The sequence below is a fragment of the Paramisgurnus dabryanus genome, chromosome 10 (assembly GCF_030506205.2).
Source record: "Paramisgurnus dabryanus chromosome 10, PD_genome_1.1, whole genome shotgun sequence".
In the NCBI taxonomy this organism is placed as follows: domain Eukaryota; kingdom Metazoa; phylum Chordata; class Actinopteri; order Cypriniformes; family Cobitidae; genus Paramisgurnus; species Paramisgurnus dabryanus.
This window is the reverse complement of record NC_133346.1, coordinates 28,886,648-29,030,826: the sequence shown is the minus strand read 5'-3', so window position 1 is coordinate 29,030,826 and position 144,179 is coordinate 28,886,648. Positions and strand designations below refer to the sequence as shown.

At 38.2% G+C, this 144,179-nt stretch overlaps 2 protein-coding genes and 5 long non-coding RNA genes across 8 annotated transcripts in view; 1 reads left to right on the top strand and 6 right to left on the bottom strand.

Annotated features, from left to right (window-relative positions):
• LOC135718241 (uncharacterized) overlaps positions 1-19,993 on the bottom strand; it is a 389,691-nt gene extending 369,698 nt beyond the window's left edge. Inside the window, exon 1 of the long non-coding RNA XR_012337703.1 lies at positions 19,947-19,993. This is a non-coding gene — a long non-coding RNA (uncharacterized lncRNA). The remainder of the gene's footprint in view (positions 1-19,946) is intronic.
• Positions 19,994-82,435: 62,442 nt separating this feature from the next.
• On the top strand, positions 82,436-83,753 carry LOC135753572 (uncharacterized). Its single transcript, XR_012337700.1, has 3 exons — positions 82,436-82,559; positions 82,990-83,126; positions 83,450-83,753. It is a non-coding gene; the product is annotated as an uncharacterized lncRNA (long non-coding RNA).
• A 47-nt stretch (positions 83,754-83,800) lies between these two features.
• On the bottom strand, positions 83,801-84,747 carry LOC135753570 (uncharacterized). The gene is made up of 3 exons (XR_010533734.2): positions 84,173-84,747; positions 83,941-84,075; positions 83,801-83,858 (listed from the first exon to the last, which is right to left on the bottom strand). It is a non-coding gene; the product is annotated as an uncharacterized lncRNA (long non-coding RNA).
• A 10,689-nt stretch (positions 84,748-95,436) lies between these two features.
• On the bottom strand, positions 95,437-112,573 carry LOC135717935 (uncharacterized). The gene is made up of 11 exons (XM_073816117.1): positions 112,523-112,573; positions 109,656-109,727; positions 104,270-104,375; positions 103,552-103,622; positions 101,223-103,212; positions 100,949-101,029; positions 100,701-100,736; positions 100,223-100,288; positions 100,013-100,063; positions 99,869-99,904; positions 95,437-95,762 (listed from the first exon to the last, which is right to left on the bottom strand). The coding sequence occupies exons 5-11, from the start codon at positions 102,610-102,612 to the stop codon at positions 95,503-95,505; spliced, it is 1,920 nt and encodes a 639-aa protein (XP_073672218.1). The 5' UTR covers positions 102,613-103,212; positions 103,552-103,622; positions 104,270-104,375; positions 109,656-109,727; positions 112,523-112,573; the 3' UTR covers positions 95,437-95,502.
• A 150-nt stretch (positions 112,574-112,723) lies between these two features.
• LOC135717967 (uncharacterized) lies at positions 112,724-114,958 on the bottom strand. Its single transcript, XR_010520468.2, has 3 exons — positions 114,908-114,958; positions 113,073-113,223; positions 112,724-112,892 (listed from the first exon to the last, which is right to left on the bottom strand). It is a non-coding gene; the product is annotated as an uncharacterized lncRNA (long non-coding RNA).
• A 347-nt stretch (positions 114,959-115,305) lies between these two features.
• Positions 115,306-125,181, bottom strand: LOC135718243 (uncharacterized). 2 transcript variants are annotated; one of them, XR_010520699.2, is made up of 5 exons: positions 125,123-125,181; positions 124,262-124,319; positions 124,127-124,162; positions 121,424-121,468; positions 115,306-115,609 (listed from the first exon to the last, which is right to left on the bottom strand). It is a non-coding gene; the product is annotated as an uncharacterized lncRNA (long non-coding RNA). The 2 variants fall into 2 exon arrangements; XR_010520700.2 differs by having other exon boundaries at positions 124,262-124,299; positions 125,123-125,160.
• An 8,803-nt stretch (positions 125,182-133,984) lies between these two features.
• Positions 133,985-136,529, bottom strand: LOC135718355 (uncharacterized). The gene is made up of 2 exons (XM_065240705.2): positions 136,355-136,529; positions 133,985-135,732 (listed from the first exon to the last, which is right to left on the bottom strand). Exon 2 carries the CDS (start codon positions 135,431-135,433, stop codon positions 134,168-134,170), a length of 1,266 nt encoding a protein of 421 aa, XP_065096777.1. The 5' UTR covers positions 135,434-135,732; positions 136,355-136,529; the 3' UTR covers positions 133,985-134,167.
• Between the last annotated feature and the right edge of the window lie 7,650 nt (positions 136,530-144,179).

The following is a 144,179-nucleotide window of genomic DNA, read 5'->3' as shown; positions in this document are numbered from 1 at the left end:
GACTTTAGAAGGCGCAAAGAGCTGCTTCACCTGTAGCCTGGTAAATAAATAAATGCTTTGCTTTAAACAAATGCAGCTGTTTTTAAATGTTTTTTTTAATGCTGCCTCACGGATTTATTGTATATGATGACTCTGTACCTGTGGATATGGTGAGATGAAAAACATCTTTAAGTAATGCTTAAAATACTCTTTGCTAAAAAACGCTGTCCAAAGTGCTGAAACGTGAGGAGAGCCGTTTGTAAATTCTTTATCTCCTGTAAGTATTTTTTAGAGTATAAAAATTATCTTACATACTTGTAAATTATTTTTTGATTATATTGGATAGCCATACATTTAAAGCAATTACAAGCCTGCTTTTTTACTTCCATGACTAAAAGAAAACGGGTTTTAAAGGTTTTAAGAAAAAAATAACAATTTCAATACAAGTGAAAAACAACATAATTATTTAACATTAATCTTAAACTGGGGATCTTCTTCCTCCGCTTAGTTTTTCAGTTTACAAAGTTCGTCATCTAAATAGGGATTAGACATGGCGCCAGCGCAACTTGCTTTTAAAGGGGATGAGAGCTGAGACTCTCATTGGTTTACTGCACGTTACGCCCAAAATACTCCCATTACAATAGGACCCACCCTTTTCGACCATGCGCTTGGCGCACAAACCATTTTTTTAAATTAGCAAAAGTGGATTCGGACACGCCCATTTAGACGTTGCGCTGTGCGCTTTAGACAATGTGCTTAGATCGTAAAAATAGGGCCCATAGTCTGTTAGTGTAATAATTCACATAAAGGAGCCAATTAGATAAAATTAGTGATTGTGTACTATAGTGAAAAATAAATGTAGCAAAATGTATTTGAAATGCATTTTTTTTTATCCGTAGTATCTAAATATTCTAAACTGTTACACTTAAAGTTTTGGAACAACTACTTTTGTGATGCAGTTTAGTTATTGTTGAAGTGTAACTAAAAATTACATATATTTATAGTATATTTAATTGTGCTATGATTGAGCTATTTCAAGTATACGTACACTTTAAATATATTTTATTTAAAGACTGATGTTATACAGAGATCATACTATCCTTAGAAATAGTTATAGTAAAAAACATTTTAAGTTTAATATTAAAAAATGTGCATAAAGAATACAATTTAATTAATTTTTATACAGTATCAGTAAGTCTCAAGCGATGTCAAATAGGTTGATGAATTTGTAGTGTATGAAATCATTGTATTTTAAATACATTTGGTACAGCAGGTTCACACACAGATTTGAAGAACCGGAAACTAGAGTTTATGAACCGCAATTACTTTTTTCCCTTAAATGATCGTTAAGTTGAGGAAGCATGTCAATTTGTGTGGGATATTCTAATGTCAGACTCCACCTAACTAAAATTCTGTGCATTGTATTATCCAGGTTAAATATTTTTAAAAATATGCTTACAAGAAAGAAAGAAAGAAAGAAAGAAAGAAAGAGAAAGCTGGACTAATATTCTTGATCATTCTGTTGTTGCTCACATTTTTAAATCTCTCTCTTTTTTTCTCTCTCCTTCTAGGGAATTGAAGATACAGTTACTGGTGACAAGCCCTTGTATCCTGGTGCACCTCTTTCAAAAGGAGAAAGTGTATTGATGTTGATGTCCTATCTCTTACGCCATAATTTAACAGGCAAAGCACTTACTCACTTACTGGAAATGTTTAACATAATGTTTCCAGGTCTGTTTCCATCGTCCCATTACCTTTTCCACAAAGATTTTGGAAGTTCATGTAACTTTGAAGTACACTTTTATTGTGAAAGTTGTTTAAAATACCTTGGTGTTAGAGCAGATTGTCCCTCTCAGTGTGACTCTTGCAATACAGAATTTGATGCCAATACAAACTTAAAGAATGGATTCTATTTTCTAGTGTTGCCCCTGCGTGCACAGATTCAGCAACTTTTGCAAGAATATCAGACCTGCCAACCTGTACGCATTTTGCGTAGCAGGTACTCATTTTGACCTCAAAGTACGGTGGTACGATTTGTCACTCTAAACTACGCAAAAACCTGATGACGCCCTTTGCCGCGCGAAGTACTCAAAAGAAGCAACAGAAAAAAGAAAAATATGTCCAATCATAGCACTGGGCTCATCCACCACATAGAAAGTGGGGATGATTGACAAGTCGTATGGCCAATCCTCCACCCGCAGTTTCTGACCATCTTTTTCAACGGAGAGTCAAGACGTCTGACCCGCTAAGGTAAACTGGTCAGGGTGGTAGTGCAAATAATGAAATAATGCATTAGCTTAATCCTATGAAGTCGACGGTCGCGCGGGCTCCGTTTCATAACGTGCACTTGACCGCAAGATGCGCTAACATTACTTCTGATTTGTAAATGAGCATAATTTATAATTGAGCGCTTACGAAAAAGTACAATGATTTTACCATGGGGAGAGCATCCAGTTTTAGTCAAATAAAAACGGAAAGTTCACTGTCAGTGAAGGGAATCCACCTGACATCCGAGTGAAGCGGATTAAATGCGTTCTGAAATAACGCGCTCTTGATAATTGTCAATAAAGTAAAACGTCATATACAAACCACATCAAATAAAGTTTTATAAATGGAAAATATCTTGTGTCTCGAGCGCCCACGTGATAGGTGCCTATGCCGTACTGTACTGCACTGTAAACAAAGCTACAATAAATTACAGACAGACATACAGTTAACAGCACTACTGTCACAGTTATGGTTGAATTTAAAGCAGTGTTAACTCTAAAATACTGTCTTATAGGTATAGTTAACTTAAAACATGTAATTCATTCATAGTTTACACAACGGAACAGACCATCCAAGCATTTATGAGTTTCTTTATTGTGTGATACACAAGTTATTTTAAAGAGTGTTGATAACCACAGTGTCTGGTCCCCACTCCATTGTATTTTTTGCTAGTCAGGGAAAAACAAAAAAAAAATTTCTAAATTTTTTTTGTGTGTGTTTCACTCAAGAAAGAAATCATGAAGGTTAGACACAATATGAGGTTGAGTAAATGATAACAGAATGTCATTTGTGGGTTAACCATCTCCCACTATTTAACAGTAATATCACTTTTAACAGTGTTTGTGCAGACATGCTAAACTTTGGAGAATACAGTATTTAACATTAATAATGTTATTAATCACCATGTAAGGCAAATTTAGTTAAACATGATTTTATTCACATTTATAATTATTTTTAAAGCAGATTATGGCAGGATGGGGAAAAAAGTGCAATGTGCAGCATGTTACCTTGAAAGTTACCAAGAGGTGTGTGTGCGTGCATGTGCGCGGGCATGTGTTAAATTATATGTTAAAACCCCGTGTTCTGTCCTTTCGGCCGATGCTACTGTACTCAAAAAATTTTTCCAAGGTTGGCAGGTCTGGAATATGGTGTCAATCTTAATGAAAAAACTAGAACCTTTGGGGTTATCTCAGACATACAGTCTGGTGAAGAGTATCAAAAGTTATGTGACAGAGGAGTTCTTGGAAAAGATGATTTAACTCTAATTTGGAATTGTGATGGTGCACCAGTGTTCAAAAGCTCTAAATTCTGCATTTGGCCAATTCAGTGTCAGGTAATTGAACTGGAACCAAAAGTGAGGACAAGTCACATTTTAATGTCAGCATTATGGTTCGGGGCAAGTAAACCATCTATGTTAACATTACTAACACCATTTGTTAAAGAAGCCTTATTATTAGAGACTGAAGGTGTTGACTGGCAAGATGCGCAGGGAAACTCCCATGTTTCTAAAGTGTTTGTAGTGGTTTGTAGCTCTGATTTGATGGCTCGTCCGATGCTTCGTAACACAAAGCAATTTAATGGTTTTTATGGCTGTGACTTTTGTTATCACAAAGGTGGTAAATCCTATCAATATGATCAACCTGAACCCCCACTTCGAAATGAAAGAGATCATTTTAGTCATGCAATGTCAGCTTCAGATAACGAGCCAGTGTTTGGAGTCAAAGGGCCATCTCCTTTAATGAAGCTTAGTCATTTCCGAATGATAAATGGTTTCATTCCTGAATATCAACACAATGTGTGCCTTGGAGTCACTCGACAACTGTCTGCATTGTGGTTTGATTCAGCAAACAGTGAAGCCACCTGGTACATTGGTAAACAGATAGAAGAGGTTGATATGCGGCTTGCAAAAATAAAACCCCCTGTTGAGATAACTAGGACGACAAGGTCAGTGAATGAAAGGAAGTTCTGGAAAGCTTCAGAATGGAGAGCATTTCTCCTTTTCTATGCTCTTCCTGTATTGAAAGGCATACTACCTGGGAGATTTTGGAATCATTTGTTTCTATTGGTGTTTGGTATATATACATTACTGCAGGATAAGATCAAGACTAGAAGCATCTTGTTGTCAGAACTGGCTCTTAAAAAATTTGTCATTGAATTTCAAAGAATTTATGGGAAAACCCACATGACTTTCAACATACATTTGCTCACACATGTTGCACAAAGTGTGAAACATTGGGGACCATTATGGGCTACGTCAACCTTTCCATTTGAATCAAATATGGGCACTCTAATGAAGAATTTTAATGGAACACAGAATGTCTCTTCACAAATAACTAGAAAATTTCTGTTGTGGAGAGAATTGCCAAAAAAGGCCAAACATGCGAGTGCAAAGGTTCAGTCATTTGTTAAAGAACTTTATTTTAATAAGCAAATAACAGATAAATGTGAAATATTAAATGACAATGTCAGGGTTTTTGGCCATCCCCCAATGCACGATAACGTCACAAATGCATATAGGCTTGCCATTGTTAAGCTATGTGGAAATGTAAGTAACTGCTTCTGGTCCTACAAACGTTTCTTGGTTAATGGAGTTCTATATCACACTCAAAAATATGACCGACTTAAGAAGAGATACAACAGTGCTGTATACTTGAAGGATGGTACATTCGCTTTAATTAATGACTTAGTCATTTTTAAACAAATATGTGTACATCAAAGCCCTGCATATTGCGAATGTACCAAACACTGCTGTGCTTTAGTTGAGGTACTTGTTAAATCTAGCAGGCCTTTATGTAAAGATACACAAATAAATGTACAGAGTACTTTTGTGCATGAGGTTAGGAAGACTGGAGCCATCAGTGCCATCTGGCCTGATATGATACGAATGAAATGTGTTGTTGTTGAAACAGTTGACAATTTGTACATTACACCTTTGCCAAATCCATATGAACGGAACTAAAAAAGTCATTAGTCATATTAACCAGTAATGTGTTATGTATTTATGTTACACTTGCTCCTTTTCCTGTTTGGCTTGATGTTTTGTAATGAGATTTTTGTTTGTTAAATTTTATGTGCTGGTATGGGTTATTAAAGAAACCAGTATGAATCAAGTCTGTTACAATACTGTTACATCTTGAAAGATTGGCCAATAAAAAAGTTTCTGTGTGGGTTATTATTGCTTTGAACAAAGCAGATCAGCTTCAGTTTCATGCATTTCAATTACTCTAAGATCTATCCCACCCCAAAGTTTGTTACTAAAGTATATGAACTTAAACAGGTAAGTTTATAAGACGGAATGTAATATTATGACAAAAAATATGTATTAGGCCACTCAATCAAAAGTGTAAAAAAAGTAAAAGCCAAGTATACATAATTATAATTTTAAGTATATGTCAGTAAACAAGTATAGGCCAAATATACTTAGACATTTCTGTGAGTATAGGTCAAGTATACTTCAGTGCAATTTTAAGTATATTTCTGAGAAGTACGTAAAGTACAATCTAGAAAAGTACATAAAAGTAAACATAAAGTATACTTTCTTATTTTTAGTTTAAAACAAGTATACTCATAGCACACTTGAATAAACTTCTTTTTCGTAAGGGTATTGCTACCCTTACAAAAAAGTCCAGTTGTAATCCTGTGGTACTGCTTCGGTACAACAGGAAACTACCACACAACAAATGAGTGAATCTAAATATGACAGGATTACCACAGCCCTTTTGTTGTACTGTATCACACGAATTTACCATTAGATGCCATATGTGTTTTTTTCTGTTGTTTTTGTGTGATAAAACCATAGCGTTTGGACAGAGCTAAATATGACAGGAATACCACAGCACTTTTTGTTGTACTGTATCACACAAATTTACCATTAGATGCCATATGTGGTTTTTCTATTGTTTTTGTGTGGTAGTATTGTTTAATTACCTGTTAGACAAATATTGAAAAAATGTATAAAAAAATATAGCCTATATAATTTTTCATGAGGGTCAGTCTATTCAGTTATACAAACAGTGATCAATTCAATTAAAACTAATACAACTATAATTAATTATCCTAAGGTTTTGTCCATTAAATTGTATGAACACCTGATAGCAATTGTGGGGATGTGAGCAGAGAAAAAGGCAGGACACACTGCTTGCCATCACAAAAAAAGGGAATTTTATTGTCTCCCTGAAAATTAACTGGGATCCTCCTCACGGAGAGACCTCAGTACAACATCCAAACAAAAAACTACTGCCTTAACCAAGGAGGAGGAACCCTATATAACTAATGGTTAAACCAATATACACACACATAGGGAAAATAGAAATGATATACATAAATACACAAGCAACATACAGTTAACACTTAAGCTCAAAATTAATCTTAACATAAACAAACAATCCCCAAACAAATAAAAAGAACAAAATACAAAAATAACCACAATACATTTCCAAAAATAATATTCCAAACAGACACAAAACAATGACCTCCCCTGCTCACTCATATTGGATGGACTATGCCTACATTACCCATAATCTTCCAGGATAGCATATAATCAGGAACAGGAAGGCCGCGCATCCTCTAACTTTACTCCCGGATAGCATGCTGCAGTCATGCACCCCGAAAAACAAAGGTAAGAGATACATCATTCAAACTTTAAATAAAATAGAAATGAAAACTTTGTGTCCTTTCTTTGGTCTAATGTGCACCCTTAGACCAGAAAGTAACCAAAAAATATTTTTAAACAACCAAACAAAAGTAAAGCATAAACATGTATTCAAACAGTAAACCAAACAATTTATGAAACACAAAGACAATTTATGACATCCTCACATCTTCCCCCTCCTCCAAACTCTCGCAAGGTAAGCGAGAGAGAAAGTCAGCAATCACATTTTCTGACCCCGATTTAGTCTTTGCACGGGTTAATACCGCATTACACATATTACTTGGATGCAGTAATTCCATTAACAAAGAATAATCATGTCCAATGATCACAGGATATGACAGTTTTGATGCTAACCCCACTTTCATTTTAAAGGTTTCCTCATTAACCCCCAAATACACTTCAGTGGTAGGATATAACCGTTCTTCACCATGAATACATTTTACCATAACAGGGCATTTATGTTCCATAGAGCTTTCAGAAACAAGATCAGCTTCTACTAAAGTTTGAGTGCATCCTGTATCTACCAAAGCTATAACCTTTTTACCATTAATGTCTACAGGAATTGTAACATCATTTGGCATTGAGGTAATACTGGATACAGGTATCACATTCTTTGGAATATAACAGACACTAGAAAGTTTCTTATTCAAGTTTGGACACATTGGTTTCTTATGGCCTATCTGGCCACAACTTTAACACCTAATAGTCCCAACAGAAAAGGAAGGCATCTCTGTCTGTTAAGAGAGTCTCTCACCCATACTCTTACCGCCTTCTTGCAGTGAGGTGGTCTTGCGAGAGGAAGGTTTATCCCTTACTGCTTTCCAGTGAGCATAACTCAAAGGCTCAGTCCTTTTCCTTGCTGCCACAAAGACTTCCGCAAGCTTTGCAGCTTCCTCAGCAGACCCTGGATCATGTTCTTTAATCCAGGTTTGTAATTCAGGGCACAACATTCGTAAAAACTGCTCCAAAACGATAGTCTCTGCAAACTGATCAACAGTCTTTTCTGCAGGTTTCACCCACTTGTTGAGTAAGTCTCTCAGCCGAACATACAGCTCCTTAGGAGTTTCTTCCGTCAACACTTCCATAGAACGAAATCTCTGTCGATAGACCTCCGCGTTTGTAGAGTATTTTCTTAATATTGCCTCTTTCACCTGCTCATAATCAGTTGCCTCTTCCAAATCCATGGCCACATAGGCAGCTCGAGCCTTGCCAGTAAGTAGAGGAACTAGTCGAATGGCCCAATCTTCTGTAGGCCATCTGCAGACTATAGCGATTAGCTCAAAAGTTGTCAGATAATGCTCTATGTCATCCATCTCACCAAGCTGTTGCATCTTTGGCTCCTTCATTGGACCGCCAACACTTGGATGTTGAATTCTATCAGCATTTCTGGAATAAGTGTCTGGACCTTCACTCCCTCCAGGCTGCAGACCTCCCACTGAGCTATGATATCCCTGCAGTAATCGAAATTGATGTTGCAAAGACTTCAGTCTAGTTTCTTGTCGTGCATTTTCTTGTTCTTGGCGAACTTGTCTGTCTTGCTGGTCCACCACAAACCTCTGGAACATGTCTTTGTGTTCAGCAATATCTCTAGAAGAACTCTCTGAAGATATCTGGTTTCCATCACCTCCACCAGCTCCTTGGGGTTCTGGCCCATTATTATTTTCAGGGTTCCCCAATGCTTGTGTTTCAGTTTGTGATTGTTTTGGTGCCATCACAGTTAAAAATTCAACAAAGCAGTGCTCCTCTTCTGAAACATCCCACCGCTAGTGATGGTCGTTTTCGAAGCACTGCTTCATGAGGCTTCGAAACATTTACGAATCTTTTGTTTCGAATCAGTGGTTCGGAGCTTGTTTCAAACTGGCCAAAGTCACGTGATTTTAGCAAACGAGGCTTCGTTACGTCATAACTGTTTCGAAACGTTTCGAAAATCCGATGGTTCACCACTAGGGGGAGTTGATCACATGACCAGTGTCTAATAAGTTTAGGTGAACTCGGGTCAGTTTTATAATGAAAGTTCATAAAACATTTATCCTTCTGACTAATAACACTGCCATGTTGTCTACTTTTTGTTTATAGACAGATTTAATGACAAAAATGTGCATAATTAAAAGGGTAGTTAGTTTTATTCATTTGTTTGCCCTAAATAAAACTAAAAACACATAAAACACTTTTAACTATGTCTTAAATAAGTTAAATATTTTTTTTAACATATTTTAATAAAAATCTTGCTATTATTTTGTAAAAAAAAGTGTAAAATGTGTGGACAGATCTGCTTTTACACTCTTTTGACCAGCAGGGGTCGCCAGCGTGTGTGGGTTTCGAACTGCTTCGAAAAACTGAATCAATTTTCGAAGCAATTGGTTCAATTGATTCGAAGCTTCGAAAAGCTTCGTTTCTCCCATCACTACCCACCGCTGCCACCATTATGTGGGGATGTGAGCAGAGAAAAAGGCAGGACACACTGCTTGCCATCACAAAAAAAGGGAATTTTATTGTCTCCCTGAAAATTAACTGGGATCCTCCTCACGGAGAGACCTCAGTACAACATCCAAACAAAAAAACTACTGCCTTAACCAAGGAGGAGGAACCCTATATAACTAAGGGTTAAACCAATATACACACACATAGGGAAAATAGAAATGATATACATAAATACACAAGCAACATACATTTAACACTTAAGCTCAAAATTAATCTTAACATAAACAAACAATCCCCAAACAAATAAAAAGAACAAAATACAAAAATAACCACAATACATTTCCAAAAATAATATTCCAAACAGACACAAAACAATGACCTCCCCTGCTCACTCATATTGGATGGACTATGCCTACATTACCCATAACCCTCCAGGATAGCATATAATCAGGAACAGGAAGGCCGCGCATCCTCTAACTTTACTCCCGGATAGCATGCTGCAGTCATGCACCCCGAAAAAAACAAAAGGTAAGAGATACATCATTCAAACTTTAAATAAAATAGAAATGAAAACTTTGTGTCCTTTCTTTGGTCTCATGTGCACCTTTAGACCAGAAAGTAATAAAAAAAAAAATTTAAACAACCAAACAAAAGTAAAGCATAAAAATGTATTCAAACAGTAAACCAAACCATTTATGAAACACAAAGACAATTTATGACATCCTCACAGCAATAAACGTCTGCCCCGTGGAGCAGCGCTTTCTGGCGAAAGTGCGTGTCCGTGGGTGTTGCGTCATCATCACGTGATTCATTTCAAATACTAAGACGCAAGTTCTGTATAACGGAATTTCTCTTCAGGCGAGAGGTTACAGTGGTAGATTCTGAGGTATGTTTCCCTAATTTCTTGGTTAATTTATTGAAATTAATTTGCAGTGATGTTAATTCAGTTGTTAGTATAATTTGATATGACAAATATATGATGAACTTTAATGTTATCCGTTGATTTGGTGTAGCTCGAGCTCTGGCAGTTTGACTGCTTCACGAGCTCGTGGCAGAGCCTGTATAACGCTATGAGTAGTGATCTTAATTTACTTGTCTTCACCTTGAACATTTAAAAAGATATATAATTATTATATGGTAAGAAAATTACAGCTATAGTGCAGTGTACATATGAATTGTGATATCTTAGCACTTATCATATTGTCTTCATAGGATGAAATGCTTCATTGTTTTTCTCACTTCATTAGTCCCTTTGAATAAAAGTGTATGTGTCACAGGTCGGGGCAGACCACAGATGTAACAAGCCACGCCCCTTCCTAGTTTCCACCTCGAGGAGGTCCCAAAGCCAACCCAATGACCAGACAACACAAGCGCAAGTATACATTTAAAATACAACTTTATTTAAATTACTTAAAAGAATTTTGGGGAAAGGGCGGTTAAAAGGTTTTCTCTTCGTCCTCCAGGTGGGCCGTACAGGGGGAAAGGGGGAGGTGCCAAGTGCCAGGAATCCAAGGCACCGCTGCGGGGCGGGGGGAAGACAGGGGAACAAGGCTCCTATGCCATGTTTTCTTAATCCCGTGGCGCCCTCCTCTTCTCCTGGAGGCAGATTAAAGGAAAAGTATATTACAGGTGGGTTCAGTATAGTAACTGTCCGACACTTATCTCTCGTCAGGGCAGTCCGTCCCTCGCCTCTGTCATAGCGTTCGAGCAAGGTAAGTTCTCCCAGCGACTGGGCTCGCCCTCTCTCTTTCCACAAACGTGCAACTGTAAACACAGAATATTACTTGACAGTGGCTAAGACTTTGTTTCTCTATCACCCAGGTAACTCGTAGCAGTGTGCAAGGTAAGTACTTCACAGGTGCTGAACTCGGACTCTCTCTCCTTCTGCAGGCTTTTAGCTGTAACACATAGGATCACTTTGACAGGTAACTGGGACTTTTGTTCTCACCCAGGAATCTCGTAGCAGTGTGCAAGGTAAGTATTTCCCAGGTGCTGGACTCGGATTCTCCCTCCTTCTGCAGGCTTTTAGCTGTAACACAGAGGATCACTTCGACAGGTAACTAGGACTTTTGTTCTCACCCAGGTATCTCGTAGCAGTGTGCAAGGTAAGTATTTCCCAGGTGCTGGACTCGGACTCTCTCTCCTTCTGCAGACTTTTAGCTGTAACACAGAGGATTACTTTGACAGGTAACTGGGACCTTCGTTGGTCACTCTGACGGCTCGTAGTAAAAACCAGAGATAAGTAATAATCAATAACTACGTCTCGTGTAGTCGTTCTCTTAGCTGGTAATAATTTTAGCATTCAACAGGCAATTCAATTTCATTTACGGCTCATGGACGTTGGACTTACGGCGACTGCACTGTAACCAGTCGGTAGGTATACTCACAGACCTTGGTGTAGTAGGACGTTGTGGCACAAACCTACCCAGAGGCCTCTTGTCTTTCAGGGGGACCCTTTCGCAGTCACGCCGAGCCGAACAGTTCCCTCTCCTCTCTTCCACTTACAGCCACAAAGAAATGGACAGGGGCGCACCTTTGAAGAGGCTCCGTGACAGGTAAGGTTAATCTACACTACTCTCTTTACAGCAGTACAGTTCCTACCTTCGTACACATAAAGCATGTTTTGGTGTTTGCTTTTACTTACTCACACAGACCAGTCGCTGGTTTACTTCACCACCGCCTCCACCGAGCCAATGCAAATCCAAAGGATCACCAAAAAGGGAGCGCCACACCTGGGTCGTCAATACAGGGGTCACGAGCAGCATATATTAATAGTTTTTGTTTCTCGACTTCCACAGCCTCCCATTCTCCCACGGTAAGTACAGTCAGGGGGGGCTACTGACAACGTAAACACAGCATCACACTGCACAAAATTTAAGTGTACACTCACAGCAAAGGCACAGACTCACCCACAGCACTTCTCACACTCTTGAGTGCCAAAATAAGGTCATCGCCCCGTCTTCCTAGAACTGTCCCCGGGACCGGTTGGACGTTTATAAGAAGGGAAATCAATAGGTGTACGTCGCTGCCGCGGCTCCTTACTTCTCCCTGGGTCGTTACTTCCCGGCTCTCCCACCACTCTACTCCGTGGTAGGGCCGCTAACCTGATTGCTGAAGACTCACAATACACGTTGCACAGCACACCTTCCACCACAATTTTCCGTATAATAATCCAAGTACTCACAATGAACGATGATGCTCTTCCCTTCGTTCCTTCTCCTTCTTTTTAGAAGGTTCATTTGCACACCATACTTCCCGGCTCACCCACCTTTCTGCTCCGTGGTAGGGCCACTAACCTGGTTGCTCAAGACTCACACACGTTGAATTATGTACTTTCCACAATAACACGCTGTACAATGCCCCAAGTACTTACAGTGGTTAACGATGCTCTTCCTTGCTTCCTTCTCCTCAGAGCGGAAGAAATCCTCTTCTCTCCGTACTTAATCCACAGCCGAAAGTCTTCCTCAACAACACTTCCGGTGAGTCGTGTCCTCAACAAACACTCAAATACATCGATGATGCATGCAGATTAGTTCATTTGGAAGCATCCAAAAATGAATGATATACTCAGCCCCGTGCTCCGTATCCTTCTCTGCTTCTTTGTCCAGAAAACATCAATCCCTGCCGCTATCCAACGTGACTTCGCCCAGACCTTCACTCTGTACACCAGAACGGTTTGTCAGCACACCCGACCACACCGCAACACTGCTACCACAACACAACACCCTTTGCGTATTTTAAGCTCTCTTTATATCCCTCGCCTTCTTCACATCGTCCAATCCCCAGCCGCTACATTTAATCACTCACACCTGCGTTTAATCCTGCTTTATTTGACTCCCGGCGTTTACCGGAAGTTCCGGTGTTTTCGCTCTCTCGTCTGGGTGGGAACACCTCCGGGCGGAACCAATCTTCCCTACTTTTGGTTCCGCCCCTTGAAATCGTCACCGTGTGAAATCTGCAACTAAGTACATTTACTTAAATGTAATGATATCTTTCATTGCAGGATAAATTTTTTTTAAAGTATTTAAGACTTTGGGACTTTATTTTAGTTGGGCATCAAGTAATTGGGACTAAAGATAAATCAAGGTTAAAATAAAAACATTCCTTTTAATATTAGTATAGATACTTTGATTAATTGTGATTCAAGTTTTGTTAAGGCAACCATCGTTTTTTGTTAGCATTTTGACTATGTACTTTTTCACAGATGCTGTGACAACAGCAACCAGGACACAGCATCTGAAATGACTGAGAGGATAAAGGGGGAAAGCAGAAGGACCAATAGTTGATATTCACTAAAGAAACCGTTGCCTCTAAGTGATTTTACGTGGTTTGTTTAATAAAATCCACAGACCCAGTTTTTGCACTAATTCTTGCATTTTTCTTACATTAATTAACAGACAGGGTAAAAGATGAAATACCACAGAAATATGAAAGTAATACTTATTTATGTCATAAAAAACAACACAATACCTGTGGTAAATACCACAGAAATATGAAAGTAATAACACAAGAATATTACAGGAATAATGCAAGAATATTATATAACAGTATCCTGTGGTAATTGCCGCAGAAATATGAAAGTAATACCACACAATCCCACAAGAATACTGCAGGAATATTACATTACTACAAAATCCTGTGGTAAATACTATAGAAATATGAAAGTAATACCATAAAAATATTACAGGAATATTACAAACGTTACAACAAAATCCTGTGGTAAAGTGTCCCAAAAAACAAACCAATACCTGTGGTAAATACTACAGAAATATGAAAGTAATAACACAAAAATATTACAGGAATACTGCAAGAATATTATATAACAGAATCCTGTTGTAATTACCGCAGAAATATGAAAGTAATACCACACAATCCCACAAGAATACTGCAAGAATATTACATACTTTACAACAAAATTCTGTAGTAAATAGTACAGAAATATGAAAGTAATACCACAAGATTATTGCAGGAATATTACAGACGTTACATCAAAATCCTGTGGTAAAGTGTCCCAAAAACAACACAATACCTGTGGTAATTACTACAGAAATATGAAAGTAATAACACAAGAATATTACAGGAATACTGCAGTAATCTTACATACTTGACAACAAAATCCTGTGGTAAATACCGCAGAAATATGAAAGTAATATCATAAGAATATTACAGGAATATTACAGACGTTACAACAAAATCCTGTGGAAAAGTGTCCCAAAAAACAACACAATACCACACAATTACCACACAAGTTTTGTGTGGTACCTGTGATGTATAATCACATGATATACCACACGATTACCACAAAAATTTTTTGTAAGGGTATACTCCATTAAATACTTAAAGCGATATTTCAGACAGATTTTAAAATTACCCCATGATGTACTCACACTTAGTAACTCGAGATACACACGTTTAGACTAACACATTTGGGGCCCTATCTTGCACCCAGCGCAATTGACTTTGTCAGTGACGCATGTATCATTCGTATTTTGCGCCGGCGCACAGCGGGGTTTTTCCCTCCACAGATGCACGTCAGCAAACTAGGGAATGAACTTGCGCTCCCTGGGCGGTTCAGCGCAAAAAGGAGGAGTGTTGCGGCGCAAACCATCTCTTATGCTATTTTGCAGTTTCAAAAAACAATTGCGCTACTAACCAAAAAAAACTAGTCTAAAGTCAGTGGCGCGTTGCGCGTGGTTCATTATGCTATTTTAAGGGCGCATGCTTGACCATAATGTATAGCGTGCACAACGCGCATACACTTTGCTTATCTAATCTACACAAATGCAACAGTTATTTTTGCAAATCATAAATTGTTACACTTAAAAATATTAATACACGAGATAAGGGGAATCATAGTGGTGAGCATTGTGGTGATAGTTTTTATTTATTCTCATGCAAATAACGATTAAAATATTTTCATAACTTTGTTGTGTGGCTGTATTACGTTTATTTTATGTAAATAATAGTTAAAATGTTTTCATAAGAAACCTTAATGTATATGAACTTGATTTGTAAGAGTACGTTGGGGTTGGACCTTGCTTGCGTTTCTTGGGTCCGATTTCAAAGCCCCCAAACCCTTTCAGCGGTGAGGGTGGACGCAGCGATGTCCTCTGCTGGCGTCAAGTCCTGAGGCAGATCCACCTCCCGTTACACGGCGTGCCCGATTTATGCTGGCAAGCGTGGGATTCCCCCGTACAAGGACGTCGGTCTCCTCGGCTGTGAACCGCTCCTGGCGTGCGCCTGGTAAATCCGTCATAATAATAGCAACCCGCCATGGAACTTGCGCCCTTGCGTTTAAAGGGAATGTTGGCTAGCGTTCTGATTGGTTTATTTGACGTTACGCCCAAACCACACCTATGAATAATGAACCTACTTCAGACCAACCCCTTATTGATTTGCGCCCGGCGCAAGAGTTATTTCTCACGCCGGGAAAATAGCAACAGCGCCCAAGATCCGCCCACAAACTCACTTGCGCGTTGCGCTTCGCACTTGCGTTTCAGATCGTTAAAATAGAGCCCTTGGAGTTATTTTAGTAAATGTCCGAGCTTTTCCGAGCTTAATATGGGGAAAAACATGGATCAGGGTACATTTTCTGACTTCCCAAAGTAGTGCAGCATTTAAAGAAGTAATCCACACCGCTCCAAGGGGTTAATAAAGGTTTTCTGTGGGTAATCGATGCTATATAGTAAGAAAACATAATGTTTTAAACTTTATAAACTATAATAACTAGTTTCCGGTAACAATGTCTTGGACTCACACGATTCAATGCGCAATGAGTGGCAATATTTGAGTATGGATTACCTCTGTGAAGGATGAATGCACTTTATTGAGGTTTAAAGTCAGAAGTTGTTCCCTAAAGGCCAATTCACACTGGTTGGAGTCTGTCTGACCAGTGTGAAAGCCCTGTTGGCAGTTGTTGGATCAAAGTAAATGAGACTTTAGAATGTGAGTGTCTGTTGGTGTCTGTTGGTATCTGTTGGTGTCTGTTGGAGTTGGTAGTTGTCTGACCAGTGTGAATTGGCCTTAACTGTTGTTTTCTATCATTATAAAGCTTGGAAGCGCAAGTTAAAATGGGGCTAATTACACTTGGTATTAAGATGTGCTGTTGTCGATCGGATCACAAGTGGACGATACTAAAGACAGGTGTAAATGATGTTCAAAACATATTGAGCTCGTCCACTTTTACCACATTCAGAGGTAGTTAAAAACACTTTTGATCGGATTGATTTTGTAGTGTAAGCGCGCATGTGGTAGAATGTGTTCCAACAGCCACAAGAGAATTTCAAAGAAATATCAGGAGAAAGCTTTTACATATAAATTACAAAACACTGTGCAGCATGTTTACTTACAAGCAGCTGACTCTGGCATAATATTAGTTGCGTCCATTTAAACCCGTCATTACTCCTGCTCATGTTGAAATGACAGCAGAAGGAATCGCCCACAGTCTCCACAGACCATCCCCTAAAAGTATTCAGAACAGAAGATGTTGAAAGTGGACTAAACTGACAGACTTAAATACCAGATGTATACAGAATGTGTCCTTCTCATCCACTTATGATCCAATCGAAAAAAAACTTAATACCAAGTTTAAACAGCCCCTAAAACACAATCACTTCACCAAAGTGTGTCATTCTGCTTATAAAGGAAATGTGCATGCAGTGAGCAAAGACATTTCTCATGATGATGACGACTCACCTTCATGGATTCAGTCTTGCATTAGCCATGTGACACGGAACAGGAATTTGCAGAAATACTCAGTGCCGGGTTAAGCCTTTGTGAGGCCCTGGGCTAACGCTGGTTTGGGGCCCCCCCAATATACACTGAAAAAAATAAAGGCTGGATTTACTAAGTGCCCCATTGCGTACATTTTTTTAGTAAAACTTACTAAAAAAAGGGATGCAAAAACGATGCACTGTCTATATTTTTAATAAATCCAGTGTTTTTTACAGCGTATATACAACATTAAATGGCTAAAATTATTTAAATAAATTAAACAATATTATCAAATAATTTTACAATCAAAAATAGCCCAGAAAATAACATTTATTTAATAAAACTTACAACAAAAAGTGCTTCTTTCTGCTCTTCTTTAAAGGGAATTATTCAATTAAATCATGCAAAGGTAGGCTGAAATTATTTAAATAAATTAAACAATATTATCAAGTAATAATTTTACAATCAGAAACAGCCCAGAAAATAACATTTATTAAATGCAACCCACAACTAAAAGTGCTTCTGTCTGTTCTTCTTTAAATATAATTCCTCAATTAAATTATTAAAATCAAGTTGACGCAAAAGTAGTAGAGCCCAGAATTCTCAGCCCGAGTCCGAACTTTTGAATTCTCCCCATTAGGAATCTGTGTCCGCAGATATAGTTACTGCATCGCGTATGTATTGTGAGTAGAAGTCTGTGCTGTCTGCTGTGAGGTTTTTATGAGAGAAGCACAAACTTTTTAATAGTCTATTTAATATGTAAAACTTGAATTTGAAATAAAACTTACTGCGGAGAAGTTAATGAGATCTCTATCGTCTCTCTTGCTACGTGACGCGACAATGATTTATTATTTCAAATCCGTTTACAAGATAAATATATATACATTGTGTTGTTAAACTGATGAAATTATCTTGCTATATACGCTACATTCATTATGAGAAGCCTTTTCTTTTTACTGTTACACTGTAGACAGTAATATATGTATATTATATAAAACTCTATGGTCGTGAAAGCACATTATCTGTTGGTTCATGTTGGTCTAGTTTAATTCAGGGTAATCCTTTAATAAAATGTATAATATAGTTATAAAATATTTTATTTTTTGTAATATTCACAGCGCACATTCTCTCGGATCGTTTTAAAACGTTTTAAATCATTCTGCAAAATTCCGCATAGATTTTGCAAAAGAAATCCGCAGAAAAAGCAAAAAATAACTGCTTACACAGCTTGTACAGCTGTACTCTTGCAGCAATTAAAGCAGTTAAGTTTTGTTTTAAATGGCAAAATAGTTATATTTCTTTTTTATTTACATTTTAGAGCAGTTTTTCTTTGTTAAAGTTTTTATGATAAACAAGTGGTTAGCGGCCGACAGCAAGTTGACGACATGTATGATGAATTGAGCCTCTCAAATCAACACTTAACTTGCCTATAATAACAACTATTTAAAATAAATATTTTCAGCATATCACAATGTTAGTTTAAACGTTTATTATCAACACACACTATTTTTAAAAAGCGAAGGCAGGTTGCTCTGCTGCTCGCAGTTGCAACGGGTGCAGAAATAAATAAATAAAAAGGGCTATACAAAACGAAACGAAATAAACATGAAACAGAATAAACATGCATGTTGCCTTATCTTACAACTTCGCTTTTGCATATACAGTTTTTTAATGTAAGGACTTACCACAGAAGATGTCTATTCATGTATCCATCCAACAGTTAAACTAAGAAAAAAGTCGATCCATACAAAAACAAGAAATAAAGATACAGCCTTCTTACACGAAATTAATACAGGGAGAAGTCTTTAATAGATTATGTCTTGGATGCTGTCTGCATATATTATGTACAGTATCCAAGGTTTTAATCTAGTACTCCATTTATAATTTTTCCTGGTGCGCTGAAGGTCCTGCTAAGCACAGCTGCATTGTAAATGTGTTGCTGTGCCTAGCGGACTGATGCGATAGGTTAAACGTCTTCCTATGTTTGTTTTGCAATCATCAATGTTTGTCAAAAGGTTCTTTTAATTAATTGAAAAATATAAAAAGATGGAGAAGCCTAAATAAGCCCGAGGACCGGCCCGCGTATCTGCTGTGACGTTAAAATTGGCTCGGGCTGAAATGCAGGGCTCTAAAAAGTAGGCTAAAATTATTTAAACAAATTAAACAATATTATCAAGTAATAATTTTACAATCAGAACAGCACAGAAGATAACATTTATTAAGCAACTAAAAGTGCTTCTTTCTGCTCTTCTTTAAAGAGAATTCCTCGACTAAATCATCAAAATCAAGTTAAATCATATTTTGGCGGATCGTTTTACTTTCATTGTTTCACGAGATTCCCTGCCTATTTAGTCATAATAATTAACAGTAAACGAACTTGGCTTGCTGTTTTTGAAGGCAGCTCGAGCCTCGACCTTAGGTCGGGTTCGAGCCCCAAGTTTAAGTGAAGGAGGAGATGATGAGGAGAGATGCCAGAAGAATTGCGGCCGGGCGTGGAGGCTCTTAAAGGACAAAATATCCCATAAGCTATTACGTAGCTATTATACAATTTTTTTTCAGAACATTCTTGCGACCCAGTGGTTGGGGGCCTCTGCTCTAGGTAGCACTTACGCAGAATTACGTCAATCAAAATGTTTTTAAAAACTCAAAATAAAAATTGTCTCGGAGGCCCCCTAGTGTTCGGGGCCCTGGGCTGCAGCCCATGTTGCCCATTAGGATAACGCGGCCTTGGAAATACTGATAGGAAAGAAACTGAAGTTAGTTTCAAGTTAGACAACTGTTCCCATATTTATCAAGCTTCTAAAAGTGCCATTTTTGTCTTTAGTACAAAGAATTCATGAAATATACTCCTACTTTCAAACTTAAAGTATAAAAGCAAGTTGTCAAATTTCTTAAAGCTAAGAATCACTCTTACTGTGCATTCAGACCGCCACCGGCGAGAGCGTCAAAGTGGTCGGAAGTCATTCATTTTCAATGAGAGCCGGCGGTGAGCTCCGGGGAGAAGCGGCGCGGCGCGTCATGTACAGCGTGAGCGTCGAGGAGAGTTGAAATCAGCTCAACTTTATGGTAATGAGATATGACGCGGTTCGGCGGCAACCAATCGGAAGGCGGAAATGTTCACCGGCAACCAATCGGAAGGCGGAAACCTCCGCCTGAGAGGAGTTCAGAGAATGCATTCGAGCGTCAGAGCGTCCACTACAACTTTTCTTTAGCGTCGTTGTCTGGGCAGCCAGAGCTTTTATTGACGCTCTCGCCGGTGGCGGTCTGAATGCACAGTTAGGGGCCAATCACACCAAACGCATTTATGGCAGCTGCAGGCGCCTTTTTTGAATTATATTCTATGGGCAGGGAGCGTTTACGCGCTGTTTATGCGGCCGAACGCCTTGCGTTTTTTGCCACCAGCCACAGTACACGCTTTTGAAGGAGCACTGAGAGCAGAAAAGCAGCCAACGTCATTCGCATCTTTCCATTGTCCAATCGGATGGGGGGAGAGAAGGGCCTTACGGTTTGGTGAGGGAAGTTTGCAGTTGCTTAGAACAGTGGTTCTCAAACGGGGGTACGCGTACCCCTAGGGGACTTTGGGGTACTGCAGGGGGTACATGAGAGAAAGTGGAAACTGACATTTAGGAATAAATCAATAAAATTAGTAAATCATGATTATAGTATTTTATATGACATTAGGACTACACAAAGATGCATTTAAAAAAATCATAAATGTAAAGCACATTATACAAAATGTATGTGCGAGTTCAACCTGTTGATCTTGTATGGCGCATGCGCAAAGGTTTCAGTTCAGCAGCTTCAGCAACGGAGATACACGGAGTCTGCTCCTGTTATCATTTCATACAAGTTTACTTTATTTTGTGGTGTTGCTGTGCGTATATATATTTATTCAAGTAAGTGACATCTGTCAGTGTTGTAAATATGTATGTTTGAGTTTTATTTGGTTAAATGTACCTTATTAAAGCCATAAAAACCTTGGGAAAGCTAACACAGTCTCACCCCATGGCGTCAATATTTGACGACACTTGACCATGCGTCAATATGTTGACGCGGAGGGTATACCTTTCGCGTCATTTTTTGACGAAATGGGGACTTCAATACTATTACGTCCGTTGCATTCTCTTTCCTATTTTCTTACAATTTTTGCGTCGGTTTAGGGTTAGATTACGCAAAATTAAACAGTGTACGCGAAATTAAAAAGTTGTCACCTGGCGTTGGGGTTAGAGTTAGGTTTGGGTAGGGATTTCATTGTGTAAATCTAACCCTAAACCGACGCGAAAATGGTAAGAAAATAGGAAAGAGAATGCAGCGGACGTAATAGTATTGAAGTCCCCAGTTCGTCAAAAAAATGACACGAAAGGTATACCCTCCGCGTCAACATATTGACGCATGGTCAAGTGTCGTCAAATATTGACGCCATGGGGTGAGACTGGGTTGGGAAAGCAGCTGTAATCCACACAAAATCGATAATTCAAAGGTTTATTTTCAATTTAATATAAATGTCAATCTATTAAAATATATATTCATGCCATATTTGTTCAAATGTATGTTTAATTGCATGTTTGCAAATCTGATATAGCGCATCACAGTGCTTCGACTGACGCACACTCAACCTGACACCAACCAGCTGCAGAAGCAGAGGACAGCATATATAATCTTTAATACTGCCATATTCAACTTGTAGCTTGCAGTTTATACTTTGCTATATTGTTACTGCTTAGTTTAAACCTTTTGTTAATTAATATATGTTTAGTACTATAAGATCATTAACAGTATTTATTGAGACCTGAATCCAGAATCAGGCGAAATAATTTAAGTTACAGTAGAGGTGGCTTCTTAAAAGAGGATGCTAAAAAGAAAACAAACAAACCAGAGCCTCAAAAATACCACCAGTTTCGTGTTGAATACTAATAAGCAATAAACTTGCTCTGGGGCATCAGATATAATAACTGTCTCACTCTCATTTCACTGTATTTTAAAGCTAAATGTTGTTGTCTGGTTAAGGGGTACTCGGCTTGAAAAAATCATCAAAAGGGGTACTTCAGCCAAAAAAGTTTGAGAACCACTGGCTTAGAAGAACCGGATTCCACTCGCACACTTTATCCTGCATGTTTGTGCACCTCTCACCCTCAAACAAGGTCAGAGCAAGCGCCCTCTTTTTAAAGTTTCTGCTAATATGACAGTTAATAGAAAAATTATATCACGCTTCAATATTTGATTGACAAGGCAGCTGACTCGTTGGTTGCTAGCAATATGAAAAGCCGCGTCACACTGCTCTTTTTAAAAAAAACGCAGTGCGTTGTGCCTTGCGTTTCCAAGCATTTAAAGCGTGTTTGGTGTGATTATTTGAGAAAAATAAAACTGAATTTGGTACAAAAATTAAATGGATTTCATAGGGCCCTACTAGATGCCGCTCCTCCACGGCTTTAAAGAATTATTCTACAGCCCTAGAAATATGACATCAAACACGGAACAGGAAAGGAGATTCCTGTGGCAGACTGTCAGGAAATGAACTCAGAGTCAAGTGCAAGTTTAACAATTTATTTAGAAAAGGGATATAGAGAACAGGAGAGCAAAGTCACTGGTAGATCCACACACGGCGCACACCCGTTGACTCACTCTGGTGAAATCACTACTGTGGAAAAGAAGCACTCCCACAGTAGGAGAGAGTGAGTCGGCGCTACACAATAATCCAGTACAGATCCGAAGGGAGAGAGAGAGCCACCCACGCACTCCGTTGAGAACACCAGCACAGTCACCACACGCAACAGAGGGATGATACACGCCCCCCTGAAGGTGGATGACAGGCGGAGATGGAAGATGGAAAATCCAAGTTCTCAGACGGGTAATCCACTGTGAAATCCTGATGTGGAAGAGCCACCCGGAAACCACTGGTCACCGCCTAAAAACGAAGCGAACCAGCGGTTCCGAGAAACAACAGTCGTTAGAGTCAATATAATCCACAATGGTAATTTGGTGTACTCCACTCACGGGTGATGATGCAAACCGGAGAGAGAGGGAGACAGCTGGTATACCGCCTTGAAACGAAGCGAACCAGCTGTACCGAGAGACAAACAAAGTCAATATAATCCAGTACTCCACAAGCGAGCGGTCCGGGTGAAGACGAGTCCCCGAACGCCGAAACCAAACCTGGGGTAACAGAGGAGGAGACAGAGAGCGACTGACAAGACAAGGCAGGGCAGCAGGACTGTGATAAAACAATGAGCGCGCAACGAAGGACAGGACTACGTGCAATATAAAGGAAAAGGTAAACGAGACACCACCGGTGAACAATTACCGAAACAAGGGGGCGGAGTTAGTGAACACACGAGGAACCGGCACCACAGGTAAACAACACACACACACACAGATCACACAGCCATCGATCACCCAGCAGTCATGACACAGACACCCTCTCCAGAAAGTCCATAGCAACAAAACATGACAATCTCAGCAAAGATATGGACATGTAGATTCACTTAATTATAAAAACTTACCAGTCAGTGACACAAAGCTGCAACAGATCCGTACCGAGGCAGTTTTCAGCAGCTCAGATAGATGATCTTAGATGGATGGCCTGCAAAGAGGAGACAATTTCCCACATACATTATTGACTTCTAAGACAAACTTTCATTGACCAGTGAAGATAAGAAAATAGTCATATCTGACCTGAGATATGCGCACACGCTGAGAAGTCTAAGCTAAGAGCACGAAATGTTATTATGGCTAGGAATGTGTAAGCAGATAGAAAACATGATCGAAAGATGGAGTACTTGCCTGGTTCATCATAATTCAAATACCAAGGAACCCATGATTCCTCATGAAATACCAATCAGACCATGGCAGGTATTAGCTTCAGACCTCTTCACCTGGAACAATGAAGAATACATGGTTACTGTAGATTACTATATCCATTTCTTCCAATTAGACAAACTCAACACTACTACGGCTGCCACTGTCATCAGCAAGCTTAGTCACTTTCGCGAGACATGGCATACCAGTGAAATTAAAAGGTCCACAATATCAAGGCAAAGAGTTTGAAGACTTTGCAAAAACATTTAGATTCACACACATTGGCCCACATTTATCAAAAGTGCGTACAACAATTTTCCAGCGTACACCTGGCGTACACCCAAAACCACGGTGACTTTGAGATTTATCAATATGGACGTTGGCGTACGGCACGCTCAAATCCTACGCCAGCTCAGGAGGTGGTGTACGCACATTTTGAGTTAGTGCAGAAATGCGCAAACACTTCCTAACACCACAACGCACTGACAAACTAAAATATATGATATATTATGACCCACTGTAAAAAAAAAAAAAAACTAAAACATAGTTATTATAAACTTCAGTGTTTATTTTTATGCAACATGAACTTCAATGTTGTGTGACTTTACCAAAGCATTTGATTTGTATGCATATGTATTCCTTAAGTTGCGAGCCGTTTCAGGGCAGAGCACGTGAGCGGATCGGAGCGTTGAGCGGTGCGGTAATACCATCAGAGCGCCTTTTTCCGAAAATTCCGTTCGCTCAGGACCGCTCGTTTAATCCAGAACGCCCTTTGATAATTTGTTCGAGAATCTGTAGAAACGTCTAGCAATAAGTTATGGAATTCAAGCCTTATACATAAATGTAAAGTGAAATTCAAAGTTAAGATTGGACAGGAAGAAAACATTGAAAGGGACTGCGGAGAGACTGTAAAAGTTTAGCAATCCTGGAATCTGAAGCGGCACATTGCAAGAAAGCACAAGGATCTGCTACGAAAACATGGTAATAATGCATCAAAAGGTAAGCTAGTTACATACCATTCGATGATAAATAAATAGCTACACATTAATAGGAAAGGTAAAATGCTTGTGTTGAATGGAGCCATAAATCCGATCATAACATGCGGACAAAATCATGGCCACGAATTATCTTTTATGCTACATTATGGACACTTCCTTTTCTTATTTAGTCTAAGTATGGCCATAAATATAAAATTCGTTCCCAATATTCAACAGTTTGTTCCTTGGAATTAATTATTATAATATTTTGTAATTACTATTACAAGTATTATTACTTCAAATTATGAATTAGCCTAGTAAAACATGTGGATGTCGTGGCAACAAATTGTTAATTTGAATTATATCCGGAGCTCCGTATCAAACTGGATCTTAGCTAACAAACAACTGTATGTAAATACAGAAAAACACACTACAAAAGTTACTACATCATTTTAAAATATTATTTTTAAAAAACTTAACCGAACCATTAAGCAGACATATAATTTAGATGTAGGCAACAGTAAATAATAATGATAATAATAATAATAATAATAATAATAATAAATAATTATTCTTCTAAATATCATTTAAGCGTCATTAATAATAAAAATAATAATACAAATATTACAAAATGTCATGCAATTATTAATGTCTTTAATCCCGCTCTTTAAACTCCCAAATAAAATAATTTTGTTTCTTTCCACTTCCACGGTTTGTCTTCTTTGCTGTCTTCCTTGTGTCAATGTCGTAAAATGAGGGCGTGGGGGAGGCGGAGACTTGAATTTATATGGGCGTGTTATTCTAATGACGATCGTTTTCAGCCGCGGCATTTATGAAGGGCAGATATTGCATTGGCCCTCATGACTGTTCCCTATCTCAGTTTGATTGAGTATAGGAACACACTTGTTGACAACCTCTTCATGTCTCCAGCCCAGCTCCTCATGAGTCGCAGACCGTTATCCATACTGCCAACCACAAACCAGCAGCTCCTACCAGAGATTGTCAGTTTCACAGAGGCATGCTACAATAAAGTAAACAGCAGCATCAGAAAAAGTATTATTATGGCTCAGCTTGTCCACGTCACATACTGGACAGCTCATTGGCATACAATAGCATGGCCTTTGGAAACCAGCTGTTGTTGTTCACCATGCCAATACACAAAAATCCCATCATGTTTGCAGTTCAGAGGGTCAAGTGTAGTGCAGAAACCATCTCCATGTTCTTAGCACAAATGAAGAGCCCACAGAAGATGTACACACATCTGCGGCTGTAAGGGTGGAAGAACAGAACACCAATACCTCACCAATGCCTCAGGTACATGCTGAAGTACCAGCACAGCATTCAAAGGCAATGAGATCCAACCCATAAAATACCAGACCAGGTCATGAAGTGCGACCAAGTGTAATACTTTATATTTAGAAAGACAGACTATAAAACTTATTAAAATCTTAATTTTATTTTGTTTTTATTCAGAATTGTTAGAATTTATTAACCAAATTATTACCTTTTGTGCAAACGAGAAAGGCTTTCGTTTAGTTAACGTGCACATTTGATGTGTCTTCACGTTACACATGCATCTAGAAGGAGAGCGTAGCTGAGCTTGGTCGTAGTATTAGATGCTGCAAAGAGCGTTAACATTTTTTCAAAAAGCTGTATGTAGTCAAGCCTGACGTAGCGCTTACACCCAACTTTTTTTTACGTCTAGCTAGTGCAACTGCCAACCAATGGGGTGTAAATTGATCACTACCTCTATGAGAGAAATAGAATCAAAAATCTGGTATGGGCTGTCTATGAATGGAAATTATGTTTTAAATATTGTTGTATAATGCTAGGATATGTTTGAGAAGTTCTGTGAATGCTGTAACTTCTGTTCATGCAAGATGTTTTAGTGATTTAAGTATTCATACCATGTTATGATCTTTACGGAGTCATAACAAAATAAGGGAGTCACCACACACCACTTCCAATTAATGGGAGAATTTTATTAGTAGAATATAACATGTAGGACATAACATTGAGAATTAGTATAAATGACAAACAGTGTGTCAGTAATTGTGTGCAAATGTATACCACTTATGACAGTCAACAATCCAACCATCCCATAGAAGATGGATCAAAAGGTGGCGGTGATCTCCCATATCTCATGAGTTCTCCAAGCCAACAGGACTCCAATGTAGGCTACAGCACACATGAAACCAGCCCAAGATCTGCACAAACTCAGCCCGCCGTCCTCTCTTCTTCTTCTTCTTCTTCTTCTTATTTTATGGCAGTTGGCAAACAACGTCTGGTTGCATTACTGCCACCTTCTGAAATGGAGTGTGGATCTGAATACTATTGTTTCTACACTTAAATTATCCTTATTAAACCAGTTTTCCTAAAAAATAAAAATAAAAACTTAAAACATAAATCACTAGATTTCCTTTGCAATATTTCATTTATTATCAACGGTATCTCTTCATCTTCTAGTTGATGGATTAAATGCTGCCTCTCATTACTATATTTAGTACATACCTCAATAGCATGTTCTATGGTATCCTGTGTGTTACATACACTACACCTCCCATTATCATGTTTTTCCATTAAAACTAATGTACTATTTAATCCTGTGTGCCCAAATCTCATTCTTGAAATGATATTTTCTTCATTTATATTTCTGCAAGTACTTCTACTCACCCCCACTCTTTTTTGGATATTATATAATTTCCTACCAGACTGACCATTATCCCACAGGACTTGCCACTTCTCCTTTACCTTTCCTTTAATGATTGATTTAACTTCAGCTTTACTGTATTTAATACTTAAATTTATATTCTCCATTTCAGTTGCTTCTTTGGCATTCCTGTCAGCCAACTCGTTCCCTACTACTCCTTTATGTGCAGGGATCCATACACATCCAACTTTGACTCCTTCTTTAATTAATTTACTTGCCATTTGGACAATTTCTATAACAATGTCTTGCCTACTTTGTGAATTAATGTTCTGAATACTTATCAAAGCTGAAGCTGAGTCAGAAGCAATTACCAAACTTCTTGGCTTATTGCTTTCAGCCCAAGAAAGCGCCAATACAATAGCAACTAACTCTGCTGTATAGACTGCTAAATTATCATTAATTCTTTTTTGGGATGCAATTTTTAACTTTGGAATAACAAACGCCACCCCCACTCTTGACTCCCTTTTTGACCCATCTGTGTAAATGATTATTCTATCTCCATATCTTTCTCTTAAATACCTCTGAACCACATTACTATCTATATCCTCCTTCTGAGCTTCTTTCAAAAGATTAAGATCAACGGAAAGATCTTCAAGAGTCCATATAGGAGTTCTCGAAATTACCACTGTAGGACTTATATCCAATAAGGCTATTTCCATCTCATATGCTTTCTGTTTAACAGTCCATCCAAAACTGTTTTTCATACCATTCTGTCTCTCTTGACTCTCTACCAGTGTAGCTTGACTTAAATGGTCTTCCCTATGACCTCTAAGATTTGCCCAGAACACCAGACTGAGTTGGTCCCTTCTAAGGTCTAATGGCATCTCCCCCATCTCTACTTGGATGGCTGTCACTGGAGTAGTTTTCATAGCTCCACAACATAATCTTAGACCTTGATTCTCCGCCGTCCTCTCATCTCTGTCTCAGTCTTTTATAAGGCCACATGATTACATTCAGGTGTACAACCACTCACTTCAGCCACACCCCTGCAACTCAGAGATAACGAGTTAATCACTGAAGTCGTCACACACCACCCTTTAAAAAAGATCTGATACAAATCGGATCAAAAAAACAAAACACCACAAACTTAGAAATCATAATTCAACACTCATTGTTATACCACCTCTGATCACAGTACAACCATGATTTTTCTACAATTCCTTCCATTCTCTTACACGGCCCCACCTTGCCAACAGCAATCCGGATCCTGAAAGCAAATTAAGGTGACAAGAGAACACAGGAAAAAAACAGAAGCAACTGTACAACCATTGCACTTAATTGATCAGGTCAGGAACACGGGACAACGCATCTGCCACTACGTTATCCGATCCTTTAATGTGTTTAACAATTAAATTGTAGGGCTGTAAAAAGAGAATCCACCGCATTAAGCGCTGACTCGGAGACTGTAAAGAATGCAGGAACGTTAAAGGATTATGATCCGAAAACACTTCTACGGGCTTTCCTCCCCCCACATACACATCAAAAAACTGAAGTGCCCAAATTAACGATAAAGCCTCTTGCTCAATCACAGAGTAATTTTTCTGATAAGTGTTAAACTTACGAGAAAAGAAGCTCACAGGATAGTCCAAACCATTCTCCCCTGTCTGTAACTGTCACAGTGTCAAACTGTTTTCTGTGTGTGTCATATGTATTAGTGTTGTTCCCCGAGTTAGCCACCAGATGTCTCTTGTCTTCACTGTCACATGTGTCATGAACTGCATCTCCCATAAACCCTTCTGTCATCATTGATCATTGTCCTCAGCTGTTCCCACTCACCTTGTTTAGTGTTTGTGTATTAAGCCCTGTCTGTTCAGTCATTGTTGTGGATTCCTTGTTTTATGTCACATCGCATTCTGTGTTTTTGATTATTGTGTTGGACTGTGTTTATGGATATTGACCTTTTGCTTGTACCGATTATGATTTTGGATCACCCCTATTAAACTGCTTTTGGATCTTACTATTTGTGTGTGCGAGTCGTGACAGAAGGAATCCACCATGAAAAGATCCAGCGGATTGGGGATCCGGATCAGTCCACCCGCTACTGCTAGGGAGAGAGTCGAGCGGATAAGCAACGTAAGGGCCCTACGCCAGCAGGGTCAACCGGTGGGTTGTCTGGCCCAAATGTTTTGGACCTTGGCTCGGGGCCTGAACTATAATGATGCAGCACTGAAGGACCTGTTTAATTCCTGCCTGGATGACCCTTTACCTAGGTGGGAGATAAATGGACTGGAAATTTTGGATTTCTGGGGGTTCACCCGTTACTTAGAGCATCGCAGCCAGTGGGATAATCCAGCCACACCCGCGATGCCAGACAAGATGGCCGCCACCAAGCCAGCAGCGGTTCATAAGATGGCAGTCTACAGGGATGCACCTGTTTTGGAGACTGCCACTACGATACCCGCACCTGTTCATCAGAGGGTCACGGTGGTAGAGGGGACTGTTTTCAACAGGGCTGTGTCCATGCCGGCACCCATTCTCAAGATGGCCGCCACTAAGCCAGCAGCTGTTCTCAAGATGGCCGTCACAATGCCTACACCTACGTTTGAGACCGCCACGGTTATACCGGCCTTTACTTTCCAGATGGCCACAGCCTCACAGTCACCTGCTCTCAGGAGAGCCATCATCACACCTGCACCGGTGCTCAAAGAGGCACCAGAGGTATGTGCTTTTAACTCAGTGCTTCCCGTGTTGGCCATGGCTCTGTGGTGCGGGTGGTCGCTCTTTTGCTCTTTTGTTCAGCACGATGTGGAGCCGAGTGGGTCATCTGAGCCGAGTGGGTCATCTGAGCCGAGTGGGTCATCTGAGCCGAGTGGGTCATCTGAGCCGAGTGAGTCATCTGAGCCGAGTGAGTCATCTGAGCCGAGTGGGTCATCTGAGCCGAGTGAGTCATCTGAGCCGAGTGAGTCATCTGAGCCGAGTGAGTCATCTGAGCCGAGTGAGTCATCTGAGCCGAGTGAGTCATCTGAGCCGAGTGCGTCATCTGAGCCGAGTGCTGAACTCTCTGCCGGTTGCAAGATGGCGGTTCCCAAGCTCTCAGCCCTCACTGCCTGGTCCAAGAAGGCCAGGGTTGAACTCTCGTTCCTATTTAACCTGGTCCAGAGGGCCTCTTTCTATTGTCTCCCTCTACCCAGGTTCCTGACACCACCAGCACCACCCTGGGTTCCTGTCCAGCCGGTTCCGCCCTGGCTTCCTGCCTTGCTGGGGTCCCAGCCTCCGCCCGCGGCTCCGCCCTGGCTCCAGCCTCCGCCCGCGGCTCCGCCCTGGCCTCCTGCTCTGCCGGCCCCGCCCTGGCTCCAGCCTCCGTCCGCGGCCTCGCCCGGCCTCCTGCTCTGCCGGCCCCGCCCTGGCCTCCTGCTCTGCCGGCCCCGCCCTGGTCTCCTGCTCTGCCGGCCCCGCCCTGGCCTCCTGCTCTGCCGGCCCCGCCCTGGCCTCCTGCTCTGCCGGCCCCGCCCTGGCCTCCTGCTCTGCCGGCCCCGCCCTGGCCTCCTGCTCTGCCGGCCCCGCCCTGGCCTCCTGCTCTGCCGGCCCCGCCCTGGCTCCAGCCTCCGTCCGCGGCCTCGCCCGGCCTCCTGCTCTGCCGGCCCCGCCCTGGCCTCCTGCTCTGCCGGCCCCGCCCTGGCCTCCTGCTCTGCCGGCCCCGCCCTGGCCTCCTGCTCTGCCGGCCCCGCCCTGGCCTCCTGCTCTGCCGGCCCCGCCCTGGCCTCCTGCTCTGCCGGCCCCGCCCTGGCCTCCTGCTCTGCCGGCCCCGCCCTGGCCTCCTGCTCTGCCGGCCCCGCCCTGGGTTCTAGACCCTCCATCCCTCCCCCAGCTCCACCTCCGTTCCTCCACCCACCTGAACTTTTGTGTTTTGTCATTTGGAGTGTCTGGTAGCCACTCCTTGAGAGGGGGGTACTGTCACAGTGTCAAACTGTGTTCTGTGTGTGTCATATGTATTAGTGTTGTTCCCCGAGTTAGCCACCAGATGTCTCTTGTCTTCACTGTCACATGTGTCATGAACTGCATCTCCCATAAACCCTTCTGTCATCATTGATCATTGTCCTCAGCTGTTCCCACTCACCTTGTTTAGTGTTTGTGTATTTAAGCCCTGTCTGTTCAGTCATTGTTGTGGATTCCTTGTTTTATGTCACATCGCATTCTGTGTTTTTGATTATTGTGTTGGACTGTGTTTATGGATATTGACCTTTTGCTTGTACCGATTATGATTTTGGATCACCCCTATTAAACTGCTTTTGGATCTTACTATTTGTGTGTGCGAGTCGTGACCGTAACAAGACAGCTCCAGCACTAACCTGACTGGCATCCACCTGTAACTTAAATGCATATCCAGCCTTGGAGCAGCTAAAACAGGAGCAGTGGTTAATAATAACTTAACATTCTCAAAAGCTCTCTGACAATTCTCACTCCAATCAAATTTCACTGAATTCTTAAGTAAATCAGTCAGGGGAGAAACCACAGTTGAAAAATTTGGACAGAACCCCCGGTAATAACCAACCATCCCCAAGAACCGCATGAGTTCTTTCTTGGTAGACGGGGAAGGAAACTGCTGAATGGCAAGAACTTTGGCCTGAACTGGTCGCACTTTACCTTGTCCAACCTCTTTCCCCAAATATCTTACAGTAGCCTTGGCAAATTCACACTTTGCCAAGTTAACTGTAAGACATGCCTCAGTCAACCGAGTCAAAAGAGCTCGCAAACGAACCAAATGTTGCTCCCAGGTCTCACTGAAAACAATAACATCGTCTAAATACCAGTGGTGTCAAAAGTATTCATATTCATTACTCAAGTAGAAGTATAGATACTAGGGTTTTAAAAGACTTTTGTAGAAGTTGAAGTATCAACTCAAGCTTTTTACTCAAGTAAAACTGAAAAAGTACTGGTTTCAAAACTACTTAAAGTATAAAAGTAAAAGTAATGTAAGATAAAAAAAGGTCACTACGGAAAAAAGCATACGCCAGTACCCTACCTCCTCTAAAACATGTTTCTAAAGGCCATAATAACTCTAGTGTTATATTAAAAATGTTAATGTAAAAAAATTTGGGATGCACTAGGGCCAGGGGTAGGCAACGTCCATCCTGGAGTGCCGATGTCTTGCAGATTTTAGCTCCAACCATTATAAAACCTTGGCTACCTGTAGTTTCAGGTGACTTTATAAACCTTTATTAGTTTGTTCAGGTCTGCTTGATTAGACCTGGAGCTAAACACTGCAGGACATCGGCCCTCCATGTTGCCTAACCCTGCACTAGGCTATCTGTTTCAACCACATACGGTATATGCCCATTAAAAATGAATGCATTTTAATACAATGCAAACAAATACATTAAAGCAGTGGTTCTCAAACTGGGGGCCGCGAGATGGTGCCAGGGGCCCCAGTTTTATAATATTTTATGAAATACATTACTTTATTATAAATTCTGTGTAATTAAACCTCAGAAAAATAAGGCTACTAAACAAAAGCAATACATTGTATAATTTAATATGTTTTGTTTAATTCAAATTGTAAGTTTTAGAATGTTTATTTCATACATTTTCTTTGGGGGGTCGTGAAGGAATCCACTGTACACAAGGGAGGCGAAAAAGGTTTGATAACCACTGCATTAAAGAACCATATGTGTACTACTGAGCATTAACATGTGTTCCATAGAGAGGAAGATATGATGACTAGTTGCCTATAAATATTGTAATGGTGCAAAAAGTCAAACTTCAGAGCAGTGCCGCTGGTGGCAAAACTTTTACAGTGGTGCCCTCTTTAATAAAATAAACAACAAAATCACACACAACTATAGTATGTGTGAGAATAGAAATATGCTATTGTTATCATTTATAATTGTATTTTGACAGCAACACAAACTACAATTATACAAATATGCAATTATATATTATAGCCTATATTCCTGTATCTGTACTTGTAGCTAATGGACTTTAGTATACTTTACTTTAGTCAGTATAAATCCAAGCAATTTTGGAGAATTACTAAATGTCTTTCTTGTAAGGAAATTAAAAGTCAGGTTTAAGGAAACAGTTGATGTATATTAACAAAAGCAAAAGTTGGTATGTATGGTTATGTGTTTGATTGATTTAACACTCGTAGGTTTTGTTAATGCAAATAAAATTTAGGGTATTATTAGCAACTACAAAACAGCAATGTCTTTAGCATAGATATCTTTGCCATGCTTCATAATGCAATGCAGCACAATGTCATTTAAGTTGAACAACTGAAGTTACATGATATAAATTGGTATTGTTGTACTATTTAAATCACACAAATGAGTTGGTGTCAGCAGCCAGCTATATATTTACACAGGCTTGTGAATGTGAACTGACCTGAAAGTGATGCGCGAGTTTTATTTCGTATTTGAAGACAGAATGCCGCGTTCTGTTACTGTACAAACGGATGGCGGATGATATCAAAGCATCGCGAGAGCAAACTGCTCCGCATGTTTTCTAATCGCTCTCGCGGTTCTTTTATGTTTCTCTGTGCAGCAGCATCGAACAAACTTTTGATCATCTGCAGTCAGCTGGGGGGCGGGGATTGCGTACAAACCAATAGGGAGTCGGAATGGTGTATGTTTATACTTCTCATCCAACCACAATCGCATTCATCTGGATGATGCAATTTATCAAGATAGATTTTTTTTAACGATGACAAGCCGTAATGTAAAAAAAAGAAAACAAGCCGAAATAATAGAAGTAACGAGGCTATTTTTAAAATGTAAGGAGTAGAAAGTACAGATAATTGCGTGAAAATGTAAGGAGTAGAAGTAAAAAGTCGTCTGAAAAATAATTACTTAAGTAAAGTATAGATACCCAAAATATCTACTTAAGTAAGGTAACGAAGTATTTGTACTTCGTTACTTGACACCTCTGCTAAATACACTGCACACCCCTCCAGCCCAAATATCACTCGATTCATCAATCTTTGGAAGGTGGCAGGTGCATTTCTCAACCCAAAACTCATCACAGAATACGAGTATAATCCAGATGATGTAATAAAAGAGGTTACTTCTCTAGCTCTAGAAGTCAACGGCACTTGCCAGTAACCCTTAAGAAGATCCAACTTGCTTACAAAATTAGCTGTACCAACCTGTTCTACACAATCTTCCATTCGTGGAAGCGGAAAAACATCAGGCTTTGTGATGGCATTTAGCTTGCGATAGTCAGTGCAAAATCTATAAGTTGAATCTGCTTTCCTCACCAACAAGCAAGGTGAAGCCCAACTTGAGCACGACGGAACAGCTATTCCGTTCTCAAGCATATATTGAACTTCAGATTCCAAGGCTTCTCTCTTACTCACTGGAACCCTATAAAAACGTTGATGAATAGGTTGCGCATCTCCCACATCAACATCATGCTGTATCAGATGAGTTCGAGTGGGTATATCTGAAAACAAGCCAGAAAACTCCAATAACATCTGGGTTAGGTCTTTGTTTTGACCCTCTGTCAAATGTGAAAACACCACATCTAAATTCTGAAGAGTCTCTGAATTTTTTAATCGAGGTAGCAACACACAATCTTCAGGAACAACTGTATCTTCCTTAACCATATCTTCTCTCTCAACAAAAGGTTGATAAGACTCAAAAGAAGCAGTGACAACAGGAGCAACTGATTTAGTTGGCTGAACCTCAGAATTTCGAAAACGATAAGCCTTAAGCAAATTTACATGGAAACACTGCTTAGATTTGCGCCTACCGGGAGTTGCAACTTGATAGTTTTCGTCAGACAGCTTCTGAAGAACAGTATATGGTCCAGTAAACTTAGCACAAAAAGGAGACCCAGAAGTTGGCAACAAAATTAACACCTGATCACCTGGTGTAAAGACACGACCTTCAGCATCTTTATCAAAATGATTCTTCATCTTCTCTTGCGCAACAGCAAGATTCTTCTGTGCACTCAATCCAGCCAAAAACAAACGCCTACGAAAACCATTGACATACTCTACTAAATTTCGCGGAGGATCCTCCTCACCTAGTCCCTCACGCAAAACAGAAAGAGGTCCACGTACACGATGACCGAAAACCAAGTCATTTGGGCTAAATCCTAAGCTCTCTTGCTGTACTTCCCTGGCAGCCAGTAACAGCCAGGGTAGACCCTCCTCCCAGTCACGGCTTAGCTCCACACAGTAAGCACGCAAAAGTGACTTTAAAGTCTGGTGGAATCTTTCTATCACACCCTGGCTTTGAGGATGATATACACTTGACTGATTGTGTTTCACTTTAAGCACCCTCAAAACCTCAGCAAACATACGCGATGTAAAATTTGTACCGTTATCACTTTGAATAATCTTCGGTATCCCAAAGATAGATATAAACTGAGTTAGGGCCTTGACAACCGCTTTGGTGGTAATACTCCGGAGAGCATAAGCTGCTGGATAGCGAGTTGCCTGACACATAATGGTCAACAAATATGCATTCCCTGATTTTGATGGAGGCAATGGTCCCACGCAATCAATTATTAAGTGCTCAAATGGTTTACTTGTAACAACAATAGGACTCAAAGGTACTGGTCTCAACAACTGATTAGGCTTCCCAGTCAACTGGCACGTGTGACATGTTCTAATGAAAGACGATATATCCTTTTTCAAACGGGGCCAATAAAACTGTCGTAAAATTCGATCATAGGTCTTCCTTACTCCTAAGTGTCCAGCCACTTCACCATGAGCTTGTTGTAACACTACATCTCTAAATTTTTTTGGCACCACCACTTGAATGATACACTCCTCCATTAAAGTCTCTTTACAGGGAACGTACTTCCTTACAAGCACCTCATCTTGGATAAAACATCCACTCACAGCACTTCTTACCTCCTGAGGCGAAATAACAGCATCAAACAATTTCTGCAACTCCAGGTCCTCCTGCTGCGCATCTACCAACTCCCTATGAGAAATTGGTGAAAGGGTAGATAAACCAGGCACCACATATTTTGACACTTCTTGTTTCTCCAATGCCATCTCACGACTCCTTGCACGAGTCACAACACAAGCTATAAATACTTCAGGAAAATTTTGATTCAGAACATCAGAGTTCTCAGTAACTGGAATAGGTACTACCTCAGGAGGAGGAATCACCTCTCGCCAGACTCTACCTCCAGCCAAATTGTTACCCAGGATGACAGCAACCCCATCCACTGGCAAAGATGGACGAACTCCCAAAGATACCTCTCCAGAAATCAGGTCGGAGGTCAAGTGTACTCTATGTAGAGGAACAGAAAGAGTGTTTAATCCAATTCCCCTAATTAGAACACTCCTCCCTTCACCTGATACCTGGGAAAAGGGCAAAACAGATTCAATAATAAAAGATTCTGATGAACCTGTATCTCTCAAAATTTTAACTGGTATTTTAATCTCAGAGTTTGGCAATGACACACAACCGTCTGTAATAAACGGTACAAAGTTTTCCATGGCTATCAATTTGGAGTCACATACTTCCTTTCCCACCTCTATGGAAGTACTAGGATCAAGGTCATTGGTAGTTTCAGAAATGTCAGTCACTAACACAGGACTAATATGTGATCTCTTTTTCCCCAGCTTCCCCTTAGCAGCCAAAACAGGGCACTTATTTTTCCAATGGCCCAGATTAAAACAATAATTACACACCAAGTCTCTGTCAGATTTCATTCGACAAATGTTCTCTGACTTTGAAGGATACATTTGTTCAAATTTCTTTACTCCAACTCGGTTTTCATTAAAATTACCACTCTGGTGACCTGATCTGTCCTCTCTATATACCTTTCTATGCGTTAATACATAATCATCTGCCAAAACTGCCGCTTCCATTGCGTCCCTTGGCTTCTTTTCATTTATGTATGTAGCAATGTCATCAGGCACAATATTTTTAAATTGTTCCAAAATGACCAAATCACGCAGTTTTTCAAAATCATCAACAGCGGACGCAACGCACCAACGATCAAAATAAGAAACCAGATCCCTTGCTACCTCAGAGTGAGTTTGACGATCACCTTTTCTCCAGCTTCGAAATCGCTGGCGATAGGCTTCAGGAACTAGTTCATATGCCTTCAAAATAGCAACTTTTACCTTATCATAATCCTTTCTGTCTTCCATTGTGAGCGCTGCAAATGCTTCCTGTGCCTTGCCTGTGATTACGGTCTGAAGCATGACAACTCGGATAGACCTCGGCCAATTTCTTTCTTCGGACATAGTCTCGAACAGAGAAAAGAAGATATCAGGGTCATGGTCATTAAATTTGGGAAGCAGTCTCAGATTACTTGCCAAGTCAAACCCTTCAGATAAACCTAAACCTCTCTCCCCAACATCTGACATTCTCCCTTCTTTTTCTAATCTCAATCGCTCCACCTGCAGTTCATAATCTAGTGTAGATTTCTCAGCCTCTATTTTAACTTTTTCAAAATCAAGCTCATTTTGTCTGCGCACTCTCTCATTTCTCATTTTTTCAATCTCCAATTCATACTGTTTAGTTTCTTTTATCAACTCTCTATCGTGAAGCTGCTGCATTAGTAAAATCTCCTTTCTTTCCTCAAAAGATAACCCGGAAAAAATATCAGAAGAACCTTTCGCATCACTGCCTCTTGTTTCCTGTGGAGAAACCACCATAAGGCTATTTTTACATAACCAATTTTTCACAACAGATCGCAATTCCTTTTTCCGTGTTTTCTTATCAACCTCACTGATTTTAAAATGCTCTACAAGGTCCCATAATTGTTGTTTTACAAAAGAATTTAATTTCTCCTCTGATGGAGCTTTAATAAACTCTTCTATAGACGCCATTCTGTTCTTACAAATTATTACACGAAAACCAAAAGCAAGTGCATTTATTTCCCTTTCAGAACAAAACAGGTGAAACAATCATTCACTCTCCCCCTTCTAAACTGCCTACCGACCCACTAAACTAACATATACCTAGTCTTCATGCAGCTTCCAAGAGCAAAGCGACTTGAAACACCAAAATACCGATGGTTTACAAACTGAACAAATTGTCCAATCAGAAACCACGGCGGTGTACTTCACCCAAAAGCCTGCACAAAAATAAAAAAGGCAAAATAACAAAATCAACGCCAAGCGTTGCTAATTCCTACCGGGAGAAAATGAACAATACATCACCTGTAAAAAAAAAAAGAAAAAAAATGCACTTACCTTTAATGACTATTTTCAAACTCACGAGATGGTTTAAACACAATATCTATGTGTCTAAAAAAAAAAAACAATACCAGAAGCTCAAAACCTAAATCATGCAGACTATTAATCAAATTTCATTTGATATAATTTCACTTTAAGACGAGCCCCCATTTTGTTATGATCTTTACTGAGTCATAACAAAATAAGGGAGTCACCACACACCACTTCCAATTAATGGGAGAATTTTATTAGTAGAATATAACATGTAGGACATAACATTGAGAATTAGTATAAATGACAAACAGTGTGTCAGTAATTGTGTGCAAATGTATACCACTTATGACAGTCAACAATCCAACCATCCCATAGAAGATGGATCAAAAGGTGGCGGTGATCTCCCATATCTCATGAGTTCTCCAAGCCAACAGGACTCCAATGTAGGCTACAGCACACATGAAACCAGCCCAAGATCTGCACAAACTCAGCCCGCCGTCCTCTCTTCTTCTTCTTCTTCTTCTCTTGATTTTATTGGCGGTTGGCAAACAACTTTCGGGTGCATTTACCGCCACCCACTGATCTGGAGTGTGGACTAAAGATCTATACTAACATTAACTGTTTTAGAAAAAAAAAAACAATAATAATAATATATATACTATAATTACACATCATTCTTTTTAATTCCTCAGACTCTATTAATTAATCTTGTTTTTCCTAAATATTTTAATAGGAGATCCCAACTCTTGTCCCCAGGAGACTTTACCAAAATATTACTAATGTCTTGTTCTCCATTTTGCCTTACAGCATTTTTTAACTCTTCTCTCTCTAAATCATACTTCTTGCAATAGAATAAAACATGATCCACTGTTTCTTTTTCTCCACAATATTCACACCTTCCGTTTATATGCTTTCCAATAACATATAGAGAACTGTTTAGACCAGTATGACCATTCCTTAATCTTGTAATAACCCGCCGTCCTCTCTTCTTCTTCTTCTTCTTCTTATGATTTTGAATGGCGGATTGCAACCAGCTTTTTGGAGCATTACCGCCACCATCTGGACTGGAGTGTGGATCAAGAGGTCAACCCACACTTACTTAAATCCTTTTAAATAACCCAGTTATCTTCAAGAAAGGAAACAAAAATTGAAAGCAAATGTTCTCTGATCCTCTTTGCAATAAAAGCTGTAAATTTAATGTCATCTGGCTCTCATTAAGTTGTGAGATCAATCTTTGTCTGGCTTGATGGTATTTAGGACAATACATAATTACATGCTCTATGGTCTCTTGACTATTGCAATATTCACACATTCCATCAACATGCTTTTTCATTATAAATAATGTTCCGTTTAATCCTGTATGTCCTAGCCTCATTCTAGACAACACATCTTCTTCTTGCTTATTTCTGCATGTATTCCTGTTCTTCCCCACTTCTCTTTGGAATTTATGCAGGTGTCTCCCAGACTGTTCATTATCCCACATAAACTGCCATTTTTCTTTTGTTTTAGCTTTAATTATACTTTTGACTTCAGCTTTACTGTACGCAACATTCACCTCTATATCAGGTAGTTCTGCTGCTTTCTTTGCACACATATCTGCCAGTTCATTACCTCCTACACCTATATGAGCTGGTACCCATATAAATGTAGTACTAATACCAGACTTAATCAGATTGTTTGTTAGTTGCATTATTTCATACACTATGTCCTGCCTTGTCTCAGAGTGAAGAAACTTAAGGCTTGTCAAAGCTGAACTGGAGTCTGAGGCAATCACCGCTTGCTTAGGTCTGTTGCTCTCTACCCACATCAAGGCCAGCCATATTGCTAACAGTTCTGCTGTATATACTGCCAAATCATCACTAAATCTTTTTGCAACTTGAATGTTTAATTGAGGGATAACATACGCAATTCCCATTTTCGTATCAGTCTTCTTAGAAGCATCAGTATATATAATAAGTCCTCCTTTATATTTCCTTGAAATGTATCTTTGTACCTTGTACTGATCCACTTCATTATCCTCTTTTTCCTCCAATAAGCCTAAATCAACTGGTACCTCTGCCAAAAACCAAGGAGGAACCCCTGGGTAAACTACTGAAGGGCTTATTTTAAGTGCACTAATTCCCATTATTACTACCTTCTGCCTTATTGTCCATCCAAAACTTTTAATTAAGTCATTCTCTCTTTCTTGACATTGCCATAGAACTGACTGACTCAAATGTTTGTCACCATGACCCCTCAAATTCGCCCAGTATACAAGAGACAATTGGTCTCTTCTGAGATGGAGAGGCATCTCCCCCATCTCAACCTGAACTGCTGCTACTGGAGTGGTCTTAATTGCCCCACAGCATAGCTTCAAACCTTGATTTTGAATTACATCTAACTTTTTTAATGATGTTTTGGCAGCTGACCCATACACTATACACCCATAGTCCAATACCGATCTCATCAGCCCTGTATAAATGGATTTCAAAGCAGTTCTACTTGCACCCCATTCTACTCCACGGAGACATCTCATCACATTCAATACTCTCTTACATTTGTCTATAATTTTTTGAATATGCATTGTCCAAGTCAGTTTTTTATCAAACCACATACCTAAATATTTATAAGCTTCTACTCGTTCTAATTCTATTCCAGATAACTTGATTTTTACATTCATACTTATTTTCTTCCTAGAGAAGAATAATGTCTTTGTTTTGTCTATAGAGAACCTAAAACCCCATTGACAGGCCCATTCTTGGACTTTGTTTACTGCCTGCTGCATCTTATCCCGTACAAATTCTATATTTCTTCCCTTTTTCCACATTGATCCGTCATCTGCATACAACGCTACCCCAACTGAATTTTGTATATCCTGAAAGATATCATCAATCATTATTGAAAATAATAGTGGACTGATAATGCTTCCTTGTGGGACACCATTTTCCACACTGTAGCTTTTACTTAGTTCTCCATTTACTTTAACTTGTATTGTTCTGTCAGATAAAAACCCTTTTATCCACTGGAGCATCCTTCCCTTTATTCCCAATATTCTTAACTTAATTAGCATACCATCTTTCCACAACATGTCATACGCTTTCTCGATATCAAAAAATACTGCCACTACAGATTCTTTATTCACCTGCGCCTTCCTTATTGTATCTTCTAGGTATACAATGGGGTCCTTGGTACCTCTACCTTTCCTGAAACCACTTTGATATTTTTGCATTAGACCTTTATGTTCCATCCAATATGTAAGCCTGTCATTGATCATCCTCTCCATAGTTTTCCCCATCTGAGATGTTAAAGCAATCGGCCTGTAGTTATTCGCTTTTTGAGGATCTTTCCCAGGTTTCCTAATTGGAATGATTATAGATTCCTTCCAGGTTCTAGGAATGCAATTACTTATCCACACTTTATTATACATATTCAACAACACATCCTTCCCCTTATCACTTAAGTTTTCCAACATGGAATAACAGATTTTATCTTTCCCTGGAGATGATTTACCTAATTTCCTCAATGCATTACTGAGTTCAAATTTTGTAAATAAAACATCCAGTACCCCTTCAACACTATCCTCATTGTCAAACACATATTGATATTTTTTAACTGTTTCTTCTCTACCTCTCTTTTCTTCATAGTGTAAATTTTCTGTGCTGTGCACCTTGGCTAATGTTTTTGCCATAACCTCTGCTTTTTCCTTACTACTAGTGATAATTCTTTGCCCCTCAATCAGCATTGGATATCCATATTCCCTTCCATTCCCTTTCATTTTTTTAATCATATTCCAAATTCTCTCCACTGGAGTTGTTCGACCAATTGAATCACAGAACTGTTTCCAGTAATCTTTTTTCACCTGTCTTATAGTTTTCCTGACCATTGCTTGAGATCTTTTATATCGAACTAAATTCTGGTAATTATGTGTTCTCTTTAATTCTTTAAACGCTTTATTTCTATCTTTTATTACTTCCTTACATTCTTTCGACCACCATGGTACTATTTTATTTAACGTCTTAGGCTTAGTTTTTGGAATAGAATCACCTGCTGCAACAATTATACCATTGCTAATTTCACAACATAATCTTTCGACTTCATGATTATTATCAATAGATGTCAATAATTCATCACTAACTTCTCTATACTTATCCCAATCTGCTTTATCCAAAATCCATCTCTCTTCTCTTACTTCATGTTCCTTTCTTAATTCCACTCCTATCTGAATTCCAATAGGATAGTGATCACTTCCTACTGTATTTTCTCTCAACACCTCCCAAGTACATTTTACTGCAAGTGTTTTAGTGACAATAGTGAGATCTATTGCTGTCTCTATACCCCTTGTCACATCTATTCTGGTTCCAGACCCATCATTCAGACATACTAACTCTTTCTCTTCCATAAATTCTTCAATTACATTTCCATTAACACCATCCCTCTCTCCCCATAATGTACTATGTGCATTAAAATCCCCACAACAAACAATTCTCCCTGTCAAATCCTTCCAAATATCCTCCAGATGTCTAATCTCTATTTGCTTACATGGATTATAAAAGTTTATAATGGTCACCTTATCTTCACTTGACCTTACTTCTGTGATTATATACTCCAAATCTTTTCCTGTTTTAATCTGTCTATACTGAAGTCCCCTTTGTATAAATATTACAACCCCTCCTCCTTTACCTACTTCTCTATCCCTTCTTATAGAATGATACCCCTTTATTACAAAATCCAGCCTAGGCACTAGCCATGTTTCCTGCACACAAATTATATTAGGCTTTTCTTTGAAATTGTCAACATATTTCTTAAATTCTTGACCGTTTGAGATTAAACTCCTGGCATTCCATTGGAGTATAATTAAAACCATTATGTATCCCCAACCCATGTCTGAGATTGTTGTGCTTCATCATTAAGAATGTCTCTTACTCTTTCCCAAGGCATACCTTTTGCATCCAAATATTTTTCTGCAGACTTAACAATTATTTTAATTCTTTCAGTTCTGCTACTGGTTTGTGCCGAACAATTGATTATCTCAGCCATGAAAAGCACAAAATCACCTTTACTCACAATCAATGTCTCTTCTTTCAATTTCTCACACTTTGCACATTCCCCAACAACTTTAGTCCTGGTTTTTATTGCCTCTACCGGTACACCTTTTGGTACTTTCTTAGTTGCCTCCGCAAAAGAAACTCCTTGGACTACTTTAACTCGCTGTACCTCCTGCATTCTTTTGTTAGTCTCACATCCACCATATGCTGCGCTATGTTCTCCTCCACAATTACAACATTTTGGTTTTGTCCCTTCTTCACATCTTCCGTATTCGTGTTCACCACTGCATTTGCTACATCTTTGTTTTCCCTTGCATATCGCAGCTACATGCCCATATCTTTGACATTTAAAACACCGCAGTGGTGGAGGGATGTAAACCCTAACATCATAGCTCATGTAGCCTATTAAGACTCTTTCTGGGAGTTTCTCTTCCTCAAAGGTTAACAAGACTGAAAGACTGTCACATATATTTCCATTCCATCTTGTCTTTAGTCGTTTTGCTTCTCTAACTTTAACATTGTTTATTCCTTCTTTCACCGAATCTACTGATTCACTTAGGGGAATCCCTGAGATTACACCCCTAACAAGCTTCTTGTCAAACACCTTTGAACACTTCACTTGCTGTCCATTTAGTTTATTTATCTTTATTGCTTTTTGTTGTTGTTCCACATTTCTACATATTACCAATAAAGATCCATTTCTCAATTTTTTTGCACTCTTTACCTCCCCAATATCTTTATGTAAAGCTTTGGTTAGTAAAATTGGACTCCACTTATCAAAAGTAGTCCCCTCTTTCAACAGTTTGATAAATACCTTAACCTCATTTTCACTCCTTTCCACCGTATTTGTTCCATTATCACTGTCACTATCATCCGACTTATCCCTATCCTTATTTTTGCGCTTTTTTTTAACTACTTTCCACTCTTCCACATTCCCACTTCCAACATCCATCTCTCTTACCTCACTTCCTGATCCGTCACTATCTAACTCTTGCCCATTCACAGTCCAGTTGTTGCAAACCGCCTGAAGCTCATGGTTAACAGACAAACGTCTACGTTCCTTTACTCCATCAGCCGCCATCGTACATCCGCGACCCCTCCTAAACTCAAGTCCCGCCGTCCTCTCATCTCTGTCTCAGTCTTTTATAAGGCCACATGATTACATTCAGGTGTACAACCACTCACTTCAGCCACACCCCTGCAACTCAGAGATAACGAGTTAATCACTGAAGTCGTCACAACCACTTTAATTCAAACTGTCTGTTATTTCTTTCAAAAGAATGGCGATGTAATATTCACGTCAGTACTGAATATTTGCGACACCAAGTTTACAGCATATACATTAGAAAGTGGTCGTAAGATGTGGTTTAGCACCAGATGTATGTGACATGAATATACTGCTGCAAGCTTATGAGTAAAAGCTTAATTTGTACTTACTCTAAGTCTCCTTATTTAAACCTGCACGTCCTGTGGAATTCACTACAAAAAATGAAGAACAAACAAGAAACAATAATAAGAGAAGTGCTTAAGATACCATAATGCATATCTACACTGTACTAGTTTTTCTTACTGGATCACACGTATGTTTACTGCTGTAACTGTAAATGTTTTACTGGATTATCTTATATTTGTCTTTGCTTTATATATATCTCTATGCTTTTATTGCTATAAAAAAGAAAGCAGACATATAGCCAGTGTCAGTATTTGATTTGTATGAATGAGCTGTGTACTGACCTTGAGCAAACTGTACATCAAGTCAAAGTGAGATCTGACTATTTAGTTAGTTATAACCATTTTATTTATCATTGCATTGAAGAGACCAACATGCTATTTCCCTTTTGAGCACTTGACTTGAGTCTGATTCTGGTGGCTGTGAAAATATAAACAAAGTAATACTTACTCTTTAGCCAATAGAAAACATCAAGACACACCAAGAAAGGGATCTGAAAGAAGTAACAGTAAATATACAACAGTTATTTATTCAGAATGGCCTTTAACTCGTCTACTTTAAAATGTTCATGTAATTTTGATAGTAGGGAGCTGAACAAACAGCACATACATTGCAAGTAAACTTGTATTTAAAACAATTATAACGCATTTAAGAAAAGCACAACACGTTTTCATAAAAGATATAAAACAAATAAAGATCTTCACTAACGTTAACTGCTCACAGCTGTGTCACGAGCTCAATCAAGCTAGGCGTAAGCTGAAAAAAGCCCGCATTACAATACTTGGAGTAAAGTTGCATTATAATTAACTAAACAAACTCCTCATTTAAAAACAAGCATAACACGATTATATAGAAGATATAAAGACAAATAAAAGATTTCCATACTGAGCTCACACCTGCGCGACGAGCTCAGTCAAGCTGTTAGCCCTCGAGCTAACACTACTAACAAACGATAAACATTCAAATTTATCATTTATTAGTCGTATCCAGGGTGCAATTTGCTGGGGGGGATGCGTGGGATTTCCCCCTTTCTGGTCAATGTATCCCTGCCTCTGCTTAATTATTTTCATCCCCGGTGGGGATAAATTTATCCCCCCCTCAAAGTGATCAGTGCTACTACACTAGTGGCCAGACGGATCACAAAACTTATCACGGATCCGTGGTTTGATTAAACGTCCAGTTCGTGACACATAATGCATCTGTCTTTTCTATCATTTCACTGTAGCTCAGCATCGCGTTGTAACTTAAAGTTAACGTTATTACTTTAAAAGCAGCAGTAAAACTGTTTCTACTGTAGTGGTTTAACTTTGCAACCAATCCATTGTTCATATTTATGTTTAAGTTGACACTACGTTGTGCCATATAGTTTTGCCATTCAATATTTAATTCTTGCGTGTTTTTTTGTTGTGCATGATCACAGTTCATATGTGTGAGGAAAGAAAAGCTATTAGAGTAAAAATATTGCGTTAGGCTGCTTCATGAGTTAATAAGAAAAAAGATTTTACAATTCCTGCAAATGCAGTGATGAAGTTCACGTTCTCATGATTCATTTTTATGAATTAAAATGTTTTGAAATGTGCTGTGGACAGAGACGCATTCATTTGCGCAGATTATGTTTGGAAAGACGATGTCCTGTAGCTCAGGCACAGCCCCACTTTTCAACAGGCCCACCTAAAACTTAAAAAAAAAAAAAAAACTTTTACTATATTCTAATTTTGTCAAGAATAATAAAAAAATGTTTAGTTTTAAAACCATTTTAAAAAGCTGTTTATATTTTGATGTTTCTGCGCAAGTTCAGCAGACAGTGAGGTTCGGGTTTGTTTGCGTCACCGAAATCGACACCTATGAAAACACCCCCCCCCTCTGTTTTTTTCACAAATCGCACCCTGGTCGTATCGACATATACTGACAACTGAATTAACATCCCTGTGAACTAATTTCAATAAATGAAAATCACATGGTTTGTGAAAATACGTCTGATTTTAGGCTAAATTTGGACTGAATTAGACGCATGGATTACAGTGAAAAAAATTCTCCTGACTGAAATTTTTTCAGGCCAAGTCATATTCCTTTAACTAAAACTTAATGTAGTCGAGACCAACAGCATTTTAAGGGGAGATTTTTTGCCATTAATTCCATATTAAAGTCTCCTGTGGCATATATAGGTAGATGTAGTTTGTATGGCATTTAAGATGAAGGTGAAACAGCTAAATAACTATAAATATAAAAAGAAAACATGAATATCACCACCTTTAATGAATCTTTTATTAATAATTTTTTAATTGTAAATGTATTTATTTTAGCATTTACTAATAATTTTTTTAAATCTAAATTTTTTAAATTGAAACTGTTATCATTAGTGAATGCACCATGAACAACCGTCAATTACTGTAATGACATAAATAAGAATTAATAAATGCTTATATACTCTATATTTTTAATTGTTTGTTTATGTTATATAATGCATTTACTAATGTGAACGAATACAACTTTTTAATATCATATCATTCAGTACACATAAACGAATAATCCAGGGTCTGTTAACACAACAGCTTACAGTCACAGCTCTAATACAGTAACGTTATGTATGAATATAAACCCTGAACTGAACAATTTGCACAGGATGTCTGTAACCATAGTGACAGTTGTAAATTAAATGACTGTACCTTTATCAACAAAATATTATGTTACAATAGAGGCAGCGCTGATGTGCTATTTTGTGCGCGATGTTTCTGCCGTTTACTTTCTCCGAAGACCTAAATGGTCGTGTTTAAATGGGGATACTTGCAAAGACAGGATTTTTGACGCATATGTTTATTTAAGGCCAATAAAGCGGTAAAAATACTCACACAATGTGAGAAGCGAATGCGCGGCTTGCGTGCCCATCTGACAGAAACAGCGGCCGCATTTAGCACTGTTGTTTATGTGGCTTAAAATCAGGGGAGGACTTACCCATTAGGCAAAGGTCGGCAATTGCCTTGGGCCCCGCGTTACCAAGGGGCCCCAAAACGCAGGGGTGTACTAGAGTGGATGATTCCATGCACTACCGCATATACGCGCGAACCTCAAAGCAACAAGTTTTAGCGAGCAGAGCTGCAGGCAGCAGCGAGTGAGTATGATACATTAAAAGAGCGAAGCTGCAAGGAAATAAACTAACAGTAAAACGTAGCTACACCAATGGAGCAGAAAAGATGATTTAAACAAAAATGTAGCCAAAGTCTCCGCTTTTCTCAACACAAACACCACCACGGTCTGTGCTGCTCTCAGCGACCTCTTTTCGTCAGACACAGCTCTCTCTCGGCCATGGACACTGATAGTCTGCCGATGTGTATGCTCCGCAAATAATACAGGTTCTACAGTTTGTATAATATTAGCGTGTAATCTCAGGTACAGTAGCCTTTAGGTAAGCTTAAGTCCGCCAAAATGTCTGCCCAGCACCACTAAAGATTGTAATTCATTCCCCAATATGCACACAAATTCGTGATCGCTTTAGTCTCATTTAAATCTTATATGAAAACGGTACCATGCATCGCTTTGCCCTGTATTTCACTAGCAAAGGTCAAAGTACAAGATGTATGTCAGGATCCGTCTGAAATCATCTGTTTTATTATATCTAGTCTTTGTGTTCGGGGTCCTGGCAGTACCATGTTTTATGTGGGAAATGTGTGGTTTTAGTATTGGTTTATTCTGACCACGCATTTCCCGGGTCTTGTCACTTTTTCTCCGATCCCTTACTTGTGATTATTTTCCAGGTGTATGTCATTTACTTTCTCCCTATTTAAGAGTCCTTGTGTTTGTTGTCCAGTGCACGTTCGTATTGTTACATTCCCTGTCGTGTTCCTGATTTGTGCTTCTGTGAGTATTAAGAGTGTTTATTGTAGTTTGTTATCTGTAGTTTATTGTTGGTTCATGTTTAGTGTAGGGCTGTGCAAAAAATCGACTGCGATTATCATGCGCGTGTCATCAGTAAAGCCGGTTCGGTGATTAGTATTAAATCGCCATCAGCTGCTTTCAGATGGAGCGGCATTTATTAAACAGACCCATAGTTCACCGAGAAGCTAGGCAAAATCGGGTTCATAATCGAGGAAAATCGATTCCGATTTTCTATGCGATTTTGCCTAGCTTCTCGGTGAACTACGGGTCTGTGTAATAAATGCTGCTCCATCTGAAAGCAGCTGATGGCGATTTACTTCTAATCACGGAACCGGCTTTACTGATGACACGCGCATGATAATCACAGTCGATTTTTTGCACAGCCCTAGTTTAGTGTTATGTTAGTTTAGTGTAGTGTTTATCCTGTCTTGTTTTGCCCCCTCGTGGGTTTTTATTTTCTCCTGTTTTTACAATAAATTATTTCATTTTAGTCATGTCTGCATTTGGGTTCATTCTTTGTCAAATCCTCACATTACGAACAGCTTATGAAACCCAGAATGAAAAATTAGAATATTGTAAGAAGGTTTCACCTATAAGTTGAATTACTGAAATAACTTTTGCACAATATTCTAATTTCTCAAGTTTCACCTGTAACTAATTATGCTCCCCACTGCTATTGCAGGCTATGCAGATGCTGGATGCCAGACTGAGCTGATGATGGATGACATTGAGAAGATGAAGGATGTTCTGAGACATAACACAACAGAGCTGAGAGATCTTTGGACCAAACCACGAAGATGACAAAGTTCTACACAGGGCTCCCCAACTTCTTAGTTTTAATTCAGATTTTTTAGCTGTGCAAATCCTACATCACATGGGGTCCTATGTCTGTGCTGTCTAAATTTGAATAGTTCATTTTAGTTTGCTAAATAAATGTAAGAGCTGTCCAAATTGAAAACGACCTTCACTGACATCTTAAAACACATCATTGCCCTTTGTTTTGCTTCAAAATGCACACAAGTAAGTAAGGCATGTTTGTTAAAACTAGTTATATTTCATAATTAAAAACTAAGGCCTAGTCCTGGCTGAAAGATTTAGCTTGAAGATTTATAAATGCCTGTTATTTGCTGTGTCTTGTCTAATCTTTAGGAGTCTGTCATCCCATCAGAGTAAAGAGGAGGGAGGGTCATCAGTCACATCATGTGTTTTCAAATGTAATATTTTTATCCACTAATCTAATTGTACTGGCAATATGTATTATATGAAATGAAATGGATGCCAATGTATGATTGCACACCATGTTCTTGTAGTTATTATAACAATTGTTTAAAAAATCTTGTAAATAAACCAATGGCATTTAATCACAACAATATTCAAAATGTCATCTTGTCTCATACGACACTATTGATATAACAGAAATATATCACACAGCCTACTTTATGATATGATATGATATGGTACTTTATTGTCAGACAAAGTCTGAAATTTTTCTTGCATCACAGTATCCAGGTTTACAACAATTAACATTCGTTAAACAATGACATACACTTCACAGAGACACAAGACACATTATACATTACATACCCTTCTCCAATTACATCACATTCACAGTACTCTTGACTTTTGGTTAAGCATCTTATTCAGTTCTAGGGTTGCCTGATACACAAAAGAATTTTTCAGCTTCACTTTGTTAAATTTTGGAACTCTGTATCTTCGGTTTGATGGTAGTAATTCAAATTCATTGTGCAGAACATGATTAGGATCAGTAACTATATTATTAGCCAGTCTCATTAGATTATTATAGTATCCTGACTCATATAGCTGCACAAGGGGCTGACCTACAATCTTTGAACAGATTTTTAGTAGGTTAAATAACCTTGTTTTTAACTTAACAGGCAAACTCCTATACCAAATACAGTTGCAATATTGCATTACACTCATTATAACAGACAAGAAGAACATGAGAAGGATCGGTTTTCTTACTCCGAATGACCTAAGACGACGAAGAAAAAAGATTCTCTGCTTAGTTTTTTTACAAAGAGACTCAATATGATCATTCCACGATAACATGTTGTCAATCGTTACTCCTAGATACTTATATGTTTTGACCTGTCTAATTGTTTTATTATGGATGAAAACAGGCGATGTATTTATATTAGTATTTGCTGTAGACTCAAATATAATTTCTTCTGTTTTACCTGTGTTAATGACAAGATCATTTTTCTCACACCATTCAACCAAATTAGTGACACCCTGTTGATGAAACTCAGGGCTGTTCCCATCATGCAGCACAGATATTAACACAGTGTCATCAGAATACTTCAATACATACTGATTTAACCTGTCAGTTCGACAATCATCTGTGTACAAGGTGAAAAGTATGGCAGAACTAACACAGCCTTGGGGTACTCCAACATTAGTTGTAATAGCAGATGACAGTGTCTTATTCACTTTAACTTTCTGAATTCTGTTAGTAAGGAATGACATATACCACCTAAGGTTTACACTCAGTTGTACAAGTTTTGACACCAATGTATTGACTTTAACAGTGTTAAACGCGGACGAAAAGTCTAGGAACAGAGTTCTGATGGTTGCATTGGGTTTGTCTAACTTTGTCTTTGTCTAACTGTTAAAGAGTGCTTGGAGTTCATATCCCTTAATCACATTACATATGTAAGTTTGTTTGCTGTCGCAGTATTTCTGGAAGTATACAGTTTCTAAAAAAAAACATTCAACTTTAGGAATCACACCATCCCAAAGTTCAAGATCAGGCAAAAAATCCTTTCAACACAAATTTCATTACAGTAGTAGTCAAGACTTTGGTCCAGCGTGACATTATCCCCATCGATACGATGTCTGAAGGACCAGATAGGCGGTGATGTCAACCGCCTTGACTGTCGGTAAATCTTTCAGTTCTACCGAAAACTCACTCATCTTCATGAGGTAAGGGTCACGTCTAACATATGTTAATAAACTCCTTGTATTTATGTCTTGAAACTGAATCTAAATCTGTACAATACAGACTCTCTGCAACGGTTCCCTCCATAGACGTATTCAGATTTTTACTTCCTGCCCTCCATCTGCCCTTAGTCCCGCCCTCGAGCGTCATCAAAATCACGTGACTGAAACCCTGCTATTGTATGGACCATTAGGTACAGATGTAAACATTTAGTACCAATATGTACCTTTTGAGATACTAATATGTGTTTATGAGATACTAATAAGCTCTCTTTGGTCCCAGTATGTACATCTGAGGTAGTAAAATGAAATCCCTAGGTGCAAAGCTGTACTTTTTGAAAGGGTACAGCCCCAGTGACAGAAAAGGTACAGTTTTGTACCTTTATTTCTGACAGTGTATATATATACTGTATATATTAATCTCAACCTCATTGGGGGCTGAAACTTAGGTAACCTTGAGAAAAAAGAGATAGAGATAGCGATGATAAAGAGATAGAAAAATACAGTAAAGGGTGCATAGCTAGGGCCCGACACACATGGTTTTGCCTTGGGCCCCCAAATCACTAAATCCGCCCCTGCTTAAAATAATTTTTTTTTAACTGCGGAGCTTAAATATATGTACAAATGTTAAGTTTTTGTGACCACACACAAATGCAACTGCAAGAACCGACAGGATGACATCAAAGTGCCGCGAGAGCATTTCGGAAGCAGTCTCCTCTTATGATTCCTTGAATCGCTCTCACAGGATTTGGATATCATCTGCCTCCTGGTTTTTGTGGCGCCACATGAAGTTTACCCACGAGTTTAACAAACCCGTTGTATAAGCCACTGGTTAGATCAGCATAGCATTAAAAAACGTGACGCGGATGATCACGTACGTAAGAAATCATTTACCACCAAAATACAGGACCCCTAGTCATACTGTACAAAGACACGTAAGTTACCTGGCTTTTTGGTTTTCTTTGCCCACGAACTGAAAGGCTTGCCAATCTTCATCATTTCGCTAAGCCAAGTCAATCTCCATTGGTCTTTTACTCCTTTATCAATTGCCAAAACATCGGAGCCTTACTGCATTATAAGTTTGTCTATGCTAGCTGAAATAAAGTTTTACCTCAGCTTAACGTGATACAGCCAGAAAACCCGGAGTGGATCCGTTGCGTAGTGATTACAGAACACTTACAGTGGAGAGAGGAACATGATTTGGATCCACTCAAGGCTTTGATCACATCCCACTTAAAAAGGTGAATAAACATTGTCTATATGAAAAGTGAATTTAATAATTTTTCAAATGACGGAAATCCGTCTAGCGACGGAAAACTTTAATCCATGATTAGACGGACCAAACAAAGACCAGTTTTCAACGTCTTTTTTTGGACTAAATGAAGGCCATGACGGGCCAACGTGATTTAGCCCAAAAAACAACGTCTAAATGACGTCTTGTGCTGGGTGGGATACTTCATAATCATCAGCTGATTGTGTGCCTCTACAACAGAACTTCACATGCAAGTATAAAACTGGTAATGGCATTGATGTTTTTCATGTCCGACACTCAACCTTTGGCATCTTTGCAAACTCCTCTGCCGAGTATGGCAGTGGATCAAGACATAAATCATCTTGAAGAGGGACTATGTACAGTGCTGTTTTTCCAGCATTTGAAGCCATATTGATAAGGCTGCCTGTATATCCCTCAGAGTCTGGAGGGACAACAATAAGCGTTCTTCTTCCATTCCCACCTAGCAATTAAAAACACATTACAACACATCCTTTGATAATATGTCTCACTATCCACCATATTTTCGAACGCGGGAGTAAGTAACGTAACGTATTTCCCTTCTTGTGCGAGACTTTCAAAAGCCGGCCGCTAGAAAACAGTCCAGTTGGAGCGCGCATAAAACATGATTTAAACATTTATGGTAAATATTTACTACACCTGCTATGTATATTTACTACACCTGCCATGAACCAGTGTGATGATGAAATTAAGATATATAATTAAATATCATATGAAGATATTCAGTTAATTCATGTTGTTGCTCAGAGGTGACAGATCTTCAATGTGCAAATATGAAAGCACAGACACATACCAGTATCTTTACAATTGGAAAGTCAGTCGACTGTACATGGAACAGAATCAAAAATTCATGTTTTTAACCTTTTCAGGGAATGTTTGCTTTTATGCACTAGATAGAGACATCAGCTTATGAAATTATTTGCTTATTGTAAAATTATTTGCTTTATCATTTAAAACATAAAAGTACAACATGTTCAATACTGATGACAGCCAAGCCATTGGTGTATTTCAATAACATTTTGGACCTCTGATAGGATTTCATAAGTTTAAGCTTTAAAGCTGTGGCCGAGGTTGACCCAAACTTTACAACCTGAACTTTAAATTATGCAAATCTACGAGTCTGACACCCTTTATGCATTTGTTGCATATGTCATTATGCACATTTGATCAAACTTTGAAGGAAGTTATAAGACTCAACCTCCTTGACTAATTCTAAGCATAAGATACCCCAAAAAGATTAAATTGACAAGAACAATAACATACTGAATCAGCATATGTCTTATAAATTAGCCATAGAGAGTCCCTAAGCTGGTTAGCAGTTAGTAAAACAATCACTAAAGTTAGGTTGTAATTGATTTGTACAATCAAATACATAATTTTATTAAACTATATAATAAGTTCAGTGTTATCTAGTTAACATATTGTAATGAGATGAGTGACATGCAGTGGCGGCTGGTCACTAGGGGGCGCCGCCCCCTTTGAGCTGGCCAGAGAGGAAAGCTACTTTAACATGTTACCAAAAAGTTAAATATATAGTGCAAATTAACACAAAATAAAATCATTTAGTTGTACTATTTCACTGTTAGTCATGTTATAATTTATCAAAAACAATAAAAAAATCAAAACTGAGTTTGTTGTGTGTGTGTCATGTTTGTGTGTCTCTGGCACACCCCTAATGAGTGTCTATGTAGGTCAGGAAAAAGGGTAAAAACATGTTACCTGAGGCTGAGCTCTAAGTGGCTGGTTTCGGATCCGCCCTGGGGCGCAGGACTGTGCGCCCCAAACACTCCCACTTATGTTGTAAGCGAATCAATATTGCTTTTAATGTTTTTTACCTCCTGTGATTGGATCGTTCTCAGAGTCTCATAACCGCGTTGGAGATTGCTGTGTTAGCTGATAGCTACAGTACAGATCAGTGAAAGCAAGTGAAATATCTTGAGATGAAGGAAAATATGCTTTTATCCTTACAAAATCACCCTATACAAGGTATTTAATTGATTAATAAATAAATAAAGGATTAAGAACATTGGACCAGATCGACCAACGGAGTCAAATGATGGCAGTCTGTGTGCTCCCCCACTTCTCATGGCAAACGGAGTTGGCTAGCTGGATATCATGTAAGTCTTGAGTTTTATTTATTTTTCCCTGTTTGCTGTTTTAAAGTCTGAATGCGTGATAGATGCACGACTTTGAGCTTGTTTTGCGTGGACATAATGAGAGCGAAAGCTCATATAATCCGGTATATTCCGTGGCTTGGTCAACTTTGTTGTTACCGGTAGTTTTGTTGTTGTACAGTGTTGTAGAGTTTAAAAAAGCACCCACGAGAAAACCACTGTTTTAAGGAAACTTCACGAACCGTGCATATTGAGCTGATGGACTGTATGTACTCCCTGTTGTGAGGGAAAAATGTGCTTGTGCTTTTGCTATAAAAGCAAAAAGAAACGTACGAGTCTGTGATTAGGCAACTTTAATGTCTCTTTTTGTGTGTGTTCGGTTGCGTTAAACGAAAAGTCTTTGACGGAGAAAATTAAAGCAGAATAAAGAAAAATCTGAACGCCATTTTGGCAGATTGCCCATACAACTCAACTTGAGAATGTAATTCCTAGGTATGTCCAGTTGGTGGCAGTGTGTTGCTTAAATGACGCCCTGGTTTCTAAACATTCTCGCGATATTTTGATGTCATACACTGATTGGTCTGCGCATTGCTGCTGAAGTTAAACACAACAGGAGTGCTGCAACAAGACGCCTGTCCAGACATCCCAAGTCTCCCGGAAGTTCCGGGAGTCTCCCGCATTTTGATAGCGGCTCCCTGATGCCCGCAAATGAGTTGAAATCTCCCGGAATCTAGAGTGAGCAAGAAAGAGTAGCACGCACACGGCAGAGAGGGAGGGGGAGACCTTGCGTGTGTGTGCTAGTGTGCCTCATTAAGCGCATGTAAGACAAGAGAGCATCCTGATTGGCCTGCTCCGGTAAATCAACCAATCAATTGTCAGTGTGGGCGGGCTTTTATCTCTTCTCCTGAACTGACATTGAGGTGAGTTCAACAAGTTTAATATCATGTGCATATTTTTCAGGCTGGCTACTAGTTGCCAAGGCTACATGAAAACAACAAACTCCTTAGACCTGTTTAAAGTTGCAATAGAATATAAATAAAACAGTTTATATAAATATTATAAGCAGCTTATATAAATAGTAAAAGTAATCTACATATTGTAAAATAATTAACAAATAATTGGGTAACACTTTAAAATAAGGTTCATTAGCTAACATTAGTTTACTACATTAGTTAACATATAAGAATGAACTGCATTTATAAAGCATTTTTTATCTTTGTTAATGTTAATTTAAACATTTACTAATACATTATTCAAATCTTGTTAACATTAGTTAATGCACTGTGAACTAACACGAACAAACCATGAACAGCTGTATTTTTATTAACTAACGTTAACAAAGATTAGCAAATACAGTAACAAATGTACTGCTCATGGTTAGTTCATGTTAGTTAATACATTAACTAATGTTAACAAATGAGACCTAGTAATGTGTTACCAATAATTGCATAGGCCTCTAGAAATTAATATTATGCTTTTATATCTTGAAATGTCATATCCTTTTCCTCCTTTATTTTTTTTGAGGGGGGGGGGTAGGGGGCTTCGGGATACCTCCCTGAAATGACTTTTTGCAGGTTGGGATGTCTGCCTGTCTAAGGTAAAGATACAAAATCTAATGACAAGAGTCTGCATTAATCTGCCTTCATGCGTTTATTACACAAGATGGTTTCAGATGAGTTTAGTTCCATTCAGATTTTTACATGTTTATTGATATTTTAATCGCAGAAGTATTTTGTTATTTGATTTGTTCATATTTGCCTGTTCAACATAAAGCTCTGTGTTTTATTGCCTCCGCTGTCACTGTGAGAAAAAAACATTAATTCATCTGCTTCATGTGATGGTCTCCGTTTATCTGATCTCTAAACAAATTAATAAACACATTTGACTTGTATGCTCGTCGTGTAAGTTTATGATTAGAAATGGACATGTGAACGAAAATGAAAACATGAAATTACAGATAATAACTGACTGTGAAGGACTCTTTACAACGCTGTTTATTAAAAAAATGACGGAGATTGAAAAAGTCTATCACAACCTCTGTGTGTGTGTATGTGTGTGTGTGTGTGTGTACCTGGTAATTATCACGTTGTGGGGACCAATTGTCCCCACAAAGATAGGAATACCAGTGTTTTTGTGACCTTGTGGGGACATTTTGATATCCCCATGAGGAAACAAGCTTATAAATAAAACAAGATGATGTTTATTGAAAATCTAAGGTACAAGAAAGGTTTTTGTGATGGTTGGGGTTAGGGAATGGGGCAGGTAAGGGGAATAGAATATACAGTTTGTATGGTATAAAATGCATTACGTCTATGGAATGTCCCCACAAAACATGGAAACCAGAGTGTGTGTGTGTGTGTGTGTGTGTGTGTGTGTGTGTGTGTGTGTGTGTGTGTTAATGATTACCTTGATATTAGTTCATTACAGAGTCATAGTACATTTATTTTGTGCGTTTGATTTCAACTGTAACATTTTCAGCATTTTAGCTAAGTAGTAGCCTAATGATACTCATCACCTGATAAATTGCTTTTAAGAGTACTGCATTACTACAGTAAAAGTTCGATTTTTAGTGTGTTTGCGCCCCCCCAAATTTTTTTAGCACCAGCCGCCACTGGTGACATGGCTATACATACTTTAATACTTTGTTTGTAGACTTCTATTAAGTTTTCTTGACCTCTCTGTCTCTCATCTCCACAATGTCTAATGTCATGATCCTGCGCGAATGCACATTCTTGAGGATCTGAGTGAGAAGCAGGGCTGCGTTCCAGTGATGCGCGGGTCAATGTATAAACAACCCGCACCAAACCGACATTTTCAACTAACCTGCCCTCAACTCAGACCGCAAAAAATATATATAAATATGTTTTTTGCTTTGCAGAAGATCACATTCTCTGGATATGTGTGTTTGTAATGTTTAATTTTTTTCTTTAAATGTAAAATTATTATTAAATATTAAAATTATGTTATTTATTAATTTAATTATAACAAATCAAAAGAACTTATGCAAATCATATAAAGTAGCCTGCGTGTTTAATATAACTGTCTGCTTATAATAAACCCAAAGAATTTCTGGCACTATGACGTGTCCAGATGATTCCGCAGCAGCACAAAGCACTAAATTCAGTCTGTGGGAATTACAGTGTACATACACAGCTTTGGGAAATGTCTCTATCAAGATAGATTGCACGCTTTCTCTGTGCCCAGACATGACCGATGCCCCATCAAAACAGAACCCGACACTTAGAGAAGGGTCCAAACCAAGTGGTTCTAAGGATCCTCTGTGATATTCTATGAGCAGACATGTCAGCTGTTTTGACAAAGCCCAGGGGCCTCATGTATAAAACTTTGCGTAGATTCTATCCTTAAAGTGTGCGTACGCACATAAAGCAGAATTTGCGTACGCACAAAAGTTTTCAGATTTATAAAACCATGCGTACTCCAGAAACTGCGCAAAATTCCATTCATAAATCCAAGTGAGCGGAAGATTGTGCGTACGTGAGTCCCGCCCCCATCTCCTCCCCGAAACAACCATACATGGAGCGTACAACCCCTAGTTTTACTGGGCATAATGTGGTCTGCATATCATTTTAATATGGATTAACGTTATAAAACGCAAGGAAAATATCGTAAAAATATATTTTTAAATTCAAAATAATAAAAAATGCCAAAATATATATTTGCTGAAATATATTTTGAAATATGTTTACAAAAATATATTTTTCACAAGTAAATAAATTTTAAAGCATTAAAAAATATATTTAGCCCTTCATATATTTTAATTCTATGAAATATATTCACGTCGCATTGGAAGAAAAAAGCTTTATGTTACGAACCTGTAAACAAAACAGTTTTAAAAAGATTAAAATGAAATAGTTTCAACTTAAAAAATAAACTTTATAAAATTAACTTATTTAGCATATTATTTAAAATATACTTAATAAAATTAACTTATTTAGCATATTATTTAAAATATACTTTTGGCCAGAGAAATAATTTTTTTAGGCTTATGGGTTTTATGAAATTATAAAAACAGTGTTTAAACACTGGCATTGTCAAAGTTGATACTGGTTTCACATATGGCCAGACAGGTCTCATTATATTCATAACATTTTTAATGGAAAACAAACTCAGAGGGAGATTAAATGTTTTTTTTACCAGCGGATGGTGGAGATCGTTTCGGGTCATGTTCGTCTTTATCTCAGGCGGCAAGTGCATCAATTATACCATTGAAGGCGACTTAATGCATTAAGACTGCAATATTACATACCTTATAAAGAATAGGCTGCAATAGGCAAGTAGACGAGCCCAGCATATAAAAGTTTCGCGTTAAGTGTTTCCCATAATAAAACATAAAGACAATGATGTATTACGCGGCGCTGCCATAAGGCATTAAGATAAAAAAAGTTCAGTAGCTACAAACGAAAAGTTCAGTACAAAAGTATATTTAAAGTAAGCAGATGAAACCGGAATATAAAAACCAATGAGTTTAAATACTTGTTAGTGTTTTTCTTATATAAACCTGCATTGTAATAACGTCTCTTTATATTAGGCTAAACTTTAATTATTAAATGTCCGAGACGAGTGCATCACATTTTTTTTCATCAACTTACAGGTTATAAAGTCTATTGTAGCAATGTAGTCACTCGGTTTGTTTCTATCATTTGGCGTAACTAAATTAAAACTGTTATATATTTTTTTTACAGTTTTGTCTATGATTAGATGATAAAGACTAATACACGAAACATTAGCCTTTAGGGTTTGTTGAGTGAAGAAAAGCTTATTCATGTAGTTCTTTATAGCCTTGCGTTTCAAACACGCAGACGCGCTCATGACAGATGTGTGTGGCACTCCATTCACCGTAGAGGCTTCGTCTTTTCAATAATTTTCTACGTTAAATATTTGCTACTCATAGGCAGGTGCGACTCCTAGATGCAATTTGAGTGCTGATCTTCATGAATGAAACAGGAATATTAAAACTAAATGTGTATAAAAACAAGAACAGAGTTTGTGTTCTTTCACTCCGCTCAAAAAGAGTGCGTACGCACAGTGGAGAGCATCCGTACTGTGCGCACTTATTTACGACAAGTTTATTTTTTATAAATCCCGATATGTGCGTGGAAAATTGCGTACGCATATTTCTATGCCCATTTTGTGCGTACGCAACGTTTATACATCTGGCCCCTGGTCTCGTTCTTTGATTGTTTCACTAGGTATAAATCGAACACAGACAGCAACTAGCTCGCGTTTCGAAACATCTTTAAACTCGTCTGCTAGTATGGCAATATATGTGGGCCTAGGGTGTTCTTGCATTTCCGTTTTTATCTTCCTATGTAGAAGTGAAGCCGCAGCCTCAAGCAGCTCGTCCTGAATGTGGTATGACATGAGTGTAGCATTTCATGGCAGTTCAACAAGTTTGTTTTTTATTTCTGGATCATACAGTACTTTGTTATAAACTCGAATTCCCTAAGTGAGGAGGGTTTGGACCTCAGGTTAGAGTTGGGCCACGTTGGGTTCGCGTCCAAATCAATGTTTAAAATCAGCGTTTAAACAACGGTTACAGCGTTTAAACAACGGTTACTGTTTCTGATTTATGATGGGACCAAAGAAAAATCAGCAGATTGATGAATGTGATGAGATCAAAAAATCGCTAGACTTCCTGGCAGAGGAAATTTCTGCTGTCAGGCTGCAACAGAAAAGTATCCTGGATCTGGTCGAGGAGGTGAAGGCTTTGCGGATTCTGAATGCCGAGAAAGAAAAGAGAATTACATACCTTGAGAGCAGAGTGGCGGACTTGGAACAATATTCAAGAATGAATGAAGTTGTTATCACAGGGCTCCAAATTAAACCCCGGTCATACGCTCGAGCGGTGGCGGCTGACAGCGGGGGCGCGAACCCGGTGAAATGGAGGCTAACTCCACGGAGCAACAGGTAGTTGCCTTCTTACAGAATAAAGGGATTCAGTTAGACCGTAATTCCATTGAAGTTTGCCACCCTCTGCCAAGGAAGAACGCAAGTGATAAATCAGCGGTCATTATGAGGTTTGTTAACCGAAAACATAAGACTGCATTGTTAAAACAGAGCAGGAATCTTAAAGGCTCAAATGTCTTCATCAACGAAAACCTCACAAAATATAACGCTGACATAGCTAAAAAAGCACGCTACTTGAAGAAACAGAGGAAAATTCAAAATACCTGGACTACAAACTGTAAAATATTTATTAAGCTAAATGGATCAACGGAGGAAGCTAAAGTACTTGTCATCAGAAAGATTGAAGAACTGGATAAGTATCAGTGATGAATATGATTTGGACTATAAGGTAACAAAAGCAATTACACAATGACATGATACACGTTGAAAGAATTCTTTCTGTTACATATGATGAGTATTGATCAAGACCAGCAAGAACTGAAAACATTTCATTATATGGACTATAACTCACAGGATTTGGGAAAAGATATAGACCCAGACAATAACTTCTTCCACACTATCAAAAATAACTGTAGATACTACACTGATGAACAATATAACGAACTGATTAAATCAAACGGTAAATTATCGATTATCCATTTTAATAGTAGAAGCCTGTATGCCAACTTTAATAATATTAAGAACTATTTACATGGATTTTCAGAACCATTCAAGATTATAGCTGTATCTGAAACATGGATCAATACGGAAAAAGGGATGGACTTTGAGCTGGATGGTTATGAATTTAGATATATCAATAGACAAAACAAGGGTGGAGGAGGAGTAGCACTATATATAGATAAATCTTTGAACTTTAAGGTGCTTGAAAATATGACAGCAGTGGTTGATAACTTATTAGAATGTATAACAATAGAAGTATATATGGAAAAATTTAAAAATGTTATCATAAGTTGTATATATAGGGCACCTGGCTCGAACATAGAACAATTCAAGGACTGGATGGAGTTTGTGTTTACAAAAAAAAGCCATAAAAACATCTTTATTTGTGGGGATTTCAATATTGACCTATTGAATCCTAGTAAACATAAATCTACTGATGAATTTATTAATACTATGTACAGTATGAGTCTATTTCCGATAATAACCAGACCAAGCAGGGCCGGTTTTTGCTATGGGCAATGTGGGCGAACGCCCAGGGCGCAATCTACGTGAGGGCGCACGAGCGCATTCAAAAAAAAAAAAAAAAAAAACATCAAAGCGGTTTTTTAGACTAACGCTCATTTCCATGTCAAGTTAGTGCTGAGAGTCATACACAGGTTGTGTGCGTGTCAGAAGAGGCACGGGAGAAAGGGGCGGGCCAACTTGCAACTCCAAACCGCTCGCCTTATAGGGGGCGAGCGAGGGATAGACTGATCCCAGGCCAGAGGCCACACAACACAAACTGCTGCGTCTGCTTCCACATAAATTGTATTTTTCATTCCTAAAATTAACATAGACCCATATACCTACGAACATGTTATCAATTGGATTTTGTGAAAAAAAAATCTGTAGAGTCATCTACGTGACTCACGTCACGTGACACCGGTTGATTGACGGGCGAACGGATGTTGTTGGCAAAATGTAATGCAAAGTTAATGATGTCGAGTCTTCATCATCATCATTCCATGGATCGAATTAAAAGACCAAAGAAGCCATAAGTTGCCCAGATCAGAAAAAGAAGATGAGGAAAAATTATAAAGATAAAGGTATGCCGATTTATGAGTGACGACGTGAGTGAAAGTAGGAAATAGGCTAACGTTATTTATATTAGCCTCGCCGGCTCGCCCTCTTGCTAATATGTTGCTATTAGCCACAGAACACGACTGTTTTTTTTGGTTTTAGTTTTGCTGAACTAGCAACTATTAGAATTGAGGCACCATGTCATGCAACTAAATTCACCCATAGGCAACACACAGTCTAGTTTGTGTTTGCAACACAACAAGTGCAAACTCACACAGACCTCCTGACTGTGTCCTTTTTTATTGCTATATACGCTATATGTGAACTTAAATAACTTCTAATATAAATTGACATGCCATTTTGTAAGCTACACAGTGATAGCATTTTAAATAATTTGTAGTGTATGCTTAGCATTTGTTAACATCCTATAAACTAATAAAATATGTGTTATGGTCATTTTAATTGGGTAACTGATGCGTGATGTAAGTGTATCTAACTTACATATTGTATATTAATTGTAAATTCAGGGGCACTTCTGAAATATTTTGGAGTTAGAGCACCCACTGGCAAAAATGAGGAGTCAGATACTTCCACAGCAGCCATGGCCAACAGACATGTGTGTTTGTGTGTGTGTGTGTGTGTGTGTGTGTGTGTGTGTGTGTGTGTGTGTGTGTACTGTATTACATTTTTTTATCTTGTTTTTCTCTGTTCTTGTTACCTTTTTGTATTTAAGATTATATATAATAAAATAATACATGTTGGTGGCGGGATTTGGGGGCAAAAATTTTTTCTGGGGGCGGCGAAGGGATGGTTCGCCCAGGGCGTAAATCTAGCCAGGACCGCCACTGAGACCAAGTAGAATTACATCTTATTGTGCCACCCTAATTGACAATATTTTTACTAATAATATTGAGAACAATACAGTGAATGGTTTATTGACTATTGATATAAGTGATCATCTGCCAGTTTTTACAGTTTTTGATTGTAAATGTAGGATTAAAAAGCTCGATAGGCAATCAGAAATTAGAAGAGTGAGGTCAAAGGAATCTATTAACAAATTGAAAAAAGATCTATTGGCACAGAATTGGGATATAATATATCAGGAAAATGACATTGACAATGCATATGACACATTCTTAGAACTTTTTATGTATATATATGACAAAAATTGTCCTTAAAAAAATATAACAGAAAATTAAGTAATACAAATTGCCCATGGATTACAAAAGGAATACAGAACGCATGTAAAAAGAAAAATACACTATACAGGGAATTTATAAGACATAGAACTATAGAGAAAGAAAATAAATATAAAAAATATAAAAATAAGTTAATTCAAATTATAAGGGCTTCTAAGAAGGAGTATTATAGGAAAAAAATAAGTAATAATTTAAATAACATTAAAGGAATTTGGGATACAATGAATAGTATTATAAAAAATAGTCCTACACACATAGGCTATCCTAAGTATTTTATTGATAAAGACAAGGAAAATTACAATATGGAGGATGTGGCTAACAGTTTCAATCAGTTCTTCGTGAATGTGGGACCTGATCTAGCTGAAAAAATACCTGATCCTGGGCCATCGGAAGATGACTGTAATAGATTAATTGAGAGAAATCAAAGTTCAATGTTTCTCAGGCCAGTGGATGAGAATGAAATATTAGAGATTGTTGGTAAATGTAAGAACAAAAGGTCTTCCGATTGCAATGATATTGATATGGCAATAGTAAGACAAGTTATTGAGGGGATCTCTAAACCATTAACATATATATGTAATTTATCATTTCAAACTGGTTCATTTCCAAACAAAATGAAAATAGCCAAAGTCATACCTCTCTATAAAAATGGGAGTAAGTACCACTTCACAAACTATAGACCGGTCGCTTTACTTCCACAGTTCTCTAAAATTCTAGAAAAAGCTTTTAACAACAGATTGGATACATTTTTGGATAAACATCAATTACTTACAGATAGTCAGTATGGATTTAGAGTAAATAGATCCACATCTTTGGCAATAATAGAATCAATTGAGGAAATTATAGGTGCTTTAGATAGTAAGAAATATGTAACAGGGGTATTTGTTGATCTTAAAAAAGCTTTTGACACAATTAACCATGACATTCTTATAAAGAAACTGGATAGGTATGGTATCAGGGGGATAGTATTAGACTGGGTGAGGAGTTATTTAAGTAAGAGACAACAGTTTGTGAAGTTGGGAAACTATAGGTCAGTATGTTTGGACATTGAGTGTGGGGTCCCTCAGGGATCGGTGATGGGACCCAAGCTGTTTATTTTGTATATCAATGATATATGTTCAGTATCTAAGTTGTTGAGGATGTTGTTCGGTAATTATAATAGGAATATTCAGGTGAACGTACAAATAGATGGGGTTAGAATTGATAGAGTTTATGAAAATAAATTCTTGGGGGTAATTATAGATGACAGACTTAATTGGAAATCACATATTAATCATGTACAATCAAAACTATCAAAATCAATTGCAGTATTAAATAGAGTAAAGCAGGTTTTGGATCTTAAATCACTCCACATGTTGTATTGTTCACTAGTTTCCCCATATATTAATTACTGTGCTGAGATCTGGGGTCACAATTATAAAAGTTCACTATATTCAATAGTTGTTCTTCAAAAAAGAGCAATAAGAATTATTCACAACGCTGGGTATAGGGATCATACTCATTCATTATTCTTACAATCAAAAATATTAAAATTTATTGATATTGTGAAGTATCAGACAGCCCAAATAATGTTTAAAGCTAAAAATAATCTGTTACCGAGAAATATTCAAATATTATTTAAGGCAAGAGATGAAGGGTATAATCTAAGGAGGACAAATAATTTTAAAATTAACAGAATTTGGACAACAAGAAAAAGTTTTTGTATCTCAAGCTCTGGAGTGAGGATATGGAATAGTTTTGACGAGGAATTAAAACAATGCCCAAACATAAATCAGTTTAAGTTTAGGTTTAAAGATATGGTCTTCAAAAGGTACAGGAATGAAGATGGGTGTGAATAATTTTTTTTATATATATATATATTTTTTTCTTTTTGGTTTATATAATTGATGTGCTTTTTCTTTTTCTTTTTTTTTTACATTGTTTTGAGGTATAAGAAGCAAGATGCATGAATATTTGGAATGATGGTCGTTTACTGTAAGCTTTAAGTTATGGAGAAGGGGTGAGATTAAATAAGTTATTTTCTTCTTCTCACTCCTTTTCGAATAGGCAAAGGACATTTAATATAGTTTTATGTTTTGTGTGATTTGTATACTTGAATTTATCTTTTTTTGTTTGATGTTCTTTTTGCATAAATTCGAAATAAATACAATAAAAAAAATAAAAAAATAAATAATGCTTCCTGTGTTTCCCGGTGCCCTCTCAGGGGTATCTTCATTTTGGCATGACAACATCCAGCACAATTTTGACATGCTGTCGATTACGTTTAATGAACGAAATGGAATCTCCGTGCATCTGATTTAAAACAGTTCCGCTGCCTTGGTGCGCATGACTTTGTTTGTAGGAGAGTAATTTTACAAGTGCAGCAGCATGAATGCTTCTCACAGACCTGGCCGATACATTTCCAATTTTTGAAACCCTCTTTAGTAAAAGTCACCTCAGTGTGCTGTTGGGGAAAATGCTTACACCATTACAAAAAATCAAGTCTTTCGACTGGCTATATTAAATCCAACTGAACCTTTCATCCCATTTGACGTTGAAGCTTCGATATTTCCCATTAATTATGGTACTCAGGAATGCCTGTGGATGAGGTTGACAGAGCTGACAGATCTGATGGTGCAATCAAGTGTAGCAGTGATCGTCGATTAGTCAAGGGAGTGTGTGTGGCCTTAAGCAGTCCAGAAGATAATCTCAATCTACCTAAATCAAGGACCCATGATTATAAAACAGTCAGTTCAAAAAGGAACTACCTGATTTCACGCAAGCCACCCTAATTAAAGGACGCAGATGGAAGCTGGTGTGTTATAAAGAAAATATACATTTATTAATTTCACAATTTTTCAGATAACTGTGATACCATGAGACTTTTCTTAATCAAAACAACAAATGGTTAAGGGTGTATATAGAGTTTCCCTTCTGAGACGTGTCAATTTACAGCACACCACACACGTAACTCTTAATAAATAATGTTAAATACACAAGTAAAACAACCCAATTAAATAGATTACACGTGATTCACAGCAATATCCCCCCTTCACTTCACACACACACCACTGCAGGCGTTTGTCTCCTTGGAAAACTACACACAACCCAAGTATTTCAATTAAAGCACCCTTACATGGCATACACAGTGTTAGATCTGGTCTCCACACCACAGACAAAATAAAAAACGATCCAGCCCCGGACACCAGATCACGTCAGAAAACATAAGTTTACTTTGTTAAAGCATCTGTCAGATACAAGGCTGATCAATCGTTGCTAGAGGAGAGCATAAACAGTGTCGTGAGACGGAGGTTTTAGATGATAAAATAGAACAGAGTTTTATTGATGGACAGTTAGTTTCAGTTGCATATGCCTCAATGTTCAAACCTCGTCTAACCCAGGAATACAGCATGCACTGTTATATCCAAAATTGCTCAGCTGCATCATCCCTTAGACCTTGGGGTTCCATAAACATTCTCTTTATCTATCTTGTTTACACACAGACAGAACAGCTCTATGAAACTTAACCACAAAGAGACATATAAAATATAGAAATACAATGAATTAATGAATGATATAATAAAATGTAGAAATATAATAATGAATGAATAAATGAATAATGAATAAAAACAATAATGAATAAATGAATTAATAAACAATAATGTAATAATAAAAATGATAATAATGAAATTGATAATGATAAAATTATATTAATTAAATCAAATACAATAATTAAATGGATAAAAAATAATGATTATAAAATGATTATGATGATTATGTAAATAAATGATTAAAGATAAAAAAACACAATAATAAAAACATTCTGCATGTGAGGATCTAAGGTAGGATCCTTCACTCCCCCCTCTTAATCATATATGACCAAATTAAATGATTACTGCAAGCAAACTTTCATAATCTTTATCAAAATGTATCTTTGAAAAGCTTGGATGGTACCTATCCATACTTTTCCCTTCTACACATTCTTAAAAGAACAGGTCATTTCCGTCATTCCGCATACCAGCGTCGGTTGAGGGAGTGTGTCTTACACTGGATAATGGCCTTGATGGGCCTGTCACAGTCAAGTGTCTAATAAGACAAATCAACACTTTTATGGCAATGCACAAGAGCAAGATGATAAACACTCCTGAAATTACAACTACCAAAGGTGCCTTCAGATGATTCCAAAGTGGTCCTAATATTGATGTAAACCACGCATCCCAATCGGATGAGAAAAGACCATGGTCTTCATTTAGCTACTTGTTCGTGTAAAACTTTAGCCAGATTATGAACCACTTTCCCAGAACCTTCTGGAATGTATAGGCAACATTCGGCTGCAATTACCTTACATGTGCCCCCCTTTAGAAGCCAACTGCATGTCAAGCGCCATTCGATTCTGCAAAACAACCTTTCTAATTGCGCTTACTTCGTCCGAAATATTAGCAATAGAAATAAGAGTGGCGTTCGCGGTAACTTCAAATGCTTCGTGTAAGGCTTGCACTTCGTTTTGTAAATCAGTTACTTCTCAGAATGGAATAAAGAATACATCTTCCTAACCATTTCTCAGTACCAGAAATCGAACGTTTAGTATGTCTCATGATTAAGTGCTGTTTCACATAATCCTCTGACACTACTCATATCGCTGATAAAGGTACAAATAACAGGTTACCTCTCAACCCTTAGGAAGTAATGGATAAGCTTTGTTACCACAAACGAAGTGTGTACCATTAGGAGTAATTAGTGTTTCATTTGTCATTATCAGAAGAGCTTTGTCACATCTGGAAAACTGGAAACGCATTTCTAGTTTGTGATGTTTACCCCGTTTCCTTCAATATCAGAAAGAATTCCCTTCAAATTTACATTTAGAACAAATAGATGGCTTGATTCAGTACTGTTGTACACAGGTAAATACCAGGAATTACTTGGATGGGATAACTTTTTGTAGTGGCAAACACTGCTTGTTGAATAGCAGACTGCTTTCCCATGAATAATCGACAACCTTAAAAAAACACATTTGTATAATCATACAGTTGACACCAACTTCACCTTGTGATTTGGTACAATTAGAATTCCCGCCCAAAAATCATGAAAATATACTCTTTACCACCCCTAAATGCCTATGCTATGGCCATTTCCAACTTTAACAACTCCAGCCATTTTCAGCATCTCTTCCCAGCAATAGGGCATAGTAAGATAAACAAATTGTCTGGTAAGGTTGCAACTTTGATACCAAAACCATCAACTGGTGTTCACCAAAATCATCAACTGTGTAAACCACTTAGAGTGTTCAAAGATGGAATAGAGGTGTCGATTATCAAATCAATTAGAATTTTACAAATGTTACCCATGTTACTTTGTTCAATGATGGAAATTAAATCAGATGCGGTAATATACGTACATACAGATGTAGATTTTTGAAGAAAAGATTGACATATCCAACAATTGGAAATATTAGGCATCTTAGCGTATGTATGAGCTAGAGTTACTGCCGAATTAAGATTACTGTGATTTCTAACCATGGATGGAATAATGGATCTGAATTGTAAATCAGAATAGAAATCAACACAGCAAATAACATAGTGTTTGTGTTAATTTGGCTCATACACTTCAGTGTCATAATTAAAAAAATGACCCATTTGCCTAGTTTTAATCTGGATAAATTTTGTATAACAGCCAAGTGGCTTAAATTTCAACACAAAACCCTGTACATATGTTAATTAATGGCAATACAAATACTGAGTGCATACAGTTAGAGTGAATCCATGAATCATTCTGAACAGATGTGAAACACACATCACATCTTAGACTCTGTGTCATGTCATGAAGACAACACTTGCAACCATGTCAGTTGTGATTCTTGAAACTCAGAATGTCTCTGTTCATGGAATCAACCGGAATCCACGAAGTCTCGCCAGTCTGTCCTTCCGGCAGAATCTCGAAGTACAGCGGAGTTCCAACTGCTGTCTGCTGGAGGTTGGCGCCCATGAGACTCGTAAGTCTGTCCTTCCGGCAGAATCTCGAAGTACAGCGGAGTTCCAACTGCTGTCTGCTGGAGGTTGGCGCCCAGACTCGTAAACATGATAAGCTTATTTATTTTTTTAGCGAATTTCTTGAAGGCCGCCGATATATCTCTGCGAAAACATAAAAACAAAAGAGAGGAAAACAAGAGAGCTCCATGGCCAAAAAACAACTTTGTATAAACAAATTTGTTAGGAAATATCTTGTTTTGACTATTGCTATAACTAGTTTTGACTCCCATAGAAAATATCGAAAACAACTTGTTTTGATTCTCATTAAAACCTTGAGAGTTTGATCCATAAACTGACTTAGCTTGAAAACTTGAATGTTGAACGTCGACCTATGGGCAAGACAATCCAACGCATCCCAGACCTATCTACCTATCCATCGATCTAACTGATGGCTGGCTAGTCTTCGGAGGGTACCAATTGGGAGATAGGAAATCTCCTACCCGGAGTAGCTCCAAAAATAACAAACTAAAATAACAAACAGCACGCCAACCACACAACTGGCGCTAGGAACAGCCATGCTGGTCATGCTCTTACTAACCGGAAAATGCGTTGGACCACCCATGTTTGAATCCTACAGCGTTTCGATTGTTTAGTTAAGATTTGGGAGTATAAGCTAATTTTGCAGACTAATATTTGTCCATCTAGGTTTACCTAGCAACTGCACTGCTGAGTTTTATTGTTGAATTTTATTCGCACAATTTTATTCGCTGAAGGGGTACCTAGTAGGACCGCATAAGAATCGTCCCATCTTGGTATTAGACCTGAGTGTTGTTATTTTTATAAATTATTTGCCCTGGCACAATATTATGTTGTCCATAATTTTTACAGCATCCTGAACCTGATATTGCTTTTTTTTTGTACTGCTTCAGTCAAAGCCATACAATATGTAAAAAGAGAATCTGGAATCTGATATTAAATGTAAATTTACTTCTGCAAGGTCTGAAGTTTCTGGCAGCTATGCCATTGAATCCCCAAAAGCCTACAGACTTCCTGACATACCTGACCAGTAAAGTATTTACCCTGATCAGAATCAATAATGTTTAATTTCATCTGGAATGATGTCTCGAACCAGCATTTTAGCCATAAAGGCAGCAAAGCCTTTCTTTGTGAAAAAACCTTTACACCATACGAGAAAATTATCAGTTGTAATATCTTGACAACCCTTGCATTTAGATAAGGTTGTAAAGTCACTCTGCAATTCATAAATTCACAAAACAGCCCTGAGGTGTTCTGCTTACAACTGATAGAATTTGGGGGTGCCAAATTGTGCTTTTGAGAAGTTACGCATCCGCCAACAATTTCTTTAGCATAATTTTCCTAAAACCCCTCGCCCACCAATTTGCATTAAAATGTAAACACATTTGAAAAACGCCTAAGCGTCCGACACTGTGTATCTGTGTGACCAAATAAGGAAAAGACTTCTGGATTTACAAACTGGTGTTAAAATTTCCAAATATTGTCATCCGCCAATTTGCAACTATTTTCAAATCATTCTCAATTCTCCTTTCTGGAGCATTGAATTTGAAAATCAGTTTCTCAGCTATGTCTGTGAGCTGTGAGTAGTTTGTCACCATAGATGACACATTTGAGCAGTAAGAGTTTCTCTGCCGTTCATGCGGCTGGCAACCGTAGCTGCCTGGTCAGCAAGGTATTCCCTTTAATCTCACTAGAAACTCCCTTCAGGTGGGCTTTTACCGCAACCTGTTCCCGGGACATCTCAGGAAACCTCTCTGCTGCCAACCTGCTCGAGATTTATGCACAGCTCCCCAGGCATAACAAAATATTAAACATAAATGTTAGGTTTTCTGTTACTAGCCAATTCACATGTTTTTTGTGATTTTGCCTTTCATTTCCCTTTTGTCCACAAAAGATAAACATCATTGAAAATCAAATTGGAATTTGTAAGTGACAAATTGTCTAAGAACACTTAATGTTTGTATAATATCTACACAGTCACGGCTGTTTGGAATTGCTTCAGACAGACCAAGTAGTTTAGCTGGATTTGATGGTGTGCCTTTTTCAATGTCATACGAACAGCTTTCTCTAAAGATAATAAAGCATAAACAGAATATGTTTATCAAATGGTTATCTTTTGACCAAGCAAGGCCAAATACACTGCCTGAATCGCTCGTAAACAAGGCCCCAGCTTTGTAAAACAAAGTCAAGTTGTTGTGAATAATACCCATACAGTACAGACTTATTTCGATCTTCTTGTATTAAAACAGATGTCATATAACCCTTTTGTTCGTTTACATACAATGTAAAAGACTTTCTCTGATTAATCATGCAAAGTGCAGGAGCTTCGCATAAGGCTTCTTTCAATCCCTCAAAAGCTATTTTAACTTCAGGAGTCTAGTTAGCTGAGTCTTGGGCCTTTGGATTACCAAATTGTTTAAGGGTTGTGATTTTTCTGCATACCCTTCAATCTAATTACAACTGTAATTACATAAACCCAGGAAAGAAAGAGATCTCAGCTCTTGAATAGTTGTTAATAGATTTTTTTATTATTATTACCTCATAGTGACTAGGTGTTATTTTGTCTTTTACCCTGCAATACACTTTGAATTTGGGGTCAAAGATTACTACTGTCACTTCTGTTTTTAGGGTTTGCTCTGTGATCTTTATTGTACAAGAAATCAAAAACCTGACTGACGTCTCACTCATGTTCAGTTTTGTCTTCTGAACAAATCAAAATATCATATTGAATGATGTCTGATGTTAAATCTAAATCTTTCAAATGTCTTTGATATCTTAAATGTCTTTAATGTCTTTAACAAAGACTGCTGGTATCTTTTTTACCTTAAATTGTAAAAGCAAATAATGATGGAATTTCTTTTACAATTGGTACAGACCAAAATCCATTAGTCATATCAAACGCTGTAAACCATTTGTGTTCCGGTTTAGTCAAGCTGAAACTTGTTGATGAGTCAGACACAAGAGGTCTTATCTTATCAATGTATTGGTTTGCTTTGCTTCTCTATAATCAACTGTGAGTCTCCGTGATCCATAACTGCCATATCACATTTTAATTCTGAATTGTAAATCTGCATTCAAATTAATCAAAACATCCAAACCAAGTAATGGCTGAATAATGTCACATACTACACTGCAACAGTGACTACATGTGGGACAAACTGAAAAATGAGAGGAAGATCTAAACATCATGGATGAGTCCCCATTTATGTTACGAACGAACCCCTGTTTAAAATATGCTTGTTGGAAAAGGGTTAAGCAACATAAATGACACGTGACACTCACTCACACATCTCATTTCCCCTATTCTCGACAGGTGATTAAATGTTTAAATTATACTTAAATTTTACTTTAACACAGAGAAACATCAAAATAGAACACAAGTTATCTCGATAGGCCAACATCAACACGCACACAGAATTCACAGCTGCGTACCCCACAGCAAAGCTGCTGCCTAGGCCATAACACCGAGTTTCTCTGAGAAATGTCAAACTTTCTCCTGTTGCTTCTGTAACATGAAGTTTCGTTTCTGATTTTAGAGAAACTTCTGTAAGAAAATCAGATAGAAAGATTGTTATCTCTGATTCTTATCAATGAGAAAATAAAATATGTATTTAAAATATGGACCCTAACATATAAAATAGGCCGACACATAAGCACTCTTTCTCCAAGCTTTAAAAAGAGAAGAGAAAAGCTTATCATTGTTTTGTTTTTGCTTCAGCACAGATACAGCGCCTATTAGGGGTGGGAATCGCTTGGACCCTCATGAATCGATTCAGAATCGATTCTTAGGGTCCCGATTCGATTCAGAATCGATTCTTGACGTACTAATTTGCATATCTGTGACGTCATTACGTCGCATTTGCTTTCAAAGCCAGGTTAATGTTTGCGCTTTTGCTAGTCTCTGAACTGTCATATACTGTACTTTAATGCAACTAGGGATAAATAATGTCATTCTTATATACATACATGTGTTGTTTCTGTTGTAAGACATTAAAACCAGTAAAAATATTAATTTAACGTGACATATTAATTCTATATGTTAACCGGCATTAACTTCCACGAACGTTAAGCGTCTAATCATCATCATTATACACAGTGATTGGCAGTATTACTGTATTTATATAATGCAGCGCACCCAGCGACTGAATAACAAACTATGTGCATATTTTTACAGAAGTATATTCATGTTATATCTAAACAGTCTGCGGATGGTTTAGGGCAGGGGTGTACAATTCGTCGATCGCAAAGGCAATGCCGGTAGATCGCACAACGGTCTTTTGGAGTAATTGTGAAACATGCAGGTCTTTTTGAGTTGCTGCGCCTTTCTTCTCAAATGTGTTTTGCCATGCCACTGCAGCTCAGTCGTCTTTAACTTCCAAAATTCACATGGATGCGCATTCTTGCCTCAAGCAGTTGCTGATTCACACGCACGGTGTGTGTGAGCGAGCAAACGAGAGGGAGAGAGAGGCAGCGTAGCGCTGATTTGTATGCTTCTAATACTGTTAGTTTCACTAAACCGCATCTCCGCTATTTTAAGGAGTACTCGACATGTACTCAAGGATTTTTTTTAAAACTCCTCAAAAAGAATAGAGTAATGGTGACAGCCCTAAATTCAATGTAGAGATATATGCAGTATAGTCCTACAAGCATTTAAAGTGTTCTTTCTCTTCTGCTCTTGTAAATTCCGCTATGCGCTCTTGCAGGGCACGCTCTCTTAAGTTGTCCGTGTGCATCACCGCTCCCCCAGTTGAGTTCCGCCTTTTGGTTCTGATAACGTGACGTTATTTTGTAAACTAACATTTAAGAATCGATTCTTGACATTTGTGAATCGATTCAGAATCGGCCCACGTCCGAATCGCGATTCATCTAAGAATCGATTTTTTTGCCCACCCCTAGCGCCTATCAAACCCCCTCCTTCACTCACACAAACGTTCAGTGATTCTCAACACTTTCATTTATCCTTCATTTACAACTTGCAAATGCGTTCCAAACTACCAAACCTAAAGGTTTATCAAAACATCTCTTTTAGCTCTATCGTCAGTTAAACGTTCAATACTCAAAGTTTCACCAAGAACTTCTTCAAACTTTTTCTTGTCTGCTTATAACAGATTGACTGAAACTATGCTGAACCCATCTCTGACCAATAAAGAAAATTAAATCTCTTTCAGAGCTTCCAAACAGTTAAAACTGATCTTGGATTTAACATTCCCTACTTCCTTTGACCATCATAAACTTACTCCACTTACTCTAACCTTCATACACTTACTTTGAGCCCTCAACTCTATGAAAAACAGCACAAGAATGCACCCTGTCTTTCACACACACCATTCCTATCTGAACATAAATTTACTGGGCATATTTTATTTAGTAAAATAAAAGAATGAGAAGTTTAAACACTTAACCCTTTATTTTACCCATCAAAGGTTTAAAAAAATATTCCGTAGTTGTATTATGCTCTTGTGGAGCTTAATAAAATAGTCCTTTAATCAGAAAGTTGATAGCAGCTGTAATCTTAACACAAATTTGAAATTTGGAAGAATTCAATCAAAAACTTAGGATCCCTTAACTGTTATATTTATACATGGCAAATTTTGAAAAGCAACATCCTTAAACATTGTACAATTAAACGGCATATATCATATCATGGTATACTAACTGGCATTTACATAGGCAGATCTTCATTGCCAAGCACAGCATAGAAGTAGCAAAACCAAAATACAATACTCATCTGAACTCACGAAGGACATGATTTACCCTTTTACAAACGTCATTGTCTGTGTCAAAATCTGAAACTGGTTGTTTTAATGTCACTACCAGTGTTGCATGCATTTAACATTTTAAATCTGGTAAAACTGACGTAATTTTCTTTTGATTAACCAAGAGTTATAACTTAAACATAAGCCATTTTAGATTTTTGTTTATTTTCAAACTGAGATTTTGACTATCTATCTTATAAACCCCTTCAGCATTCCCTCCATAACTTCTTTTATCTCTGTTATGTTTGTCTTGATTTTACATTTTCACTTTTCAATTTCTACATTTAGACAATTAGTGACAAAAATCCAAGGGATACGCTTCGATTCTCGGGTTATCATTTTTTGAATTTTACACATGTTTTTTTTTTTAACTCTTTATATACGTCTTTAATATGTCTTTACTTTTACCTTTGTCTTGGGAACCTAAAGACCGCCCAACGTACTTTGATGTTATATTATATTTGATGTTATATTTAGCAACTGAATTTTTCTTTTTCCTCTTATTTGATCTTAAAGCGCTCTTTCAGCTGTTGTTTTAGCTTTTTAATTACTTCTAGCTTGATTGACACTAACTATTAACTGACTGCTCCATTATCAAAGTAATATAATCTGATCAGTAGACAAGCAACACAGTACGTACTGAATTTTCCAAAATGTCAGAACAGAACACACTCACTCTTGCTTTTGCTTAAGTGGATGAGTCAGGAGAGAGGACACCGGACCAGCCGTGGTTAACCCCCCGTCGTCACTCGCGGCTCAGAGTCAGAAGCCAGTGGTCTGGAAACATTTCCATCTGGATGTGCGAGAGAAAATCCCGACTCCTCGTTCGGATAGAGACAACAAGACTTGTTATTCTATCCTGCCGACTACGCCATAACTGTTAGATCTGGTCTCCACACCACAGACAAAATAAAAAACGATCCAGCCCCGGACACCAGATCACATCAGAAAACATAAGTTTACTTTGTTAAAGCATCTGTCAGATACAAGGCTGATCAATCGTTGCTAGAGGAGAGCATAAACAGTGTCGTGAGACGGAGGTTTTAGATGATAAAATAGAACAGAGTTTTATTGATGGACAGTTAGTTTCAGTTGCATATGCCTCAATGTTCAAACCTCGTCTAACCCAGGAATACAGCATGCACTGTTATATCCAAAATTGCTCAGCTGCATCATCCCTTAGACCTTGGGGTTCCATAAACATTCTCTTTATCTATCTTGTTTACACACAGACAGAACAGCTCTATGAAACTTAACCACAAAGAGACATATAAAATATAGAAATACAATGAATTAATGAATGATATAATAAAATGTAGAAATATAATAATGAATGAATAAATGAATAATGAATAAAAACAATAATGAATAAATGAATTAATAAACAATAATGTAATAATAAAAATGATAATAATGAAATTGATAATGATAAAATTATATTAATTAAATCAAATACAATAATTAAATGGATAAAAAATAATGATTATAAAATGATTATGATGATTATGTAAATAAATGATTAAAGATAAAAAACACAATAATAAAAACATTCTGCATGTGAGGATCTAAGGTAGGATCCTTCAACAGATTATCAGAGGGAATCAACACAAAAACAAACAAAAACAATAAAATATAACAATACAAAAAAAACCTCTCTCTCCTCACATGCCCCTAGGGCATCAAAAAAACGATAAATATAAAATGTGGTAGGCAGTTTGTATAGCTAAAACTAACTAGGAAAAACAGTGACTGGTCACACGTCCTATAACAATAATAAAATGTCATGAGATAAGATACATGACAGAAGATACAAAATCAATATACAAGGCTTTTACAATCATTCACAACATTTCATAATCTGCCTTGGTACCTGCAGCAGTTTGTCCAGAATAACAGATTTATCCACCGGCCAATCTCCGACCTCAAACAGTGGCAACAACACTGGTTTAAATTATAAATTTCACTTCATTTCATTTTATTTATTTAGATGGGACAATGCATATTAATGAACGTACAATAAGAATTGACGTAAATACACCGGATTTAGCACAATGCGCTGAGTTGCTGTTTAAACGTGCTGAAAATCCTCCTTTTCGAAATTTACGTTTTAAACGGAAGTAAAGATAACAACCATGCATTAGGAAAATTAATAATTGCTTTATTTAGGCTATAGTATATTTTCTATAGACGTGTAAAACCATATTTTGGCGGATTGTTTTTTACTTTCATTGTTTTTACTAGTTTGCCTGCCCATTTAGTCTTAATAATTAATGGAACCTAAACGAACTTGGCTTGCTGTTCTCGAAGGCAGCTTGAATATTGGTCGGGCTCGAGACCCAATTCCAAGTAACAGAACAGAAGAAAAATGCAGTGAAGGAGGAGAGATGCCAGAATAATTGCGGCTGGGCGCAGATCGGAGACACACGTTTACCATGATTAATGATGATTGACAAGTTAAGGTTCCTTTCAAATTTACATTAAAAGTGTAGCCGTTAAAATATTATTAGCCTAATAATTTATTTTGATCATGGTGCTACGATCGATGGATAATTCTGAAGTTGTTTTAAAGAAGAATAAATTACTTTTCAGTCATTTGCGCTGTCACACATTTGAACATCTCCGCATATGTACATCATTGCGACGTACATTTGCAAATGATTCATAAAGTCATACCTCCGCAATTCTTTAATCGATTGTGTTTTAAAAGTACTGTATGCTCAAACTCTAATGACAGCAATGTGATCGCTGATGTGCTGGTAGAGAGAGAGGGGCGGAGAAAAAGAGAGAGAGCGCGGCTCTGTTCAAAAGTGGAAATGATTGATATTATTTGAAGTCGGCTCTTACAGTACAAAATACTAGATTAAGCTATTAAGTAGCTATTATACACATTTTTTCGGGACGTTCTTGCGACCCGGTGGCAACTTGTCCACGACCCAGTACTGGGTCGCGACCCGGTGGTTGGGGACCTCTGTTCTAAACGGTACTTCACAGTCCCCTCGAGTAATTGACCTCGTATTAGTCTTACTATTTCTCTTTTTTATGAAGTCCCCCAGGGGTGGTGGGGCCATTCCATTCATTGACCTGTAAATAAGGCAGCTGTGTTTAAAAACTTTAAGATTTTCAAAACTTAAAAATTTATGCTTTTCTAAAATTGAGCAATGGTGAAACATCTGTGGTTTCCTGTCAAATACCTTAATTGCTTTTTATAAAGTTGATCTATGGGATTTAATGCAGTGACACTGGCAAATGACCAAACTGTGAAGCAATACTCAATATGAGAAAAAAATCATACAATGGAGATAGGATTTTGCCGCCTCTGTTGTAATAAAAGACCTAATTTGTTTATAGTTTTGCAAATTAAATTTTATAACTTTAGTTACCTTTTTTATGTGCTTTGTGAAAGTAAGGTTCGAGTCTAGTATAACCCCAAGATACCTTAATCCGGATGCTTTCATTCCCCACGCTATACCGACACACTATAGCTGTGTCCCAATTCAGGGGCTGCGACCTTATAAGCATGCAACCTTAAATATGAGCACTCGGTCTTTCAGGGGGGCAGCCTCAGAAGTCCGCGAAGAGAACTGAAATGAGACGGTCTAACCTTTGTAGTTGCGTCACCTGTTTAAACCAGCCGGCCCTGTCGCCTAGCAACTGTGCAATCAGCAGCTATTACGGCGCGTGTTATAAGTTGCATGATGGACAGTGAAATTGTTATATTGCTTTTTATTTGATTTTAGAGGAGTTGGAGATGCTTTACCGCCGGCGCGTGATGTATCTCAGACTGACAACACACGACCAACGGGTAAAATCCATTTGCTAATGTTAATGTATAGTTAATTTTAAAACACCTTAATAAATTATGCTAACTACTCATGTGTAATGTTGTCTAACTGTAACAATGATTTCACATAGAAAATAACCAGTGGAGAACTGAATGTATATACTTTGTTATAATGGTAGGTTTTAGCTGGTTATAATAACTACATTTTACAATTTGTGCAATTGCATGATGCTTCTCCATTACATCTGAGTAGAAAATAATGTACTTTATGTAAAACTGACTTTTAAGACTGGCTTTTTGATTTAAGAAATAATTGAATTTACGTTACACGACATATAACGGTACATAACTAAAATGCAACACACACAGAACTGCAGCAGTAATAATTACATGGAATAGTTAAACACTGAAGTTCAAGTTTTAAAATGTACAGGAGTATGACTTGTAGCAAGAATCCTTCAATAAATTACATTGTCAAAGTGTTACAGACAAATAAGTAGATTTAATTTATAAAACACTTTTAACTATATACTTTTAACACATTTTCTTCTTCTTTCCTATTACCAGATTACGCCAATGTACTGCAAAGTAAATTTAAGTGTCCCGGTGCTGGACAGATTTTTTAACCAGCAGGACACAAGGCCAGATTTTCGACTAAGCAGGGATGCCCTACAAGTTCTGCTAGGCCTTCTAAAAAATGAACGGAGACACGGATGGGGTGCCACACTTGAGACCTTGGTGTTTCTCTTCTGGCTGGCAAGTGGGGCATCCTAAAGGGTTGTCTCCAGTGTGTTTGGAATGCCACGATCCACTGTCCACCGCATTGTGCACAGAGTCACTAAGGAAGTGGTGGCCATTCGCCATAAGGTCATTCACTTTCCAAAGACCCCTGAAGACCTGGAAGTAGTGACTCATGGGTTTGCAAGGCTGGCAAGACACAGAGCGTTTTCCAAATCAGCAGGAGCGATCGACGGCTGCCATGTCCGCATTAAGCCACCAAGCGGCCCTGATGGTCAGTGCTACAGGAACAGAAAATTGTTCCCGCCCATAATACTGCAGGCTGTTTCTGACCATCAGGGCCGCTTTATTGACACCTATGTGGGCTGGCCTGGGTCCATGATGCAAGAGTACTCCGCCACAGCCCAGTCTACAGGCGGTCCCTCTATCCTCCTCCAGGGCACTTCATTCTCGCGGATGGAGGGTACCCGTGCCTCCAACAGCCTTTTCCCCTCATCACTCCCTACAAGAGGGCAGTACAAGGTGTGGCAGCCCAGCGCTTTAATGTTCATCATTCCAGGGCTTTGGGATGATGAAGACCAGGTTCCGCTCTATCTTCCTGCAAGCACTGGAGGTGCACCACACCTTTGTGCCTGATGTAAGTGCTCGCTCAATTTTTTTTTAATTGTAAAAAACACTTAATCAAACAAATTTACATTTTTCTATACAGATGTTTATTTTTATATTTTACCATTGCAGGTAATAACAGCATGCACTGTCCTCCACAACATCTGCCTTGGGTTTGGTGACATCATGGCCCCAGAGGATGCACAAGGGGAGGATGTGGCAGAGGATGAGGGGGAGGGTGATTTGGAGGCAGCCAGTGGTGCTCACTGGCGTGACCAGCTGTCTGCCGAGGGGTCTGCTTTGGAGGAAGTGCCCATTGATCATGACTATTTTTAACAAGTAAGAAAAAGTTTAAAGTAATGTAAAATGTCTTGACAGATGTGCGTGTGTTTTTATGGTGTGAATTATTTTCACTTTACTCTTTCTGAAAACATCTTAGCGACATGGCAGCTGTTGATTTTGTCAGCCTTGCAAACTCATGAATAGAAGATGTGTGGTGGACAGTGGATCTGCAGGCCAACACTCTGGAGAGAACCCCACATGATGTCTCATTGGCAGAGGACACCATGGTCTTTACTGCAGCATCCCATCCTGGTCCAGGTCCAGCAGTACCATCAGAGGGACTCCCTGCTCAGCTGTTAATTGGACCATGAATCCTGCTGGTTAAAAAAAACTGTATAGCATTGTGATGAACACAGTCAAATGTTTTTTTTGGGTACCAAAATGTATCTCCGCCCTGCCCATCGGTTATAGCGGGAAAAAAAATATTTGAATGTTTTCGCATTCTCTCAGATTTAGTTAGGAAATTATATTGTATGTTATTCGGCGTCGTCTGTCAGTCATTACTATCCTCACGTAACGAGTGAAACTGTCAGGAAGTAAAAGTATAATTAAACCCATTATTTTCCTCGTGTTCGCGTCATATGCACGCGCTTCTCCCGGCTGTGCTCTTCACGAGTACGCGCTTAAGTAATTTCGTTTTTACCTCAGCCCTATCAAGCTAGCCACAACGTCAATCACGTTTTCCGCCATTTACCTCAACCACTCTCACCGCAGAGATTCGGGCCATTAGACTGTATTAAAGAGCACCAATTATGCTAATAAATTAGCACGTTAGCACGTTATTGTAATATCCCATAGTACATACATGTTATTAAAACTTGAACTAATGCACTGTGAGTCTTATAAATTGCTTACATACCTCACCGATTTCTGCATGTCTGGAAAACGCTCGGATTTAGTTCCTGTCTCTGCCTCCCAAAATGTCTAGTGTATTCGGATTGGTCAGATGACTACTCAACTGTTATTGGTCAACTGGGTTCGGCGTGTGAGAGTCACAGGCAACGTAAACAAGCGCTATATTTCTCTATAAACGATGGTGTCTGAACTGCCTTACCACTTCGAGCTCGATCCTGAGAGTTAAGACGGCCGTTACGATGTAAACGATCTCCGTCAATGAACGCGATTGGATTTAACTTTTTTAGGTGTCCTTAGCTCTGCCAGAATGCTAAACGAAGACGAAAATGTGTTGCAAAGACATCCAAAAGGTAATTATAACGTACTACATTACTTTGCAAACTATATGGAAACACCAAATGTAGCACATAGAAGGTTTTATTTGAAATGATTATAAAACTATTTCACTTATTAACATTATTTTACTATAGTAAACTTTATTATAAAATACCGCTTACATACTATATTACTGTGCAAACTATATGGAAACACCAAATGTAGCACATAGAAAGTATTTGTTGAAATGATTATAAAACTATTTCACTTATTAACATTATTTTACTATAGTAAACTTTATTATAAAAGACTGTTACATACTATATTACTGTGCAAACTATATGGAAACACCAAATGTAGCACAAAGAAAGTATTAATTGAAATGAATGTTCTACATTATTTCACTATGGTAAACTTTTTTATGAAAGACTGCTTACTAATAAGTGCTATGTTTTTACTTATTAGGTTTTAAGGAGAATGCAACATGTTCCAGGGCCTCTTACCTGCGTGATTCATCATCCAGGTTTTGCACAAATTGTCTAAATCCCTACACATAGAACATTTATTGTACCGACTATAAGCCTTTGAGGTGCAGGACTACAGTAAGTTTTATTACATTTTTAAACCAATAACACTAAAGTATCATTATAGTAACAAAGTACCCAAAAGAACAAAAGATGTAACTTTAAAGAAAATATAATAGTCAGTCAAAAGTTTTTTTTATTTATTACAAATATATATTTAAATGTTAAACAATATACAAATAAACATACTTTAGTAACCATATTGTGCTCTTGTTTCAAAAATTGTTCAATTTATTTCTTACAGCTATCTATTCAGATAAATGGCACAGCAAAGCTTTGTCAGCTGGTGCTATTTAAGACGACACTATAAGGTTATCATCCTGTCGTGTGTTGTTTTCCAGATACGCTTGGAGCTTCCTGATCAGATCGGTCACAATTTTGGCTTTCGACGACCCCTGCACTGAAGATGGCATGCAATCACGTCCTCCTTTGAAGGTCTCTCAAACTGTGATGCCAGGTCCATTGGAATCGGGGTTTCCTTCAGCTTATCTTCAAATACCTCATCAAACACAAGCCTGATCACATCATCCACATAACTGTAGAAATATTGCAGTCAATAAATCTTTTGTTTTGATCATTTATTTCCCTGCTTCATACATTAAGTTTTTAATTATGAATGTATTTGAAATAAAACATTACTGCTTACGGTATGTCACTTGTGTGTTTTGGGAACATAGCCTTGTACTTTCCCTCTCCTGCTTTTGTTACGGCTTGGTGACATTGTAATGGATGGCTGCAAGGTACAAATACCTGTAAAATATAAACAAGCAATTAATTTATTGTAAAAGTAAATACTACTTTATTTAACACAGTTACTAAAATACTTAAATACCTGCACAGCATTCCAATAAATGAGAAAATCTAAATTATTTTTGCTGCAAATCTGAAATCTCAGGCTACGGACGGCAAAGGCATCCACTGATGATGGTGATGAAAACATTGTGAAACGATGCTACTGCCTGGGTTCCTATTATTATGCAGAGAAAAAAACTTTGTCATCATCAGTTATACATCTGAGACTGGTAGTGGTTTCACTAGCTAAATACATCATATGTGTTACACACCTTTGCTCCTCATATGCCAGTCTGACTCCTTGTACTGTGTGTTATGATGTTGCATGTTTGCATACAGTGTAGAAGGATGTGTACAGCTGCGAATCTAGGATATAGACAAATAAAACAAACATGTATTCAGTCAAAAAGAAATATTATAACAATAGAGTACAACGACTATAAATCGTTAGACTATTCATTAAAACGTAAATGTATTACATATTACATGGCCCAACATTAGCAACACACATTACGTGTTTACTTCGTTTCAAAATCTAAGAAAGCTTCAAGTAAATACAACAGTAAAATACATATAACTTTAAACAAATCATCTGTACTTAGAGTTTCTTGAGTTTGATCATGAGAACAAATTTTACCGGTAACAGTTTAGCTGGCATTTGTATTTGTATTTATCTTAGCAACTTAGCAAGTTTGTAAACATGTCTAAACCAACATCGATAAAAAAAACGAAAGCCTGCATAATTCAACATACACGTGTGTAAATATGGTACGTTGTTTATGAAATACAGTATTACAACACAAAACAATTAGCTTGCAAGCTTAGCTCTACACGCACATTATGTTAATCTCCGGATACCGGTTACGTAATGTACAGTAAAAGGCAAATAATAAACATGAATACTTACAGTCTGTGATCCAGAAGTGCACAGTAATCCAACTTTCAAGAGGAGACATCGCGCAAATCCAGCTTCGGTTCATGAGAAGCAGTTATTGTGAAAACTCCGTGAACAACTTCTGACTGGAATTTTCCGGAACCGTATTAAACATGATGTCCTCTGTGGAAGTCCATAAAGTGCTATTTTCCCTCGCATCTAAAGAGACAGCGTCTACTCGAGAGATTTAATCGCTTAAATGATGAAACAAGAGTTTGCAAACAGAGTCAAAGCAGGGACTCCCAACCTCCGCCATTTTAGCTCTCTTCTGACTCGGCGCTCCCCACCCCCGTCTTTGAGGGCGTACCCAAGCAAAGCAGAGAGGGCTGAACTATGATAATGTTGGTCTTATCTACGTCACTAATCCCAGGAAGTAAACTGTTGCCTACAATCCGAGTGTTTTTTGTAGTCCTCGAACGTTAGAGACGATAACTCGCGTCATCGTTTTCTTTGAGGTATGTACTTTTTGAATATCGTTAGCATGTACTAATGCACACTTACACACAAAAGGATGTTTAAAAACGAGTATCCCATAATAGGTGCTCTTTAATATTAGCGGTCTATGATCTTCGTCTTTGGTGTTTTACGGCAGCTTGCATCCAGTTTGTTGCATGCTTAGGACTTCATGAAGGCTTACAATGCTTTGTTTTTTACCCGCCCACTTGAAATCAAAACGTGATTGGTCGATTTGCCCGTCACTCTCCACACCAAAACACATAGCTTGGCCTTCCCTGGGATTCATGAAGTCCTAACCAATGAATGAGCCAGATAACCGGGCCTTAATAGAGACAGACGATTCTGATTGGATAAGATGTTTTCATGACATGAACCTGACAGTAAGCTTTACGTTAGAACACAGATGAGAGAAAATATATTACATGTATTGTATTAAATTGAATTAAATAGAAATTTAAAAATGTAAAAACATATTTTTATTGAATACTATATTATTTATTTGTATTATTATTATAAAAAATCTTTTTATAAATTTTTTTAGGCCTTCTCTGAAGGCGTAGAAGGCCCTGAAGGTTCCCCACTGAATCGTAAAGTGGATCCTTTCGGTCTCGCTTTCTCACTTGCCCTCCTGGTGGTCGCTCCTCCTGATTTACTGCTGAACTTGGCCCTGGTGTGTCCTCAGGGATGGAGGCAACTAGGACAGGAGGGGTGGTAGAATGCCTTTGTCCTAGCACCTCATCCATGAGGACAAACCATGGCCAAGTTGCAGCAGTGGGATTGCCACTGACACCCTCACCTGACCCTGGGCACTTGCAATCCTAATGCAGAGGAAAGAAACCATGGTACTTAAAGGATAATTCCGGTATTTAACACTTTGGGTCTCATTTCTGGTTTGTTTTGGATGAACTACAGTGATGGACACAGAAATTTTGACAATGGGTCGTGTCTTGAGTTTTTGACTCGTTTAGAAGCGTCTCTTGACTGCTTTAGAATGGAAGTCAATGGCCATGCACAAACATGTCATTAAAACAACACTTAAAGGAACAGTATGTAGGATTGTGGCCAAAACTGGTATTGCAATAACAAAACTTGTGGCTAAAACAGGTACTGCAATCACCCAACTAGTGGCCAATACACAAAAATGACAACATAAACATCAGTTGAGGGCTGCAACTCCACTTTTTAAATGACAATATCCTGGCCAGACCACTGTTGTCAGTGATATAAGTATTTGAAATGAAAATGATTTCTAAATGTCTACTTGCATATCAGGGCCATTTTATGATTAATTGATATAAATTTCTTACATACTGTTCCTTTAATGTTTATTTTCAAAACTGTGCTACTCACAAAGTGGTGCGTGGTGTTCGTTGATGATTCAAAACAAGTTGTGTAGCGAAATACAGTGTCTGTCGTGTTTTATTTGGCATTTTGTAAAATTCCATTGACTTCTCTTTGAAGACTGCTCGCTGATATATCACTCCGCCGCCGGGAAACAGAAAAGGGTCTGTTTACAATGTGGTTGTAGTTTTTTCGCTCGATTTTCTCAGAATAAATTTTTCACATATTTGTAGGGCTGGACCAGAATATTCAAATATTTGTTCCGTGGGTTGACATTCGATTTTCAGTTTTGAGATTCGAATATATATATATAAATATTTTACAGCGTTAATGCAGAGCTTTTGCCAAGCAGGAAGTGCGCTTCACGCACCCGCTCTATAGGTGGCGCAGAGAGACCAACATCCATAGCCAACAGCCACCAAACCCCACCAGTGGAAGAGATCGCCTTGAACGGAAAGCGCGCTTCCTGCTTTGGCATTCACGCTAATAGTGTTGTAAATACATTGTCAAAATTTCTGTGTCCATCACTGTAGTTCATCCAAAACAAACCAGAAATGAGACTCAAAGTGTTAAATACAGGAATTATCTTTTAACAACAACACAACAAAGTGCAGCAAAAATGTGCTCATTGCTTTGCATACTTTGTATTTTTTTTTTAGGTTGTCCCATTTTTTTTTGCTTGCAGGGGGGTGACTTTTCCTGTCAGGTCCATTTTCTCAAGAATTGTGCTGAGGAAGAGAAAATGTCATGCTTATTAAGAATTTTACCTAAAAGACTACACTAATAAATTAACTTAGGAAGACAAAACAAGAATCACATATTTGGATGCCAAACTTTGGTTAAGACATGCCCACACAAAGCTTTACTAACATAATGTGGATTTAATATTTGAATTTAATTGATAATAAACAGCGTGAATGAGTATTGCCCCATCTACTGGTTGATTTGTGGTAGGACGCTGTGTCAGACGGTGAAATGAATGGATATACTGTAAAAATTGGTTGTTGACTTACCTCCAAGCCATAATAGCCGAGTTTTTGGCACCTGTAAATAGTTCGGTGTTTTCCCCCCTCATTTTAATTAAAAGAGAGGTCTGCTCCTTGGAGCCTAAAACAAACGAAATGTTGACCTCACATCCCCTAATAATGTCACACCAGAATTCAGCTTTTAATATTTTAATAATATAATGTTTTAATATTTCAGTTTAAAATTTACATTTAAATGTTGACTCTTCGGAAGTTGAACCCGCCATTTCCTTTAAATCTAGACGTCACGTTATCCAGCGCGCAATGAATCTTGGGAGCGCCGAGGCTGTTAAGGATCCATTCGTTCTATCCTTAACAGCGCGGAGAAATGAGGACGCATTTTGAGGCTTCATTCTAAGCATCCTTCGAATTGGGACGGCCTTACCAGCCTGAAGTCGCGCTGCTGTGACGCAATCGGTCTTAAAATACGTCCTTAGAAGGTCGCAGCCCCTGAATTGGGACACAGCTTGTGTCAAATTAATAGCCAGCTAAGCATTGATGCGTTCTAGGATGACGTCTACTGGGTCCTAATGTCCTACTTCTTACATGTGAATAGGCAGATTGCCTTACTGGTTAGCATCAGTGGAGGTTGTTGGTTCTGAGTTTATCTCCACTCCATTCTCAAAGCCAGCGGTTGCTCCATTACGATCCGCAGATTGGTCCATCAAATAATTATTGTTCTTAATACAAGTTTTTTTTTTTTTTTAAATGTGATAGTAACTTGTTTGGCCATACTAAAGAAAAATCAAGATACCATAACAGCGAACTTTAGCGTTGGTGGTTCGCACCAGATTGCAATATTGCTACGTTGATGTTGCATTGACCAATGAAAACAAGTCACCAACACAACTTTTTAATAGTTATCAGGCTTACTTATAATTTTACTGTTTTTAAGATAACATGTTATAGATAAAATATACCACATAAAGTAGTATCCATGTTTAACTATACAAAGTAGTATTTTTTTTAGGTGGGCCAGCTGTCAATGTGGGCTGGCCCAGACCCGTCCAGGCATGTCCACAGCTCCCCGCCTGATCATAACCTAAAATATAACCCTAAAAAGCCCTGAAATATGGGACCTTTAAAGAAGCGATGCAAATGAATTAATGGTTGCAAATATGTGATGCAAAATCATTGCTGCTAAAAACATGTTGCAGAGATTAATTTTTTTTAGCAGTCATTGATTTTTCCATTTAATTGAATCTTTATTTTTTTGCTCAATATTATTTAATTTTGTGATTCTGCTTTTTTGTTGAATAATTAGATTTTTTTCTCTCAACAAGCATGTTTTGCGATTCTTTATTTTTTCATGTAAAATTTGTCATGACTGGGTAGGAGTGACAGGACGCAAACGCAAAGTTCAAAATAAATAACATTTAATAATAAAAACACGAGGGCTGACATGGTGAATACAGGAACACAGGAAAACAGGAACATCCAACACAGGGAACAGACAGGGTTGTAATGACAATAATCCGGCAACCGGTGTGACAGAAACAAGGCATATAAATACAAAGACAATTAAACATAAGACAGGTGTAGTGTATTGGCGTAATGAGTCAATGAGTGTCCAGGTGAGACGGATCAGTGCAATACACAAAACATGACACGGACTAGCCGTGACATAACCCCTCCCTCTACGAGTGGCTACCAGACACTCACATAAACACAAAACAAAAACAAAGTTTGGTAGCGCGAGTCCAAGGGATGGTTGGAGGGTTTGGGGAACCTGGCGAAGCCGGCAGCCGCCGGGACGAAACCAACAGGACGGTGGGCCGGACTGCGCCAGGAGAACCGCAGCGATCGCTCCGAGAACCGAGGCAGACGAATTACACCCCTTCTGGGAATCGATGACGATGAAGTGCCCCCCGGAAGTCATCTCCCGTTCCCTCGTGGAAATGGAGACCCTCACTCGGTAGCCACCCCGGGGAAATGATCGGGCGTGGTCCGTTCCGGATCCCCCTACGAGCGGGACGGTGGTCCTCCGAGGGACCGTCGACGACGACTCAACCGTTGGGGGACCACCTGGGCCGATCCTCCTCCCGCAGGCCCGCAGGAGCGAGCGATCGCTCACGGTGGTCCCCAAGAGACATCGGGGCTGATGGGGAATGAACCCCGATGTCACTACTCCCCCTCGACGAAACTCCTGAGGGAGCCGCCCTCCGTGAACTTGCTGCGTCCAGTTTGGCCGGATTATTCTGTCATGACTGGGTAGGAGTGACAGGACGCAAACTCAAAGTTCAAAATAAATAACATTTAATAATAAAACCACGAGGGCTGACATGGTGAATACAGGAACACAGGAAAACAAGAACATCCAACACAGGGAACAGACAGGGTTGTAATGACAATAATCCGGCAACCGGTGTGTAGGGATGGCTCCCGCGAAACTGACGTTTCGACACTGTGTCGAGATCCTGAAGCGTAAATGTTTCGAAACACTGCTCCGAAATTTGATTCGAAACACCCATGTCACGTGATGAAGTGATTCGAAACACCAAGCGGTGCATTTCACAAGTATTTCGAAAGGTGGCGTACCTGTCGAATCTGCTTCGAATCTTAAACTGACAGGGTAGGAAACAAAACTGACAATACCTCATAGATGTGTTTTTGGCAAGATCAAATACTATAAATTACTGAAAAGAAGTAATTTTCCTCATAGGTATGTAACACTTAGGCTACTTACAAAAAATGCATGCCAGCAACAAGTGTCCCTTGTGTGAGAATGTTTTCAAAGGCTGGAGAAATTATATGTAAAAAAGTAGCTGGTTGAGTTTATCAACACAGAACAATTTATATATTTGAATAAAGATCTTTTTATGTAAACAATGTGGCATATTATGGCTTGATATATTTTATGAATCTCTTATTATTTATTTGGTATATCTCTATTCTATTTTTTTTTTCATTAAATAGACCCGAATAGCCTATAGTTATCGACAATTGCGAGCCTAAAAGCTCATGTAGTTGTCAAACAGATGTTAAAACAACAACAAAAACTATTTTATTAGTAGCGCATGCATTTCCCAGGTTCGATCCTAAGATCTACGCATGAGAGTCAAGAGCACTATCCACTCTCCCATATCACTTGTGTGTCAATCAAACAACATGTGGGATACAATTTGTCAGCGCTCGTCTAAAATCTTGTCAAGGCTGCTTCATGTAAAGACATGCAAACGACCGCTAGGTGTCACTGTGGAGGCGGTTTCGTATTGATGTTTCGAAGCCTCGAAACATACGGCACAATTGATTCAACTGTTTCAGTGTTTCACGAAGCCTCGCTCTGCCCACCACTACCGGTGTGACAGAAACAAGGCATATAAATACAAAGACAATTAAACATAAGACAGATGTAGTGTATTGGCGTAATGAGTCAATGAGTGTCCAGGTGGGACGGATCAGTGCAATACACAAAACATGACACGGACTAGCCGTGACAAAATTACATTTTGTTTGCTCAATACTTTATTTTTCAATTGCAATACTTTTATTATTTTGCAAATATACAGTGAGCAAAATAAGTATTTGAACACTGTGCTATTTTGCCAGTTAGGCAGCTAGCAGATAGTGAGGAGATGTTTACTGTATGAAACAAAAATGTTTTATGGCCTAAAACGCGTGAATTTGCTTAGAGCACCTTTAAGGGTTGAATATGCAATACAGACAAAGATTTAATGGTTGTTATAGAAAACACATATTTTAGTTTATTCTTAATGTCAAAAACACTGACCATGGCTTTTTCACAAAAGATAATCTCACATAAAATAAGCATTAGGCCCGCTCTACCTAAAAAATATACATGGTCCCTGAAAAAGATATGCATTCTCCCTGAATGACATACACACACACACACACACACACACACACACACACACACACACACACACACACACACACACACACACATACTGGTTTTTGTGATTTACAAGGACACTGAACCCCAAACAAGTCTGTTGGTGTATTAGAGGGACACCCCTTTCCACTTGCTCTACAGTGATGTGGAGGATATCAAAAATTTTATTTTGAGCCATACAACACAGATATCACTTCAAAATGTGTTTACACACAACACAGCTTGTAATATAATAACCTGACAATATACTCAATTATGAGGACATTTGATAATTAGATGCAAGCCACCCCCATGACACAAAACGTTATTATAAGGACAGTCACCATTCACACACACACACGATTTTAAAGTGTATTGCGGGGTCCAATGTGAATTAATGGGACACAGCTAAACACAAACACAAAGGCGACGGTATTGTGCATTAAAAGGACATACGTGATCTGTGAGGACAGATGACCAAACACAAACACAAAGGCGACGGTATTGTGCATTAAAAGGACATACGTGATCTGTGAGGACAGATGACCAAACACAAACACAAAGGCGACGGTATTGTGCATTAAAAGGACATACGTGATCTGTGAGGACAGATGACCAAACACAAACACAAAGGTGACGGTATTGTGCATTAAAAGGACATACGTGATCTGTGAGGACAGATGACCAAACACAAACACAAAGGTGACGGTATTGTGCATTAAAAGGACATACGTGATCTGTGAGGACAGATGACCAAACACAAACACAAAGGTGACGGTATTGTGCATTAAAAGGACATACGTGATCTGTGAGGACAGATGACCAAACACAAACACAAAGGCGACGGTATTGTGCATTAAAAGGACATACGTGATCTGTGAGGAAAAATGACCAAACAAACATTAAGGCATTTCTGAGATAAGTTATCCCTTGATAACAATTGTTTGGTAACATCCAAGTACCACAAGTCACCTAGGCGGTACATAGCATTTGATATTATATTTACAAATTGTCACGTCCCGGGGTTGTCATGGTTCTGTGTGTATGTGTCCTCACCTTTGTGGGCGTGTCATCTCCTCTTGTGTGCACCTGCTCTCTTCCTTTCGTCTGCTGATTAATTCCAGCTGCCGCTTATTTTCTCTGTCTATTTAATCTTCTGTGTGTGTGCGTCTCTTTGCATGCTCGTGTTGTTTTGTCCGGTTGATCATTGCCGTTTGCTGCTCTGTTTAATTTCCTAGTCTGTGTTTTTCTAGTTCAGTGGTTGCCTCCAGGATTCGCTGCTTATCGTGAGCTCCCGGTTTAAGTTCCCGTGTCATCACAAGTGGATTTACCCTTTTTCTCTCTCTCCAGTACTTCCTGTGTTTTCTCCTTCATCTACCTGCTTTCGTGTGACCGTGTAATATCTCTCCCTCTCCAAGCGGGTGCTCGGTGTTTCTCGCCTTCAGAATAGAACCGAGGACTCGTTGTGACTGTGGATTATCTTTTTCTCCAAGCGGGGGCTCTGTGTTTCTTGCCTTCAGAATAGAACTGAGGACTTTGACTGTGGACTATCGCCTTCATACCTGGCTGGTCATTAGGAGATTACAGGGTTGCCTTTTTAAGAACTGTGGACTATGGCCTTTTAATATCTGGCTGACCTTCGGGAGATTATTGAGTACTGCTACCGCTGCCTGTCTTTTTAATAAACTTTATACTTGCATCAGATTCTGTGTCTGACTACCTGATTCCTAACACAAATGATTAAACCGAACTGTATGTTTGTCTTGCCTTTTATTTATAGAAGACTTGAAATCATCTATGTAAACTGTTTAATAAGCAGGTACAATCAGTTGTTGTTGCAAAGTACATCCCCCTTCAGGGTGATACACAACCCCTTTGCAAAGGGATCCTGATGACCCTGTCAGGATTTACTTTGCAACAACAACTGGTTGCCTGTATTTTTTTCATAGTGATGCAAAAACAGTATACAACCTCTCAGAGTGCATCCAAGGGTGTTTCTCAATGTCAAGGAAGGATCCTCGCAAGCTAGAATTTCGAGGATGCTACGCCATCGACATACATCAAAGAACTACTCCAATGTCGAGGATCCTCGGAATTTCAAACAAGGACTGAGTCCTTCATTCGGAAAATATCCCATATACAGGAAAGGATGCATACGTGTAGCCTTCGTGCTCTCAAATCACCCACAATCCTATGCGCACAGCACCGAAAGAACCGACATAATGACGCAATGACGTGCACTTGCTAGCCTGTTTCATTTACGTGTTCTCCGAATGCTAAAGAGGAACCTTGCCTAGCCTCAAAATAAAGTGATTTGGAAGAAGCAGTCCTGCCAATGAAGTATCCTTGACATTGACAATCAGCCCAAGTCCCTGCTATTAGTGTGGTATGACTGTTAAAAGATCATATTGTCATGTGGATAAACTGAGCTCCCAAACTTGGTTCCCAAACTTCTCATTTCACAACCAACTTATAGGGGTATAATCTATCCAGGGTCCCACAAACATATTTTAAATTAAAATATGAGACATCTTTTTCTGTTTTATAATCAAGTAGTTTGGATTATCCATGTCATTTTAATAATTAAATATTAGTTTAGTTCCAAATTGCAAAATCAAAATATTTTACAAATATTTTGCAATTATTTGTACAAAAACAGTTTTGAGCAATAAACTACTATAGCAAAGCAACTTTGAATGGCCAAGCTTATTTCACTAAGCAGCTCCTGACCCACAGCTTAAAAAACCCTGAAACAGACATATAACAGTATGCACAGTCAGTGAGCAAGAAGCACAATTTTAATAGGATCTTGTTTTTTTTTTAAACATTACAATACTTTGCCCGATATTCCATATCACAAAGACGGGCTAACATTTTTCCTGTGTGCAAACATGGAACACAATTTTAATTGGCACTTGTTTTTTTTTTTAGAAAGATTACAGTACTTTGCCTGATATTTCTTATCACAAGATGGGCTAACATTCCTGTGTGCAAACATGAAGTTTTAAAACTTTTAAAACTTAAAATGGTATTACACTGCAAAAAATGATGTGTTCATTTTTTACACATAGTGTGTGTAATGTCATTTAAGGCGTTATTTCATGTTAAAATAAATGAAAGGGCAAACACAAGTTGTGTTAAAAACAGTGATGGGAGTAACGCGTTACAAAGTAATTCTGTTCCTGTAATTCCCCTACTTTTAGCGGTAATTAACATGTAACAAAGTATTTTTTTTTATCAAGTAACGCAGTTACAATTACTGAAATTTAAATGAGTTGGTTACTCAAGTTACTTTAATTTGTGATCAATGAACACTTGCAGACAAGACATTTCTGATCTAATGTTGCAGGACCGTGGTGGGCGGCACAATGAATAATAACACAGAAGTATAGAGACAACACATCATTGTGCCGCTCACCACAGTCCTGCGATGTTAAATCAGAAATGTCTTGTCTGCAAGTAACGCAATTACAATTAGTGAAATTTAAATGAGTTGGTTACTCACGTTACTCTAATTTGTGATCAATGAACACTTGCAGACAAGACATTTCTGATCTAATGTCGCAGGACCCTGGTGGGCGGCACAATGAATAATAACACAGAAGTATGGAGACAACACATCATTGTGCCGCTCACCACAGTCCTGCGGTGTTAAATCAGAAATGTCTTGTCTGCAAGTGTTCATTGATCACAAAATAGAGTAACGCGAGTAACCAACTCATTTAAATTTCAGTAATTGTAACCGCGTTACTTGATTAAAAAAAAAATACTTCGTTACATGTTAATTATCGCTAAAAGCAGTGGAATTACAGTAACGGAATTACTTTGTAACGCGTTACTACCATCACTGTTTTAACACAACTTGTGTTGGCCCTTTCATTTACTTTAACATGAAATAATGCCTTAAATGGCATGACACACACAATGTGAAAAAATTAACATATCTTTTTTTGCAGTGTATGAACAGTTTAAAACTTAGTTTATACATATGAACAAAATGACAGAAAAAAGTGCTTATTCAACATTTTGTAATTGCTTCCTTTTGAGGGTTAAGCCTCGATTCCTCACAAAGTCTCTTATATTTTGAACAGAGCGACTATCTAAAGCAGGATGCTCTGCATTTTTGCACTGTAGGCACTCAATCTTGGTGGCCAGTTTACCCTTTGCAATGTGGTTCCTGAAATGTCTCATGACAGCAGAGATTTCTGTTGGAGACCACACCCGTTTTTGTATTCTTCTTGCATCACCCCTTTCAGCAGAATTTTCAAGAATCACTACAAGAGGAAAACAGAATCCTGATATGAACAGCATGATGACTAGAGAGCTCATCTCCCTACTCTCCCCAAATTCTGATTAATTGATGCAGTCATTAAAAATGATGATTGGCTACTGTTTTTGCCTGTTTTAGTTAGGAAGGACGTTCACTCATACTCATACACATTTTATAGCCATTAAATACAGGGGTGGGAAGAATAATATGAACAGCAGGAAAATAGCTGATAGCACTTTAATAAATAAGATGTTGGGGACCATTGTTTGCCTATAATAAAGCTTTAAACCTTCTCACAATATATTCATACAACTTTTAAATGCTGTCCAGTGTACTATTGTATCAATCATCTATCAGATGGTATCTTCAGTTGTTATAGACCTCGTACACAATGCAAGCTTTCGGGAGTGACAACTGCATTTAAATGCAGGAGTGAATTCCCTAAATGTTTGTTTCAGGTCTGTACGGAACAAGACTCACTGCTGAAAATGTGATTGACACAGAGATAACCATAGCAATGTTCTGCCTTCATTTCGAATGAAGATAGCATTTACAGTGAGGAAAATAAGCATTTGAACACACTGCTATTTTGCAAGTTCTCCCACTTAGAAATCATGGAGGGGTCTGAAATTGTAATCATAGGTGCACGTCCACTGTGAGAGACATAATTCTAAAAAAAAATCCAGAAATCACAATTTATGATTTTTAACTATTTATTTGTATGACACAGCTGCAAATAAGTATTTGAACACCGGTCTATCAGCTAGAATTCTGACCCTCAAAGACCTGTTAGTCTGCCTTTAAAATGTCCACCTCCACTCCATTTATTATCCTAAATTAGATGCCCCTGTTTGAGGTCTTTAGCTGCATAAAGACACCTGTCCACCCCATACAATCAGTAAGAATCCAACTACTAACATGGCCAAGATCAAAGAGCTGTCCAAAGACACTAGAGACAAAACTGTACACCTCCACAAGGCTGGAAAGGGCTACGGGGAAATTGCCAAGCAGCTTGGTGAAAAAAGGTCCACTGTTGGAGCAATCATTAGAAAATGGAAGAAGCTAAACATGACTGTCACTCTCCCTTGGACTAGGGCTCCATGCAAGATCTCACCTTGTGGGGTCTCAATGATCCTAAGAAAGGTGAGAAATCAGCCCAGAACTACACGGGAGGAGCTTGGATGATCCAGAGAGTCATGGGAGAAAGTCATGTGGTCAGATGAAACCAAAAAAGAACTTTTTGGTCATAATTCCACTAAACGTGTTTGGAGAAAGAAGAATGATGAGTACCATTCCAAGATCACCCTCCCTACTGTGAAGCATGGGGGTGGTAGCCTCATGCTTTGGGTGTGTTTTTCTGCACATGGGACAGGGCGACTGCACTGTATTAAGGAGAGGATGACCGGGGCCATGTATTGTGAGATTTTGGGGAACAACCTCCTTCCCTCGGTTAGAGCATTGAAGATGGGTCGAGGCTGGGTCTTCCAACATGACAATGACCCGAAGCACACAGCTAGGATAACCAAGGAGTGGCTCTGTAAGAAGCATTTCAAGGTTCTGGCGTGGCCTAGCCACTCTCCAGACCTAAACCCAATAAAGAATCTTTGGAGGAGCTCAAACTCCGTGTTTCTCAGCGAAAGGCCAGAAACCTGACTGATCTAGAGAAGATCTGTGTGGAGGAGTGCGCCAAAATCCCTTCTGCAGTGTGTGCAAACCTGGTGAAAAACTACAGGAAAGTTTTGACCTCTGTAATTGCAAACAAAGGCTACTGTACCAAATATTAACATTGATTTTCTCAGGTGTTCAAATACTTATTTGCAGCTGTATCATACAAACAAATAGTAAAAAAAATCATACATTGTGATTTCTGGATTTTTTTTTAGATTATGTCTCTCACAGTGGACATGCACCTACGATGACAATTTCAGACCCCTCCATGAGTCCCATAAGTGGGAGAACTTGCAAAATAGCAGGGTGTTCAAATACTTATTTTCCTCACTGTATGTATGAATCGAGATCATGATTCTTTTTTGATTAATCGTGCAGCCCTATTTTGCAGGAGTTAATTCGGTTGTAGAATGCGGTGGTTGGTCCTGTATATTACTGAACTGTGTGTGTACAAAACAGGATTAAGTATTAAAAGGTAATGTGACAACCGAATTAATATGCAGTGTGTACAGGTCTAAAGAGAGGTTTGGGTAGAGACAAGTGTGACAATATTTAATCTTGAATCACCAAACAACCTTAAAATGTCCCCTTTGGAAATCTGAAAATGGACCCATTTCACAAATTTCTTGTACGAAGCACTACTGAACACAACTTGTTTTGGCGAGCTTGTTCAAACCGTGTTTTTGCATCTAACCTAGACAATATAAAGTTAGCAAGACAACCAAAATTATTTTTTTCACAGTAGCCTTTACAAATAATAGCAACCTCCAGGGCTTGACATTAATGTTTTTGGTCACCCGCCACAGTGGCCAGTGGTTTTTTAGTTACTAGCCACTCAGCATTTTCACTGGTCACAATTCTGTTGAGACTTTAGCATGCTTAAATGACTTTTTAAAGATTGACACCCAAATTGAGAGTACATAATATTAGCTGGTATATACCTGGTATTAATACAGATCATTTCATATATTTAGCTGCATAAAAACCTCCAGGGTAAGAAAAAATCTTGAACTTTCTTCTTAAACAATTCAAGAAAATGTGCTTACCCCATTTAGATTTTTTTGTTCGTTTTAAGCCCAATTTCACTGAAATTGTCTGCATTTAAGCCATTTTGCTCATCAAAAAATACATCTTGATTTAGAATTTTTAGATACAAGATACTGAAAACAAGACAAAAATATTAAGAAAGTCGTTTTTTTTTTCAGTGCAGGGAGTCATAAATAGAGTAGCTTTTAGTGAATATAATAAAAGCAGTTGCAGCCGTTTGGCAGGTGTTAATGTCAAGCCCTGTTAACCTCTATTATAGTGTTCATATTTTGTCCACCATCTGTACATGTAAATGAACTAGAAGAGAAAACTATGAAAGTTTAATTGAAATATGTAAACAATAAAATTAAGACTTCCAATTTAAAGAGATATGCAAGCCTGATCTCACGAGAATTCGTAGATATTTTATGAGTTGACTATTTTGTATGAATTATACAATAAAGTGAAAATTTAAATTGGATTAGTTATACCGTATGCTTTTTATCCTTCTTACTAGTGGGTTGGTTAATTGCTAAAAAACAAAACAGAAAAACTGAAAAAACTGTCATGGTTCTGCCATCTTGTCCTTTGTTTAATCTAGTCTTGTGGCAGAACCATGACAGACCCATGTTTTGTGTGGGTTCACGTGGTCTTAGTATTGATTTACTGGACCACGTGTTCCCAGTGTCTTGTCTCTTTTACCCCGCTCCCTTGTCATCCTCCTCATTATTGTTTAATTCCTGTCACCTGTTGCCCTCATTAGTTGTCCTCTATTTAAGATCCTTGTGTTTGTTGTCCTGTGCTTGTGCATTGTTACCATACCTGTGAGTACTGTGTTCTGCTGTCGAGTCAAGTCTAGTGTTATCTATATCAAGTGTTTAGTCTAGTTTATTGTTAAGTGTCATCCTGTTTAGTGTTTCAGTGTAGATTTGTATCTTGTTCTGTTTAGTGTCCACTCCATCTGTTTTAGTATCTTGTTTATGTTGTTTTGCCCCCTCGTGGGTTTTGTTTTCTGTTTTGTTTCATATAATAAAAGTCTTTAAGTTACCAGCTGTCTGCACTTGGGTTCATCCTACACCACCATCATAACAAAAACTTGGACAAATAATCCTAAATATATTGCTTATAGGGTGGTTTCCCGGACAGGAATCGGCTTAAGCCAGGACAAGAGGCACTGAAGTATTTTAAGATATAATCCCCATCCAGAAAACCACCCCCGTTGTTCTGAAAATGACAAAAGTATAAATGAAATCAGATCAACATCTAAAGCAATTCAGAAGGCATTTTCCAGGCATTAAATACATATACAGTAAAACAAACTAAAAGGAGATAATAAAAGTTTAATTAAAATATGTAAACAATAAAGTGAAAATTTAAATTGGATTAGTAATTAAGGATTAGAATTACTCGTCATACCTTCAGATGAGCCTTCTAAAGCAGAGTCAAAATCATCTGTGAATTAGAAAAATAAAATACTATAAGAAACAGAAGTTCAAGGACTACAGAAAAGGACTCAAACCTCACTTAAACATGCTGGTTGAATGAGGTGGATGTTTATACCGTATGAAGTCCCTGGAGGTTCCTCAACAGGTCGCCTTGCTTTCTTCAGTCCTGTGTTATGAATAGTATAACATTAGTATAAAGTTCAAGTGTCACATATCAAACATTTCATGCACAAACACAATTTCATTCTATTAACTTGTACTTTAGATCTCAATGTACATGAATTCGTAGTAGTGTTCGGAGTATGTGTGTCTGTGCAAGTTTTACCAGGTTGTTCACACTTTTCGCGCCTGGCGTGCTTTTTATCCTTCTTACTAGTGGGTTGGTTAATTGCTAAAAAACAAAACAGAAAAACTGAAAAAACTTGGACAAATAATCCTAAATATATTGCTTATAGGGTGGTTTCCCGGACAGGAATCGGCTTAAGCCAGGACAAGAGGCACTGAAGTATTTTAAGATAGTCAGTGCAAGTTGTTTTGAGTTTGGACGGCTCTTACATTTATTTTAGTTTAGTACTAGTCTAATCCCCATCCAGAAAACCACCCCCGTTGTTCTGAAAATGACAAAAGTATAAATGAAATCAGATCAACATCTAAAGCAATTCAGAAGGCATTTTCCAGGCATTAAATACATATACAGTAAAACAAACTAAAAGGAGATAATAAAAGTTTAATTAAAATATGTAAACAATAAAGTGAAAATTTAAATTGGATTAGTAATTAAGGATTAGAATTACTCGTCATACCTTCAGATGAGCCTTCTAAAGCAGAGTCAAAATCATCTGTGAATTAGAAAATTATGAAAACAAACTAATAATCCGACAAACTATTAACATCTATTTTTTCTACAATTACTGGGAAATATTGACCATATTACTTTGTTTACAATGACCATACTGTATACTGTATCTGAACCACAATATAATCTTGCACCATTATCTGGTACATCTTATGCTGAATTTAATGATTTGACATGCGTGTTATTTGCTTTTACCCATTACTGTTTGGGTCTGTGGATCGGTCTCTGAAGCTTCACTGTCTTCACTTTGCTCAGAATCTGTAAAGTCTATGTGATCTAAAACAAGTAATTTGAGTAATCAAATAAGTGTAGAACTGCAAATATTAGAGATAAAAAAATAACACTATGATCACTTTCAAAAACTAAATGAATACTATTTTGTTAATCATCTATGGTCTGTACAGTATGTAACAATCTTGGGCAAAAAACTACAAAAAAATCTAATTTGCAACCACTTTAACAGTATTACCTTCAATTTCCATCTCTTCCAGTGTTTTGCCCTGAAGATCTGTGAGTGAGCCTTTCTCCATTGCGAGTAATAGTTTGGATATTTTGGCCAGCTGTGTTGTAGCCTCAGGCAGCCTGTAGTACTCTCTATGAACACGAATATCGTGGCCCAAAAAATCTGCAACTTGGTCCAATTCGTGGTTTTTAAGGTTTAGAACCTGTGATAAAGTGGCAACATGTTTACGTAACTGTGTAGACCTGAGGAGTTCAGGATTTTTTGCACCACACTCATCTGCATAAATCCTCAGGCAGTCTTGACCTCGATAAGGAGTCAAACAGTTGGGTCTTGCAAAGAGGAATGTGTTTTCTTCTGGAACTCCGCACTCTGTTCTTCTGCTTATGAGTTGAGTTAAGTCATTAACCATGTCCGGTGAAAGCAAGACTGCCACTTTCCGCCCCCTCTTGCCTTTAATTTCCACCCGACTGAAATGTGCACAAAGTTTTTGTTCAAACTTTGTGAGACCAACAGCAACATCTTTATGTAGAGGAGCCGTGTCCCTCTCTTGGAAACTTTTAAGTTGCATCTTTGCAACCTCTCCGCCCCGTCTTCGATTGAAAAGAATTATTTTAGCTAGAGTTGCTTTGCAAAGTTCTGCATACACTTGTGCTGATGGCATTTCTGTCAACTTATCAGATGTTGAACCAGCAATCATTTCAAGATGCTGGTGAAGACGTTGTACATCCTCTGTGAAAGGGAGGGTGGATGGTTTGTTGAAGTGCCCCTCATGCAAGGTGTTCAAAGCCGTGTGAGAAACAAGTTCAGACCACTTTGCATTATACAGTTTTTTGAAAGTCTGACTTGACTTTATCCCCTCACTGTCATCTGCCATTAGAGCTTTGCAGTGTATAATGTCACTTATCTTATGTAATGAGTGGCCTAACTTTAGAGCAAGACTTGGAGTCTGGTAGGAATGTTTATTTTCATCAAACCCAGACACCTTCTTGACAGCCTGGACAACTACCTTAAAATTTGCAGGTCTTATAGCATCCTCAAGAGTCTGAATAGAAAATTCTCTTCGCAGGACCAGCAGAAGTCGACCAACTTCCCGGAGCTTCTGACGAATGTAGTCAAATTTGGTTGGATCTTGTCCGTGTTTGTTGAAAAATGACTGAGCCAGTTGAAGAATGCAGAAGTCACTCCGGACAGCAGCAGAAATTATATCATCTTTCATCAGAGTTAACAACTTCCAAACACCCTGTGATATTTGTTGACACAGAGTTGAATCCGACAATGATGCCAAATGCAAAACCCTGTTTTTTCCTGGCCCTGCCCCACCTTCCACTGGTTTGGAAGGACAATTACGAACATGTCTCCACAGGTCTCTCCGCAGAAACATGGCATGGCAATACATACAATGTACATAATCTTTTGAACTAAATTTTTTCTTTGGTTTACGTCTGATTTTTAACAATCCAGTCCCACTTGTCAAAACATCTGTATTGTGTTCGTAGTTCCCTTGGTTTCTCAGTTTGTGAAGCAATTGTTTACGCTCTTTGGAGTGTTTAGGCAGAGCCAAAGCCCGAACAACTTCCACATTTGTTTTCTCGTGAACTTTTAAGTGTCGTGAATATTTTGATTGTGGTTTTCCACAAATGAAGCAGTAATTCTTCTTGGTTACTGAAGAAGATATATTTGAGGGCTGTACACATTGATCTTCCACAGAACCTGTGATATTCTCAACAGATGTGTCCCCTGTATTACCAATCCTTGCTTCGTTGTGAGTTCCTGACACTTGAACATTCTTGCTTTTACTACACAACAGTTCAGCCTGTGCTGTGGAGAATGGATTCAGTGAGTCTCTACCTTTGAGGCGTTCTTGGCATTGTCTGCCTTTTTCAATTTTTGCAGTAGATTGTTTAGAACATTCAGACACTGTGCTCTCCTCAGAATGGTCTGAACCAAAATCAGGTACATAGTCCTGATCGGACTCATTGCTGCATTCTTCAGAATTCTGAAAAGGAAAAAATATATATACACATATCAAAACATTACTTAAAATAGTTTATTTCTATTTGAGTATATATGAAGAGTTCAGATGCAAAACCTACTAAGTGCGTCTGGTATGATGTTTTTTAAATAGCATTTTTTAATCATATTCTTAATGGCTTTTGCCTAAAACCTAGCATTTCTGAATGGCCTGAGGGCAGGAGTAAGTGTATTTGATGAATATTATAATACATGTCAAGGGCATACAGTTACAATCATTATCTTATTTTAGACAGTGGTGGTGTTTAGCAGCCTTTGCATCTGAACTTTTTTCTAATTTAGTTTAGTTTAAACAAATACTTACTGATGTAATAGGGTCAGATTGAAGCACCACATTTTTATCATAGCAGGTTTTATGCCAAAAGCGGCAACAAACTAGACAGAAAGTGTAATAACAAGGTTGGTTCATGTAATTCACTCATATGCATTTAATTTTATTTAGAATATTAAAATTTCCTAATCTCTATGTTCTGTTACAGATTCTCTAGAGTCAAACAGCAAATAGATGGAGAGTTTGAAAGACAGAAAGAAAAAATATTGAAAAAAAAATGGACCAATACATAAATGGAGGTATCACTATTTCGATAGTCCACTTTAGACATTTTACTAATTATAAGTAACTTTGCAACTACTTATCAACTGCCAATTTTAAAGTAACCGGACAGCATCCTAATACTCAAACCTTTATTGTGACGGCTCCCCATCAGACATTGTACTGACTATAAGTATCTTTGCAATTACATGTCAACTTATTCCACGAACTTTAATCCCTTCCCTAACCCTATGCTTTACAGTTTTCTAATACTTTAATGAGTGTTAGTTGACATAGTTGCAAAGTTATTTATTGTTAGTTTAATGTCTTTAAGTGGCCTATCAACATAAAGTGTGACTGACATGGACGTACAAATGAACAACTGAGAAGCATAGGAATGCTTACCTCAATCATATGTATCATTAATTTTGGCTTGAAAACACTGAAAAGTCTGACAAAGCAAATATATTTTCTTAGACAAAATACTTACTCTGACATTTCACGCCAATCCACTTAAAGGCAGAATATGGTCCAGTACAGCTCTCACATTTATCCAAGCTGGATACTACCGAGGAGACTACAACATGTTGGCACTTCTGTTGAAAAAGTATTTAAAAATGTATTAACACAGATGACTGAAATTTATTTACATTTAACAAAATTTCTATCGAATTATCACACCCTAAGTGAAAAACTCCAAACTGATGTTAAAAGATTAACATACTCATCCTACAAGATGCAAACAACACCACCAGGATTTCACAAAGAGACGTATGTAAACAAAAACCAAGGTCAGGGCTCGAGAGCGCGACCAATTTGGTCGCACATGCGACCTAATTTCTCAATGGTGCTACTTAAAAAAATATCAGGTCGCACTGGTGCGACCAGGAGTTCGAGGGAAAAGCCATGGTCCAGATCTATGTGTGTGTACGTTTAAAAATGCGTGTGTTCTCCAGTCAGAGAGAGAGACAGAGAGAGGTGAGTAGCCTTGGTCCGTCAGATAAACAGAGTTAATGCCTGATCCGTCCGAAGATCATAACCAATGCTCTGACATCAACCTCCCGTCACATCAGTCCTGGTCCGAATTTGAAGACGGAATTAGGTAATGAGCCTCTTACAATCGAGTCAGAGCCAGAGCATAATTCTTTTGAAGAAAATTATTTGAACGTAACCCCGAACAGCAATGTCGCGTGCGCCCAATTTATAGAAAAAAAGCCAGGAGTCAGGACAGCTTTCTTCATAATCTTACTTCCAAATCTAATCTGACTTTTCGGTGTTTACTGTATCGCTATTACCCCCCTGCCAGATTGTCTTAAATAGAGAAATAAATTCATTCCTTGATTTGCGTTGTTGACTAATTTATAAATAATTCCCCCCAAGGCTTTAGTTTATGCGCAAAAAGCATTAAAATGAATAGAACATGATGATTACGCCGGTGCGGGTTTACAGGCAGCAAGAAAGAGACATTAAACTTTAAACATTTAACATTCTACTTGAGTTTAGTTTGGACATCCCTTTGGAATCACTGCAATCATATCATCAATTTATAAGTCAATTATAAATATAAGCGCAGCGCGTATGAGTGTTCAAATACTGCTGACCGCTCAGCTGTCAATCTGCCGAACCTCACAAAGTTTCGCATTAAATGTTAATATATTTAGTTAATATATTAGCCCTGTGCTTATTTCTGTCAATGTTCTGCATGAAGATCTTTAAAGGTTTCTACTTACTTAACGATTTGCGGTGCGGCCGGTCGCAGTCTTTATGTAAAACGGGCGGGTATGAAATTGATGGTGATGTCGGATAACGGGTCAAGTGTTATTTTAACAAATATTTTAAGTGTTATTTCGCGCGGATGCGGGTTATCAAACAGGACTGTGCATGAATCGTATAAGGAAAATGGAATGACAACATGAAAATTATAAAATAGCCTACATGTTTATATTCTGTATTAAACCACCATTGGCGCTAAACTTGCGGTGTTAAAGGGACAGTTCACTCAAAAATGAAAATTCTGTCATCATTAACTCTTCCTCATTTTGTTACAAACCTATATAAATGTCTTTGTTCTGATAAACACGTAGCAAGATATTTTGAGGAATGTTAATAAACAAACCAAGCATGAGCCCCATTCACTTCTATAGTAGGAAAAAATAATACTATGGAAGTAAATGGGGCTCATGAATGGTTTGGTTACAAACATTCCTCAAAATATTTTCATTCATGTTCACCAGAACAAAGACATTTATACAGGTTTGTAACAAAATGAGAGTGAGTAAATGATGACAGAATTTTCAGTTTTGGGTGAACTATAAATCCGATGCGGTCAAAAATTAGAGTGCACCTAAATTTTGTGAAACACTGAACGTCTACCCATTCCTGACAACAGACACCACGATTCATTACGGGGACACATGAACACACAAAAGAAGGTTTGATCTAACTGTAAAAGCAGAAACACTGAACGTCTAACCCATTCCTGACGACAGACACCACGATTCATTCGGGGACACATGAACACACAAAAGAAGGTTTGATCTAACTGTAAAAGCAGAAACACTGAACGTCTACCCGTTCCTGACAACAGACACCACAATTCATTATGGGGACACATGAACACACAAAAGAAGGTTTGATCTAACTGTAAAAGCAGAAACACTGAACGTCTACCCATTCCCGACGACAGACACCACGATTCATTACGGGGACACATGAACACACAAAAGAAGGTTTGATCTAACTGTAAAAGCAGAAACACTGAACGTCTACCCGTTCCTGACAACAGACACCACGATTCATTACGGGGACACATGAACACACAAAAGAAGGTTTGATCTAACTGTAAAAGCAGAAACACTGAACGTCTACCCATTCCTGACGACAGACACCACGATTCATTACGGGGACACATGAACACGCAAAAGAAGGTTTGATCTAACTGTAAAAGCAGAAACACTAAACGTCTAACCCATTCCTGACGACAGACACCACGATTCATTACGGGGACACATGAACACACAAAAGAAGGTTTGATCTAACTGTAAAAGCAGAAACACTGAACGTCTACCCATTCCTGACAACAGACACCACGATTCATTACGGGGACACATGAACACGCAAAAGAAGGTTTGATCTAACTGTAAAAGCAGAAACACTGAACGTCTACCCGTTCCTGACAACAGACACCACGATTCATTACGGGGACACATGAACACACAAAAGAAGGTTTAATCTAACTGTAAAAGCAGAAACACTGAACGTCTACCCATTCCTGACGACAGACACCGCGATTCATTACGGGGACACATGAACACGCAAAAGAAGGTTTGATCTAACTGTAAAAGCAGAAACACTGAACGTCTACCCGTTCCTGACAACAGACACCACGATTCATTACGGGGACACATGAACACACAAAAGAAGGTTTGATCTAACTGTAAAAGCAGAAACACTGAACGTCTACCCATTCCTGACGACAGACACCACGATTCATTACGGGGACACATGAACATGCAAAAGAAGGTTTGATCTAACTGTAAAAGCAGAAACACTGAACGTCTACCCGTTCCTGACAACAGACACCACGATTCATTACGGGGACACATGAACACGCAAAAGAAGGTTTGATCTAACTGTAAAAGCAGAAACACTGAACGTCTACCCGTTCCTGACAACAGACACCACGATTCATTACAGGGACACATGAACACGCAAAAGAAGGTTTGATCTAACTGTAAAAGCAGAAACACTGAACGTCTACCCGTTCCTGACAACAGACACCACGATTCATTACGGGGACACATGAACACACAAAAGAAGGTTTGATCTAACTGTAAAAGCAGAAACACTGAACGTCTACCCGTTCCTGACGACAGACACCGCGATTCATTACGGGGACACATGAACACGCAAAAGAAGGTTTGATCTAACTGTAAAAGCAGAAACACTGAACGTCTACCCGTTCCTGACAACAGACACCACGATTCATTACGGGGACACATGAACACGCAAAAGAAGGTTTGATCTAACTGTAAAAGCAGAAACACTGAACGTCTACCCATTCCTGACGACAGACACCACGATTCATTACGGGGACACATGAACACGCAAAAGAAGGTTTGATCTAACTGTAAAAGCAGAAACACTGAACGTCTACCCGTTCCTGACAACAGACACCACGATTCATTACGGGGACACATGAACACGCAAAAGAAGGTTTGATCTAACTGTAAAAGCAGAAACACTGAACGTCTACCCGTTCCTGACAACAGACACCACGATTCATTACGGGGACACATGAACACACAAAAGAAGGTTTGATCTAACTGTAAAAGCAGAAACACTGAACGTCTACCCCTTCCTGACGACAGACACCACGATTCATTACGGGGACACGTGAACACACAAAAGAAGGTTTGATCTAACTGTAAAAGCAGAAACACTGAACATCTACCCATTCCTGACGACAGACACCACGATTCATTACGGGGACACATGAACACACAAAAGAAGGTTTGATCTAACTGTAAAAGCAGAAACACTGAACGTCTACCCATTCCTGACGACAGACACCACGATTCATTACGGGGACACATGAACACACAAAAGAAGGTTTGATCTAACTGTAAAAGCAGAAACACTGAACGTCTACCCATTCCTGACGACAGACACCACGATTCATTACGGGGACACATGAACACACAAAAGAAGGTTTGATCTAACTGTAAAAGCAGAAACACTGAACGTCTACCCATTCCTGACGACAGACACTGCGATTTATTACGGGGACACATGAACACACAAAAGAAGGTTTGATCTAACTGTAAAAGCAGAAACACTGAACGTCTACCCGTTCCTGACAACAGACACCACGATTCATTACGGGGACACATGAACACGCAAAAGAAGGTTTGATCTAACTGTAAAAGCAGAAACACTGAACGTCTAACCCATTCCTGACGACAGACACCACGATTCATTACGGGGACACATGAACACACAAAAGAAGGTTTGATCTAACTGTAAAAGCAGAAACACTGAACGTCTACCCATTCCTGACAACAGACACCACGATTCATTACGGGGACACATGAACACGCAAAAGAAGGTTTGATCTAACTGTAAAAGCAGAAACACTGAACGTCTACCCGTTCCTGACAACAGACACCACGATTCATTACGGGGACACATGAACACGCAAAAGAAGGTTTGATCTAACTGTAAAAGCAGAAACACTGAACGTCTACCCGTTCCTGACAACAGACACCACGATTCATTACGGGGACACATGAACACGCAAAAGAAGGTTTGATCTAACTGTAAAAGCAGAAACACTGAACGTCTACCCGTTCCTGACAACAGACACCACGATTCATTACGGGGACACATGAACACGCAAAAGAAGGTTTGATCTAACTGTAAAAGCAGAAACACTAAACGTCTACCCGTTCCTGACAACAGACACCACGATTCATTACGGGGACACATGAACACACAAAAGAAGGTTTGATCTAACTGTAAAAGCAGAAACACTGAACGTCTACCCGTTCCTGACAACAGACACCACGATTCATTACGGGGACACATGAACACGCAAAAGAAGGTTTGATCTAACTGTAAAAGCAGAAACACTAAACGTCTGCTATTAACAAATAAAGTATACAGTGCAGTCGTACAAACTTTTTACAAAATCAAATACGTCGTTTTAAAACTGCTAACAATTTCTAAATATCCAACCACTTAAAAAGTAGCAGAAGTGTTTAATTAGGGGAACTCTGCAGGACAATGGCTCTCCAGGAGCAGGGTTACCTCATCCTGAAAAATCTTGTTCATACAAACATATTCATTCATTACAGAAGCACTTTACAAACAAATACCTTCTGTGTTCCATCATTGTCTCCAGCACAGTTTATCGAATGGTGTGACTGTTGTTCTGTCTCAGAAGTTACCTGTGCACATTCAAAATGTAGAAGTATTAACACATTAACATGCTTGAATACAAAGTGTCCTGCTAAAACAGTTTGTCTATCATCAAAATAAGTATAAATAGGATTAAACTTGAGGTAAATTACTCATTTACACTTTACAAACAAATACCTTCTGTGTTCCATCATTGTCTCCAGCACAGTTTATCGAACGGTGTGACTGTTGTTCTGTCTCAGAAGTTACCTGTGCACATTCAAAATGAAGAAGAATTAACACATTAACATGCTTGAATACAAAGTGTCCTGCTAAAACAGTTTGTCTATCATCAAAATAAGTGTAAATAGGATTAAACCTGAGGTACATTAATCATTACTCATTTACACTTTACAAACAAATACCTTCTATGTTCCATCATTGTCTCCTGCACAGTTTATCGAACGGTGTGACTGTTGTTCTGTCTCAGAAGTTACCTGTGCACATTCAAAATGAAGAAGTATTAACACATTAACATGCTTGAATACAAAGTGTCCTGCTAAAACAGTTTGTCTATCATCAAAATAAGTATAAATAGGATTAAACTTGAGGTAAATTACTCATTTATACTTTACAAACAAATACCTTCTGTGTTCCATCATTGTCTCCTGCACAGTTTATCGAATGGTGTGACTGTTGTTCTGTCTCAGAAGTTACCTGTGCACATTCAAAATGAAGAAGTATTAACACATTAACATGCTTGAATACAAAGTGTCCTGCTAAAACAGTTTGTCTATCATCAAAATAAGTATAAATAGGATTAAACTTGAGGTAAATTACTCATTTACACTTTACAAACAAATACCTTCTGTGTTCCATCATTGTCTCCTGCACAGTTTATCGAACGGTGTGACTGTTGTTCTGTCTCAGAAGTTACCTGTGCACATTCAAAATGAAGAAGTATTAACACATTAACATGCTTGAATACAAAGTGTCCTGCTAAAACAGTTTGTCTATCATCAAAATAAGTATAAATAGGATTAAACTTGAGGTAAATTGCTCATTTACACTTTACAAACAAATACCTTCTGTGTTCCATCATTGTCTCCTGCACAGTTTATCGAACGGTGTGACTGTTGTTCTGTCTCAGAAGTTACCTGTGCACATTCAAAATGAAAAAGTATTAACACATTAACATGCTTGAATACAAAGTGTCCTGCTAAAACAGTTTGTCTATCATCAAAATAAGTATAAATAGGATTAAACTTGAGGTAAATTACTCATTTACACTTTACAAACAAATACCTTCTGTGTTCCATCATTGTCTCCTGCACAGTTTATCGAACGGTGTGACTGTTGTTCTGTCTCAGAAGTTACCTGTGCACATTCAAAATGAAGAAGTATTAACACATTAACATGCTTGAATACAAAGTGTCCTGCTAAAACAGTTTGTCTATCATCAAAATAAGTATAAATAGGATTAAACTTGAGGTAAATTGCTCATTTACACTTTACAAACAAATACCTTCTGTGTTCCATCATTGTCTCCTGCACAGTTTATCGAACGGTGTGACTGTTGTTCTGTCTCAGAAGTTACCTGTGCACATTCAAAATGAAAAAGTATTAACACATTAACATGCTTGAATACAAAGTGTCCTGCTAAAACAGTTTGTCTATCATCAAAATAAGTATAAATAGGATTAAACTTGAGGTAAATTGCTCATTTACACTTTACAAACAAATACCTTCTGTGTTCCATCATTGTCTCCTGCACAGTTTATCGAACGGTGTGACTGTTGTTCTGTCTCAGAAGTTACCTGTGCACATTCAAAATGAAGAAGTATTAACACATTAACATGCTTGAATACAAAGTGTCCTGCTAAAACAGTTTGTCTATCATCAAAATAAGTATAAATAGGATTAAACTTGAGGTAAATTACTCATTTACACTTTACAAACAAATACCTTCTGTGTTCCATCATTGTCTTCTGCACAGTTTATCGAACGGTGTGACTGTTGTTCTGTCTCAGAAGTTACCTGTGCACATTCAAAATGAAGAAGTATTAACACATTAACATGCTTGAATACAAAGTGTCCTGCTAAAACAGTTTGTCTATCATCAAAATAAGTATAAATAGGATTAAACTTGAGGTAAATTGCTCATTTACACTTTACAAACAAATACCTTCTGTGTTCCATCATTGTCTCCTGCACAGTTTATCGAACGGTGTGACTGTTGTTCTGTCTCAGAAGTTACCTGTGCACATTCAAAATGAAGAAGTATTAACACATTAACATGCTTGAATACAAAGTGTCCTGCTAAAACAGTTTGTCTATCATCAAAATAAGTATAAATAGGATTAAACTTGAGGTAAATTGCTCATTTACACTTTACAAACAAATACCTTCTGTGTTCCATCATTGTCTCCTGCACAGTTTATCGAACGGTGTGACTGTTGTTCTGTCTCAGAAGTTACCTGTGCACATTCAAAATGAAGAAGCATTAACACATTAACATGCTTGAATACAAAGTGTCCTGCTAAAACAGTTTGTCTATCATCAAAATAAGTATAAATAGGATTAAACTTGAGGTAAATTACTCATTTACACTTTACAAACAAATACCTTCTGTGTTCCATCATTGTCTCCTGCACAGTTTATCGAACGGTGTGACTGTTGTTCTGTCTCAGAAGTTACCTGTGCACATTCAAAATGAAGAAGTATTAACACATTAACATGCTTGAATACAAAGTGTCCTGCTAAAACAGTTTGTCTATCATCAAAATAAGTATAAATAGGATTAAACTTGAGGTAAATTGCTCATTTACACTTTACAAACAAATACCTTCTGTGTTCCATCATTGTCTCCTGCACAGTTTATCGAACGGTGTGACTGTTGTTCTGTCTCAGAAGTTACCTGTGCACATTCAAAATGAAGACCCCTAACTACACTTTGCCATGTCCATTTGCAAACATTGTTAAAATTTAATTCTGCTAAAAAATTCACACTCTTTATAAATACCTTGTTTCTCCATGGCCAGTCAGAATCCCCATAGTTATACATAATCTCATCCCCAGGACTGATGTTCTTTACTGCAAATAAGCAAAGATGGGGCTTTCTGTTCACAGTAATGATTTTTATTTTACTGTTGGGGTTCACATGATCATCGTTGACAAGTCTCCCTAAAGAGCCATCATCTTTGGAAGCATCAACCCTGAAACAGCAAGAACACAATGCTAACTAAAAGGTGTAATAACACTGACTGAATCATACATTAAGTAAATGCAAGTTTTACTGAATAATTAATCATGTTTTTGGATGAACGTCATGTGGCTATGAATGTGACTATGAATGTTTGGAAGAAATTGTAAATTGAGTAAAATAATATACATACCATAGTTGTCTTCCATCAAAACGAAACTCAAACAAAAAGACTTCAAGTTCACTATGTCTTCGTTCATATTCCTCCTTAGTTAAGACTTGTCCTCGATACTCAAAAAGAAAATCACCCTTTTGAAAGTGACGACAACTGAAGACACCCCGACCTAACAAAGAGCAGTCAGGAAAAAGGGCCATGTTAAAACAATATTTAATCCAGTGTTTTCCAGCCATGCTCCTGGAAATCTTCTGGCCTACAGAGTTCAGCTCCAACCCAATCAAACACAGCTGAACCAACTGATGAACTTGTCCAGCAGGCTAATCACGTTAGTAATATAATAATGTCTTGTGTTACAGTGTCAGGTCAAATAAGAGAAACAAATGAGATCTCACTGTTAGTGCTATAGTATACGAGTATAAAGCAACACAAACTGCAGCAGGACTAATAGCTTAAATGTGACGTTTTGAGAACTGTTCTGAGTTTTTTACGGTTTTATTTTGGTATTCACGTCGATTGTCAAAACATTTTTACTTGGTTATTTTTAAGTAAGTATCTTGAAACATTAGAGGATGTAAAGAACAAAGCAAAAGGAATATTGACTATGGTAAAGTCCGTTTTTGAAATCTATATTTTTTTTTCATTATTTGTTTATCACTGGTGTAGTTTGTTTATTTTAATACCCTGTGTATTTAGTTTGTTGTATGTGTGTTATATTTTTCTCTGAAGTTATTCTTGTTGTCATTGATATTCATTTTCTATTTGTCTTTTGCATTTGATATAAATAAAGCATACATAAATACGCAAAATAAAGAGTTTTTACTGTTTTAATTTTTACCTTGTATAACCACAGATGTTATCTTCGCTAGTACTGATGACAACAATTAAACCAAATTCATAAGTTTATCAACAACAGATGACTAGTACTGTTATCAGTGTAATTTCTAGCTAAAACTAGTGGTAATGCAGATACAGGGTAGCAGTGCAGAAGTTGTCATGCTTTCAAGTGAGTCTAATGCTGTAAACACTATGACACACAGCAGTGGTGGCTAGACATTCTGTCCTCCCGACTTTAAAAAAAATACTTTCATACGTTTTAATGTCATTATGGTATTAAGTGTGGAGTTATATCTATGTAAATAAAACAACCATCAACAAAATTAGCTGTGTTGTTTTGGCAACGAATGTTCCTGAATATCATTGCGCTCTACGACTGGTGGAAGTAGTCCACCATCCTGAGATTTCACCGGAAATATGTCAAGCGCCGCTGTGCATAGAGTCCATTGATAATGAAAGGCAGGTGTGTTGGAGAAGGGTTGGAACTGAAGTATGAAGTAACATAGGCTGTGCCTCACTCAGCTCCCTTGTCTAGTAGTCAGGGCACTAAGCAGGGAGTTGTCCATTTTAAGGGCTGTCCTTATCGCAAAATCCTTCCAGTGCACTAAAACGTCCATTACCAAAAATTCTTACAATGCAACACAAAAAGCAGTGAGCATTGATGGTCCCTAGGTTCCCTTTCCGGAAATCACGTGACCTTTTCTGAAGCTCTTTAACTGAAAATCACGGGAGCCAGGTCAATAAACTTCATAAAATGCAACAGAACTTTTATAAATACAATCAAAGTTTTAGTTTTAATATAAACACAAATTGCTAGATAGGAAGAGACCACAATCTACTAAATATTTACATGTAATACTCCTCTAAATTTATGCACAGATATTAGTTATGTTTAGTGGAAGCACACCGACCGGTTGAAAGTGACACAAATCACCTAAGGGCTGAAAGATCAAAATATCAAACGCTTAAGATCTCAAGGAGCAGGGTTGGTTTAAATGCAGGCCTGTATTACTCACCTTTGAATGAATTTATGAATTTTATTTCAAACCCATCCTTGTCTTTTGACATAGCCCACTGAGCAAAAGTATGTCCAAAAGACGTCTTTTCAACATCTTTGTCGGACGTTGAAAAGACGTCCCCATCAGGGAGCAGAATGAAAGGTTTTCCGACGTCTTTTTCTGACGTCCAATAAAGACGTTGAAAAGACGTCCCCATCAGGGTGCAGAATGAAAGGTTTTCCGACGTCTTTTTCTGACGTCTTTTGGACGTCCAATAATGACATCCATAGGACGTCTTTTTAAGGTCCAAATTTAGTTGAAATGTGGTCATTGTGGACATATTTTCAACGTCTTATAACGTCAACTGCAGACTCATTTTAGACATCATTTAGCTAAATAAAGACTCACACTTTGCACTCCATTAAACGTATTTATTCAAAACTTATTTTGTATAAATGTGGTTGTGTGTTTGTGTGTGTACAAATGCATAAAAGCTAAATACAACAAATAAAAACAATACAATTATAACATTTAAAAACAACATAAATAAACAATATATATACTTTAAAAAAAAATTTAAAAAGTGCATCTATTCAAAAAGTAATGTTAAAAAAAATGTTTATTGTGTACCCCTCCCTTTCTTGATGGTGCACGTTTAAGATGGTCTTAAGCATGTTTTCTTATCAGCTGCTCCGTTGCATCTTTACTCCATTACTCCACCTGTAAAAATGGAAAGACAAAAAATATAAATATGCAAAAGCAGCCTGTAGTCATACACCAAGTACACATACATGTTATAAGAAAACAGCAAGGTTTAAATCCTTTGTACACCCTTACTTCATAGCTTTTGCAGCACTGTACCAACTGTCCTCTAGGTGTAAATTTTCACCTCATGATTTATCATCTGTTAACAATTTCCCTGTATTTTTACAGTACTGGCAGCACGTCTATTTCTTGTTTATTTTTAGTGTATTTTACTGTAATACCTATATTGACAGATTAATTTTTTTACTTATTACAGTAATTACAAATAATATTACATACTATATAGCTAATTTAGATATAAATCTATAGTTATTAATATTGTAAAACGCTATTCTTGACATGACATAATGAATTAAAGGCAATTCAAGCCATGTTTGTATTAAAAATATTTTTTTTGAATCATTTCATTGAAACAAAAAATATTTAAAACATTTTAAACATTAAGTAAAGAGCCAGTAAGATGACAATTTTAAGCGTCCTATCACTGTTTATTAGTCCCGGACAACAGGTTTAAACGCATGCAAGGTCAAAACACACTGTAATTTTCTCAAAATATACATTTAAAATTAACCCATTTCTCAGAGATCCCCCAACTATTCGTGTGAAGCCATTCAACGACTTAGTCTGCTTACACCCCACCTTTCAGTAGCCTACACTGCTTTGATTGGACAACTGACAGAGTCTCCGCGCAGACCACAGATCAGTGGCACAGACCAACAATAGTGCAACATGTATTGACCTAGTGCTAACATGATTTACTGAGAAGACATTATCGACATTAAGGATGCAGCGATTATAGATTTTGATGGTGCGGTTATAGTCTGATAAATAATCACGGTTTTACGGTTATTAAGAATTCATTTCTTTTACAACATTAATGTATAAAATCACATGAATAAATTTTTTAACAATTGCTAAATTCTTCTGTATTTTCAGTTTGTGTATTTTTCTACAATTCTTGGACAAATGATAATAATAATAACTTAGCTGGCTTTGACTTAAACATTATAGGTGTCTTTTGAAACCTATAGGCTATTCATTTTAATGATCTTTTGAATAAATGTAATTTTACATTTGGACTGAATAAATGTATATTATTTTGGTTTGTTTGAAGTAAAACGAATTCATTAAGTCGTTCTCAAAACGAATAATAACACAGGGTCATCCTGGACCAGGTACTGCGAGTCATTTTGACAGGTGTAGCTTTATATTACACAAAAATAAAATATAAATATTAGGGGTGGCAAGATTAACATGTTAACTCAAGCTATTCATTAATTAATCATAAACGCGTTAAAAGAATTCAACCTAAGGAAATGCAGTCAGACCACCAGGAGCCCCGCCCAGGTTTGATCCACGAGCAGGAAGTTTTTAATGCTGTACAGACATGGAGTTTGGCTCTTTCACGTACTCATGTAAGTGCGCGCACACACACACACACACACACACACGCACGCACGCACGCACACACACACACATACACACTCACACAAACCAGATGCACGAACAACCAAGAGACACGTCACGCGGCCACATATTCTTTTGAACGCGGAGCTTTGTCATACAGTGCATCATGATGCATGCGCCTCTTGGTGGTTCGTGGATCTGGTTTGTCTGTGCGTGCGTGAAACAAAAACACGCAGTGTAGTGAAAACTTTACGGTTACTTAACCCTGACATTTTAAAGTGCGGTTAATAGTGAAACCGGTTAATCGCTGCATCCCTAATCGACATTAATACACATCATTCATCATTAATCCAAGCAATAAAAACGACAACCAAAAACTAACATTTTACACCCATTTAAGCATTTATGTTAGCTAACTGGGTCATATCAAAACCTAAGTGAGCATGCGCTAGCCGCTTGCTAACGTGACTCTCTGACAGTATATATGGGCAGTTTCCCGGACCAGGGTTGGCTTAATCCAGGACTAGGCCTTAGTTTAATTTGGAAATATAACTAGTTTTAACAAACATGCCTTAATAAAAACATTACCTGTGTGCATTTTGAGGTAAAACAAAGGGCACTGATGTATTTTAAGATATGTCAGTGCAAGATGTTTTCAGTTTGGAGAGCTCTTAAAAGTGTTTAAGTCTAGGACTAGTCTAATCCCTGTCCGGAAAACCGCCCCATAGAGTTTAACAACTCCATCATTCATCATTAATCCAAGCAGTAAAAACGACGATAGAAACTAACAATTTTACACTCATTTAAGCATTTATGTAAACTAACCGTGTCATAGCAAAACAATAAGTGAGCATGCGTTAACTGCTTGCTAACGTGACTCTCCGAGTTTAAACAACGAGGCAATAAAAACGATGATAGACATTTTACACTCATTTAAGCAAGTATGTAGCTATACTCATACTTACAGGTTGTGGTTAGGAGACGCATGTTGTTTCAAATAAAGTGGGTACTGAACAATCTTTCATTGCCAAACGTCTGAGTTAATAAATCCCTCTGTGAAAAATTAATTTTAACTAGAGGTCAACGGATATGTGTTTTTCAGAGCCAATGCCGATACCGATTATTACTGATCAAGTAGACCGACAACTGATATTCTGAACTGATATGGCTGGTGTAAAAATGAAAATTAATGTCAAAATTAAGACTCAGGGTCTGACAAAAACTCTCAATGCTTTGAAACATTTTTAATTCTTCTGACTCTAAGAAATGTTAATTATAACAATCATATTAATAATAACAACATTTGAGCGTTTAAACGTTCATTTTCCTCACAGCTGCTCTTGTCTGCGTTCAGCCGCCGCACGCACACACAGCAGCCTGTCATCAGTGCAAGTGAACAGAGCGATCTCTCTCACGTCTTAAAGCTACAGTATCATAATTCATCTCTCAATACAATCACTCTCTGCTCTTGACTAAGGAACTGTTATACTTCATACGAATGTGTGTATATTTAATACATACAGTAAAGACTGTGAAGTGTTTTATTTTCAGTACTCTTAGGAGACAAACGTTTTTAAAGAGATATTAAATAACTCTTTGGAGAAGAGTGCTAATTTATTTGATTCTCTATTAAAACAATAATATACCCAATTACTGTAAGTAATATAACCAAGGCAACATCTGTGGTATTACGTTATCTAGAAAAAAATGTAACAGTTACAGTCATCAAATAGCTTGCATATCAGCTAAAAAAATTGGAATTGGTATCGGCCGATCGCGAAGATAAAAGATCGGTAATTTGTATTGGTTGCAAAAATCCTGATCGGAGCATCCCTAATCATATGGATATAATGATTAACTAAACAATTTGTATTATGTAATAGGTGTAATTAATTTAATTGCCTTCATAGCTTCATTCTGTATGTTTTTAAAAAGACTACAAATGTTTTCATAAAACTATAACATTAATACCATATCATAGGCACAATTAGTTGGTTCAACAGCCTATTCCTTAAGTATATACAGTTGCAATCAGAAATATTCAACCCCCAAAGAGTTTTAAGGATTTATAAATAAAAATCTTTTCAAAGTGCGGGATTCTGCTTTGGATGAGTTTTTATGAGTTAAGTGAGGCATAAAATCAAAACAGAAAATGTTTGATGTAGTATTTGTGTGTAATAGTATATTTTGTTAAGATAGCCATGTCACAATTATTCAACCCCTATATAATATTGTTATTTTTAAAGCTTTCTGACAGTTTTTATGGCCTGAAGTGCAGCTGAAACCTCATTAAGCCTTTAGGAACTCTATAACGATCCATTTTGCTTCAGCTGTGATGCATATATAAACTCCAACCATCAAGGTCTTCAAGGTGAGTTGCAATCATGGGAAAGACAAAGGAGCTTCCACAAAAGCTAAGAGAGGAGATTATTTCATCACATCTGAAGGGCCTTGGGTATAAGAAGATTTCCAAAATATTTAACATTCCAAGAGATTTTTATTATTTTTTTATCAACATCACTATAATGTTTTTTGAGGTGAGGGGGTTGAATATTTCTGATTGCAACTGTATGTCCTCAAAACAGGCATTTAAGCATACCCGTGTGTATATGAACATTTCTGTGTAATAAATAAGTCGCAAAAAATAACTTGATCTGTTACTTGTTGCAAGCAGGCGGCTGTGTGCGCGTGCATAAGAGCACACTGAGTGAAGACCAAAGTGGTCAAGTTCTTTATGCTTTAAAGTGGCTTGTATTTTTAAAATGACATGACTTACATTGACGTGCAAATGCCAGCTCGGTCAACTGCCTGAAACGCGTGCTAAACTCTTGTATTGCAGTGTCAACTCACAGAGCGAAATCATTGCAAAGCAGCTCGAGTTAGCAAGCGCTTTCTGCGGTGTCTTCAGCCTCCTGCGCTGATTGGCCGGACTCATGACTCCCAACAAATCAGATGGGCGAGGGGCAGGCATTGCTGTAGGCAACTGAATAGAGTGCCCTGTTCCGTGTTCCGACGGCTCTCACTAAATCCATGGCTGCGTCAGAGCCGAAATAGTGCATTTCAAATCAAATTACATTATCGGCAAATAGGCTTTTAAAATGTCCGATGTTGATAGTCGGCAAAATGCTTAATATCGACGTCTATAATCGGCCAGATTGATAATCGATCGACCCCTAATTTTAACCACAGATTCTTCACAGCCAAACATTTAGTATACCCTCCTTGAAAATGTCTCCTTTGGTAGTGAAAACAGCACAAATTGAAAACACAGCATGATGTTTACACACTAACTAGCTTTGGGCAGGTCATAGTTTTCGTTTCTCCCGCAGGCAAGGCTGTAGGCGGAGATTAGTATCTCGTGTGACGTGGAAGTGTTCGTGTGACGTGGAAAATGTCAGGCAGGAGAATCAGTCCATATAACGACTCGTTTCAGTGAGTAAGAGTCGACCTACTTTAGAAGCCAATAACTTGTATTAAAGGCGGAGTCCATGATGTTTGAAAGCCAATGTTGATATTTGAAATCACCTAAACAAACACGCCCCTACCCCAATAGAATCTGGACCTTCTGTTGATAGACCCGCCCCACACATACGCAACCCGGCATTTGATTTGATTTGATTGGCTATAAGTGTGTTTTGGTAGTCGGCCCGTCTCCTTTTCCAAACCGTTTTTCAAACATCGTGGACTCCGCCTTTAAAGTTTTTGGTTCAACTACTTTGCACATTGTTTACATTGATGGGCAGCTACATGACACACTGCAATACAGGTCAGTTTCGATTTTGGATCTGTGTGGCTCTTCAATAATAACTGAATGATGACTATGTATATCAGGGTTCCCCAAATCTTATCCTGGAGTTAAGGAACACTACAGAGTTTACGTCCAACCCTAATCAAACTTACCCACCTGTGATTTTCTAGTGATCATGAAGACCTTGATTAGCTTGCTCAGGCGTGTTTGATCAGCGTTGGAGCTAAACTCTGCAGTCCTCCGGCCCTCCAGGGTAAGATTTGGGGAACCCTGATGTATATATAACATCTGTAAAAAAACTCTACTTGTGTGTTTGTGTGTGCTTAAGAAAGTATGTATGTTTGTTCTCTAGAACCGGGGATTTGTACATGTATATTATTTTCACATTAATATTGGATGCATTTCTTTTTTCGACAAATTAAACTATTAAAAAATTGTAACTTGTCTTATTCACATTGTAGGGTCATTTAGACCCAGAGGATCAAAAACAGTAAATCTTTTAAACACCTTCAGAAAAACCAAATCAAGCCCAGATTTTTGTATTCAAATTTAGACTATTTAGGAAGTCAGGGTTGAGACGAATGGCACTGAAAACAAACAAAAAAATGACTAACCTTAAAACCAGGAATTACTGGAGGCAGTGGAGGACGAGGTAAAATCTAATATATTAAAGAAAGAACATTAATATGTTATTTGCAATTGTTGACACACAATATTACAGTACAGTCATTACCAAGTGTTGAGAATTATGTTATTATTAAAGTCAAACTCCAAGAATGTCACAGGCAGTTATATAATATCTTAGGATGCCAATAATCAAGACAAGCAAATTAAAAGTTATTACATGCGTGTGTATATATATGCAGTCTTAAACATGGGACATTATGGGGTGGTTTCCCAGACAGGGATTAGCTTAAGCTAAGACTAGGCCTTAGTTTAATTAGGAAATATAACTAGTTTCAACAAACATTCCTTACTAAAAACATTACGGCGTGGTTTCCCGGACAGGGATTAGATTAGTCCTCCTTAGGGGTGTGCCGGTTTCAGAATTGGTGATGACGGTTATGACGGGAGTCAAATGTGACGGTTCGTCACATAACCGTCAGTGGGGGGCGTTTTGCTCGTTTAAATGCTCGTGGATTGACGGGAAAGTGTCATTTTACCATAAAATCATGAATGTGATGCCAAGTGTGTTTTAAACAGTAATAACTTTGAACAATTTAACAGAAAGCAATGAAATATAAAAAAAAAAACACACTGTTGCCAGAAGACTGCGCTGTCACTCTCTGCCCAGCATAAATTAATCCTCTATCTATCATCTATTTTAATAATCTTCGGAGAAACAGATTTGTGCATTGGGCTTTTTATGTCTGTAATTGTGTCTATATCTGTCATTACATGGACCAGAACAGCACGAAAACAATGTGGATTAAAAGCGTATTGAAGAGGTTTTGCTCATAAATGCGCAGGTAAAAGAAAGTAATGTGAACTTGAGATTGTTATTAAACGCAGCCGGTGTAAAAGCACAATGGCCACGCGCAGCAAACACTCTCCGCAGACGCGCTGCACAGTGCTCACCCGGCGTTTGAATAAACTAGACACTGATTAGCTACTTGCTCTACGTTTCTTTAAAATTAACAGCAAGACAACTAGCAGTGAATGTGCGTTCAAGAGAGTTAGTAGATTAGCATGGGAGGATTTGAACTTGAAAAGTGGAGTGTACTGACGCCTTTCCGCGGTTAAAACAACATTCCTTCTCATGGTCATTCATGTTTATTTGATGCTATAAATTAACTAGAAGGAAGAGATGATTGGAAAGGTGAGACTTTGTTAAATATGTTAAATCTCAAAAGTAACCGAAAAGTAACCTGGTCTGTCCTGTATGTCAGCGCGTTGTCAGTGTCTGCTCCGCTCTGTATTTTTCACTGCGTGAGAACGTGAGGGGGCGTATAACACAGACTGTTAACAATTGTTTTTAATTAGTATTTAAAAATTCTTTATGATAAATTTTTTTTTAATAATTTAATTTTATTTTAATAACACGGTTTTGGCGGTTATAGAGTTCTAATGACGGTGTTCAACTATAACCGTCGGTCTCACGGTTATATAATGACCGTCACACCCCTAGTCCTCCTAGACTAAAATAAATATAAGAGCTGTCCAAACTGAAAACAACTTGCACTGATATATCTTAAAATACATTAGTGTCCTTTGTTTAGCCTCAAAATGGACACCAGTAATGTTTTTAGTAAGGCATGTTTGTTGAAAACTAGTTATAATTCCTAATTATACTAAGGCCTAATCCCGGCATAAAATAATACCCGTTCGGGAAACCACCCCTACTTGTGTGCATTTTGAACCAAAACAAAGAGCACTGATGTGTTTTAAGATGTCACTGCAAGTTGTTTTCAGTTTGGACAGCTCTGTCTAATCCCTGTTCGGGAAACCGCCCCTATAAATAACAAAGAATCAACCAATCAAAATGATTCGTAGGCTACATAGTTCTGAAAGGTTCAGATGTTCATAGTGCTTTTCAGCATCCTTGCATGTTAACATACAGCCAATTATTGTTGTGCATTTAACGTTAAAAGTTAGCCTATACGATCTCTAGCTCTTACTCACACACCTGTTTATAAGGAGTATAATACAGGTATATTATTATTAATAATATAAATAGATAAAATCAGACATTGTTGAATTTATTAATAACGAATTAGATATTTGTATTATCCCAAAACTATCTAAATATACACTGTAAACGTGCATTTTGCATGTGGTGAGGGGCATAGCTGTATATGTAAACGAGTTATGTTGTCATTTTACTATTGTGATTCTGTAGCTGCTGGGGTTTAATTGCTAGCTATAGTAGGCTATAGTGCAATAACTGTGGTAGTTAAAGAACTAAATGCTGATCAAATTGAATCAAAATGTTGATTAAATGTTTTGGGCATTTTTTGTGCCTTTGGGTGGGTTTTGGACAGTTTTTGGGGTAGAAACCATCAATTCTATCTGGCAACACTGCATTTGAGCTTAGCTGGTGACTGATATATTCCTGTGGGTAGAGGTTAGGAAAAAACACCTCTAATATTGACATCATTCAACCAGGAAGTAGAGGACTGTAGTACAAACCGGCAGGTCACTGAAGGCTTTGAAAGGTGAATTGTATTAGAGAAAATATACCTTTATCATGTTGCAGGTATTATTTATGCTCTAACAGCAACATTAAATGCTAACTAAAGTTTGGAATATGGGATCCGGAAAACGGGACCTTTACATGAAATTGAACAAAATGGTTAATTAAAAAGATCTTAAATTACCTTAGGAAAACTGGCACTACTGAAGGAAAACCGGCACTATTGAAACATAATTGAAAAAGAGCAAGATATTACAAACGTCAGCATATATTAAAATGTATTTTGTTTTCTTTGAGGTTAATCAAAACAAATACTTACTGTACAAAGATGCTTGGTCAAATGGCTCTGAAAAGAGCCTTTGGGGTGTTTGTAGGTCCTGTTTACAAAAACAGAAAGGAGAAAAAGAAGTCAAATATATTGCAAATGCCTTTGTAAATTAATATGCATTCAGTATTCATTCATCTTTATTGACTAAACAGTATGTTAAGAACATGACAGAAAAGACAATTATTCTATTTTGTTTAAATTCCAAAGGTTAATAAAGGCTCTTAATTTTATGAATAGATTGCAAGGCAAAGGGGGTCATTATCAAGTTATCATTATGTTAGTTTCCTTACTTAATCACTTCTTTGTCTGGCTGTCTACTACAGTGCCTGTGCGCTTGTATTGAACGGAGCTCTTTGATTGACAGGTGAACTTTTACCATAGAATCCCACTTTCAAGCATGTCACTTAGACAAAATCATTAAAAATGCATTCAAATGGTTAATATTATAAAAGGACGGATGTCATTTTTTGTGTGGGAAGAAAAGTCAATTTTACGACCGTGTATTTAGTTTCACATGGCTGTTATTAAGGAACGAGTCCCCCTCGGACTGAAAGAGATAATAGAGTTCCCCAAGACGGTCTAAAATAACTCACTGAAAAATATTTAATACGCGAACATATTAACAGTCAGTTAATAACAACTAACCAAGGCATCAGTTCGTTAATAACAACTAACCAAGTCTAAAAATAGCCTACGGAACGTTATCCTCCGCGGTGTCAAATTCTGTCATCAGTTTATCGAAAACAATTCTCGAAAAACTCGACGTTTTCTAACAAAAATATTTTTGACAATAAAATAAGTACACAAAACAAAATAAACACACACTGTTTGGAATGGATAAACATAACTTACCTGTTCACAGCAGGTTGTGTCCGTTGAGTACGTTTACGCTGGCGATACTTAATTACGTCTGTTGATCACGTGCAAAAAAAGATCACGCGCCACCTCGCCACCTAAGCTTTTACACACCCGTGTGGTTAAACTTAAAATTGCAATGTTGATTATTTTTGTAAATCACACTTGAATTTGGTTTAATTTGCAAATTACACAAAAGAAATGCAGTAGATTTTGGCACGCGTTGTGAACATTCATTCATAAAAATATAACATATTTTATCACCTTAAAGAATTTTCACAAAAAAAAACGTCATGTTACATTGTTTTGAATCAGAACTCATTTGTCGTTTTTATTGCATAAGTTTTTATTTTTTTTTTCTGAACCTGTTTTGAACGTCTAAATGACGTCCAAGAACGGACCCTCAAATATTGAACTGCATATCAACGTCCAAAAGACGTCGTAGTCAGACGTCCAAATACTGTACTGGATCTGCACGTCGTTTAGACGTGCAGATTAGGTGCAGATTAGGTTCTGGACCGACCGACACGATATGGACATAATCTGAACGTCCTTTGGACGTCTCATGTTTGTTGGGAGATATATAATATGCAGCTTCATCATTTGGCTTTAGCTTGGCCCTTTGAGATCTTGTTGTTGCTGTCATTTCCTGTAAAGGCACAATGACATTTTAGTCACTTTACAAAATTTACAATGATTTTTAGACACCACTGACCTAATCAACTATAAAGTATTTACTCTTATTTCCTATATAGACAGTAATTGGAATTGAAGTAATGATTCTTATTGTCATATGGTCACAGGTACCAGCAAAATTTTCCATCAACCTGTCCATACATACAATACATAAAATATGACATTGGAATCTCAAAAACATGATTTTCTGAGACTGAAATAATACAATAAATGACCAAAAACTGCTTTGACTGGGTTTTCACAGGCATGGTCAAGTTTATATAGGTGAATAAACATCCAGATACCAAAGACAACATATCTTACAACAGACCTTAAAGTCATACTAAGAAACAACTACATTATTAGAGTTACAGTAAGCAATGCAAGCATTGTCTTTCTTCATAGTGCACAATTGTTACAAGTAGCAGGCCGCAAGCACATGGGTAACTGCGTCACAAAGTAACAAGAAACAGTTCGTCGTGTAAAACGAAGTTTACCGCACTAAACCTATAAACACATAATTTTACAGCCACAAATACTTAAAATCTTTCAAATAATGTTCTCAATCTGGCAATTCATCATCCAAACACACTACAAGCTGTTACTTAAGTAACAGCTTGTAATGTGTTTATTTTGGATGATACTACTAATCTTTATCTACTTAACATGAAGCATGATAAGATAGCAAATGTTTAATGACAAAATAATTGTTTAATAATATATTCTTAATTCCTCACGCTTGGTCAGGAAAAGATGCAGTTTGGTTTCATCAAAACTAGATTGAACTGCTAATAATTATTACATTTACGTGCAATTAACTGTAGAATATTTAAACGTTGTAACCTCAAACAGTTTATAAAGTTAAAAAGTAGTTGTGTGTCTTACCTTACGTCCCTTCGCACCGATGATTTATCCGCAAATGGCTTGGGCCAGGTGTGAGAAAGCGTCATCAATCAGTGTAATCGTTTCAAAAGTGATATTTTTTCTTTGTTGTGTTTCATGTGTGCTCTGGATTCTGCTATTATATTATATTTAGAACTATATTTTGACTATTTCTTAATCGTTATCGCTATAGTTACCGTCCTTCTTGTAAGTGCGTTTAACACAGTGGTTTGGCAAATTCCGAAATTATGAGGACATCTGGTGGTCATCCAATCAGAACCTCCGATTCCATACACAAATATGAATATTAATTAGGAGGTGCAGTACACCAGACCGGCCTACAGGGGCGCAGTCTCGATACACACGTCATACACAAAGTCTGATCATTGTGATTTATAGGGACTTTCAGAGAAAATTAGAATTTAAGCTCCTCCTACCCCTAGAAGCACTTCTACATTGTCCGTATTATGAGGACACCGACCCTGTCCTCATAATACAAAATGTCCTCATAGTGTGGCGTGTATTCATGTGAAATGTCCTCATAAATCACAAAAACCAACGCGCGCACACACACACACACACACACACACACACACATTCTGGTTTCCATGTTTTGTGGGGACATTCCATAGACGTAATGCATTTTATACCATACAAACTGTATATTCTATTCCCCTTACCTGCCCCATTCCCTAACCCCAACCATCACGAAAACCTTTCTTGTACCTTAGATTTTCAATAAACATCATCTTGTTAGATTTATAAGCTTGTTTCCTCATGGGGACATCAAAATGTCCCCACAAGGTCCCAAAAACACTGGTATTCCTATCTTTGTGGGGACAATTGGTCCCCACAACGTGATAATTACCAGGTACACACATACACACACACACACACACACACACACTCGCAGACAGACAGACACAAACGCACGCACTTTGTCCAGTCATGTAACAGCACAACATCCACTATAATAGTAACGTTACACATTTCAGTAAATTTGACGACACTGAATGTTTATACTCCGTATTAATTCAGACAATCCAATACAATCAATACAGTTCAGATTTGTATTCCTTTAGTTTCTATGTTATTGTCACACGGTGACGATTTCTAAGGGGGCGGAACCAAAGATGGGGAAGATTGGTTCCGCCCGGACGGAAAAGTAGGAACACCGGAACTTCCGGTAAACGCCGCGATCAAGCCGATTGAAAACAGGTGTGGATGATAAACGTAGCGGCTGGGGATTGGATGTTGTGAAGAAGAAAGGGATATAAAACACAGCCTTAAACACAAAGAGTTTGTAGTTTGTTGGGGTTCATCGTTGGCGCTGTGGTAGCTGTGCTGTGTTTGACAAACCGTCTCGGTGTTGAAGAGAAAGGACCTGGGCACAGTCACGCTGGAAACTGTAGGAGTTGTTGTTTACTGGTAAACGAAGCAGAAGAGGAAAACAGAGCCAGAGGCTGAGTATGTGATATCTCTGAAGATTTTGGAAATTAATGGATTTATGTGCATCACTGTTGTGTTTGGAGCTGCTGGAGAAGATTAGAGTGGTGTATTTGAACATGGGTGAAGAGGATTTCATCAGTCTATAGGAGAATGAGACCAAGGAGGCCATCGTTAAACCATTGTGAGTACTCAGTGTCTGATACAGTGTGTATTGTGGAGCTATCTTGTCCAACGTGTGTTGTGAGTCTTCCGTAATTAGGTGACGTTTATATTGCTGGCCTACACTTCCAACGCCAACCGGTCCCAGGTTTAATTCAACGAAGACGGGGCTGTGACCTTAATGTTCACATAGAGTGCTGTGGGTGAGTCTGTGCCTTTGCTGTGAGAATACACTTTGAATTAGTGCAGTGGTATGCTGTGTTTGTATTGTCAGTAGCCCCCTTCCCTTCACTGAATCTGCCGTGGGAGAACGAGAGGCTGTGGAAGCCGGTTAAACAACCCATTATATATGCTGTGTGTGTGTCCCTGTATTGAAACTTTAAGTGTGGTGTCTGTTTTGGTCATCCCTTGGATTCGGCCTGACTCAGTGAAACGGTGGTGAAGGACATCGACTTCCTAGACTGCTGTGAGTAAAACCCATATTAACAAGTGTTCGTGTGTATGAAGAACCTCGTACAGTTATAGGAAGGGTGGCGAAGATCAGATCACATCTGTCACGGAGCCTCTTCAAAGGTGCGCCCCTGTCCAGTTCTCTGTAGCTGAAGTGGAAGAGAGGAGAGGGTAGCGTTCGGCTCGGCGTGACGGTGCTAGTTCCCCCCTTTGCAGTGCCAGAGGCCTCTGGGAAGGCGATATCACGACGCTTTAGCATCTCAAGGTTTGGAGCATAATCACCAACAGTTTGAAGTGCAGTCACTGTAAGTCCACCATTCGAGAGAAGTATCCAATGTTGTCAGTATCTGTTGAATGACCAAAAGTTGCTAAAATTCGAAGAAAAGTTGAAGAGATGCAGTAGCTAAAGCTAACTCGCCTCTGCTTTATGTAAGGCGCTGCCCGACCATCCAGTGTAAGTTCCTGGATCTGTAATTGTAATCCGTTGTGCCACAGCTAAAAGCCTACAGAAAGAGAGAGAACCTGAATACCATACCTGTGAGGTACTTACCTGTACGTCGTCACAAGTCGACTAGGTGAGAGTGAAAGCCCCAGTGTCTGTTACGTAATCTTCTGTGTTACAGCTAAAAGCCTGCAGGAACAGAGAGAACCTGAATACCATACCTGTGAAGTACTTACCTGCACGTCGTCACAAGTCGACTAGGTGAGAGTAAAAGTCCCAGTGTCTGCTACGTAATCTTCTATGTTACAGCTAAAAGCCTGCAGAAAGAGAGAGAACCTGAATACCATACCTGTGAAGTACTTACCTGCACGTCGTCACAAGTCGACTAGGCGAGAGTGAAAGTCCCAGTGTCTGTTACAGTACGTAATCCTCTGTGTTACAGCTAAAAGCCTGCAGAAAGAGAGAACCTGAGTATAATACCTTTGAAGTACTTACCTGTTTGTCGTCACGAGCCAACCTAGTGAGAGAGAAAGTCCCAGTGTTTGCCAAGTAATCCTCTGTGTGACAGCTAAAAGCCTGCAGAAAGAGAGAGAACCGAGTACCATACCTGTGAAGTACTTACCTGTCTGTCGTCACGAGCCGATCTGGTGAGAGAGAAAGTCCCAGTGTCTGTTACGTAATCCTCTGTGTTACAGCTAAAAGCCTGCAGAAGGAGAGAACCTGAGTATAATACCTGTGAAGTACTTACCTGTTTGTCGTCACGAGCCAACCTGGTGAGAGAGAAAGTCCCAGTGTTTGCCAAGTAATCCTCTGTGTCACAGCTAAAAGCCTGCAGAAAGAGAGAGAACCGAGTACCATACCTGTGAAGTACTTACCTGTCTGTCGTCACGAGCCGATCTGGTGAGAGAGACAGAAAGTCCCAGTGTTTGCCAAGTAATCCTTTGTGTTACAGTCAAAAGCCTGCAGAAGGAGAGAGCCCGAATTAAATACCTGTAGCTATTTACCGTGGGGAGCCTGTCCGGGTCAGACGTCGGGGGAGAATTGGAGGTGTACCCGGCCACAGGTACCTGGAAGAGAGAAAGAGCCTTGGTCATTGACCAGAAGTATTCTGTGTTTACAGTGTAGGATCGGAAGACGAAAAGGGTGTGAATCCAGCTGTCAGAGAGAGATTTACCTGATACATCCTAGTGAAGCGTCAAGGGATATACCAGCCTGTCGCCGGAAAGACCCCCAGGTATACATAACACTGAACCACCACTTACCTTATTGTTTTAATCTGCCTCCAGGAGAAAAAGGAGGGCGCCATTTGCCCCTTTTCCCTATATATTTTAAATAATTAAATAAAGTTCTTTTAAATTGTACATACGCTGGTGTTGTCTGGTCATTGGGTTGACTTTGGGACCTCCTCGAGGTGGAAACTAGGAAGGGGCGCGGCTTGTTTACATCTGTGGTCTGCCCCGACCTGTGACATTATTCCAAGTTTAGAGAAAACATGGGGGTTTATCTGATAAAATAACCTTAACGTGTGTGCTTACTTTCGCATGTTTCTGGATGAGGCGTCTCTACAGCTCATATTTGTTGTCATATTTGAAGTGTGACCAGATTAGACGTTTGCTCTTACCTTTTTGTTGTCAATGAGACATGTCTTCGGACCGGGTGTACTGCAAAATGTTAGCATGTTGCTAACGAGCGAAGTCAACTGAAATCAGCCAAAGCTGGGTAACTAAGACTGTACAACTAAATATAATGTAAACAACCTTTTGTGAAAACTAAACTTGCCGCAGGTTTTTAAAATGCCTCTGCTGCCTGCTTCTGCATAGATCAACCCTACCCTCAAAGATTCACTCTGATTGGATTTCTTCCCAACTTGTCCCACAAAATGAGTAGCTCTGATTGGATCTCTTCTCCATTCGTCCCTCCCTAAAATTTCCGTCTTATTTTTACTCATTGACTAAAGGGTCAGTTATATTTCGTTACAGTCTTCGTCATCATATCTGACTTTTTAGTTTTTATAAATTTTTCGTCTGTGAAAAAGGTTCGTTGATGAATATTTTTCGTCATCGTCTTCGTCAACGAAATTAACACTGAGGCAGACAATATGTCAGAATGTTTTATTAAAAGAGCCCACAAATCAGATATCGTCGCTAATGCATGTTTCAGAGCCCAATTCTTGAATCGTTCTGATACCTTCATTAAGAAGGGACGTAAGACAGAAACTCAATTTTTTGTTACACAATATAGTATGGAGGCTAGACCGAATAAACAGATTATTCAGGAGAATTGGGCCATTATTAATTCTGATCCTGTCCTCCAACAGCCCAGTAAACAATTACGGTCTTTCAACGTTGAAATATGGTTGAAAATAAGTCGGTCCGCCTTGGACTGGTTTACGACGTGATTTCAACTAAGTAGTCTTGGCTGGACTGTTTGACTACGTGTTTTCAACTGACCATGTTTTCAACTCATAATCTAAGACAGCTACATAATCTGTTATACATGCTAAAACAACGGAGAAAACAAATTACCAAACCATATTTATTATTAACTAAAATATATGTAAAGTGTTTTACATGTTCCGTCAAATTTATAAAAAATATGAAACTGCGATTGAGGCGCAATGAGGATTCATGCTATAGAGGGTTTTCACGACGCGTCATCATTACCGGAAGTCGCCATCTTGGAGGCACTCCGCATCATAACAAAGCACAGACACTGAAGGATATTAAGAACGTCTTCAAGGAAAATGGTCAATTATTGCCGTGTTTCAGGTTGTACCAATAGGACAGATCGAGAAAAACATTTGCAATATTATCGACTTCCAAAAGTTATTAAAAACCAGGGAGAGGAATGCCAGAAATTATCAGAGGAAAGGAGGCGCTTGTGGTTAGCAAAGCTCAACCAAGATCTACGAGGGAAAAATCTGGACAACATTCGAATTTGTTCGGCACATTTCTTGTCAGGTATTGTGAAATGTTGATTGCAGCTGCTCATAACAAATTTTAATGATAATAATATTTTTAATAGTAAATAGTAAAAACAATTATTGCTTTATTGTTTTACTGTGTGCTTATTTTACTGTAAAGCACTTTGGAAGGACACTGGCTATTTTAAATTTGCTATATAAATAAAGCTGACATTGACATAATATAATTCATATAAAGCTACTGCATGTGGCATTAATGACTTAATATGTTATTCTTATCATTATTAAAATGTAGAGCTAAAATGTGCTGTATTTCTCATAATATTCCAGGTAAAAAGTCTGACCTATACCAAAAGGATGACCCAGATTGGGTGCCATCTGTTTGACTGACAGGTCGGCAAGGAGGTTCACCTCAGTCAACCAAAGAAACAGGGAACTCACGCTACAAGCGTCGCATGAACCGAACCCAGCAGAGACTGAAGGCTGAAGCTGCTGCCGCCGCTGCTGCAGAGACTGATGATGACCCCACTACAACTGATTATGTCAGTGATAATTTTTGCTGCACAGGGACTCAAACTGAATTGACTGGTGATGACATTGAGGCTATGACCACTGAACTTCAAAGTCTTAGAACCGAAAACATTCAATTAAGCTCTGTTGTTGCACATGTGTCCACTTCCTATGACCAAAGTGCCTTTGTTGATAAGGATGAAAAGGTTTTATTTTTCACTGGCCTACCTACATACCAGCTACTGTTAGTACTCTTTACATTCCTTAGTCCCCACCTCCCTGTGAGGAAGTCACTTGATAAGTTTAAGCAGTTGATGCTGACATTGATGCGTCTTAGGCTCAATGTTTCCACAACCTTCCTGTCATATGCATTCAATGTGTCAATAGCCACTGCTTCAAGGATAGTCACTGATGTCATTGATGTCATGTTTATTCGTATGAAGCCACTTATCATATGGCCAGAAAGAGATCAATTGCAAAAGCCATGCCAATGCAATTCAGGAAAAATTTTGGGAAAAAATGTGCTGTTATTATTAATTGTTTTGAGGTTTTTATAGAACGTCCTTCTAAACTTAAAGCAAGAGCAGAAACATGGTCTTCATACAAGCACCATAACACAGTTAAATTTATGATTGGTATTACAACCCAGGGCACAGTCTCCTAAATTTCAAATGCATGGGGAGGGAGAGCAAGTGACAAATACATAACTGAAAACTGTGGTTTTTTGGACAAAATACTTCCTGGTGATCTAGTTCTTGCTGACCGTGGCTTTAATATTCAGGCCACTTTAGGTTGTAGAATGGCTCATGTACAAATTCCAGCCTTCACTCGTGGAAAGTCAAAGTTAGCTCCTGTTGACTTAGAAACCACAAGGAAAATTGCCCACGTCAGGATTCATGTAGAACGTGTGATTGGTTGTGTGCGCCAGAAATATACTATTTTTGGCGGAATATTGCCAATTGATTTCTTGATGTGCAAAGATAGTGATGGGTATTGTACCATAGATAAGATTGGACTTGTCTGTTGTGCTCTGGTGAATTTTTGTCCATCAGTAGTTGATTTTGACTGAAGTATATTTTTATATGCACTTTGCCAATAAAAATATAAATTACTCCATTGTCTGGACTTGTCTATATAGCCGAAAATGATCTATAAATTGTTCATTTACAGTTATAAAGTCATTGTTATTCTTTTGTTGTGGATGAAAAACACAGCATGTCACGATCATTAGAACACAGATTTATTAAAGGAAAAACACACTTTTATCAGAACACTTATAAACTTTACACTACTATAAATTATACATTATAATATAGTGCAAAGCCTAACTGTAAACATTTTTTTTATGTAACTTGGGTATAACTTTTTTGTCAGCATAGCTTTACAAAAATCTCACCAACTTGAAATCAAATGCCAAAAATATTAAAAGAACATGTCACATTTCAAAAAAAGTTGCACAATACTAAATGAATTAAATATAATTTAACCTACATTAGAACAAAGTGCATGTGAACTTCACAGCAGCCAACAAAAAAAGTTTTCTTTTTTGTTTTTATTTGGAGGTTTCTTTCCTTTTTTTTGGCAGAGACTGGGGTAGCTTTTGGCACTGTGGGCAATACCATTTTCCCTTTGGTGCAATCTTAACATTAATGCACGAGTAGTGAAACCACTTAATATTACATGTTGCATTATCACATAGAATCATCTTTCCAAACTCAAACTGGCCACATAAACACCAGGTTTTTCCTTGGTCACTGGCACTTGCAGCACAATCAGAACCCTCTGATTCAGCTGAGGCAAATATTCCAGGTTGTGAGGACACAGTGGCAATGGGAAATGAAAGCCTTGTGTAAAACTTGCCAACTAACTCTGGCATAATTGCTGTGTCGAAAATGTTCTTACTTTTCTGGCATATCATACCCCAGAACTCTTCATCAAGTAAAATTTGCTCAACATGCAAATCCTTTTCTGTCCAAACAACAAAATATGCTGATTCCAGTTGGCACACCCCAAGTTGAGTTTGCACCTGGTAGAAATAGTGGTGGTTTCGGTTAAGTGTCAGTTTCCCTTCACTGTCCTTCTCCAAGTAAGATACACTCTCTAACTTGTCACTTTTCACACAGAATGGACATTTCACTTCAATTACACTGACACCACAACAGTCACAAGAAACAATACCATCGGGAGAAGCACCCAAGAATGGCACACTTGGATTTATGAAGAAACCGGTGTCGTGTACTTTCACGTTTTCATGAGCTTCCTTATGCACATCTATAAACATGTCACGTGCTAATTTCTCATGATTACATCCCCAATCTGTGGCTTTTGATGTGAATTTGTATGACTCAGGATAGCAAACACTTTTAATGAAGCTTTGTGATGGTTGTTTTGGATCAGTGCAACATGCAGTTTTCATTTTTGATGCTGTTATTCGACCAGCACGAAATCGAAACCACAATTTAGAGGACGCTTGATCCCTTGTAGCGGCCTCAACTGCCTTTGCTTGCTCCTCTGATACCGAAATGTCAACATCTTTGCACATAGACAATAGATCACTATAATCCATGTGAACTGCTTCATCCTTTCTCAATTCAGTCAACACAGGAGGGAAGTTTTCTCCAATCACTTTGGGGACAAAACTGTCAGAGTAAGGTTCAATAAGGGACAAAATAGCAGACTTAGATCCAGTTGTGCTAAGAGCACTGAATAATGATGATAGTTCATCACTGGTTGGTGGTTGTGTTTTCTTAACTTTATTAGTAGAAAAATCACTAGCACTTTGTTCCTCAAGTGACGGTCCATGAGCAGCATAATTCATCTTGCCAACTCTTTTACTTGAGATCTCTTTGTTACAGTGAAGTCAATCTTTTGGCATTCCCTGTATTCCACCTTTGATAGTGCAGTAGGCAACAGCCAATATGCCTTTTCTTGCGTCACTGTCTTTGAGTCCCTCAACTTCACTGTTTCTTCAATGAGAAACAATAATGCAGCAACATGTGTGCATGTTTCTCCAAGGCCAGCCATACATGTGCAGTGGGCTCCAAGTATACGACCAGACTTCTCAGCGATTATCCAGGGTTCGAGGGGTGTTTCTCGGATTGATTGAGAATGGAGTACCTGAAATAAAAACAAGAAAACCAAATATAAGACTCTAAGAATAACAAAATAGTTTCTCACCACTTTTTTACATCAATAAATAATAACATGTAGGCTTATCTGCATCACTGATTCATAATTAAGGCATCTTTAACTGAAGGGTAGGAATATATAGACCATTTCAAACAATGTAAACAACACTGGTCCAGAAACACTTCCTGTTTCAGTTTGTGGCTGTTTTTTATTTCACATATCATTATCTCGAAGATGTTTGTTTTACTTTTTGATTCAGTTCTATATGTTCTGTTTGTTTTATTTTATCCCAACGTTTATCTAGTGTTAAAAACTGAAACAGGAAGTGCTTCTGGACCAGTGTTGTTTACATCTTTTATAATGTACTCTTTTTCAATATAATAGTGTGTGGTTTTTTTGGGGTGTCAGATTGTACATGTACATATATATGATAGAATAAAATACTATGAAACTAACTCAGTTAATGTAAAGTATAGATAGCAAACTGGGGGTCTTTGAAATGAAAAAAGAAAACGATTAAGAGTCACTTGGTTATACCTTGAATATCGCAATGATATCATACAGTTAAGGCTAGGTTGATTAAAGACGTTATTGCATTAACTTTACTTACTTTGGCCTTCACAACACAACGGTCGTTGATAACTTGGTACTGCGTCTCCCTCACCCATCCACACACCATCTGGTTATAGGCATCCAAACCTTTGTAGGATTTAAGGTCTTCCGCTGTGTATGGGCTCGGCGAGAAAACCAGGTAGTTAACTATATCGGGATATGCTATGGACGGAAGAATCTATTTCTCCAAATACCGCGCCTTTTCTAGTGGTCCAAGTCCTTCTCTATATTCCTTTGCATCTTGGACGCGTTTTGATGAGCTTTTTAGTTGTTTCGACATGGCAACATTCACTTAAAGCATCAAATTGTACTCATCTCCATTGTACTCTGTTCAGTTGTTTACACCGAGTGCCTCCAAGATGGCCGCGCATACGGGTTACCGCCCAGAACGTGACGTCGGTGAAAACCCTCTATAATTACCCCACCCCTCCAGCTGGCGGTAATGCACCATTAAAGCTTGTTGCCAACCGCCAGATTACAGAAAGCTCTTCCAGACACAGAAAGCTCTTCAAGACTCAGAAAGCAGCTGTGTAAAGTAAGTAGTTATGACAAAATAATTGGATATGATAGCAAAATAAGTGTTGGAAACGTTTACCTTATTTCAACCAAACCTGACTGTTTTATTGTAAACGTAACTTAACGAGTGTCCACCGCCACACCCGTGGACAGTTAGCTTATAAATTACCAAATTGCGAATATTAATAAGCCATTATAGTTTAACTGTTTGTGATTATTTTGTAACTTAGTTATGTTATTTCGAGGTAGATTTCCAGATTAATTAATTTATGCTTTGTTTGGTATAACAAACTTATTTATAAACTTCCTTTACGATGTTACCTCAGCTAGGTTGCCTAACTTAACTGAGAGAATTTAGCTGTACGGCTACGTGCTTGTGTTTTTCCTTTATGGTAGCAAGCACAAAAACCCATTGTGAGCTAGATGGTGAAGTTCAAGATTGAGAATTGGACGTCACGCGTTTCACTTCGCGAAGGTGTCGCCGTTTAGGTGGCTATCCGTCGCCATTAGAGTCAACAGTTCGGGTTACATTACATGTTTACATTACTGTTACTCTTTAGTGTAATGTTTCTTATAACGTTTTCATCACGTTACGTTTATTTTATAGATAAATTAAAAGTTTAAATTGCTTGGCTACTGATATATGTGCATGTATGTAATGTGTATTTATATATTGTTCTTTATTGGTAAATCAAATATTTTACAGTATGAAACGCTAAAGTACATATAAAACTACGCAATATTATCATGTATTTTTATATAATACCATTTATTTAAAATTTCGTAATTTTCGCTTCTATTCTTTCTTCCTTTTCCTTAAACGATATTGTTGTTTGATTTAATAATCATTGTTTAACATGTTCAGACTGAGCCAACAAACAACAACAACAACATTTTAACTGGATAAATAAATAAAAATGAAGCACTTTAATTGGAAGGATTTTGTATGGGTCAGGTAACAGTTAATGGGCCAAATATTAACGGTCTGACTCTGGGTGAGTGCGGATTTAATTTTGATATCACGGACGGGTGACGGGTTAGCCTGGCTCCGCCCTCCTACGTGCTTCCGCTTAATTTTCATTTCGCTTCAGCAGTACGTCTGGGATTTCTCTATAGAGTTTCGTTTTCTCCTGCAAAAATCTGCAGGACCAATCAGCGAATAGATGGGGGCGGCTAAGAGCGATGACGTTGAGGTCGTGCGTCAGTTTGAGTTGTAGTTCAGTAATGGCAGCGGAGAAAGACGTTAGAAAAGCTATTCGGTCCGTTGTTGTAAAACTGCCGAATATACAGAAGTTAAAGCCGGAGCAAGAACCAGATTTGCTAAGTTTTGTTTGTCTGATTATTCTGACTTGTTGTTTCCGGACGGTTTCGGTGCGTGATATACGTCACGACCACACGTTAGCGATTGGCTTTGGCAGATCCTGAGTGACTCTGGGCAGATCCAATAGTTTTAAACTTCAACAATAGACCCTCCTTAACGGAAGTAATGCTTTGCAATGGAGTGTGGCCAGACTCTCTGTACAAATGAAATGAATGTACGAGAGTCTGGTTGGACCAGGCTAGTGACGGGTTGGATCTGGTGGTGAACTTTGCGGGGGCGGGTCTCCAAAAATTGACCTGTACAGGACTCCACAGGTTGTCATAGTGGTGACAGAGCAGCTTGATATGCGTGTGCATTTTCTCTACAGTACACACTCTAAAAAACTTTCAGTGGCTTAGAAAATATCAGTAATAATTAACTTTATGAAATTAAGAAAATCTCTGAATAAATTGCATTTACTTGATTGTTTTAGTTAAACATATACATTTATCTAAAATGCAGTTATATTAAAAAAAATATATTTTTTTTTGTATTTGACTAACCAATTATTTAGACAATTGGTATATTTGGGAATTTTCTAACAAAATATTTGAGAGTGGAGAATTAAACTGATCTCAAGAACTACAAATATTACTTAATATTATTACAAGAAAGATATCCTTACAAAACATTGCAGTCCTCGAGAGAATCCAGGATTACACTGTTTAAAAAAATTGAAGTTAAATTGAAGCAAGCATCATGATGTCTGCACATAAATGTACCTCCTATAATTAGCGAACACTATAAAACTTTGTAAAAGTTTTGATTTTAAAAAAAAATCAAATCCATTTCCAAAATGTTCAATGTCAAAATACACTTATATTACTGTTGCAGATATGACTTACTTAAGAAGTTGGAGAAAAAGAAACGCAGAAGTTAATGCCATTGCTCAGTTGGATAGTGATGACAACCTTGATATTCATACGCTACCAAGTGATACAAGTGATGGACTTCAAGAAGTTGTAGAGGATAACGAATCTGATTATGGATACACAGAGCATGTAGAATCCTCTGACTCTGAGCCTGAAATCCTGAGTTTACACCCTGACAGTGATACACCAAATATTGGCTGTGATTTAAGGACTTGGTCAACAAGTAATTCAATCACTCAAACGTCATTGAATGAGCTACTAGGTATCCTACGTAGACATGGGCACCATGTGCCAAAGGATGCACGCACCCTCCTTTCAACCCCCAAAACCGTTGAATGTCTTTCTAGATGTAATGGCCAGTACATTTATTATGGATTAGAACAAGGCATTAAACTAAAGATTGCACAGTGCCAATCCTTTTCACAAAACCTTGTTGAGTTGTGTGTGAACATTGATGGCTTACCACTTTTTAAATCAAACAGTGTTAAATTTTGGCCCATATTGGCACAGTTTCACAATTTTGATCCTTTCATTGTTGCACTTTTCTGTGGAACAGCAAAGCCAAGTCCTTTGGATGATTTTGTCAAAGAACTTTTGGAAGAGTTTCAGCATCTCAAAGCTGTTGGGATGGAGTATGAAGGTAAACTTTATGCTATTAGCCTTAAGTCCTTTATATGTGATGCACCAGCAAGATAATTTTTAAAGTGCATAAAGAACCACAATGGGTACTCCAGCTGTGAAAGGTGTTTGGCCAAAGGATCGTGGGAAGGTAGAGTGGTTTTCAACAGTCATGAGACCTTTAGAGCAAGAACAGACGAGGAGTCCATGCCAAGTGAGTTTGCAAGGCAGCCCAGGGGTTTGAGGGAACTGGATAGATGGAAAGCCACTGAATTTCGTCAGTTTGTTTTATATACTGGACCAATTGTTCTTCGAAATGTAGTTTCACAGGAAGTGTATACTCACTTTTTGACATTGACAGTGGCTCTGTCAATCCTGCTGAGCTCTGACGCCGGATTTCCACCGACTGCGGAGCGGCTGCAGATCTGCTCCGCTGCGTTACGGCTCCGCACTCGGCCGTCCGTCAATACCCACCAGTTCCGTATTGGTTGCAGAGCGGCTGCGTGCTGAAGTGATGAGGACCCATGAGGTCTCGCAAATTCACGTGATGATCGCACGATACCTAGTTCTGTCTCCGCCAATTATGACTTAATTATGACGTTTTAACAAACCAGCCCAGATCACAACACGAGATCTCGCGTAGACAGAGCAGTACATCAAATCCATCCAAAATTCAAAAAATAAGAAAGCTGCTAAAACCATTTATTTATGCTCTATCTTTAATGTATTTATTATACCATATACTTTATCATTTAACTACCCCTATCTCTGTTCTTGTCTATTATTGTTGTTTCTGTATTAATGACTTTGTAATGTTTGTATTGCAAAGATTTAACAAAGGAAAAAAACACGAGATCTCGCGAATTCAGGTATGATCACGCGATAAAGTCATGGCTCAGCCCTGCGGAGCTGTCCGGCATCCGTCAAAAATAGAAGCTCTGCGTATTTGTGCCGGAGGGCTGCGGATGGCCGGAGCTGTGACGGATTCGGAGCGCAGTCAGTGGAAATACACACATTGACTTGAATGGAAACCGATTGACTCCGTCGCCGTTCCGCAACGGATCCGCAGCCGTTCCGCAGTCGGTGGAAATCCGGGGTGATGAGAACACACAACGTTCATATTGCATATGCTGAGGAGCTTCTAAAATACTTTGTTAAAAGGTGTGATGACCTTTATGGAAAAACATTTGCAGTCTACAATGTGCACTGCCTGTTGCATCTGCATGAAGATGCTTCTCGCTTCAACTGTTCACTAAATGACATCTCATGTTTCCCATTCGAAAATCATCTGCAAGTAATAAAAAGGTTGGTCAAAAATAGCCACAATCCAATTGCTCAAGTAACAAAGCGGATGAGTGAGATCGAAAATGCAAAGAAAGGCATCAACAAGCCTCAAGAGACAAGGTCATGTTTTTATATATCAACCAAAGATAAAGACCACTGCTTTATGCTTCACAATGAAAATTTTGCATTTGTGAAGGAAAAAAAGCAAGATGGAACTTTGGTATGTGATGTGCTGAGCCAAAAGGACACAAGAGACTTTTTTAAGAAGCCATGTGAGTCAAGGCTATTGAAATTAGTCTATGTTCAAAGAAAACGGACAAAGACAAAGTTATTGCAAACCGAAGACCTTTACCGGAAGGTTGCTTGTCTCCCTTATAAACAAGGGCATGTCCTTTTTCCTCTCCTCCATGGAATGGAGCACAGGAAATAAACACAAATAACGCATGTAATATTTACTATTATTCCAAAAAGTAGTGCACTGTTAGCATCATGTAGAAAAGGAAATTTGTAGTTCTAAATTAAATAATATAATTGTGTTTCAGGCAATGGTATACGCACGGGCTGTTTGGGTGGAGAATGGGAAGCAGATAGAAGGAGTTTTGCCATTGGACTGGATTGACAAAGAGACCAAACTGGTGCGATGGCCTCTAAAAAACGTGTCTGTGGCACATAAGCGCCTTTTTCAACCACAAGAGGACTGGTTAAGCTTTGAATTTGTTAAAGTCAAAGTGACATCAGGTGAAAAAAATATTTTGAATGTTATTTCTGGCTTTTTTATTGTATTTTTTAGTTAAAATACTTTAATACTCGAATATGTATTACTATCGTTAGTAGTGTTTGTTTTCATTCTTGATTTTTAGTAAGCCGACTGGAGTGTGAAAAATATAATTACACCTCAGCTCAACCGAAGAGGAGGACACAGTCAGTCAAAAGAGAATGAAGAAAAGAAGGACATTTGAAGATTATGTTCAAGGTAATTTATTTGGTCCTATCTAAGGACATGCATTAAACAATGAGCGTATAATGTAAACAATCCCGTATCATAAGTGACAAATATAATATTGGCAGGGTCAGATTTGTCTCCTGAGGAGGATGAGTCCTTGCCAGACAAGAAAAAGGGTGAGTACAGTTTAAGTTGTTTGTGTAAACCATATTGGTATTCCTTGTTATCTTACTGTGATTAATTTAATTGTGCATGTTCTTGTCTAGAGGATACAGTGTTGCTTCCAGTTCCTCCGCCAAAGCTCTCACATAAGGGTGAGTGAAATAGCTGGGCTGGTCCAATTATATAAGTCAGTCATTAAACTTCAGGGAATGGTTGTCAATATGAGTTTTTCTGTCATTTAAGTTGCTTTACTGCTTCTGGTTTTGGAATTTCTTTTAACAACCACAGGACAAAATGCAATGCTGCTCGAGTTACCTGCACCCCCAAAACTGGGTAACACCACTATTAGACAATCAGAGAGTCCTGCATGTTCAGACAGTAATTTCATGTTTTTATTTATTCTACTTGCTCACAATGCAAATGGAATACAAAGTATTTTTAAGTCTGGGTTCAAAACAAAGTATTTCAACCATTCCTGTTCCTTTTTCAGTTTCTGGGTGTTCTCGACCAACGCCTCACCGTTCACCCACAAGGTCTAAATCATCAGAAGCATTTAGTCCAGCATTTAGCACACTCCGGGAGCAGAGAAGGTCGGGCATCCTCATCAAGTGAGTCCATGACCAGTTGTATTCCTTCTAGTTGTCAATTATTTTACCTCACTTATTGACATTATTGCAGGAGCTGCTGTTTTTAACGAAGAATTTTAATGAGCTTCAACTTTTTTTTCAGGATCTAGGCATTCTCGCACACCTCAGCGTGGAGTTCAAATTCCATCACAGTTCGAGAGAGGCTTATTCCCCATGTCTCAAGCTAGTACGTCCATGGTCAATATTTATGTAAGGGATCATCCACGGCTAGCCACCCGCTTTGCGTCGGGTGGTTCTTTGCCCTCTACGTCGTGCATTAAAATCCTTTTATGCATTGCTAGCTGTGGATTATCCCGCTTATACCACGGTAATTTGGCCAAGTAATCAAACTGACTGGAACTACCTGTGCATTTAATGGTTTTAATGCACACCTTCCAGCCAATCAGAATCGAGTATGTATACAGGCCATGGTATAATATTGGATGATTTAATAAAACAAACCAAAAATAATGTATTTTCTTCAACAGAATATCAGAAGTCAGTGCTTGGAAAGCTAGTTGAACTTCTGGATGAGATAAAAAGAGTTGGAAGGCACTATGAGCCGCTGAATTCTGCTGTCCATGTTGCTAGGCTAGAAACCTTAGAGGATTTTGCTGAAGAAGAGGCATGTCTCAAGGACCGCAACCTCTGGGAACAAAGGGTATGATTTCTACAGAACTTGGACTAAACTGTGTCAAAAAGACTACTTCCAAGTCTCCAAAAACACTAAAATATCTATATTGTGCAAAAAGTATGCTTTTCGCAGCATCTGTTAACATGCACACAGCTTTATAGAATGTGTTATTGTATGGATGAGTCAACATGACTAGTTGTCATTTAAGCTCAGTCTGTCAGTCTATTCATAATGTATTGAGTGGCTTTTCATGTGTCATGTACAGGTGTCCCAGCTCTCAAAGGTGGGAGGGAGGAGCAACAAAGACTGCGTCCATAAAGTAATGGGCAGGTATTAAACAACTGTTACATGCTTAGAATATAGAATGTAATTATGCAGTAAAATTTTTACTCATTGCCTGTTATGTTTACCCTCCTCTTAGAACATAAAAAAGTAAAAATGCAGAAAGAGATGATTCATTAGGAATAATGCAAGCATAGGAATATTTGAAGAGTTTCGTTGCAAAACGAGATAAATCTATTTTTTAACATTTGTGCCAAAACAGGTTTATTTGTAAAGATTCAATCTTTGGGCTGTTGTTCCACTCCTGGCCTGCAGGGGGCGCCTCATTAAAGCTTCCTTGTTGGACACCCTCCTCATCTCCAGATGGCACTGTAACCCCAAGCTCAGTGCTCACCACGCCTGCTGATGGCAATATTGTGTGTGATTGTTCTCTCCTCATTAGCTTGATTTCTTTCACCTGTGTTTTGCCCTTTATAAGAGTGCTTGTTCTTTGCCATCTTGTTCAGTCTTGAGCCATTGTACCCCA

Bases quoted from the DNA above. Each gene is read 5' to 3' on its own strand.
- LOC135717935 (XM_073816117.1), bottom strand. From the start codon at position 102,612: ATGTATTGCCATGCCATGTTTCTGCGGAGAGACCTGTGGAGACATGTT. The intron at 100,737-100,948 runs GTAAAAGCAAAT...TCTAATTCACAG, and splicing joins ACAGACCCAAACAGTAATGG to ATGATTTTGACTCTGCTTTA. The intron at 99,905-100,012 runs GTATAAACATCC...TCTAATTCACAG, and splicing joins ACCTCCAGGGACTTCATACG to ATGATTTTGACTCTGCTTTA.
- LOC135718355 (XM_065240705.2), bottom strand. From the start codon at position 135,433: ATGAATTATGCTGCTCATGGACCGTCACTTGAGGAACAAAGTGCTAGT.